This window comes from Apodemus sylvaticus, chromosome 6 (assembly GCF_947179515.1).
Source record: "Apodemus sylvaticus chromosome 6, mApoSyl1.1, whole genome shotgun sequence".
Taxonomy (NCBI): Eukaryota; Metazoa; Chordata; class Mammalia; order Rodentia; family Muridae; genus Apodemus; species Apodemus sylvaticus.
Genome location: NC_067477.1, coordinates 109,938,470 through 110,082,648, shown reverse-complemented (window position 1 = coordinate 110,082,648; position 144,179 = coordinate 109,938,470). Strand labels below are relative to the sequence as shown.

The window sequence follows — 144,179 nt, the reverse complement described above, 5'->3', positions numbered from 1 at the left end:
CTATGGAATTTCAGACTTTGCAGAAGCGAGCTCCTGTGGTGGAAGAAAATGGGATAGAAGCTTGAAAAAAAATAAAAGAGAAAATGGGTCTCAATGCCAGTGTGGCTGAGACCAGGGTCTGCACACCTGAGGTCCTCAGAAGTAAATCATAACAACTTGAAGGAACAGAAAAAAAGAAGAAGAAGAAAGAATGAGGCTCAGGAGGCTGTCAAAGACTAGCAGGCTGAAAGCCAAGGGTCTGTGTTCTCCAAAACAGAAAAGGCTATTTGTTACAAAATGTCCTGGGAGCGATTGCCCACTGAGATAGCAGGAATAGAGGGAAATAAAACTTCAAACGGAGTTTAATGGCTGAGCTCAGCGGATTGGGTGGTAAAGCAGGCTGCTTGGTGTGAGCAAGCAGAGCCCCAGCAAACCGGAGCAGGCAGCTTTGCTGCCTGCAGAGTGGCTCGGAATTCGTTCCTTCTCCTTACAGACACCATCTCTGAACAAAATGGCACGGTTACCTACGGGAGTCCATAGTGCACCACATTACGTCCAGGCCACCTAATAAAACACAATGAGACAGTGATAACCAAGAAGTCTCTAGATGTTAGGACTGCTCCCCCAAAACTTCCAGAGAGATAAGCTGTAATGAGCAAGTATGGACACTTCACCCTAATCTGTGTAAGGGGGTGGGGACGGGGCCTGTTGAGGAATTATATCACCATTCTCAAGCCCAACAGGAGACCAGGGTGAGCCTGATGTACCCACAAAGAGAAGCCAGCTTTTCCTTCAGGTTTATCAGTCCGAAGTCATGACTCTGAAAGGTCTCCAGGGTCCTTTTACAGACCTGGCAAGATGAATCCTGAGCTAGAGAGACTCCAAGGCCCTTGGGGAGTCACTCTGTGCCTCTGTGCATCATGTGTGAAACAGAAACAGGTTGTTCCCTCCTCCCCCCAACCCCCCATCCCAGCAATAGCGGCCTGAAGAAGTCTGAGAGAACACATACCAGGCATGATGGGGAAAACCTTTGAGACTGGAATTTGGAAGAAGTCTGAATTCTGGCCCCACACCCAGCACTGTCTGTGGTCCCTGGCGAATTACTAAAAAGACTAATTCTGCCGCCCCAGAAAAGGCTTTTCTCTCCTGAGCTCCTATTTCCCAACAGATAAGAACATAGCCAGCCTTCCTTAACTCTCACAATTGGGTAGAAAACCTGACAGGATAATGGATGAGAAAGAAGTAGCAGCAGTTCCAGACCACTGCAGAACGTGTAGCAACTGTGGCTACAGTTCCCAGTGTCGAATTCTCATGGAAACAGAGGCAAGGACTTCCTGTGACGGGAGGATGTAGAGACTAATTCCACTTTGATCAAAGGACATCTTGGGTTCCCCTCCAGGCTCTCCCGGCTTTGTCAGCTGCCATCCTTCTATCCCAGCCACATGACCCACACATCCCACAGACGACACTTCCCACTGACCCATGAGCTATCAGCTGATCTCATTGGCAGTGGTGCTGATGGACATCTGTCCGCCTCTCTGCTTTGATGTGGGAGTTCATAATTGTTTCCTGAGTCACTCGACCAGCTCCATGCTGTTTCCCTTCAATGGGATGTGCAGCTATGCCACTAAACAAAACCATCTTTGGAATCGGCTCTCAGAGGGTACTGTCTGGAAAGGACCTTGTTCGTTTTTCTTTTCAATTCAGGGTCATGGCCATAACTACAGTTCCAATGTATCCAAAATTAATCCAGGTGTACATTCTTTTCAAAATAGACACTTCCAGCTTTGAGCTTCTTTCACATGATCAGCTAAAGCCAAGACATCAGAGTTTGTCCTCAATTCTGTCTCATTGGTTCCCAAAGGATTCTTCACGGAGACTTAGAGTTCCCATAGCCCTTTAAATGACTATTTTCATGACAACACAACCAGTTATCTTTTTCTATAGTGACATTTGCACTGATGGTAGAATAGATAATGTGTATTTTTGATTCAAAAATCTAGAAAATGTATGTCTGCCACTGGGAGCTCCTGAGGGTAGGCAGCAGTATTAGCAGATGCTGCTGTGTCTCATACTGTCTAGTGAAAAGCTCTGATCAACATTTGGGAGATATAATGGTTCACATAACTCAGTAGACCATTGCTTTCAAAGAGACCAACGTATTATGTCACAAGCCCATATGTGGGTAAAAACACTATAAACAGCATCAAAGGTCAATGAGTTTTCATGTAATAGCACAAAATAATTTACTAATAAGGTGCCAGATCCTACATTGTAACTTGTATTCTGATTGTAGAAGGATTGCCATGTTCCTGCTATATAAAATTAAAGTCACTACAGCATTGCTTACCATAGTATCTCTCGGTCTTTGCTTAGCTAACAAATGTCAACAATATATCCAAGCCTATACATTTTCTGAACAAAGGAGAAAAAGTCTCTAAGGTGTACAACTCCAAGTGTTAAATAAATGCCATATATACTCTTTATCATAACCATTAGCATCATGGCCAAAGCAGAAACTGTGGCTCATGACATAAGCACGTCAGTCCCACTGCATGGGCGGGTCCATTTTCACATGCCCACCACTGACAACATCACCCAGTCTCATGATTACTTCTCATGAGTACAAGTGCCTCCTTTTCCATGAGGTGCCTCTCTCCTATCCTACCCTAGAGCACTCATCACAGAAGTAAAATCCAACATGTGACCTACTTCATTTTAAAGAGAAGAGGAAAGAAATTAAGAAAAGGAGAGAGGAAAGGGGGAGATTATTTTTATCCATAAAACCATTAGTGTAGAGAAAGCAGAAACAGAGGTATTTCTAGTTTTATTGGCAGGTGGGTTGAAAAATTAGAGGAACTAGAAGCAAATTCTCTCCCTTTGAGCACCCACGTGACTCTTGGAAACAGTCCACACCTGCTGTTCCTTCTCGCATCTCCACTAGTCATTAAAGGCTTATCTTGTGTTGCTACATATAGCTTTCACACTAAACTTTTGATGAAACTGAAGAATGGAGAAATGAGGAAACCTGCTCAAAGGTACGTGCATGCCAGGGTTCATTGGCATTTGACTGGCAACTAGTCAAAATGTAGAAACCGTGTTATCAATAGATAAATAAACCAAATGTGAAATACACACGCAGTGGAAATGTGAATCAGCCATATAAGAAAGTACACCAGCACCAACAGATAAAGATCACATGATTCAGCGCACATGAAATATCTCGAATGAGCAGATTCCTTTTTTTCTTGTTTGTACTATTTATTCATGTGGCTCAGAATTCAGAAGTGTAAAAGTTAAAACCCAACTAGGGAGCTGGCTCAGTGGGTAAGGCATGAGATCCTGAATTTGAATCCTCAGCACTCACCCTACATGGTGTTGTATGATGGTAACTCCAGAATTGGGAGGTGGAGCCAGACAGATTCCAGAAACTCACTAGCCAGCCAACCTGGCCAGGGTGGTGAGACTCAAGTTCAGTCAGAGTCCCTGCCTCAAGAGCATAAGGCAGAGAGTAACAGGAAAATGGCAGTATTGTGTGTATGCACACACATATATAGCAACACACACACACACACACATACACACACATCCCATTTCTAGTCACCGTCCATCTGGTATCTCTGCCCTTTCTCCAGAAAAAGAAAATTATGGTGTCTCCTTTCTTTCTTTCTTTCTTTCTTTCTTTCTTTCTTTCTTTCTTTCTTTCTTTCTTTCTTTCTTTCTTTGATGCTGGGGATCAAATGCAGGACCTTATGAATGGAAGTCAAGTGCTCCACCACTGATACAAACCCAAGCCCTTATCAGCTTCTTTTTAGTCTCCAGAATATTTTATGCATATAGCAAGTATGAATATAATTTTCCTCCACCTGTTCTTTTTTTCATGCAAATAGATCTTGAAACTTACAGGCAAATTCTTAAAGACAAGAAGTAAATTAGAGGTTGCTAGGGACTTGGGAAAGGAAAGAATGAGAAGTTATTACAGAGTTTCTGTTTGGGGTGATGGAAATTTTCTGAAAATAGTGGTAAAGGTTGCACAACATTGTAGATGTAACCCACTAAACTGTACACTCCAGATGACAAAAGAAATTTCATGTATTTTACCACTCTTTTTATTTTTAATTCTGGAACAAGAACAAAAGGAGCTTGGCATTAGTGAAAGACGGTGTAGGCTTCAAGTCCAGGCATTTCATCTCCACAGAGTTTTCTTGACAAGCTCCTGCTTCTGCTGGCCAGAGGACATTGGCATGGTTTCTGATGATCTTCCAAAAGGTCTGCAATATCAGGCCGTAAGGCTATGGTATCCTTGGCCCACCACACCTCTCTAACTTCATAAAGGAGAAGGCCAACATTCAAATGAAACACGTGTTGATGACCCTCAGTCTGCCTTGACCCTTGGAATTAAAAGGAAGGTTGTGAGGCGTGAGGACTGAACCCTTTAGCCTGCCGATGGGCATACAAAGGTATGCATTTCATAGAGACTGTGCTGTGTGTGGATTTGGAGCAACAGAACAAAATATCTCCATGGGTTGGATGTCCTCTCTAAACTAAGTTGGAAGCAGCATGAGCCCAAGGAGAGGAGCTGCCCATACTGCAGAGCACAGATCACATGGATGTGCACAGGGTGAAGGAGACCTGCTTGCCCACCTTCTCCTTCCTCTCCTCCATCCTCGAAGTACCGTTTTTTCAATTCTCGCTTTCATTAGCAACGTGAAGTGGGTTCCTGTTGGGTTCATGTCCTCAGCTTTAGATGGTTCCCACAATTGCTGCTAGTCCAGTGTAGAGTTAAGAGTCCCTTGTCTGCTCCACCGCTGGTCTCACCTGCTGAGGAGGCAGGACGTGACCGTGCTTACCCCACACTGTCACCAGGGTGGGTGTCAGGCTATAGGGAAGCCCCAGGACTCCGTTCCAGTGGGAAGGGGAGCTCAGTCTGAGGCACAGGACCAACAGGAAGGCCCGGGCCATCTGGTTCTCCTGGGCACCCAGGCCCCTCTGGGAACCGCGGAAGGGCTGAAAATGGAGTGGGGGCCCTCAGGCTGGATCTAGATCTGGGCCAGGGTAAAAAGGGGAAACTCCAGCTGGTCCCACGGGGGAGTCTTTGGCTTGACAGTGGTTGGCTTGGCTTCTGCTTGGTGGCGGCTTGGTGGCAGCCATGGCTAGGAGCACAGAGAGGCCCTCTAAGGGAGATAAGACCTGCAGCACTGTAAGTGAAGGCCTTCTCCAAGGCTCCCCAGGGCGAAAGATGAAAGAGACAGCCCATGATTTTAAGGTATTTATGGTCATGGCAGAAATTGGATGATTAAAACCGTAGCCCACTTCTCAGGGCAGGGCTGAGGTTAAATACCTTTTGCAGGGAGGAGTGTCTGGGAAGAAACACTTATTGGCTAGTTAGGTTATGGGACTTTCGGGGAGTGGGGGGCTAGAAAAGGGGAAATCATTTGAAATGTAAATAAAAAATTATATCGAAAAAAAAAGAAAGAAAATAGAAGTCCACATCCCATTAGACCTAAGGGTGGCTCTGACAAGATCTTATTGAGTTTTAAAGGAACCGTTTTGGCAATCAACTTAAGTGGCTAAAAATAGCATGCACACATACACATACTTTACCACATCCCTAAATAAAATAAAATAAAATAAAAAGTTAGGTTCCTCATTAAAATGGAGATCTGTCTTGAGCCATTGTGAATACAGGTCAGGTCCTCTACAAGTGGAGGGGTGTGGGGCGTTGCCCTTACATGACTGACAGCCACAAATTGGGGGGTGGCTATGGACTTGTGCCTGGGGGCAGGTGAAACATCTACCGGCCCTTCACTGGGGTTTTAAGCCTTAGCACCACTGGGAACAAGGCTATCTTTCATGGTCCCACATTCTAGAGGCAGTTGTGTGATCTGGGCTTGATCCAGACAGGAGGAAAGGATTTATATGTAATCCATGGTTTAAGATCAGGTCTCTAAGTAGATAGATAGATAGATAGATAGATAGATAGATAGATAGATAGATAGATAGACAGAGAGACAGACAGACAGGAATACTGTGTCAGTCTGAAGAGGAAGCAATGGCCAAAAACACCATCTCATGAATTCTAAGATTGCAATCACATGCTCCTATACCTCTACACATAGAATGTCACTCCCCAGGTATTTGTCACACACTTGTCCTACATTCCATATTATAATCACTGCCCTGGTTCTTGGTACAGGTGAAAGAGATTTAGAACTCCGAGAACACAGAGAGATCATCATAAAACAAAAACAGCCTAACACACAAAAACACTCTATCTATGTCTGTCACACACAGAGAGGGGGAAGAGAAATAGGGAGGGAGGGAGGGGGAGAGAAAGAGAGGAAGAGAGAGAGATCAAGACCCTGGTATTCTTTTGGTATTCTGTAAGTGGTCCACAGGCTAGGAAATAAGTGGCCTCTTCAGAGGCTTTAGTGTAGATAGGGAAGAAAGGTTGCTGGTGTTAAACACCATCTCTGCAGAACAACACAGAACTTGGGCTTGCCATACAACTCTCCTACAGAGGGGACATACACTCACACTCAGCCAGACACTCATTTGGCACCAGCACACACTGTCACATTCCGGGCTGTGACTATGGGGTCACCACCTTGAAAAAGAGGCAGAAAAAGTCCTAGCCCTGATGACCTGTCACAAAGTCTAAGTCCACCCAGCAAGAGTCACTTTAAATATATCCATTGTCCCAGAGCCCTGGGTCATCATTGTTTTGTAAGACGTAAATGCAGTGAACCTTGAAAAGGAGCCATGTTCTAGCCTGATGCCACCCGTCCCTTGTCTGTAGCCATGGGGGATGGCTCACATCCTCAGGGATGTAACTCCTCGACTTGTCCTTCTTATTTCCCACAGTGGGTAGGGAATAGGCTCAGAGGCCCCTATCGCCACTGAGTCACTACCCTCTGAACCCTGTCTACTTCAAGGTGTTGTGAGGTTCAGATGCGTACTAAGAACACAAGCTGGTAAAATGCAAGCCTGTGATATGTGAGGGCTCAAGGGCAGCTCTCCAAAGCCAGATGCCCTAATGACACCACAGGTGGGAAACTGGCCAGGAGGCTAAAGGCATTCTCCTCCACCTGTTCATTTTCACACTGCTCTATGATACTTCCCAGGTGCCTCTTATCATGAAAACAGAGGCTAACATCTAGCCTAGATCCACTCCTACACCAGCTGACATCATCTAAAGCAACAATTTCTCTACCACGTAGCTGAACAGGGGTAGGCATGGTAGGTAGGAATTGAGGACTAAGGTACTATGCCCCAAATTTATCTTAGTGGCAATTTTTAAGTGAAGTCTATGATTTAAAAAAATAGAATCACATAAAAATGTCTACCCTCTTTTCTATTCTTCAGTAGTGGTGGTGGTGGTAGTGGTGGTGGTGGTAGTGGGGGTGGTGGTTCTAAGAACCTCACTGAGGTAAGCAGCATTTGCCAGCCTCAAGAGACTTACAATGCTATCTCTTTGTGTCTACAGAAAGCTGTTCTGCAGAATGCTGTCCAAGAGTCAGACTAGCAAGGGGAAAACTGTTCATTCCCAGCCTTGCTCACTCAACCTCTTTCTATGGCCTGGGCCTTCTTTGTACCTGACTTATCTTCTCAGCCTTCACATGCAAGAGGAGACGGTGCCCTATGCAGAAGGACTGGGACTGGAGACTGAGCCTTGCCCCTTACTAAAAGGACACAAACCTGTTCAACAAATACAGTTGCACAGGTAAGAGACTATGTGGGTGAAATCCAACTGCATGTTCTTTAGCATATTCTAGAAGTACAACTGTGTGTCACCTAAACCATGTGACTGGGTTGCAGATCAAAGCCATTATTCTTGCTGGAGAGGAACATATCATTATAGAGTAAGTGTTCTGACCAAAAATACATATATACATCTAGTAAGGAAAACAATCAGACACGTTCAAATTGAAAAACATTCTACAAAACACCTGACTCAGACTCTTTAAAAACATCTCTTCATAAGCTTTATAGTTTCATGAGGTCCCTTCAGCCAGTTCTTGATCTTAGAGCCTGAGCCACTGGAGTTCTGTTTAGAACCCCCAAGCCCCACCCTCTGCCCCGTGCCAATAAGTTTGAGGCTCTTTCCCACTTTCTCTTCTATGAAAGTCAATGTATCTGGTTTTATGTTGAGGTCCTTGATGTACTCAAACTTGAGCTTTGTGCAAGGTAACAAATATGGATCTATTTTCATTTTTCTACAGACCAACTGCCAGTTCGACCAGCACCATTTATTGAAGATGCTTTCTTCTTTCCATTGTATATTTTTGACTTCTTTGTCAAAGATCAAGTGTCCATAAGTTTGTGGATTTATTTCTGGATCTTCAATTGTATTCCATTGATCTACCTGTCTATACTAATATCAAGCAGTATTTATCACTATTGCTCTGTAGTACAACTTATGATCAGGGATGGTGATTTCTCCCAGAGATTCTTTTATTGCTAAGAATTGTTTTAGCTATCCTGGGATTTTTGACTTTCCGTTTGAAATTGAGAATTGCTCTTTCCATGTTTTGAAGAATCGGGTTGGAATTTTGATGGGGATTGTGTTGACTCTGTAGATTGCTCTTGGTAGGCTGTCCTCTGAGAGGCCAGACAAGCAGCTGACTGAGACAGATGCACATACTTACACCCAACAAATGGACTGAAGTTGGGGACCCCTGTGGTTAAATTAGGGAAAGCCTGGAAGAAGCTGAGGAGGAGGGCTCCATAGGAAGATCAGCTGTCCCAACTAACCCAGACCCCTGAGATCTCTCAGACACTGAGCCACCAACCAGGCAGCATTCACTAGCTGGTTCTGAGGCCCCTGACACATATACAGCAGATGACTGCCTGGTCTGGGCTCAGTCAGAGAGATGTATCTAACCCTCCAGAGACTTGAGGCCCCAGGAAATGAGACCTGGTGGAGGGCTGAGGGTGGGGGAGATATCCTCTTGGAGACAGGGGGAGGAGGAATGGAATGAGGAACTGTGGGAGGATGGACCAGGAGGAGGTGGGAATGACTGGACTGTAAAAAAAAAATAATAATAGTAATAATAATAATAAAAGAAGAAAAGTCTCTACATGACAAGTCCAACACCAGGGAAGCAGGGGTTGCTTTAGGCTATAGGAGACACAAGAGACACATGGCAACTTAACACTATTTGTGAGATTCAAGAAATTCTAGATTTGACACTATCATCCACAGCATACAAGAAAAAGAAAGGTACATCCTTTCTTCCCTAGGGTGGGGTGGGATTCTACAAATTCCAGACTTTTTTTTTTAACAAATGGTAACCTTGGTCTAGACCTGTGGCTCTTGATAGTACCCTTTATTCAGAGTTGTCTTGTAGACTTCACCTGTTTGATGGAGTCTGGGCAGGGATTAGAAGGGGCCCGAACATCTGAGCAGAGGCACACACCCTGCCTGTCTTCTACCAGTCTACACAGACATGTGAATGACAGTACTCATGAACTTGGATTCAATCAAGTTCAACAAGACAAGAGAACACACAAGGAATTCTGACGGCTCTCCAGACAATGTTGACTTTCCATTCCAGAGCTATTAGTGGATTAGTCAGTCCAAATCCAGCATGAGGTGATGATTGCAGAGGGGTTACCAAGACCCTGCACTTCCCAAAGGTGAACATTCATTCTGCCCCTTCTTGGGAACTATATTCTCCAAAGCCTCTCCTCCATGTCCTCGGTGTGATACTGAATCCCTCCATGTACTGTTACCACACGGCCACTAAGTTTCAATTTCCCACAGTCTAGATGAGCTAGTATTTAGCTCCTACAGAGCTGTTATTGTAGCTTGACGGTCCAATAGAACTGCTTCAGGAGTTAAAGACAGTGGAGGAGAGACAGAGAAAGTAAAACCTACTAAAAGCAGGTAGAAGACGTTAATCTTGAGCTAGCTTGCTCCTGTGCCTTACTATGAACTGAATCTCCTGCCCAGCTTGGATTGAGTGTACAAAAACAATAACAAATTAACTTCTGAAACTTAAGTGCATTAGGTCTAAATGAAGAAGGAGAAAGAGGAGAAGGAAGGGAAGAAGAAGCAGAAGCAGAAGGAGGAGGAGGAAGAGGGCAAGAAAGGAGACAAGGAGGAGAGGGAGGGAGGGGGAGAGAGAGAGAGAGAGAGAGAGAGAGAGAGAGAGAGAGAGAGAGAGAGAGAGAGATCTCACATCTCTATGCAGAAAACTTGCCAGAGCATGTCGCAAACCCTGGCAGTGCTGCCTTTTAGATAGTGTTTGGCCAACCTATGAGATGCTTCCAATTACAATGACCTTTTGCATGAATGTACATGGCTTTTGTAATCAGAACAGAAGTAGCTCTTCATATGAGGGTAGAGGTGTGGAGTGCAGTTTGGAGTGAGGTCAAAATCATTTCTTCATCACTACAAATGTCACTGATGCATATATAAGAAAACCCTGAGGGAGCAAAGGGGTGACAGCAAGAGACAGCCCTAAGAAAACAAAGTCTCTAGATAAGCTGAGAAGATGGTATATATCTGTATTTCATTCAAGGAACTTGGAAGCTGAAGTAGAAGGTTGCTTGGGCCCAGGAATTTGAGGCTAACATGGACAACATATTGAAAATCTGTTTTTTTTAGGAAAGAAGAAAAGAAGATGGCCAGAAGAAAAAAATGAAAAGTCAATCCAATGTCTCAAACCCAGGGGTCAATGTGGAGACAGAGCTTTAAACTGTTTGTTGTCCTGGGGAAACGGTGTTATTGTGAGGAAAAAGCATCGAGACAGCCCATAATTAGGAAAAGGAAAAGTATGTCAGAGACTGTTGTAACTGGAAACATTAAAAGGAAGAAACAAGCGAGGAGTCCCAAAGCTCAGAGAAGTAAGGGAAGTGTCATGGCAAGCCAGTGCTGGAGTCAGGACCTGCTCCAGCTCTCAGTTTGCCTCTGCATGTCTAGTCACATTTAGCTCATCCCACTCTGTGGGCACCAAGTCTATCTTGGACTGACTGCAAACTTCATTAAGAAGCCAAAGGAGTGGTCGGGATGCCAGGAGCAGAGATGATCTTTGGTCCAGATTCCAGAGATGAGCCAAGATGTGGAGGGATGGGGATGCCATCCCACAGTCAAAAACAGTGACCTAGAATTGTTCCTGTCTGAAAGAACTGCAGGAAAAAATGAAAAAGAGCCTGAGCAAAAGGAGGTCCAGGCCCAAATTGAGATCCAGCTCAGGGGGAGGCCCCAAGGCCTGACACTATTACTGATGCTACAGTGTGCTTACAAACAGGGGCCTATCATGACTGCCTTCTGAAAGGCCCAACAAGAGTCAGATGTAGACATTTACACCCAACCAATGGACAGAGGCTGCTGACCCCTGTGGTTGAATTAGGGAAAAGATGGAAGAAGCTGAGGAGGAGGGCGACCCTATAGGAAGACCAGCATTCTCAACTAACCTGGACCCCTGAGATCTCTCAGACACTGAAACACCAACCAGGCAGCCTACACTACTTGATTTGAGGCCCCTGACACATATACAGCAGAGGACTGCAGGGTCTGGAGTCAGAGAAGTCACACCAAGCCCTCAAGTGACTGGAGGCCTCAGAGAGTGGGGAGGTCTGGAAGGGTGGGGTGGGAGGTTAGGAGCATCCTTTTGGAGATGGGGCAGGAAAGGGGGAGGAGTGATATGTGGAAAAGTCGGAGGGTGGACCAGGAGGGGAAGTAAGTCTGGACTGTAAAAAACAAAATTAAAGCATAAAAAAAAGATGTCCACAGAGCACAGAGGCCTGAAATGAGAGGGGAAAAGAAATCCTTGCATTTAAGTAGAGTCCATGTTGCTCTAACAACAGAGGGAAGAGGGATTGAAGGCCTGAGTCAGGCTGGCCCACAGAGGTGCTTGTTTCTCTAATTAGTTACACATTCAATGACTTTGGACTCAAACTCACAGACCCTTACCTACCTCTATTCAATAGTTTGCCAAACATCTACTGGTTTTTCACACCATGTAGACATATGATAGATCCACAGACAGGAGGTCTATCAAAGGAAAAAATGGGGTTGAATAGAAAAGGAGCATTCTTTGGACCTCTCCTTTGGAAGGGGATAGATCCCAACTAAATTCCAGGTCCACCATTGTTTATGCAAATTGTCGAGCCATTCTTTAATTTCATAATTGAGTCTCACTTTTCGTGATGTCAGAGATTAATCCCAAGCACTCTCTATCCATACCTGTGTCTTAAAAAGGATTGTGTCTGTGTTCTGGAATGCTCACTAGAGTACCAAGGGATGTGGGGGCTGGGGTGGGGGAGTTGTTGTGACATCATGTCCATGTGGCCATTGCTAAAGAATGCCCCATTTCATCTGACCCTCAATTCTCTATCCACAAAATCCTTCAGCAGGACATCCATAATTCCAGACTAAGACCTTTGAGATATGACTTTCTCTTTTGGGAGAAGCAGGGAAAAAGAGGGGGTAGCATTGACTCTTGAGGATACAGGATTTATTTTATGTCATATCAGGATTAGGACAGGAGTAGGGGATCTACACATCCAGAATGGCCAGAATCACCCCATCCCACCCTGAGGGTCAGGGCAGGACAGGAACAAGAATCTGCTCTCGTTAAAGATGTCTCTTCTATCTACACATGGTTCCCTCACCATGGTAAGCTGAAAAGTACCAGCTTCTGGAAATGTATTTCAGAATGGCTCTCTTTTCTGCTTCTTGCTTTTCAGTTTGTTTCCTAACTGAAATTGTAGGACAAAATGATAACATGCTACTTAATACATTCTAGTAGGATTCGAATATACTAAATGTTTGGGAACAATATTATTTCTGAAGAAGCTGAGATAAGGTACAGGATGTCAGGCTGACATTTAGAGGAGAAATTCCTTCACCTCTGGTCTTCTAGTATAGTAGGGAAGAAGCCACCACTAGGAGAAATAAAGTAGACCAAAAGAATAATTGCCCAGAAAGCACAATGTGTCTTTCCCATTCCCAGAGAGCCTGTATCTCAGGAAGGCCCTCCCTTCTGCAAGAATTTGTTCACCCTCCTCTCAGTCTCCAAGTCCTGGCCATTCCTGGGGAAGAGGAAAAGTACAATGAAATAAAAAACAGAACCAAGGAGGGACAATTGGCTTTTGTCACGTGCTCTGGGAAAGATGTCATATTGGCATAATCTCAACTTCATCAGTAAAATGTATAGACCCAGATGCCCTCACAGCCCAGGTTTATTCCTTGCACACATTATCATATGGATTTGGTGATTCTTTTTATACTGCATATGTGTGAGTGGGTGTTCACATGTGTGTGCATACGACTGCGCTTGTGCTTGGAGGTCAGAGGACACTCAGAGGTCATCCTAAGTAACTCTGCCCACCTCTTTTACCACAGAATAACTCTATTGCTCATCAATTAGGTCTTGCCAGTGAGTGCTAGAGACTTTTCCATATCTCCCAGGCACTGAAATGCCAAGTTTGCTCTATATACCTGGCTTTCTGAACTCAGGTCCTCATTATGTGAGACAATAATTTTACCCACTAAACTGTCCATCCTTATCTTTTCTAAAAGCAAATGATCACCCCAACTTAAGAACTCTGGAGAGATTCACACCTGCGTCTACATGAGGGCTTCATTCCAAGCATTTTCTCCAGAATGATTACAGGCCTTACGCCATATATATCAACACTGCCTCTAAAAGCTAATGTGGAGCTTCAAAGATTGAGCACCTCATCTCCACGGGATCTAGACTGAAGAACATAGCTATTCTCAGGATCTACAAGGGGTCATTATGAGAGTAGAGGTAGGAGGTGCTTCCCCCAAGGCCTTCATTCCCTACATGCTTGCACAGGTTTTCCATTGAGAGAGCACCTCCCCAACTTGACAGTGTGTGCACACGCAGGCCCCTGATTCATTGTGCTCCCATCAAAGCAGCCAATGTGGAAAGTATTACAACAGCTAGGCAGCCACCTCTGATTAGAAGCAGCTTTGGCTTCAGATAGGATCTATGTTCCCAGAACACTGAGCGTCTTCGGGGGCTTACTTAACTTCTTGATTCTTTCCCCTGCTCTTGTCAATCATGTTTCTAGTTTTGTGGGTTGAGTTGTAAAGTTGTGCTCCCCAGAGTGTCCCATCGCATTTCCATCAAAAAGTACATGGTAAACTACATGTGACATGTTCATGAAATAGATGCGGTACAGCAGAAGAAGAAGGGACTACTTGGTAGGCATGGGACCAGCAAAGTGAGGAGGTGTCATGAGGAAGATTGAAGTAAGAACAAGCTACAATGACGTACTTAAAAATGTCACGGTGAAAGTTATAACTTTGTATGTTAATTACAAATACTATTTTTAACATAAAAGCAGAAGGCCTGACTCTAGGGATAGAACTCTTCCTATGAATAAGGACCAGAGTCCAGATTCTCAGCATCCATGTAAACAGCTGGACAGATGTGGTAGCTCCCAGCACAGGCTGACTAACTAGACTGGCTGAATTATAGAGTTTTAAATCCAGCAAGAGACCTTATGTGTTAGTTTAAATGAGAATGGTCCCTTAAGGTTCATATATATGAATGCATGGTCTCCAGTTGGTGGAACTGTTCAGGAAGGATTAGGAGGTGTGGTCTCGTTGGAGGGGGTGGGTTACTGGGGACGGGCTTTGAGGTTTCAAGTACTCACAATTCCCAGTTATCTCTTTTACTCTACCTCATGCTTGTGGATCAGAGGTAAGCTCTCCTCTACTGCTCCAGCGTTTGCCTGCCTGATGCCATGCTCTCTGTCATGCCACTAATCACATTCTTCTGTAAGTGTCCTTGGCCATTCATTGCATGTGTGATTCATTGCATGTGTGTGTGTGTGTGTTTGTGTGTGTGTGTGTGTGTGTGTGTGTGTGTGTGTGTGTGTGTGTGTGAGATAGCAATAGAAAAGTAAGTATACACCCTGCTGCCTATGTAAGTGAAGCAGAGCATAACAGAGGAAGATGCCCAGTGTCAACTCTGGCACATGAACTGAAGCACATGTTCTCGGCCCACATGTCAATGCACATCAATACACATACATACAATAACAATCACCAGTTCATGAAAACTGTTCAGCATAGAAAGTAAGCTTTTTCAGTATGGAACTTACAATGTTTCATTCTTAAGTTCTGGCCAGTTACCTGAGAGGTGGAAATGTCTTTAACTAAAACAGCAAATCCATCCTAGGTCCTGAGAAGCTGAGCCAGTATCTGATTGCCTTGTTGTCTGGGGTTTGGGGTCTGTAACACGGTGTTACTGGTTATGGAGCTGTGCCCTCCTGGGAGTTTCTCTGTACTCTCGTCTAAACCACAACCTGGTGTTGATCTGAAAAGTGGCCAGGTTCCCACCTGGAGTCCCACAGTTCATGCGTGGCGTGAAGTGCTCAGCCAAGGGAGCTTGTCCTGGAGTCCAGCCTTCTTCTGCCTGCCAGTTGTGTTCTCTGGGTCCAGGTCTGCATCAGTGTAAACAATGAAACATCTTTTTGTGATCTGTCATCTTATAGGACACCTTTTGTTCCCGAGTCCTGGACAGAATGTCCTGCCAGGCCCTTCAGCATCACTGGCTTCACCAGGACCCTCTGGCTCTGTAGCTCTCAGGCTGTTTTACTGTAGCTCAAGGGGAAGAAAAAATGGCAGATCTGATATGGCACCTAATGCCCCTTCCCCCATGTCCTTGATCTCCTCCTCCTCTTACTGTTCTTCATTAAGATGCTTTGTTAAGCTCACATGAAGATAGTAAGTGAATTCAGGTGATGATGAGGACTCCGAGAAGCACTGAGTAGGAGATGTGGAATGACAAGTAGCAGGGAGCTCGGTGCCATCTCACACTAAGCAATTAAAACAGTCCCTTGATAAAAGGCATTTGAACCGATTGTTGAGCAATGAAAGGAAACAAGGGGCTCAATGTCTCTGAAATGGGACAAGATAATCCAGGGAAAGATGAGCATCCAATTGAGTGGGGCACAATTAAAAAGCTGCAAAGGAGTAAAATATGGAGAAAGAGTTAGCAGAAAGACTCCATAAAAGGACCAAAGGGTAAGAAAAACAACTTGGATTTCTCTGAGATATTCTAGGTCTGTTCTCTCCCTCCTGGCTGCCCTGCCACACAGAAGTTTTAACAGAGTTGTTCTGTTTCAACCAAAGCCTTTACATTCACCGCCTACTGAAAAATTCTCCATAGATCCTTGTATCAGAATAAAAACTGGATACTTTGCAAGGTGCTCCTTCCATGCTATGTTCTCCCTGCAGCCATTCTGATCCCAGCCTTTCCATTCTGTCCTAGCCACAGTGCCTCCACAACACTCATGGAAAGAAGAGATCTAGACAAGAGTGGCGGTGTCAAGAACCACAAAATTCTCTGCCTTAAAAGCAGTGCAAACATCAAATGATGTACAAGAAGAACAGAGGAGTGGCCCCTGGTTCTGGAAGGACTCAGTGTAGTAGTATAAGGCAAAACCAGAACAGGGAAGTGGGAAGGGGTGGGTGGGAGAACAGGGGGAGGGAAGGGGGCTTATGTGACTTTTGGGGAGTAGGGGGCCAGAAAAGGGGAAATCATTTGAAATGTAAATAAAAAATATATCGAATTTTAAAAAAGCAGTGCAAAAACTGGCAGAATTGATTAGAGTTGTGCTTTTCAGAATGCTGGAAATGCTTCAAAGTCTTGCAGCACTCGTAGAGTCCTTATTGGTCCCAAAAGAGTGAGGTTTTAGAAAAACAGGCAAACCTATGATTAGCCTCGGTTTCTTCTCACCCATGCATCAACGCCAAGCTCACCTTGAAAACTAACAGCCTACAGTCACACTAAAAAATATTAAAATGTTATCCCCAACATCACAGGAAGTGCCTGCCAATACCATAGTTCCTTCCAAACCTGACTCCCAGGGGACTGATGTTACTTGGCCCTATTTATGATGCTAACTTCGAACCTGATGAAAACTGAAACTTCTGTTTAAATTGCAGACGAGTTGTTGTTGTCGGGGGCTGGCACAAAGTGAGAATGGAAAGTAAGTGGCTAATGATGAATGGAGAGACTTTTTGTTTCAAACAGCTTCACAGGGTCTTAATTTACATATTATACAACTGGCCTTTGGTGTGTATAAATCAAAATGGCTTTTAGTGTATTTGTAGAATTGTGTATCCAATGACTGGAGAAATGGCTATGTTTTTCCAGAAATGGAGAGGAGCCAAGTTTGGTTCTTAGGACCATAGTTGTGAGGTAGCTCACAACTACCTGTATTGAGTTCAATGGTATCCAATGCCTCTGACCTCTGCAGGAACCTGCACACACATGCACATACCCATTACACACTGACACACATAGACACATAACTTTTTTGAAGAAAAGAATTGTGAATCCATCACCACAATTTCAGACATTTTTTAGTTATTCTAAGCAAATGTCCTAAACCTTTCGGTAATAGCTTTTGACCCTCTTCTACCATAGTCCTAAGCAACCACTAAGATTTCTTCTGCTCTGAAAATAAAATAGTCATAGAGGCAGATGGAGGGAGGGAAGTTGGTAGGAGAGGAAATTGGGGAAAGCAACGGGGGCAGATTTCAGGATTTGGTGTGGGGAGGGACAGGATAGGCCAAATGGACATGAGAGTGAATGGAAATCTGCAACTGATGGGGGCGGGGAGATGGGGAGGCATCTCCAAGACAAGACAGAGATCTGGGATAAGGAAGACACCCAAGAACCAAAGGGGAATGACCTCACCTGTGACACACAATATGGAACCTGATGAGACCACCTACTGTAGCTAGGTGGAGTGATAAACACCAACCGACCCACAGAACTTTCAATCCAAACTTCATCTGGTCAATAAGAAATGCAGGTACAGGATGGAGCAGAGACTGAGGGAACCAGTAACCAGCCGAACTTGAGACCCATCCCATAGGCAAACATCAATCTCTGACACCATTAATGATACTTTTATATTTGCAGACAGTAGTCCAGCATGACTGTCCTCTGTGAAGCCCCACCCAACAGCTGACTCAGACAGATGCAGACACCCACAGCCAAACACTGGATGAAGTTTGGGGACTCTTATAGATGGATGGGGTAAGGATTGTGGATCTTGAAGGGGCATAGAAACTCCACAGCAAGACCAACAGAGTCAACTAACCTGGACTTTTGGGGCTCTCAGAGACTAAACCACCAACAAAAGAACAAACACAGGCTGCCCACACATTTGTAGCAGATGTGTAGCTTGGTCTTCATGTGGGTCCTGAACAACTAGAGCAAGACCTATCCCTAAAACTGTTGCCTGTTTGTGGGATATGTTCTTCCTAGCTGGGCTACCTTATCTGGCCTCAATGGGAGAGGATGCACCTACCCCACAGAGACTTGATGTATGCAATCACTGATAAGTGGATATTAACTAGCCCAGAAGCTCTGAATACCCAAGACACAAGTAGCATATCAAATGACTCCCATGAATAAGTAAGGAGAGGGCCCTGATTCTGGAAAGACCTGGACATATGGGGAGGGGAAAACTGGGAAAGGGGAAAGCGTTTTGGAATGTAAACAAAGAATTTAGAAAATAAAAAAAAAAAGAAATATAAGATTAGGTGCCAGATCTCGGTCATTGAAAAACACACGAAAGTATTTTCTATGTGTTTTCAGTGGCTTAAAGCAGGTATAACGATGTCATATTGATAACCTCTCTCTTAGAAGATTATGCGTCTCTCCTCAGCCAAGGGAGGGAGCAAGGAGAGGCATCATTGAACTCCTGATAAATCCTCAGTTGTCTAGGCTGTACAGGTGCTGCCTGTGGGGGTTGGGATAGCACTGGATGGTTCAGTCCTCATTTTTGTTCTGTGAGTCCTGGATCCGACTAGCATTTCTCAACTAATGTTGTTCACCTACACCAGAAAACAAGAAAAATGACTCAAGGGAGTCATCATTTCCCCATTCTTCTAAGGATGACCCATAATTAGTAAGATTCTAAACCTATAGGACAGATATTGGTCCATTATGCCATAGAATATAGGCTTCTAGACTCTCAGTCAATGAGATGGAGAGAATAGATCAAGGCCCATTATGTCGCCAGCAGGGTACTAGGGAGGATAGGAGACCTACAAACACAGGCATTTTAAAAGTTTACAGTCTCAACGTGATGGTTCTGCTTTTGTAGGAGAAAGACTATCTCATACTCTGCACAAATGCCTTCTGGTTGGTGGAGCTGCTTGGTGGCACCAAGAGGGGCCAGTTTATATCTTAAGTAGGAAGTAGCTGGAGGCCTACTCCACGGCCATTCTGACTCTAGTTACCACAAGATTGAAGGGAAGAGAGAAATAAACACTGTGTGCGAGGGCATGTTGACAGAACAGCAATCAAAACCTTCTGAAGATCATGACTAAGAAATTTTGGAAAATGTGAAGGTGGGTTATATGTCAATGGGGGATTAAGATAATTCTTCACAGAAGACATGGGGTCCACTGTGCCTTTGAAGGAAGATGCAATCAGTGCCCAGCTGCGGATGGTTTCCGTGTGTTTATTTGTCAACAGCCTAATGAAATAAGGCAAAAGCAGCCCTGGAACTGCCAACTTGGGGTGCTAAGCTTGAGGAAGCTGGGGTTTATTTCTTTCCATCCTGTCCTTGGTTCTAGGCAATATGTGTGCATATATTGTGCATACATGTGCATATATATGTGCATATATGTGCACACAAGTGCTCTCTCTCTCTCTCTCTCTCTCTCTCTCTCTCACACACACACACACACACACACACACTGCCTTCTCTCCCTTACTGGGCCCTTTTTCTTCTATGTAAAAGGAATCAGAGCCAAACTCCCTGTTAGTACAAGAATTGTTGGAAAGAAGTTTTAAAGTACAAAAACAACTGGTATGGGGCTGGAGAAATGGCTCAGAGGTTAAGAGTGCTTTCTGTTCTTCCAGAGGACCCAGGTTCAATTCCAGGCATCCATGACATCCATCCCAGCCCTGGTGGGTCATGACCCCTTTCACAGCTTTCACAGGAGCTGAATGTCAAATATCTACATTATAATTCATAAGAATAGCAAAATTATAGTTATGAAGTAGCAGCAAAAATAAGGTTATGGTTCGGGGTCACCACAACATGAGGAATATAGTAAAGAGTCACAGCATTAGGAAGTTGAGAGCTTACAGATGACGAGAATATACCTAAGAAAGTGATGTGTGAGGTGGAGAGACTGCTCAGGAAAGTATTTGCTATATAAGCAGAAGGACCTGAGTTCAGATGCTCTGGTGCCCACATGAATAAAAGCTACATATGACAACCTGTATCTGTGACCTCAGCTCTGGGGAGGCAGCAATTAAGGATTGCTGAGGATTGCTGGTCAGCCAGTCTAGTCAAATCAGTGAGACTCCAAATTCAGTGAGAGACCCCATCTCAAAAACGAAGGTGGATGCTCGTAGAGGAAGAAAGAGGGCATCAAGCCCTGGCCTCCATGTGTATCCACAAACGTATGTGTACATACACACACACATACACACACACACACAAACACACACAGAGAGACACACAGACACACACAGACACACACACACACACAATGTGATAGAAAAGAACACAAAGGGTGCACCAGGAAAGAACTGTAAAATTCAGCCTTCTGAGATGGGAAAGGCATTCTAGAGGACCGAACACTTCAGGGAGTGTTTAAAGTTCAACAGAGATTCCAGAGAGAGGGTCATCAGTCAGATATTTCTGAGCATTTTCATTTTCCCATTCCACGTGGAACCTGATCATAAACAGTTATAACTACATAAAACCCTCAAGATCCCCCTAGATAGCAGCAGTTACTTCCAGAATTTAGATAATCATGGCCACAATATTTGCCATAGTTTGCAGAAGGGCTGTTGTTGCTAGCAAGCTCTAGGCTCCGCACCAGCCAATCATAGGGAAATAAAACTACTCTGCATCAAACAGAGCTTGTGTGTTTCCCCTCATGCTTTGCTCTGTGAATGTCAGCTATTGTTCAATTTAGAAAAGAATCAGATGGGTTTCTGGGGGCCTTTCACCAGCCCATACACTTGTCCACACCTATCCTTAAGCCTCTTCTCTTTCCCCTCTCAAGTGCTGAAAGCCTTTGCTCACACCATGCCTCTTTAACAAGGAAATCTCCCTTCTGGTTTCTAAAAGAGAGGATTACAAGGCTGACATCTGGAGAGCTGAGGTTTCTCATACAGGAGTCTGGAAGGTTTGGAAGATGCCACAAAGATGGGAGGACAATGAACTGTCCCACATATGCAGGCCATCTGTTTCTCTGGCATTAGTTGGAGCTTTCTTCACTGCTCCAGAAGAACTTTACAATTCACTTATCTCTGGGTCTGTGCTGTCAGTTACCAAAATTCCCCAGATTCTCCTCTCTTGCTTCAGTTCAGTAACATATGAGACAGAGACGTAGGCTAGGAGCATGATCGTCTCTGACTCCTCTCTATGCTGCAATAGGCCTCAGTCTCCAGACATTTGACCTCTTTCTTTTTCCCCTCCCCCACACTATCTCCACTGATTCCCATAGACAATCCCACTTCTATCATGTTCTATACACATATGCAATTTTATGTATCGCTCTGGAGTCAGAACCCATAAACGAGAGAAAACATACCCCGTACGCTTTTCTGAGTCTGTCTGATTTGTCTTTGGATGATGATGTCCAGTTGTATCCATTTCCCTGTACATGACATACTCTCCTTTGTAGACAATTTTTTAACCAAAAAAGACTTTCTGCAATAACCAATTAGGATGTTCCCAGATCATGTAGCCCAGAATTAAAGCAAGAGAACCTGGAGTTGCATTCCCAAGTGTCTTTACAAAGGTAAGACAACTGGGATCATCTTACTGTGATTTAAAAAGAAATAAAACACAGAAGTGGCTTTCTTCCATTTCATGTGTTGTGAGATGAAATGAAGGGGGGGGGAGACATTTTTCACAATCTATCCAATCCAGATGGATCCAAGTGGCAGAGACGAGCACACTCTCATGGTTAGAGACCAAGACTGTGATGTGAGAATGATGAACTCCTGCGTCTACACAGGGTTCTGATGAGGACTAACCACTTACAGCACTGGATGATGACAAATGCCCAAGTACCACACGGTATTTTTATCTGAGACAGTTGCTACATCTATGCTTTGTGTGGTCGAGTATTATTATTGGAAGCCCTGCAAGAAAAATCTAATCTTCAGAGAATTTCAGCTTGATTTGGAGAACAAAGCAGTATGAGTGTTGTTTACCCTTGGAGCTGTGCACAAAGGGGTCAAGAGTATGTGGGAAGCCAGTGAGTGTTTTTCGTGTTTGCCCATATTTCAACTCAAAGAAACTTTGTATTTATTGGCATAGCCCGAAAAGCAATATTGTACTTTGGGAGAGGAAATAAAACACAAAAAGATTTACATTGTAGAGTAAGGGAAAGGAAAATGGAACCTACCCAAACATTTTCAGATGAGATGAAAACCCCTCCTGGCTATTTGAATAAATTGCTCTTTAAGTAATTAAAACTCTAACCTATGCTCTTTAGTAAATTCTGGTAATTTCTCCATACTTGGTTTCAAGTATTTTCTGGCTGGCGTCTTTCCAAAGAGTACACCTGTGCGTTAGTTGAACAATGTCTTACTGAAAGATGAAATTAACTAATTTTGTTTGATTTGGATCTTGGTTAAAATTCTGAAGTTAGATATTTATGTGCAGAATCCCATAAAGAGTACTAGCTTAAATGATTCCACCAGGGACTGTAACAAGATTTCCACTGAGCTGACAGAACATTAGAATACGCTTAGCTAATGAAAATGATTCATCTCTGCTTTTCTATCAAGCACAGTGTGGGGGAGGGGAGAGGCTCTGTTATTCTAGGTAAAGACTTGTAGTTATTTGAATTTTCCTCTCTTTCATGCTGTGTCTTCTTAAATTTTTTTCACTTTCTGTTTCTGAACTTTAAAAAAGTCCTTGATCTACTTTAATTATGAAAACCCAGTAAAACATTGTTTTGACTTTAAATTATTGGTCTTTAATGCCTTTGATCCCCTTTCCCCTGTAAAACAAAGGACTAACGATTCTTATTAACTGAGAGGAATAAAGCTTTTCACAATGACAATTTTCATTTTATGAGGACAACTTAAGGCTTTGCATTTGCCCATTAATTATATGGGAAGTCTCAAATGTAAAACGACAAAATTTGTTTCCTATTTTATTTCCATTGTGATCATGATTCTGTAAAGAATTCATACATACCACTTTCCCTCTACCCCCCTTCTCCCTTCCCCTCCCCCCCACCCCCCCCACCCCCCGAGAGTGCAGGTCTATTTAGGTAAGAACCTAAAGTCATTCACTGTGATGGTCCAGTGTCTAAACTGCCATGATTTCCATGATGGCTTCCAAGGAGGTCCCCGTCATCCTGCCACATGTGTAAAATGTCTTAGCTATTCAACATGTGGGATTCAACCTGGCTTTAATGGAAAAAAAAAAAAACAGTGCTGGCTTCCTTGGTTGTGGTCTGTGGGGCTGCAAACAATGACCTAGTCTAAGGCTGAGAGAGCAATCTGTTTACGAAAGGAACCTTTGGATTGCATTCAGCGTACCTCCTTAGTTGCTTCTTGAATATTTTACAAACTGCCTCGGGGAAACAAATAGATGTTTGTGATTATTTAAAAGGTTATTAAATCCAATGATTAAAAAAAAACTAGAGAAACACACAAATTAGGATAGGTGACGTGCAAAAAATAGGTATGTTATAATAAACAGACAACGTAGACCTTATGTGTGCCTAGAATAGGTAGGAATGGATTGGAGAACCAAGGAAGCATGAACTCTACTTGGGACATGAGATATATTCCACGTTCATGATCAGTAAAGACCATGTCTTCTTCAATGACATTTAAACTCACCTTGTCTTAACTCATCGATTTGTTTGAAGTGGTTGGGTGTGGCAGGTAGGGAGGCTGGCTCTCAATGCCTACTACCCTGGTGCTATTCACTCTCCCATCTTGTATTTTTCAAAGCTTGAGATTAGAGCATGCACTACCATACCCAGTTTAGAGTGCTTTTACTTTGACAATAATATTCACAGGACATTGAGACACTAAGGACACCCATGCACCAAAGAACTGATGCCCAAAGAACAGAAGTAACTCTAAAGGCCATATATCTCTCTAGTTTACAAAACTTTAAACACATGAGTGCAAGAAAAGCCTAATTGTTAAGATTGAATGTAGAGTTCCTTGACAGTTCTTTAACTCTCACAGGCTGACCAAACATTGTAGGTTTCCAGGCATCCCTAAGAATGTTTTGTGGGTGCTCAGCCATATAATCACATTCTATGATGCTTCTCCTACTGCCTGCTCTCTGCTGGCAGGTCCAGGCTGACCAGCCGAGTGAGTTTCTCTGGGGCTGAGCAAGATGGTGAGTATGCTTGAGTGTCCCGGCTGGGACCACCCCAGCCCTGGAGTCTGTCAAAGCAGGAACTCTTTTAATTGTATCAGTCTTGTGTTTATAAAGGGCAGAGAGAGGAGGTGGGGGATTTTGCTGAAGTGAAATGACAAAGCAGGGGTGGAGGGTTTGGGGTGACTATCAGAGTCAACAATGATATTCCACATCAGTGTTAGGTAGGCAAAGGCAGGCTTAAGCAGGTCATGCAAGTCACTCCAGTAACTGAGACAGGTCTCTAAACTCTAAACTCGAGAAAAGGCTTAGGCTCCTTTACTAGGCCTCAGTATCTGGCCAAATAAGGCCCAACATTCTATTTCTTCCCTGTCCTTGCAGCAGTAAAATCTCTGCTGTAAAAGGTCCACAGCCCCAACACAGTGATGTTTCACTCCACAAATTAGAAAGAATAAGCCTAGTTCTGTGTTGCCCTTTATCACAGATACCAGAGACATCTAGAGTAAATAACTCTTAAAAGAGGGATTCTGCACTAAAACCACCTGGCCATGGGTTTTGTTGTTTGTTTATTTACTTATTTATTTATTTAGGTTGGGAAATTTTTTTTCTATATTCTTTGTTTACATTCCAAATGATTTCCCCTTTCCCAGTTCCCCTATCCCCATAAGTCCCATAAGTTCATTTCCCAAACAAGCCCCTACCACTTCTCTGTCCTGGTAATCCCCTACATTGCCTTTCCAGGACCAGGACCCTCTCCTTCCTTCTTCTTGGGAATCATCATGTTAATTGTGTCTTGGGTATTCAGAGCTTCTGGGCTAATATCCACTTATCAGTGACTTTTCATTCCATGTGTGCTCTTTTGTGAATGGGTTGCCTCACTTAGGATGATATTTTCCAGTTCCAACCATTTGCCTAAGAATTTCATGAATTCATTGTTTTTTATTGAGTAGTATTCCATTGTGTAAATATATCACATTTCTGTATCCATTCCTCCATTTAGGGACATCTGGGTTCTTTCCATCTTCTGGCTATTATAAAAAAAGGCTGCTATGAACATAATAGAGCATGTGTCCTTATTGCATGCCGGGGAATCCTCTGGGTATATGCCCAGGAGTGGTATAGCCAAACTGATGTCCAGAGTGGTTGTACCAGCTTGCAATTCCACCAGCAGTGGAGGAGTGTTCCTCTTTCTCCACATCCTCGCCAACACCTGCTGTCTCCTGAGTTTTTGACCTTAGCCATTCTGACTGGTGTAAGGTGAAATCTCAGGGTTGTTTTGATCTGCATTTCCCCAATGACTAATGATGTTGAGCACTTCTTAAGGTGCCTCTCGGCCATCCGAATTTCTTCAGTTGAAAATTCTTTGTTAAGATCTGTACCCCATTCCTACTTTTTTCCTATTAACAATGTTTTCACAGGCTCTTGGGCTCTGATCATCCTCCTCTCAGGCAGTCTAGAAATGCACCCCAAAGACTGGTCATAGCTGCTTGATGGGCTCCGTCCACCAGCCTCTTCTTGTGCCAGATGTAATCATTCCCAGAGTGCAGAAGTTTATGACTTGTTTCTTGTATTTCCAAATTTGCGGTCAAGATGCCCTGGTGTTGAATTGGCAGGACTAATGGCTTAGATATTTTTTTCCAGCCCTTATTTTTCAGATCACTTCTTCCTCATTGATATATATCATGTAGTAAAATATGGGGAGTATAGCTACTACATCTCCAGGTAAGTTTCACACTGATTAATTGCCTACACCAGCAGTAGATGGAATCAGGCCCCCAAGCCTGCCCACAGGTAGGGTAAGCACTCTGGGAGTATGGTTTTGCTCTGTAGATATGGCCAAATATAGTATCTGATGTTCAGAAAAGGTAGAGATAACTTCTGGTAATGATGTGGGTGGAAATGGAGTGTTTACTCCTTGGCAGTTGGCATAGTGGTGCCACCACTCTAGAAAATGGTTTGGAGGTTTCTCAAAATAGTAAACCAGAATTATATTGTTTAAGAAAGTCTATTTTTATGAAGTCATGGGGGAAAAGTGAGAACAGACTCAGATATTTCAATACCAATGTCTACAGTACGTTTACTAGTGTTATTCACAGCAGGCAGATAGTTTGCATGCTCACCATTAAGTCAGTGGATTTTAATATGGTGCATATATACATGTAATGGGATATTATTCATTGAAAAGAATGAAATTCTAGTGCCTGCAACATGGATGTTCATGGATGGACCTTGTAAATGATCCACTCAGTAAAATTACCCATTTAATGAGTAAAATTACCTCAAAGAACAATATAGTATGACTATACCTCAAGAAATGCCTAGAATAGGAAAATATGTAGATTCAGTGAGTAGATTAAAGGTTGCCAGGAGCTAAAAACATGGGAAATAGTTACTGCTGGTGGATCCAGTTTCTATTTGTAATAATGAAACCATTTAGAGTATATAAGGCCCTGACAGATGCTCCTTTGAGACACTGAAGTATTTTTAATAGATTTGTTAACCTACCTTAAACAAAAGCCAATTGTTGATTGTGTGATTTTATTTACATTTCTGAGCTTCTCTGAGCATGATTATTCTGTGTGATATGGTCCCTACCTTAGAGAGCTACTTTAAAGAATTATGTAAAAAGGCTTATCTGATATACTTTTATAATTAATTATAATTTAAGTACGAATAAATTGTTAATAACTAAAATCATTTACTTAAATAAAATTCAAGTTCTGATGCGTCAGAAAAAAAAAAAAAGCCAAGTCAAAAGTGGTAGTGGCCAAACAGTTTATGTTTGTGTGTGTTGTAATTCAGGGACAGACAATAAGCAAATGCATAAATAAATAAATGATGTGGGGGAGATTGGTAATGTCAGAAAGAACAAGCTGGGACAAGGAACCTATGAGGAACAAAGGAGAAAGGATAGCTGGGGGAAGCATCTGAAGTGAGCTGGGTGTGGTCTGCCCGCACTGCAGCTGAAAACCAACCACTGATGTAATGGCTTGTAGAGGTGGGACAGTTAACTGAGATTAATGGCTCTCTCTAGAGATGAGAGTCATCCTTATGTTAATGGACTAGTTTCCCAAGGACCAGTTTTTATGAAGTGTGTGAGCTCCTGTCTCTCTCCCTTTTATAAATTCTGTTTTCCTTTTGGTTTTTCCATTATTCATAGAAGTAATGTGTGGTCCTCACTAGAACCCAAGCAGATTCTGGATGTCTAAATCCAGGAGCTAAAGAAACCCCATTTTTTATAAAGTACTCAATCTGCAGAATTCCTTATGACAACAAAAAGCAGATTAAGACATTGCCTCCTCTAAAACATTCACCATGTTGCAATTTTATCAAGTGTCATCCATACAGGGTATCACACAGACTTAAGTCTACCCTTTAACAGTGCCTTGCTTAATTTCTTGTACTTAGGTTTATTCCTTCGTATTCCTTCTCTCAAACCTAATCTTCTAATCCTGGAATCAACAAAGGGGTGAAGTTCTCTAAGAATACACATTAAATCTAGCCAGCCTCAAATCAAAACCTCTGAAGGAAATTTGCATATAACCAACTTCCTTGTGTGGCCTATTGACCACACTCTATTCCCACTGACTCTCTTTTCAATATTTCACCATTATAACATTTCTCATGAAGTAGGAGTGTTGATCATCTTGAGTTTTATGTCTCCTGAGTGCTATTTTTGGTTCTAGCTGTTGGCTACAGGTATGTCTTATTTCTGTGTTTCCAATAAACATTTATGCCTGCTCACATGGGAGTCATCAAATTAATCCGTTTTAAGAGCTCTTATATCATAGTCTCTATCTCTTTTCTTCTTCATATCTATTCATTTCTAGGGGTTCATTAACAGAAATTTGTTCAATCTGTTTTGATGTGATTCACAATGTGTTCTGATAAACTGCACAAAGCTTCCTGACAGTAGCTTTTTATGAGGCACTTCTAGGTTCATAGAAATAGGAATATAAAATTACCTGCTTCACAGCTAAGGTCTGTGGAACCATGTTACACTTGTTTAGAGGCACAGAGAGGTAAGGTCAGCATAACCACACATGTAGACAGAGATCTCAGCGCTAGTTTTCTGACTCCAGTATCAGTGTTACAGTCACAAGAAACAGTTTGCCTTTCTTTGGCTTGAATGCTGCCTGATTTGGACACCAAGATTGTCTTCTCTTGTCACTGTTACCACTTTAATGAGGAAGAAGCCTGTCAAATGAATAAACAGGATATTTATGTAAAGGTTTTGGACCTTTGTCCTTGAGTTCAACTCCAGTACCAAGAAAAGCAAAAGAAAATAAAACTAAGTCCAATGATAATAAAATTAATAATAAAAACTAAGATTAGGAAATAGTTGAGCAAACTAACAAAGAAACACCCTCACTAAGAACACTTAAGTAGGTATCTCTCCCTTGGAGTAGATTTTATACTCTCATTGGACACATCCCAATACCTAGAAACAAACTTGCTTGCCATGCTTGGGGAAAGGGTGCTATTAACATGGGATGGAGAGAAGTCAGGGAGACTACCAAATAGTCTACAAGGAGGAACCATCTCAGCTTCAAATGTCAGTTGTCCTGAGGTAGAAAACTCATGCTTTCCAAAGCTGCCTATTTGGGAAGTTAAAACATGGTGGGCTTCGAGGACTGGCACTGACTTTGAATGGACCAGTCTTCACTCAACAGTATCATATGCTCCCTCACAAGGCAGCTCACATTTTGCCATTTATTCCCACATGCCTGTTTCTTTTTTTTTTATTATTCGATATATTTTTTATTTACATTTCAAATGATTTCCCCTTTTCTAACCCCCCACTCCCCGAAAGTCCCACAAGCCCCCTTCTCTCCCCCTGTCCTCCCACCCACCCCTTCCCACTTCCCCATTCTGATTTTGCCCAATACTGCTTCACTGAGTCTTTCCAGAACAGGGGGCCACTCCTCCTTTCTTCTTGTACCTCATTTGATGTGTGGATTATGTTTTGGGTATTCCAGTTTTCTAGGTTAATATCCACTTATTAGTGAGTGCATACCATGATTCACCTTTTGAGTCAGGGTTACCTCACTTAGTATGATGTTCTCTAGCTCCATCCATTTGCCTAAGAATTTCATGAATTCATTGTTTCTAATGGCTGAATAGTACTCCATTGTGTAGATATACCACATTTTTTGCATCCACTCTTCTGTTGAGGGATACCTGGGTTCTTTCCAGCATCTGGCAATTATAAATAGGGCTGCTATCACATGCCTGTTTCAGAAAGGAGTCTAAGTTCCTATGTTCATTTGCTTGGCCTGAAACCTCGGGTGGGGCTCTGTTTGTCTGTCTGTTTTCCCTGGCACACTGACTCTCTTTATGAGGTTGACTACAGCTCTCCATGGAGAGAAAAGCCATTATTGCCTCAGGTTCTGTCTGTGCTCCCAGATCCCTGCCTTATGCCAGGTAGAGCATGCAGGCTTCTGGCTAGCAACCCGCTGAGTCCAGGGAAGATTTCCTGGTCCTTTCCACTTGTCCCTCCATTGCTGGGCCTCTTAGTGTTTCTAGCTCCGTCCCCATCCAAAAAAAACTTGCTCCTTCTTCGGAGGGCCAGTGGCTACCTTACCCCTAGGTGTTTGGTCAATCAGACCCCATGCAGTATCTGAACCACAATTTTATTTCTTCCGATGTTTCCTTAACCTCATTCTCAGAAAGGGTCACTCGGGAAAGACCCATAAAGCTAATGACTGACAGTCTATGCCCCCCTCCCAGAAAGGGCTGATTACAAACAGCAACCTTTTCTTAGCTTGGAAGAGCTGTGCTTATGGTCAGATCTGAGCTGTGGCTATACAAAACACTCTCTTCTTTCCTCTCTGGCTTTCCAAGCTCCCCTAAGAGGGAAAACAAAAGCTTTGCAGTACATATGAAAACACTGGTAAAAGATATTCAGAGTTCCATCCATTTGCTTGGAAGTTTCATGATGTCCTTGTTTTTAATAGCTGAGTAGTACACCATTGTGCAAATGTCTCATAGTTTCTTCATCCATTTTCCAGTTGAGATACCTCTAGGTTGTTTCCAGTTTCTGGCTATTACAAATAAAGCTGCTATGAACACAGTTGAGCAAGTGTTCCTGTCATATAATGGAACAGCTTTTAGGTATGTATCCAGGAGTGGTATAGCTGGGTCTTGAGGTAGAACTATCCCCAGTTTTCTGAGAAACCACCGAATTGATTTCCAGAGGTTGTACAAGTTTGCACTCCTACCAGCAATGGAGGAGTGTTCTCCTTGCTCCACATCCTCACCAGTGTGTGCTATCACTTGAGTTTTAGATCTTAACCATTCTGTCAGAAATAAGATGGAATCTCTCAGAGTCATTTTGATTTGCATTTCCCTGATGACTAAGGATGTTTAACATGTTATTAAGTGTTCTCAGCCATTAAAGAGTCCTCTGTCAAGAACTCTTTTATTGTCCTGAGTGAGGTAACCCAGATCAGAAAGACAAGCATGATATGTATTCACTTATATTGGATGTTAGCCATAACGTACAGAATAGCCATGCTACAATCCATAGACTCAAAGAAGCTAAGTAACAAGGGGGGGACAAGGAAGGATACTTGAATCTCACTAAGAAGGGGAAATAAAATAGGTATCAGTGATAGAGGGGGAGGGAACTGGGTGCAAGAGGGAGTGAGAGGGATTAAATGTGAGGAGGATGGCAGGAGAGAGAACAGAAATTAGTGTGGCACATCTCAGGGACAAACTAGAAATCTGGGACAATGGAAACTCCCAGTAACCTATGAGTGTAAATCTAGCTAAGACTCTTAACAATAGGAGATATGGAACCTGAAACTGTCTCCTTCTGTAACCAGGCAAGACTTCCAATGGAAGGATGGGGACACCAACAGAGCCACAAAACCTTCAACCCACAATATTTCAGGAATAAAGAGGGAGGAAAAAATGAAGGAATGGCCAACAAATGACGGGCCCAACTTGATCCTTATGCCATGAGCGAGACCCCACCCCTGGCATTATAAACCATATTCTTCTGTACTTGCATACAGGAAGCTATCATAATAATCATCTGAATGGTTTCGCCAAGCAACTGATGAAAACAGATGCAGAGACCCGGAGACAAACATTAGGTGGAGTTCAGGGAATCCTGGGGAAAGGGGGTAGGAAGCATTGAAAGAGCCAGAGAGGTCAAGGACAGCACACGAAAAACCAAAGAGTTAACTAACCTTGGCACACAGGAACTCACACAGATTGAACCACCAACCAGACAGTATGCATGGGACAGGCCCAGGCCCCCTACACATATATGACAGATGTACAACTTGGTCTTCATGTGAGACCTCTAACAGCAGGAATAGGGGCTATCTCTGACTCTGTTGCCTGCCCTTGGATCCCTTTTCCTTAACTGTATGGCCTTGACTAGTCTCAGTAGAAGAAGATGCACCCAGTCCTACTACAACTTAACTTGCCAAAAGGAGTTTGATATCCGTGGGGAGTCTCCCTTTCTCTAAGGAGGAAGGGAAGAAACAGAGTGAGAGGGGAGTGGAAAGGAGATACTGGGAGAAAAGTAGGGAGGGGATGATCCAATTGGGACATAAAGTAAATAAATCAATCAATTAATGAAAAAAAAGATAAACAGAGCTGTGGGCTCTAGCTGCTTGTAAAAACATTTGCATAGCCTCTTGGCAAAGAGCTCCTTCTCAGTGGAAATGGGATGTAGGTCCCTGGTGTTATACCCTTGTTTGTGCCCAGACCCCCTAGAAAGCAGCTACACTTGCCATGCTCAAGAGGAGCCAGGTCCCCTTCCCTTGGGGGAAGGCACTATTCTGCTCTCCTTCTGTCTCCTGGCCTGTAGAGGTGCAGGGTTTGGGGTGACGTCCAGAACAGCATCCCCTTGAGAAACGTGTCTTACACTCATCCAGTGATACCTCCTTCTTAGAAGAGTCCTGAGAAGATGGCCACCCATGAGAAAGTCCTGTCAACTGTCTTTCATGCCACTCCTGTTCCTCTCACTCTTTCCTTACACAGAGAAACTTCAGATCAAATCTCTCTGTCTAGATTCTGCTCTTGGGTCACTAAGCAAAGGTGGTTAACAAGCTTCACATTTTATTGTTGGACATTTTGGAAATGCTCTGAATAGCTTTAAAGAATACTCGGTCCATTCCAGAAACAATGTAAATATAATCCAAAACATGTTGTAATTAATAAATGCCCAGAAGACTGTGGGGGTGCAAGGGGAAGGAGGAGCTCCCTACACAGCTTTGGAGAGTGGATAGAGACACTGTACCGAGCAGCCTTCACCTGACTTTACCACTAAATAACATGCTCAGGTGAAAAACACTTGCTTGTACAACGATACCAAGCCACATCTGACCTAGAAATGCTAATACTATCTCCAGAAAGTCCTGTTTCCTCTACAAGGATCACTTTCAAATGCTTGCCATGCACCCCAGCAATGGCAAAGCAGTTACTTAACGCGCTCCCTGCAATGACATGGGAGGCATTTAGGGAGCTGTTCTGATGTTATCAGTGCTACAGTTTCTCCATTCTTTGCACATTCTTAGCCCAGTTAGCTGTCCCTTCCCCCTTCTTTTCCACCCCAACTTCTAAACACCACCATGCTGAGCACAAACTGTGGTTCAGTTTCACCTACATGAGACATTTATATAGTCTGAATAACTTTCGCCTTTTTGTAATGAGAGCCAGAAACAATGCTGTCTTATTGTTACATTGGTTAGGGGTCTAAGCCAAGGTCATAGAGCTTATGATTATCCATTGCCCTATTTGAAATGAGAAGCATAACCAGAAAGACTGGTTGTAGATGCAACCTGCCGCCTCTTCATGAACATTCATCTAGATGATTGTCAACAGCATACTGAAAAGAAAACCCTCTGGAAGTAGAAGAGAGGTAAATATTACTATCGGGCAAAGAGATGAGAGAGAGGAAGAGAAGCTAAGGGATTATTCTGAGCCTTTGGGGATTTCAAAAAACAGAACAGAAGACAGACTCTCCAAAGTAATCAATACCTCAAGCAAAATATCATCATAGAATAAGATCAGAGCCCATTATGAAAAGATCTGCACACGTCATGAGTTGGATCTACACAGGCCAGGGCATGAAAGGGAACAAGGCTAGACAAGGTGTGTGGGATGTCTAATGGCACACTAAGACTATTCTTTAGGAAGAATACTGCCATCCAAATCTTGAAAGTATTCTAAAAGAATGAGGGAGGCAAGATATCAAAAGAGGAAGTGAGAAAAATTTAGTCTGAAGACCACCAGGAGAGAGAGCTGGAAATTTTCTTAACAGTAAACTTATCAGATTAAAGTCAAGTTACATGCTGACAAGTGAAATGGAAGATATGAAGAAGAAAAGACAAGTATCAGACAACATATATCAAAATATTCTCACAGTTCAAAGTCCAGCGTAAGCAATGAGCAAATATCCCTTGGTTTCAGGACTTGGGGTGCAAGCATAGATAACATCTACATGAAGAGGGAAATGAAAGGCTACCATTAGAGGAATGTAATGGAGCCACATTGGTGCTCTTGAGAGGCATCCAGGGGGAGATGGCTAAATGGCATGAGACGTGCATACCTGGAGATCAAGTAAATACTTGGGATAGAAATAAAATCATTAGTGTTTATAGCATAAGTGAAACCACAAATGTGTGTTCTTTTGAGAAGAATACAGCAGAAGCTGGAGACACAACACAGCTCTGGGGAAGCATCTGTGTTTGTCCTTTGGGGTAGGCAACTCTCTGTGGACACAATACTATTTGTATTTTATGAACCAAGCATAGGCCTGGTAAGGAGCACACACTCAGAAATATCCATTTAAGAATAGGATGAATTAACTTAAAAGTGGACAGATATGAGATCTAATCTTTTCTCAGCATCCAGTTTTCTCTGGTATCTAATTGACTAGTTCCTATTTACTAATTCCTTGAAGAGAATAGTGCCATCTAAAGGATTACAAAGCCTAATGTGAACTCAGCTTTGACAGTGGCCCCAGTTCTTATGTCTCTTCAGTACCTCCACCTTACCTTCAACACTTTTGTATTTAATTTCCTCTTAAAGAGTAGGGGCAAAATGAAACTCCTTTGAACTTGGGACACTTGATGTTTTCTTCCATAAAGACAGCTCTCAGGTTGCCAAAAAGCTCTGGGGTTCTTTGGGACCCATTGTATTTGTTCATTTATTGACTAATGCATCCTTTTCTAAAAACCGATATCACACATGTGGGGGGGGGGTAAGACATGATTCAGCCCACAAGATGCTCAAAATATCATACAAGTGCATGTACATGAACATGTGTGTAAATATGAAACTATGCTGCCCGTCACATGTAAATACTGTGGTCTGTGGCTATGCTAAGAACAAGTGGATGAGTGAATGAAAGGCAGAATTCTCTCTCAAGGATAAGAGACATGAGAACAGAGCCTTCAAGGTTGACGAGGCTTGTTGGCTTGCTTGTTTGCCTGTGGTTCTGTTTGTTTGGCTGCATGTTTTCTTTTATAGGAATAACAGTCACATGAACAAAAACAAGGAAATAGAAGAAGGCTTTAGTGTTAACCATTTGAATGGTGGAACAACCCCAGTACAATGTTCTAGAGGAGTCTTGAATTCATGTGTCGTGAACAGATTTGGGTTTGAAGAGGGCTATTCTAGGTATGGTAACACACACCTGCACTCCAAGGACTCAAGAGGCGAAGGAGGATGATCATAGGTTTGAGGCTAGCCTCAGCTGCAAAGTGAGAAGACCCTGTCTCAAAACATAAAAGATTTAAGAATCAACACTATTCAAAAACATATTTTAAAGGATGGATGTGATTTCTGTTGTGTTGAATGGACTTCCACAAATGTACTTTATGAATTTGTTAAAGGGCCAGGTGAGCTAGAGATTGAATTTCTTAGTTCTTAGCAGACAATAAAGACAGGAGATTTCATACTATCCTTCAAGAGGCATGGGGTAAGCATGGCTTGCAATGGAAGAACAGACATGAAAGAGACAGTCATTTAGAGCCCTGGGAAGCTCTGTTTGCTTATCTACTTCAGCCTTGATAAATTAAAGCAGAATGCTAGATCTAGGCTTTGCAACTTGACTTCCTTCCTACAGTGAATGCTGCTGCTGACCAGACTCTGCATTAGGAAATGTAACAATGGCAAACAATGGCGTGCCTTCTGACCTTAACCTATGTCTCCCATCATCCTGGGCTAATCCTCTCCTCTAATGCACTGGTTGCCACCTGGAAGAGAGGTTTATCATAAAACAGAAACTTGATTGGTTATCCAGAATGCTGCCATCAATCTGTGTGGAATCCAAAAGGAAGAAATCTTCCAGAAGAGAAAACTTCCAGAAGAGAAAACTTCCAGAAGAATCTAGAACAACCCCCATGACTTGCTGCACATTTGAGTGGGTCATTGTCATTTACCACTTGCTCCAATAAGAATTTACTGTTAGTTCACAATGCTATTTTTTCCTTATATCCAAACTTGAAAGCTCAACCCATTTTTCCCACCCCCAAGAAAAGTCATCCCAATATTCATCATATTGATTTTTAAAGTAGTCTTAATTGCATCATTTGTAATTGACTAGAAGCTTTTTTCATTTGTCATTTTCTTAAACTTTTGGTGTTTTAATGAGAAGGAGTATCAGAGATGAGCCAGGAGATTTGAATTTCAGTCTGAACTCAGGATATAATTCCAGAAGACATTAGAAGGTCAATTTATTCCTCTTAAGTTCAAAGTCTTTATCATGCCTTTAAAAGATAGTGTTTCTCTGAGACCCCTGCCCCAAATGACAGATGAGTGTGGGGCAGGAATCATGTCCATGAATGAATTCTAAAGCCAACCACCAGGCACAAAAGGAAGTTTCAACATCTCCACAGATATCTCCCATCAGACAGCAGGGAATTCCAATACGCTTGCTTTATTTTGATCTTGATCTATAATATTGGCCTTCAGACATTTCACATTGCTAGAGACAATTTCAAAACAACCTGGCACCATTGTCTATGCCTTCTACAATAATCCTAGCCAGCTATGAAAAGGACAACTTTCCCACTAGAGAACCAAGTCTTAACGGCCATTGCTCCATGTTGAAATCTACTCAGATTATAAATATTACGGTAACTGACCATCATCTAAACTGTTTCAGAACAAAGAGATTTGCCAACGAGTCCTCATGCATTGTTTCCTACTGTCTGAGTATTCTTTCCACCCACAAATATGTATTAAGCAAACACATATTTGCAGAGTGCTAGTTACAAAGACCCACACAGCTTCCAGGAGCCAGGAAGTGAGCTATAACAAAAATTGAAAAGCATACTTACACATTGAAGTTTAGGATAATTTTACAGGAACATTGTTCCTATTTTTATTTTTTGTTTGCATTTATACATGTGCATGTGTGTGTAAGTATCTTTGGAGGTGCCTATGTGTGTAGGTCATGTGTGTGTTTAAGCCAGAAGATGACCTCAGGAATAGTTCCTCAGGAATTGGCCATTTTGGTGTCTTATTTTCCCCATGTGAAATTTGCATATTATGTGAATGTGTTATGCATGCAAATATAATATGTATGCACATATTTTTGTGTATTTGTAAGTATGTGGGCACAGGATTGTGCCCCTATGTGACTGTATACAAAAGTCAGAGGCTGAAGTCAGATATCTTCCTTAATAACTCTCCATCTTATATATTCTGGCAAGAGTCTCTCTCTGATCTCAGAATTTGCTAATTCAGTTAGCCTGAATAGACAACTTGCCCAGGATCCCTGTTTCTGCCTCCCAAGCCCTAGGAATTATGGGTGGGATGTCATGCCCACTGGCATTTATGTGGGCACTATGAATTCAAACTGTGGTCCTAATGCTTGTACCATGTGTTTGGTCAAACAAGTTATCTTGCCAGCTCCCACATTGTTTTAGGAGACCCTATATCTCACTAAGGCTTGTGGTTCACTCACTAATTAAACTATTCTGGCTGCTCAGAGAACCCCAGCCCAGGACTGGGATTACAAGTGTATGCCACCATGCCCAGCTTCTCATGTCAGTGAGGAAGCCCAAATTCAGGTCTCTGTGCTCTGTAGCAAGCACTTTAGGGAGTCAGCCATCTCTTTAGCACCCATTTTTTTCTACTTTTAAAACAAAGTGATATTCTCAACTTTCTATACCTACTCATTTAAAATTATAACAGTTTATGAGATGCACCTTTAGCAATAGAGTTTATTTATTCTGGTAAATTCCATGAACATTCCTATTTTGTTTTGTTTTGTTGTGTTTCTGAGCAGGGTCTCAGAAATGTAACCCCGGGTGTCCTGGAACTCATTGTATAGACCACCCAACTTAGAGAAATCCATCTAGCACTGCCTACCAAGTACTAAGATTAAAGACATGTGCCAACATTCTCTTTATTTCTTTTATTTTTGAGATAATATATAATTATGTTTATCCCTTCCATTTCCTCCCTCTAAACCTTCCCATATACCTCTTTTTGCTCTCTTTCAAATTTAAGTCCTCTTTTTCATTAATTGTTGTTACATAATACATACATACATACATACATACATACATACATACATACATATATACATACATATTTCTAAGTCTAACTTGCTCAGTCTGTGTGTTACTCATATGCTGTGTTTTCAGGGGTGACCACTTGGTATTTGATAACCAAACTGTGTACTCTTCCCTGGAGAAGATTATCTCTCTTCCACTCATATTATCCCTTAGTTGCCTGTAGTTATTTTGTGTAGGGTTGAAGACTTGTAGGCCTTCCTGTGTCCACTTTGACATCTCTATTGTTATGGTCCTTACTTAGTTCATGTTTAGGCAGACATGTTGGTGTAACTTCAGACATTACTAGAAGACAGAGTCTCACAGCAAACTCCATGATCCTCTGGCTCTTAAAATCTTTCCACCCACTCTTCCACAATGAGCCTTAGGTACATTAGTGTTTAATAGATGTATCCATTGGGACTAAGCACCACAACTCTACATTTTGATTGGTTGTGGTTTTCTCTAATGGTTGTCATCTGTTGCAAAGATGGTTTCCTTGATGAAGGGTGAGGACTACACTTATCTTCAGGTAATAGGACAAATGTTTAGAATCTAGTTTGGGATTAGGCTGGTTTAGTGAAGGGGTGGCTGTAGGTCCTCCTCAAAGACCCATGATCTCACAAACCCTAAGTAGTTGACTAGATTTCCAGCACCCGCATTGTTTTCTTCTTGTTGGTAGGATATTAAGTCCAATTTGAATACTGTTGATTACTGTCAAGGTATGTGTGCTCCTACTGCATGCATAGGGTTACTGTGTCATGCTGATCATTATTGTGGTTCACAGGTGCCATAGCTGGCTAGAACTGTTGGCTGCTTCACTTATTTGGAAGCTTGCATGTCCCCCTTTGGTTCCATGACAGCTAGTCCTCAAGGAGGAGGCATTCCTGTCAGTTCCAAATCAAGGCACTCTGTGTCCTGTGTCTGATGTACATGGTATCTTCAACAATAAAGAAGGCAACCAGGGGCAATCACAGTAGACTATGTTTTATTAGCAGTCTCTTGGTGACTACTAACTACTAATTTACTAATACTAACTCTACTACTTAGGTACAGCCTAAGCCACCTACAGCCACCACTTCATTAAATCACATAATCCCAGCTGACCAACAGATCAACAAGTCAAAAGGGGACTCCATCTCACGCCTGATGTTGGGCATTTTGTTAGGTAGAATTTGTCCCTTAGGAGTATTGTTAGCCCAGATGAAATTATTCATTTAAACTATATGTGCATACTTATGCACATAATTATATGTATTATAGGCATTCCGATAGTTATTAGTATAATTCCTTATGACTTGTCTCCAGCCATCCTTACTGCTATTTTACCCTTTATTTACACCCCCATCCCCTCTTAGGAGTCTCCCTTATCCCATTTCCCCAGTCAGATCTCTTTTAAACAACAACCCATCTAAAACTTTTTAAAACCAAATCCAGAGTATGACAAAACTTTGAGTAATGTTTGGAGAATTTAAGATTGCAAATCAGCTCCTAGAACATTGTTTGCCTTAAATAGAGCCATGTAAAAGGTTTGCACTGATGTCTAGACCTGCTCAGATGTCTGTGGAATTAGCCTTCAAATCTTCAAATGCCAAAACAACAACACTAGAACAGATCCAGCCAAAACATATATCCTGTCACTGAAATTAGGGCTTGCTTATTTTTTGTCTGAGTTTTGTTTCCAGCTATTAGTAAATTCTGCTATGTGCAAAACTGAGAAGTTTCTCACCTGAGAACCAACAACATCCAAATTTTTTGTAGCACACCTGCTTTTGGCAGTGGTCTAAATGAAACAACTTTGGAGTTATCTAAACATATGATAAAGTTAAGCAAATGAGTTAATATCCTCCTGTTGAAGTAAAACAGGCTTCTTATTATAAATGAAGAAAACATCAAATATTTATATGTATAATAGGGATTTCCTATAATTTTCAATTTTTAAATTAGAAAGGGCAGAAAAAACTTGTTGCCATTATAATTAGAAGTCTGAGTTAAAACATGATAAATCTCTACAATGTCATATAGATTAAAATACCTAAAACATCTATACATAAGTTTATAAGCATGGTTTTGTGCATTTTATATGTGTACATAAGAGCATGTATTTCCTAACTCTATTCACTGCAAGGACCAAGAAACAAAAACATCCTTCCATCATAAACAGACTACAGTACACACACCATGGTCTACTGTAATAGTCTCCATTACAAAAAAGCCAAGGCTGATTCTAGAGCAGGTAAAAGATAATCCTGAGGAGCTGGAGCTAGATCTCCTTTGGTAGAGAGCTTGTCACACATACATGAGCATTGAGTTAGAACCCCAGCATCAAAACAAATGATAGGCATGAAATGACTGATGCATCAGAAAGTTACAATTTATTAGAAAACACTGTGAAAGAATGCCACGAGTCTACAGAAGCCAGTTTTAACAGCTTGAAGAGACTCCTTTAATCAAATGGAGTCACTATGCACATAATCACGAGAATTCTAAGACATTAAAAATACTATTCTAATTGCTATGCTTTGGGTGTTAAGTAGCTTCAGAAACCAAACAAATAAAAACACATCACAAGCTGAAGACTTGGTCCACAACTAGTAGATCTAACCACTTACTGATCATGACTGGATCACCTGAGCATTAACTCTATCAATGAATTACTCCACTAATAAATTCATATAGAATGGACTATTAGGAGGTAGGGTCTGACTGGTGGGAGTATATAGCTCAAGATATACCTTTGGAAGATATCCCTGCACTGTTCTTTCTCCTGTTCCCTTTTTCCCTCCTCTCGCCTTCTCTTCCTTTTGGTTTCCTTCCCCATCATGAAGCAAGCAACTTAGACTATCCCCTCCTACAATGATTCTCTGCCTCTCCAGAGAACCCAGAAACAAGGGGGTCAGCCCACTATGGGCTGCTACCTCTGAATGTATATGCCTAAATAAATTTTCTCTCTAAAGTTTGCTGTGTCAGATATTTTGTTACAGCAACAAAATGTCTGGCTCACATGCCATGCATCCATTATAATACATGAGCAAAGAGGCAAAGGAGAAGGAGGTCTCCTGTTTATAACAGTATGTCAGGGACCTATTGGTAATTGTCGGGAGAATTGAGGGTTATTTTACAATCATCACAGTAATCATCAATGTCTTAAATTCTTCCAGGAGGAATTTTTATAAGAAATAGTATATTTGAATCATTTTACAAATAAACTGCATATCAATTGAAAAGCAATAACAATCAAACATAACAATCAAATCACTGTAAAGTTGAGCAATGCCTTATCCAAATGATCCAAGTTAATGCCATCAGTAAGGAATGGATCCATACTGTATACCTCTAGCAATGATACCTGAAGAAACACATATCATATATCTGGTCTTCTAGCTGAAATTATTAACCTCAAATTAATTAGAAGCATAAAAATATTTTTTATTTTTTGAAACATAAAAATTTAAAGTAAGGAATGTATTCATTTAAGAAGTTAGAGAATCCATTTATAAGCTCCAAAATGTCAGTGCAATCAAAGATACAGAAAATCTGTAGAAGTGCTGAGTGTTAAGACCACAGAGACTGGGTGACAAATGTGATAACTTTGCCTAAAATTATAAAAATGTTCTAAAGGACATTGTTAACTTTATTACCAAGAACTGGAGTGTAGATGATAGGATAATAAAACAAGTGTATGAAGGTTCACTTGTGGAGTTGACAATTACACTATTATTATATAAGGGAACAGTCACATGATGAAAGAAACTGCAGTGATGTGCCTATAAATTACAGATGATGTGATATAGGAACTAAGGAAAGATACTATAGGGTCTCCTCTTGAGCCTTTAAAGGATGCATCTGGTGAGATGGCTCAGTGGCTAGCAGGGCTTGCTACACGACCATGAGGACCTGCTCAGTCGTCCCTTTATGGAAGTTAGAAATAGCCTTTTGACCACCTGTAATTCCAGTGTTGTAGGGAGCAGGCACAGAAGGTTCACGGGGCTTTCTACTTGTCAGTTTATCCAAACATTACAAGCTTCGGGTTCTGGGAGAGACAGCACCTCAAAGGAATAATGTGAAGTGATAAAGGAAGACACCCAATGTCTTCCTCCAGCCTTCAGGGACTTGCACAGAGGTGGAAAGACCTGCACATGTATATGCGCATCTATCAAATACACACACACACACACACACACACACACACATTTATATGAAAATAAAGTTAAAATAGTTAAGAGTCCATTATACAAAATGGGATAAGTTTTGTGAATGTCTTGAGTTTCAAAAATTCATCTCCAGAATTGTTACATAACCTGTTGTTTTAAGCCTCCAGGTTGCATGTAGTGATTTGGAACAGTGGCCCAGGAAACATACATAAAAGGAAAATATGGGGAAAGGTGATAGTGGTGGTTTTGTACAACATTTTGTAAGCTTGAAGACAAAGTCAAGAAACAATCGTGAAACAACAGAGCTCCTAAGAGTCTTAAGGTTGACTTTTCTTAGGACTCAAGGTGAAGACAATCTTACCAAGGGATATGTGAATGGCTCCTTTGTATTAACAAAGAGAATTACAATTTGACACACAAATATCATAGCATTTTTAAAGGAATGATGTAAACGTAGATGGAAAACAAGAAGTGGAACAAAAAGAAAAGAGATCTTTGAACTGTCAAATTACTACAAACAGGAAGCAAGTGTAGAAAATGAATCAGATCCAATACTGGCCATTTTTATAAAAGAAAGGTACCTTAGTGGGACGTTCAAAGAGCCAAGAACCAAGAGCCCCAGGGATCCATTGTTAGACAAAAGGATTGAGCTACCAGTCAAGAACCTACAGCATTTACCTGGTAGAATTTCACAACTTTTCTAGATAAATCACTGTTATTCTTTCTATTAGGAATGGAAATGTCTATAGCTATGGTCTTCTACCCACCTCATTGCCATATGCCAACTGAAAGGGGGCAGAAAATTTGTCCATACTTGCTATAGGTCTTCAAATAAAAGGGAGTTGCACTGAAGAGACAGTCCATCAAGACCTACACCAACCTTTGGACCTAATTCAGAGGATAAGATTCTAAACTTCAAATCAATTCCTAGAGGAATAAGACTTGTTGTTCTTGACCGTGAACATATTTGACACATGGGATGAATCAAAAGCCATGGCAGAGAGTCGTCTCCAGTATCAGCACAGCACTCTCACTCCAGACTCTCACTGCATTATGATTTTTCGCCTTTCTCCCATTGGTAGAGGAGAATCTAGCAAATAAAACTCAAGAACCCCAGCCCCATGGAGGGAGTAACAGTGTCAGTAGGCCAGACCCCCCTGGAGCTCCTAGGGACTGGACTACCATCCAAAGAGTACACATGGAGGGACCTATGGCTCCGGCTGCATATATGACAGAGGGTGGCCTTGAGAGGAGAGGCCCTTGGGCCTGAGGGTGTTGATTCCCCAATGTAGGAATGGTAGAATGGGAAGATGGGAGTGGGGGGGTGCCCTCATAGAAGCAGGGGGAGGAGGGATGGGATAGAAGGTTTCTGAAGGGAAGACCTGTAAAGGGCAAAACATTTGAAATGTAAATAAAGAAAAGATCCAATAAAAAAAAAACCTCAAGAACCCTGCCTACCAAACTTGTTAGTATAAGCATGACCAAAATATTGGACATGATGTCTTAATTGTTAGACATGATCTGAATGTTGCATATGATGTCCTAATCCTTATGAGTCAATTTGTCACTTGTTTGAAATCCATATTTACTTGTACACCATGCATTTCATCTGGAAGCAGAAGCTTTCCTCCTTCCTGAAACACAAGTAGACTTGTGTATGAGGTGAAAATTATGCTGTATGCTTTGCTAAGGCAAAGTCAGACAGGATGATATAACTGCCTGGTTCTTACCCTTGAGCCATTTGCTCTTTGAATATAGTCCCCATGGTGTGGGCACTCCAAGCAATCTGCAAAAGGGAATGCATATTAGGAAATGGAGGCTCAGCTCCTTGCCAACAGCTCTGGCTACATCCACTGGCCAATTATGTAAAATAGCTTTCAACTGCCAGAGCAAAATACCAGACAGAACTGAAGAAGAGGAAAGACTTACTTTGATTCAAAGTTTCAGAAGTCTGTGGTCTGTGCAGCCTGTCGCTTTGTGGATGGCAGTGAGGCAGCACATGAGAGTGGGAGTATGTGGCAGAGGAAGCTGACCACCATAGGGTAACCAGAACAAAGGGCAGTGAAGAGAGGAGGATAGGATTTCACTGTCCCTTTAAGGCTATGTAGCACGCAAGGACTTGGCTTTCTTCTGCTATACCATATTTTCTAATGATCATACCACTTCCCAGTAGTGCCGCAAGCTGAGGACCAAGACTTCAACATATGGATCTGCACGGAGGAGAAAGGCATTCAACATACAAAGACAGCCATGGCCATGTGAGATAAAGCCAGCTTAAATGGAGGTCTTTGCCCCACCTATACAGTTGAACATTTGCGCTGTACCACATCAAGCAGGAGCAAGCCACTCCCATGGAATTTTTAAACAGCTTGTAAATTGGTAAGCAAACAATGGCTGGAAGCACTAAATCTTAGAGTAGTTTGCTATATAACAATGAGATAATGAAGCAAAAATGTATTCTATTATCCGGGTTGCCAAGACACTGAAAAAATAGCAGCAACAGTATTCTCTATCTATCTATCTATCTATCTATCTATCTATCTATCTATCATCGATCTATCATCTATCTATCATCGATCTATCATCTATCTATCATCGATCTATCATCTATCTATCATTGGTCTATCATCTATCTATCATCTATCATCTATCCATCATCGATCTATCTATCATCTATCATCTATCTATCATCTATCTATCATCTATCTATCATCTATCATCTATCTATTTATCATCTATCTTTCTATCTATCTATCATCTATCTTTCTATCGATATATCATCTCTCTGTGTGTTTGTGTGTGTGTGTTTGTGTGTTTGTGTGTGTGTGTGTGTATGTGTGTGTGTTCAGATGCCAAATAAAGCTCAATCAAATTTGAATTACTCCACTCCTGTCTTTCTGGAAGAGGCCCACTGCAATCACTTTAACACAAAATGAAGCATCACATGCATTAGACTCTTGAAGATCTTGAACTTGTAAAACTTTATATCTAGCCTCTGTGAAAGTTTTGGCCCATGCTATGGAAATGATAGCAGTATACATTCTTTGCTACTGATAATGTGTCTCCAGTTCGCCTCTGTGCAGTTTCCAAGTTATAACTCTGGGACCATGACATTCACTTAGATGTCAAAACAGGGTACTGAAACACATTTTAATTCTATTTAGAAACTAATCTCAGTATAGGAATCCTTACCCAAACCGTAAGGCAAAGAGACTATAATATCCTTAATTAAAGAAAGGTACATAATCTTTAACACGTTAACACTAATTACTGGCGATGAGAAAGGAGAAGGGGTTGATTTGCATTTCTACTGCTCCACATACCATGGACATATTCAGTGCTGCCCCAGCAGTATTTCTGGAGAGCACCACATGGAATGGCCAACTCAAAAAGCATCTCCTCCCGTCTTGTGAGGACTGAGTTTGTTTTGCACACAACTTTCTCACATTCACCTCAACCTTTTTACTTAAGCTGGCCCCCATCCATCAGCCTGCTTGTACAAATTAACTTCCCCACATTAAAGGGAAAAGGTAATGACTCTTAACATTGTATATAACAAACTACCTCCTGAAATAATCTGATTATAGAATGACAAAAATATTACATCTAATGGTACATCCAACTTTACTAGGGAAGGCTCTAACATCAAAGTCAAGTCCAGATATCTGAACTTTTGATATCTAATTGCCAATCTCCATGGTATTCATCTCTTGTGGGTGGGTGAGGACTCATGGTAGCCATGAGGCCCCACCTCTTCTTATAGACAGCCTACATGTAGTCCTCTCGTGTCTCTAGCTGAGTACTTGCTCATAGCCTTGTGTCCCTGTGATACCTATACAGTATTTACTCACTTCTTTGATTTAAACACTATGAGCCTCAATGGGGTCACTGAATAACTAAAGTATCTAAAGTCTCTAAATACACTCTTGATTAAGAGTAATAGTTATTTAATTTCCATGCCTGCCTCCTGAATTGTTTTGACTACCAAGTAAGACAAATCAGGTCAGAGTTGAAAAAGAAATTGATATAATACAAAATGTTATACCGACAAATATCCTAAAGAAAGAGTTCTCAAAGCAGAAATGCAGTGTCTCCTCACTTTTAAAGGCATCGCCTTTCCACTGTTCCAAATCCCTACGCTCTCCTTCACAACTCACTAGACCTTCAGAAACTCTCCCCAAGCCCTTCTTCTGTTCTCCATAGAGACATTCTCAACTCTGCTTTCTGTCTCCCCTTCCGACAGCCAGTCATCGCTGCTGTCCTCTTGACTCTCCTAAGCCGTTCTTTGACTCCAGAATGACCAATATCGCCTCACTTTCATATCAAGTAAACTCCAAACCCACCCAGGCCTGTCTCCCACGGCTCTTCCTTAGATTTCTGCCCAAGCCGTGAAATCATGCCCCACTTTTGATCATGGCCCCCACTCCTGTTCTATCCATACAGCTTTTCTATCCAGGATGGCCCCTGTGTTTTAGCCCTTCCTAATAAAGACTCCAATGTGGTTTATAGTGTTCAGTACGGGATAATCATTAAGAGGAAGTGAAGAGTTGTTTTGTTTTTGTTTTTTTTCACTTGCCATAATAATGCTATTTCCATCAGCATGTTCAGGTTCGGCCTCTCTGAACACATGGACCTGAGGAAATGCTTACTTAGATTTATAAGTACACCTTATCCTGAATGCTAAGCCAAAAGGAACAGAAGTTCTTATTGGACAGAAATGTGCCTATAACCAGGACTTGCAGCAGTCAGTCACCTCCACTCACATTTACCTTATGACAACTTAGAAAATGAAGAAATCCTTAAAAATTTCTTTCTGGGAATCTGGTTTTTTTTTATTTAGTGTACAAATAATGGGATTTGTTACGTTACTTTCATATGTATATGTAGTTTTATCATGCCCTATTGCCCTCTTTTGCTCCCTTCCCCCAGTTGTTCATCCCCACCCCTCTACTTTCATTTCTGATTCTATATATGAAGGAAGCAATATTTATCTCTCTGAGTTTATTTCAGCTAATATGATGATCCCAGTCCCATCACCTTCCTGAAAGCTCACATCATTTTGTTCTTCCTGTGTGTGAATAGTACTCCACTGTGTGTGTATACTCCACTGTGTGTGTATACTCCACTGTGTGTATACTCCATTGTGTGTATACTCTCCACTGTGTGTATACTTCACTGTGTGTATACTCCACTGTGTGTGTATACTCCACTGTATGTATACTCCACTGTGTGTATACTCCACTGCGTATATATAACACTGTGTATATACACCACTGTGTATATACATCACATTTCCTGGTTTCATCCATGTGTTGATGAACACCTAGGCAGGTTCCATAGCCTACTAGAATATACCTCAGCTGCTCATTCAAGTAGGTCACTTAAGGACCACCCATGCTCTCTCTCTCCTTTTCCCATGGTCTATTCTAATCCCACCAAGTCTCCTCCTTTGGCCTTCAGCAAATGGTATCTTCTGTTTTCTGCTGATCCTCTCAACCTATGGAAGACTCAGAATTTTCTCTCTTACTTTACAGTCTTCCAGGCTTAGAGCTTAGTCACTTAATTTCTACTACTTTCACTGGCTTCATTTTCAAAGACAAAAACAAGGATTGCTCATCCGCTGTTTCTGCTATGTCCTTCATATCCTGCAGCAGGAAATGCGGTCAGAGATTGACAGGATAATAGACCAGGCTGACTTGTTATTTTCATTTGTTTGTTTAGACAGGGTCTCAGCAAACTTACTACACAGACCAGGATCCCTTCACTCCGGATCCTCCTGACTCAGCCTCCCGCGTGGTGAGACTGCAGGTTCCCATCAGTAGGCCTGGCTTACTGGGTGATTTTAAGCATGAAACCAATGCTGATATTCATAGCTGAAATATCTTTTAGCCCATGCTTTAGAATGGCTATCTCTCAGAGAGTGATATAAAGATAACTGTATCTTACCCCAAATGGTTCAACCCAGTAGAAAGTCACCAATGGAATCTGTGCTGGCCAGTTTTATGTCAATTTGACACAAGCTACAATTATCTAAAGGAGGGAACCTCAATTGAGAAAATGCTTCCCTTTTATTGATGAGAATTGTTTTCACTATCCTGGGTGTTTTGTTATTCTATATGAAGTTGAGAATGTTTCCCATAAAATCCAGCTTATTACTCTTTTTCTTAATTAGTGATTGGTAGGTGAGAGTAGTCCATTGTGGGGGTGCCATCCCTGGACTGGTGTGATACTAGGCTTTATAAGAAAGCAGGCTGAGCAAGCCATGAGGAACAAGCCAGTAAGCAACTCCCCGTCTATGGCCTCTGCATCAGCTCCTGCCCCCAGGTTCCTGCCTAGCTTGAGTTCCTGTCCTGACTTCTTTCAATGAGGAACAGCAATATGGGAGTGTAAGCCAAATAAACCCATTCCTCCCCAAATTGCTTTTTGATCACGGTGTTTGGCTGTAGCCATAGAAACCGTAACTAAGACAAGTTTAGGAATATCTTTGGTGCTGGTAGAAGAGAAAAGAGGATCAAAGCAAACAACTGACACTGCCTTGCAAAGATAGTACAGAAAGAGACAGACAAACAGACACACAGACACACAGACACACAGAGAGACAGAGACACAGACACACAGAGAGAGACACAGACAAACAGACACACAGACACACAGAGACAGAGACACAGACACACAGAGAGACACAGAGACACAGAGACACAGAGACACACAGAGACAGAGACACAGACACACAGACACACAGACACACAGAGACAGAGACAGAGGCAGAGAAAGTGATTGTTGGGATGTAGGTAAACAGGAAGGGTGGAGGATGTGAAATGGAAAGGTGAATAAAAATAAGTAATGGATTTCAGCGTGCTATTTCCAAAATGTGCATATAGTATGAGTTGATCAGCTATAGTGCTATGTACAATTAATACTTTTGCCAAAAGTAAAATGCAATTCTGTTAAGTAACAGAATTATCTCAAACCTAGTCTTTTGTTCTGTCTTTTATAGATCTGTCTCCTTCCCCCACAGACAGCAAAATCCTATCTCACCCTTAACATAATAGAGAGCCAATTTTTTAATCAAAAATCATTTTTAGGATCAAAGAGAAACATGTTTTGAGTCAGATAGAGTGTTCATTTTATCATCTGTGGGAAGTATGCAGCTAAAATTAGAGATGGTGTTCCCCAAAATTCTCAAACAACAAAAAAAATCAAATGCTTTTAAATTCAGGGAGGGACTATTGGAGTCTTTTTCTTTTTCTTTCTTTCTTTCTTTCTTTCTTTCTTTCTTTCTTTCTTTCTTTCTTCCCCTCTTACAGGATATTTTTCTCAAGTACTAGCGGAAGTGCTAATGAGAGACAGGCCTCCTTGCCATCCAGTGACACATGTAACAGGTCACATGAAACCACAGAAAATGAGTCTATTTTAAAACGTCAGAAGCAACACTAAAGGAAAACCCGGACTTGGACTTTTTCCTCTTGATCACAGTGTAATAGAGACAATTCAGAAATGATCTCTTCTGAACTTGCTGATATCCGTGATTGAAATAGTGTTGCTAATGATAACAATGTGCACAGTTATTACATGGAAAGTACTAATAATGCGAATCATATGGTCCTCGGCTTCAGTTCCTCTTAGATTATTTTCCCTGGGCATATCTGATTCCTCAGAGATTAGCCTACTAAAACTCATATTTGTACTACCAAGGAGAACATTTGGATTTCTAAAAACAAAGTCAAAAAATTAACCACGTTTGCACTTGCGCCAGATTTTCCACGTAAAACAACCTTGGTGCAGAAGGTAAAAAACAAACAAAAAACATTCTATTTTCAAGTATTTTTTTAACACCGTTGTATTTTCTTAGGTCAGTCTAGGAGACATAATATTAAAACAATCGTGAGATTTGAGGGCCACAGAGATGGTTCTGTGGATAAGAGTGCTTACTCTGAAAGCCTGAGATCTGGGTTCAATCCCAGGAATTTATATAAAGGTGGAAGGAGAAAATCAAATTGATAAAGTTGTTTGTTGACCTACACACACACACACACACACCCCACAGCACACATGCCCCCTTATACACACATAAAATAATAATAAATAAAGAAAATTTAAAATGTATGTGGTATGAAAGTATGAGGTTCACATTGAAATCTTTAAATATTGCCTAACTTCTAGATCAGTGGTTCTCAACTTGTGGGTTACGACCCCTTGGAGGATCCAAATGATCCTTCCACAGCAGTTGTCTAAGACCATCAGGAAACACAGACATTTATATTATGATTCACAACAGTAGCAACATTACAGTTACTAAGTACAACAGAGATAATTTTATGGTTGGAAGTCACCACAACGTGGGGAACCCTGTTAAAGAGTTACAGCATTAGGAAAGTTGAGAACCACTGTTTTAGATTATATCTTCAATAAGATGCTAGAGTGCTTTCTTTTCCATATTTAGGAAAAACCTAATTAATTCAGATTCCATCCTGTTTATATTTCTGAGAGTCATAGGAAACTCCATTTGTAAAAGTACATATCAGTTTTTTGATGTTATTTTCCAATTGCTCTTGAGATATAAATAAAACTGCAAACAAGAAACAGTGTCCTTTTAGTCCCCGGGTTGATATAACAGGATTTAAATAGAAAAACTTTTCTCATCAAATACTCAGAAAATATCAAGGAGATCATAACTATATCCACAAGTGTACCATAAAGGCAAAGACTGGGTCGCTGGAGGGGTGGCTCAGTGGTTAATAACACTTGCTGCTCTTGCAGAGGACCCAGGTTTGGTTGCCAGAACAGATATGGTAAGTCACAAGCACCTGTTACTTCAGTTCTAAAGGATCTGACATCTCTTCTGGCCTCTTTGGACATCAGGCATACATATAGTATACAGACATACATAAAGACAAAATGTTCACACATATAAAATTAAAATAAATTGACCCTTTTTAAAAAAAGGCAATGACTTGGGCTGGAGAGATTGCTCAGTAGGTAAGAACACTCACTGGTTGTTCTTCCAGAAGATCTGGGTTTGATGCCTAGCACCCACATAGTATCTCACCACCATCTGTGACTCCAGCCCCAGGGTAACTGACACCTACTTCTGACTACTGCAGGCACCTGGCGTGCATGTGCTACACAGACATTCATGTAGGCCAAAAACAGCCATACATGTAATAACAAACTCCCACAGTGGTGACATGTGTTTCCCACAGTAAGCCATGTATCAATATTCCATTGTCAAAGTAAGCTGTATGACCAAATTTGATATCAGTGGTGAACAAAATACAACTCTTTACTGGGAAGGGAAGAAAACTGGGAATAAGTTTACTGTTAAAAGAACTTCCCAAAGACTGAGCGAAACATACCTTTAATCCCAGAACTCTGGAAGAAGAAACAAGCAGATCTTTGTTAAGTCAAGATCAGCCTGATCTACATAGTAAGTTCCAGGCCAACAAAGGCTACATCATGAGATAGTGTGTGTGTGTGTGTGTGTGTGTGTGTGTGTGTGTGTGTGTGTGTGTGTGTCTGTCTGTCTGTCTGTCTGTCTGTCTATAAGAGAGAAACAGGGAGGAAGGGACGAAGGGAGGGGGGAGGGAGGGAGGGAGGAAGGGAAGAAGACAGAGAGACACAGAGAGTGAAACTTACTGAAAAGATACCTAAACAAAGAACAGATTCCTCAGTTGTCTCACTCACAGGACAATGAGCACTTAACTGGAAAACTCTGCTTGCTTACCAAACAACTGTTTATTCATGGTTACATCAGAAATCCGAGATTAAGCAAAGAAGAATCAGAGGAAATTTCATAGTTGGAATGCATTTGTAAGTAAGAGTCATTAGAAAGAGTCCCAACAAAGGCATGAAAAAGTGATAAATATTTAATAATTTTAAACAAGATGTTTACAGAAGTAACATCTAAATTTAAGCACTTCTTCTGCTGAATTACACATAAAATGCATAAGCCTAAGCCACTGGGCCATCTGATAAACCTGAGATGTAAAAGCAGGTAAAATTAGGAAATAAGAGTGAAATAACCCAGATATTCTCAACCTGTGGCTCGAGACCCTTTAGCAAACCATTATCTCCAAAAATTCTTACATTGTGATTCATAACAGTAGCAAAATTAAAGTTATGAAGTATCAACAAAAATAATTGTATGGTTGGGGGTCACCACAACATAAGGGGCTGTATTAAAGGGTCACAGCATCAGGAAGGTTGAGAACCACTTAAATAGACACAAGTTAGAGAGGAGATTGAAGTATTCCTCGGTGTCTGTTTTCCTCAGTTGTAAGTGAACAATAAACGAAGGTGAAGTAAAAGGGTAATCGTGAAGCAAACAGAAGCTGATAGCTCCAATGTTATTCAAATTTCTCTAGAACATAGAATAAAAGGAAAACTTCTGAATTCTTTTTTTTACATTTCTTTTTATTTTTATTTTTTAATTTTTTTTTATTTTCTATATTCTTTGTTTACATTCCGAATGCTTTCTCCTTTCCCAGTTCCCTCCTCCCCATCGATTTCATAAGCCCTCTTCCCTCCGCCCATTTCCCAATCACCCCCCTCCAATTTCCCTGTCCTGGTACTCCCTTACAATGCTGGATCAACTCTTTTCAGAACCAGGGCCCTCTCTTTCCCTCTTCTTGGGTATCATTTGATATGCTAATTGTGAAACTAGTATCATCCTGGTGGAAATTTGAATAAAACCTGAGAGCCCTAAAAGATACAAATTATTCTTTCTTCAAAAAATGAGCTCAAAAATTCTAGGCAAAACATTAGCAGATATAATGGCATATTGAAATGGCACTACACTTCTTTGACAGGACCATGCCCAGAACAGTATCCTTTATCATTATTTGTTTGAGAAATGCAAATAGGAATGAAGCACACACACTGAAGTGTTAAGCCTTTTCTGAGAAAGGCCTTATTAGGATCAGTGGTTACCATGAAAGTCAAAAGGAACAGCAAGGTGACCTTCAGAGTTAGAAAGACTTTTCCATGCTGTCAAAGGCAGTGTTGGCTGCAGTAGACAGCTGTCCTGACTGTTTTTGTATTATAGAAAAGACAAGACCGGCCCCCTCCCTTTGGGAACCCAACTTCAAAGAGAAGAAAGCAATTAATCTATTGTGGTTAAGTCTTCTAAAATTTACCTACTGGCCAAGTTGCCAAGCTTTCCCTGGGGCACAGTAAGTAGAGGATTAAGAGACATCAAGAATATTATACTAATTAAGGACCTTCCTCACAGAAACATTGAAAGTGGAAAATGTATTCCAGCTTTGATAAAGCTGTTTCATTTTAAATTCATTAGGTTTAATTCTTAGCCTGTGGTGTGTGTGCCTCAAAACATACAACCATTAGGGAAATCTTGCTCCTACCTCTTAAGAGGATATTATATCACCAGTGATATTTTGTTATCTTTTAGGAACCACTGATGTGAGAGATGAATATTTCCTCCAGAAGGCTGGGGTGCAGGATAATACAACATTTAATAAATGCAGGGCTACACTGTATTCAAAGGCTGAAATCTTACTACTCACAGGTATAGTTTAGAAATGGTTTATGCTCAAAGCTTGATCTTCAGTTTGGTGAGGGTGAGGCAGAGCCTTTAAAAGGTGAGACCTAGTTCAAGGTAATTAGGTCATGGAAGCATGGCCCTAGGAAGGGATTAAAGTAGTTCTTACAGGATCTTAGTTCTCAGCAGAGTGCAATGGAAGGGGGCAGGGCTGCCAGAGGCCAAATAGATGGGACTTCTATCCAGTTCCCAAACCAGAAGAAGGCCCTTGGCCTCTTGTATGTGTTATCAGAAGAGAAAAGTAGCCTTGTGTGTCCTAGTCTTCAGTTTTAAAATTTGTCTTTGTTGTACTATGTAAAACAGCTCATCAGGGAGTCTGCCACCCCTGTAACTATAGCAACCACAAGACCAGAGGACACCAATAGTAAATGCTCCGGGCAGGAACTCAAGTCCATGTCTAAGAAATTGAATATGCTGTGGGTAACACAAGATGTTAAGTACCAATTTATGGTATGTGATAAAGACACCGTTTTTAAATCTTTTTCTGTTAGACGTCCATGCTGAGATACTTAAGGCTAAAATATTGTAATGTGTGAAACTGTTTGGAGCTGTTACAGAAAACAAAAACTACTGTATGAATAGAATACATGGGTGCTACACAGTAGGTCAGTCTTAAGGACTCAAAGGACCAGAAGCCTCCAAAGACCTAGAAAACCTAGGTCAGTGGTATTTGAGCAATGTTAAATGTGTAGGGATTTTCTGGGTTATCAAGGAAGGAAATACTAGTTTTAAATGTTTTGTTGGTTCTTTGTGAAGTTCACATCATGCACCCCAACTCCACTCATCTTCCCATCCCTTCATATCCACCCTCTGCCCTTGCAATTTCTGCCCCACCCCCAAGAAAATAAAGCAATTAAAAATAAAATAAAAATCTTGCTGTGGAAGCTGCCATGTGTCATTGTGAGTCCCACAGTATACCCTTTGTCCACACCTCTTTACTTGGAAATGTTCCTCGCAATGAGCCATTTGGGGTGGCTCAAGACCTCTGACTTCTGCTATACTACCAATACTGGACCCTCACTGGGGCTCTTCTCAGATAAGCTGTTGTTGCCCTGTGTCATGGAGATATTGTAGCTTTGGATCTGTAGGGCCACCCAGTTCACATGCTCCAGTAGTTCATAGGTGGGGTGGGTCAACTCAGAATTCAAACCCTGGAGCTGGGCCTGGGTAGTCGCTGAGTTGCTCAGCCTGCCAGTTCTCCTGCACCCATACCAACAAGGCCAGCTCTACAGCACTGCCTGGCCCACTCTTCCAAGTGCTACAGCCAGCAAAGGGAAGGGCTGGCTCACTCATGCCTCTGCCACCAGAGTCATCTTGAGACAATGCTGCAGAGGAAGCTGCATAAACCCAGAGAAAACATTTAAGGTTAAAATATTACATTCAGCTTTTCCATCATCACCACTACCGCCACCAGCGTACTTGGTCTTGTTTGTTTGTTTGTAGCAAGAGTCTTGCTTTTTAGTCTAAGCCAGTCTTGAGCTCATCAGTGTCCTGCTTCAGTCTTCCTAGTACTGGGATTATGAGTATTTGCTACCATCCCCAGCAAAAGGGACTCTAGTCTTCATTGTAGAGTTGTCAACATAGAGTTGCTGGATCATGCCATTGAAAACATATCTTTTTTTTAATAACCACCTTGCCCATAAAGTAACTTTCAGTCAACCTCCCAAACATAATCTTTTAAGGCAAGACTCCAGAACTGTCTTCAGTCAGAACCCTCCTTATCTAGCACAGTTTTCTTATGAGCACACTGCTCAGCTGGTCCTTGGGGTCATCAGCATAGTTTCACAGAATTATTTTCATCTCTTTGACTAGAAGGAGGTATCCCATAAAAAGTCTAGCACAGAGCTTAGAATATAATAGGACTCACCACATAAGACATTCTCCAAACTCGGGATATCAGGTGTGGACTGCCAAAAAGTTAATACATTGTCCCACACACTTTGCGATTGATATCTCAGTTTTGACATTTAAAGGGGAAAATGAAAAAAAAAAGAAGTAAAGGAAGAAAGAAAGGAAAGGGAAAGAAGGAGAGGGGAAGGAGTGTAAAAGGGAGGGGAAGGGAGTGCACAGCATGTTTTCCTAGTCTTCCTGAAACATAATTAAAAATAAATGGCTCCAAAACCAAAAGTTGGGAGGCTTTAAAGATATCAGAATTCACCATTTCTTTTCAAACTCCATTTCATTTTGTCAATTTCAGTTAAGAATTCCATAGACAACCATAGATAAAATGGATCTTTGAGTGGACTTGAACTTTGTACTAACAGTGTGACTACAGTACAGTTCTTTCATTGGGAGCCAGTCTGAGAAAAGATAGGCAAAGATGAGACGTTTAAAGGTTTCCAAATCTAAGGCAACACTGCAGTAGAAAAACCACAGGAGTACGCAGACAGAACCAAGCAACTCAGACGCGTGACATCTATCCAGCTAATATCATCCACATATTTTTATAGCAGAAGTGGTCTGGCCATCTGTTGGGTTTATCCATTAGTCTGTTGTGACCGCCGAAACACATGCAGTCCCTTAAAACAACATCTGTTCGAGAGTTAAGAACTTCAAAGTTTCCTTCAATGGGCTGAAATTAAGGTGTTGGCTGGTCTAGGCTTCCTCTGAAGATTCATATTTTTTCTTGCTTTTCCCTAGAAATTCCTGCATTCCTCACTTTGTGGCTTCCGTCTTCCATCTTCAAGGCAGCGATGCAGTTTCCCACGGGTCGCTGATTCCACCATCACTTCCGGTCTCCCCTTCATTGCTTTCAATGTCAGTGTCTTCTGAGACTCTGGCCCTCTTCCTCTCCAATCCTTGTGAGTTCTTTGATCCTGTTTGAACAACCCTGGATCACAATTTTCTCCATATCACAATCTTCAGCACATTGGCAATGTCCCTTTAACCATGAAACAAAGCATGATGCAGTTCCCAAGGTTAAGACATGAGCAACTCTCAAGAGGCACCATGTGTTTCCCACATTTGGATAGATGAGCTGCATGGGAAGCTATCTGGATCTATGAAAAACCTGATCTTTATTTTACTGAGGAATATGAAGTCTCCATTTAAAAAAATTAAATGATTTGTAAAAGTCCTGAAGTACTGTTAGTAGCCCACAAAAAAACCTCACTGAATGGAGCAATAAGCTTCTGAAGACCTCAATAAAACGGGAACATACTGTGCTGTAAAGTGGTGTCCATCTGTAGCTAATCCTGACCTACTACAACGTCCAGTTTTCTTTTGTTCACTCTAGCCTGCCCTGCCACTAAAAGCTTCTTTATGGTGTGAACTCATTGGAAAGGGCTAATGGGTGCATCATGGGTGAAGACAAAACACCCGGAGTCATGGTGCGATTATATGTGGTGAATTGTGTTCGACACCTTAAAATACTATTTTATTGACTCTTTAAAATATACTTACACATGCACATACATGTTAATATGTGTATATACTGTGCAATTTTATGGCAGAGGCATCTAAATGTTGCTATTTGCCAGATTTTTTTTGTTCAATTATTTTTAATGCCTCTGTAAAGATGAGACAATAAGAACAACTTTTTGGCGAGAATTTCCAAGTTTTACAGGTGAGGGTTTTGCCTCCTGGAATGGCTTTTATATTATTAACTATCACATAGAACACTTTAGTTATATTAATATATTTGGTAGTTTGTATAACACCTTCCAGTACTGAGAGCTAGGCGTCAAGGACAGATACTGTTCAGGTCAGCTCCAACTTGGTTCTTTTAAGCCCTGTGTCCAAAGATTGTGTTGTCTTCAGCAATAGGGTCTACCTTCAAGCTCAAGAGGGCAGTCAAGGAAAATGGCAACAACCTATATTGTTTGAGGAGTCTCATAGACAACACGTTCCCTAACCAACAACGTCAAAGGAGGTTTTCCATGTCTAGCACTTAGATTTTTTCGTCAGATGGTCTCCTTGAGTTACCCCATGTCATGTAGTGTAATCTCTCTCTCTCTCTCTCTCTCTCTCTCTCTCTCTCTCTCTCATTCTGTATGAGTGTGTGTTTGTGCATATGTATATACTTATATATAATGTATGCATATTTTAAGTAAGCTTATAAGTATGCTTCCCTATGGTTTTTTTAAATTTTCCTTAGTGTGCTCTTTCCTTCCTCTCTTTCTGAATTACCCTCTTTCCCCTCTACACAAACTCCACCTACACCCTTGTTTTCTCCTTTCATAACAATGGCTGGCCAGCAATATATCCCTGTCTTGGTTAGGGTTTTATTACTGTAAACACCATGACTATATCAGCTCTTTAACTGGGGCTATGTGATGGTTTGAATAGGTTTGGCCCCCATAGACCCATGTGTTTGAATGCTTGGCCGACAGTAAATAGCATTATTAGGAGGTGTGGCCTTGTTCAAGGAGTATGACTGTGAGGAGTGAGCTTTAAAGACCCCTATGCTTAAGCTCCACCCAGTGTGGACTCTACTATCCTCCTGGGTCCCTGTGGAAGACAGTCTCCTCCTTGCTGCCTTCAGATCCAGATGTAGAACTCTGGGCTCCTCCAGTACCATGTCTGCCTGCACACTGCCATACTCTCATGATTACAATGAACTAAACCTCTGAAACTGTAAGCCAGCTCCAATTAAATGTTTTCCTTATAAAAGTTACCTTGGTCATGGTGTCTCTTCAAAGCAATAGAAACCCAAACCAAGGTAGAAGTTGGTACCAGAGTCTTGAGTATTGTTCTAATAGGCCTGACCATGCCTTCATTTGGAGGAATGTGAACTTTGAGACTTTGGAAAGCAGTAGAATGCTTTACATGTGACTTAATTGGTCATTCTAGTAGAAGCACGGAACACTGTAGAGCTGAGGGTGATTTGAACTGCAGAAGCCTGGCCCAAGAGGTTACAGAGAAGAATTTTAGGATGTGCCCTTCAACAATTCTTGTGATATTTTGGTGATAAATGTGGCTTTCCAGAGTAGTTGTTCCAGCTTACAATCCCACCAGCAGTGGAGGAGTGTTCCTCTTTCTCCACATCCTCGCCAGCACCTGCTGTCTCCTGAGTTTTTGATCTTAGTCATTCTGACTGGTGTGAGGTGAAATCTCAGGGTTGTTTTGATTCACATTTCCCTGATGACTAAGGATGTTGAACATTTCTTTGGGTGCTTCTCAGCCATATGATATTCCTCAGGTGAAAATTTTTTGTTTAGCTCTGTACCCCATTTTTAATAGGGTTATTTGGTTCTCTGGAGTCTAATTTCTTGAGTTCTTTGTATATACTGATATTAGCCCTCTGTCAAATGTAGGATTGGTAAAGATCTTTTTCCAATTTGTTGGTTGCCATTTTGTCCTATTTACAGTGTCCTTTGCCTTACAGAAACTTTGTAATTTTATGAGAACCCATTTGTCAATTCTTGATCTTAAAGCATAAGCTATTGGTGTTCTGTTCAGGAAAATTTTCCCCCGTGCTCATGTGCTCAAGGTTCTTACCCAGTTTCTTTTTTATTAGGTTCAGTGTGTCTGTTTTGATGTGGAGATCCTTGATCCACTTGGACTTGAGCTTTGTACGAGGAGATAAGAATGGATCGATTTGCATTCTTCTGCATGGGTGAAACTAGAAAACATCATCCTGAGTGAGGTAACCCAATCACAAAAGAATACACATGGTATGCACTCATTGATAAGTGGATATTAGCCCAGAAGCTTGGAATACCCAACACACAATTAACAGATCAAATGAAGGTCACAAAGAAGGAAGAACAAAGTTTGGATACTCTGGTCCTTCTTAGAATGGGAAACAAAATACACACAGAAGGAGATACAGAGACAAAGTGTGGAGCAGAGCCTGAAGGAAAGGCCATCTAGAGACTGCCCCACCTATGGATCCATCCCATATACAGTTACAAAACTCAGACACTATTGTGGATGCCCACAAGTGCTAGCTAACAGGAACCTGATATGGAGGTCACCTGGGAGGCTTTGCTAGTGCATGACAAATACAGAGGGGGACACTCTCAGCCAGCCATTGAAATGAACACAGGGTCCCCAATGGAGGAGTTAGAGAAAGGACCCAAGGAGCTGAAGGGGTTTGCAGTGCCATAGGAGGAACAACTATATGAGCCACCCAGTACTCCCAGAGCTCCCAGGGACAAAACCATCAACCAAAGAGTTCACATGGAGTTACCCATGGCTCCAGACGCATAGGCAGCAGAGGATGGCCTTGTTGGACATCAAAGGGAGAAGAAGCCCCTGGTCCTGGGAAGGCTCGATTCCACCGTGTAGGGAAATACCAGGACAGGGAAGTGAGAGAGGGTTGATTGGGGAAAAGGGGAAGGGGAGTCCGGTTACGGGAACAAAGAAAGGGGACAACATTTGAAATGTAAATAAAGTATATATCTAATTTTTAAAAAAAAAAGATTTATTTTATATATATATGAGTACACTGTTGCTGTCTACAGAGTCCCCTAAAGATGGCCTTGGATCCCCTCCCCTTATAGATGGTTGTGAGCCACCATGTGGTTGCTGGGAATTGAACTCAGTACCTCTCAAAGAGCAGTCAGTGCTCTCAGCCTCTGAGCCAGCTCTTCAGCACAGAAACAGGCTTCTTGAGGCACAGTGGCCATGAAGAGCATAATACCTGGTGTGGTGGTATATGCCTTTAATCCCAACATTCGGGAGTCAGAATCATGTAAGTCTTTGAGTTCAAGGACAGTCTACAAAGCAAGTTCCAGGACAGTCAAGCTTAGGCAATGGAAGAGTTAGAAAACAGAAAGCTTGTGATGATGTAATAGAACAAGGAGGTCATGTTCCAGCCCCAGCAAGCAGTTTTGGCCACATGAGTCTAGCTTTAGAGTCAAGAATAGAAGAGGTTGTTGGGACAACTGATATTGGTTAGCTGGAGCTAAGAAATTATCTGTCATTAAGAACAGACCAGCATCACTGAAGTAAAATTTTCTGGGAAGTGTTTTCTGGAGCACAAAGAAGCTGTGTTTCAGAGATAGCTAAGGTTGTACCTTATGTTACATCTGGACTTGGAAATATGTAAGAATAACCCAGGTGGTACTGGTTTTGAAGGCATGAAGAGGTCATGGAGAGCAGCTGAGGTCTGGCACTGTGAGAAGCTGGCAAAGGCCATTATTGCAGTTGAAAGCCTAGGACTGAAAGGACCATGTAAAGATGGCACCATGAAGCCAACCTACAAGAGTCTATTGGTAAAACCTAGTTGCAGTAGAAGACCCCAGGGTACTGGAGATACCAATACCATGGGATGACAACTAAGAACAGCAGCCACAGTGGAATGTTTGGAGTCAACCAAAGCCTAGAGTGCTACAACAGTAGGCAGAGGTGGAGAAGTGACCCAAGCCCTTTAGAAGGGTCCAGATGATCATGTGTGAATCCCAGACTGGAACAAGAAGCTGTAAAGTTGGAGTTGTCTTATATACACTACGATGTTAATAGACTCCAAAGTCATGGGATACTTGCCAAGGAAAGCTGTTAATAGGGAATAGAACCAGCCCAAGAGAAAGAAGTGTCATCAAAGCTGAAAGGAGTTGGACATCAAACATGGAAATGCAGAGTTTGGCTTTCTCCCAGATGGTTTTCTGTCTTGCTTTGGTCCAGTATTTCCTCACTATGACATTTTGGAATGGTAATATATATTCTGTAATGTTGGAAGTATGCATCTGTTTTTTGGATTTTGATTTTATAAGGGCTTACAGTTAAAAGATTGCATGAATCTCAGAAGAGACTTTAAACTTTGGAGTTTTAAACATTGTTGATTCTGTGATAGCCTATGGGGACTTTTGAAGTTGGACTAAATGCATTTTGCATTTTGTTACTGATAGCAGCCTATGGAGGACAGGGAGTGAAATACGATGGTTTGAACGGGTTTGGCCCCCATGGACTCATGGGCTCTGAACCTGTAAACCAGCCCCAATTAAATGTTTTTCTTTATAAGAGTTGCCTTGGTCATAGTGTCTCTTCACAGCAATAAAACCCTTACCAAGACAGGCCGGCCTACAGATCAGAGATTCAGTCCATTATCATCCTGGTGGAAAGCACGGTGACATGCAGGCAGACATGGTGCTGGAGAGGTAGCTAAGTTCTATATCAAGATCAGCAGGCAGCAGGAAATGAACTGCCAGCCAACAGGCCTTTTTAAGCTTGAGACCTCAAAGCCCTCCCCCTAGAAATAAACTTCCTCCAGCAAAACCCTACCTACTCCGAAAAGGCCACACCTCCTGATGATAGCATTCCCTATGAACCTATGGGAGCCATTTTCTTTACAACTATATTCTGCTTCCTAGCCCCTTTGTTCAAAACCATCTTCACCCAGATTTCTGTTTTTAATGGTTTCCTTCACTGCCTAAGCATGGCTATCTTAGAACACACTCTGTAGACCTGGCAGGCCTGGAATGAAGAAATCTTCCAGCCTCTGCCTCCAGAGAGCATCCTACTCAAATATTTATATAAGCTACAACAGTCAAAGTTATAGTCTGCCATGAGGCAAAGCGAACATTGTGTGCAAAAATATGACAACTTAGTTAGAGCATGTATATTCCAAAAGTAGATGGCCCAGAGAAGACATGAAGAACAATACAGAAACTACTGCAAGTAACCAACTACCAACCGACAAGTCAATTTTCTCCACACCTCATTTTACACTGCAGCTAACAGAAATAATCTCAGGCCAACCATAAAGTCTGGATTGTTGTTGCTTTAAAGACTAAACTTTCAGTTATTTCTAGTACAGGTTCAGTGAAATCAGAAACATAAATCACCTGAGATTCTGCATCATAGATGTATATCCAAGAATTAAAAGAAATCCTGCATCAATGCATTCTGTCACGTAGTCTGTGGATGAAGAAGGATGGAAAAGATATCCAGAAAGATGCCCATGGTAGGTCAATAGTCCTTTAACAGCATTACTGGTAGGAAATTTACACACATAAAACTGACACCACCTTGTACATATCATATGGTCAGGGTAACATAATCATTTACTTTTATGTATTTACGTCTCCAAACTCTAGTGATCACTTAATACTGACTACCCTTAATTGCTGAGGGTTTAAAAATAAGTTCATGAAAAACTTAACACAGTGACTACCCTTTTCTATAGTCATTAAATATTACCTATTGGACATGGAAAGTAGAACAGAGGTGAGGCGGGGCAGATAGAAATACACTCATTGCCTACAATGTACCAAGTGTTGAGGATATGATCTTGATGTTTGTAGTAAGTTAGAAATACCTCCGGAACGGTCGCATTATCCTAAATAGCAGAGTATCTGAAGCTGAATACTAACGCTAAGGTCAACTGAGAGTCAACTTTCCTGTGCTCATGAATCAGTTAAGAAAAGCAACTGGCGATGGAAGAAAAAAAAAGTGGGCAGATGTAGAGGGGGAAAAAAAGGGACCTCGGAGGAGAGGAAAAACTCGTTTATTAAGACGACAAAGAAGAGAAAGCGGGTAAAAAATCAGGTGGAATACTGGAAACGCTCTATGTGCTCCCAGCAATGTCGCTGGCTATACACCACCTACCCACCAAGCTGCCACCAAAACTCTCAAACCCCTAGATCCACGCAAAGCGTTCTAAACGTCCCAACTTCCGGGACCGTCGCGGCGCGGTGTTGTGACGTCACCACAGGCGGGACTTCCGGGTCTGGTGAAGCTTTGCCAAGACCTCCACGGACAACTCAGATACCTGTGGATGGGCAGGTGAGGTAATGCTGCCAGTATTGTGTGTTGTTTGTCCGAGGAAGGGCACGCGGGCTGCACGTGGGGCGGTCCCAAGATGAAGGAGCTGCCATCGCCCCAGGTGCACTGCCGCCGCAGAGCTGGGCCGTGCAGGACCGGATGGTTCTACCTCACCCTACCTGTGGCAAGGTCGCCAGAGGCTCCCTGGGAAAGGATAAGTCTGTGCGCTGGCAGCCAGGCTGCTAGAAATGAATCAAAGCCTGCGCTGGGGCTCCCCAGACATCTGAGATCGACACTGTCCCTTGTGGTTTCTTCTAAGAAATCTGCTAACATTAAAATTACCTTTACCCTTGCAGATGATGTTGTTTGTCTCCGCTTTTAACATTTTTTTTTACTTTACTTTTAGTTTTCCAAAATGCATGGCTTGTAATAGTAAAATATACATTTCTCCAGCCTGAGAGTTGTTCAGATTCTTGAATCTGTAGATTTTTGTCTTTCTCAAATGTGAGAAGTTTCAGGATACACTTTCTTTAAACGTGTGATTTAGCCCCATGCTGTCTTCTCTGAAACTCTGTATGGATTTTAGGTCTTTTGTCACTGTAGTACAAGTACCCGGGGCTACGGCTGAGTTTTTAGACTGTTTCCCACTAATTCCGGTTTGTAAATATTGTGGATCTAACCAAGTTCTCTCATCTCTTCCTTTGTTGATTCTACTCTGTCGTTGATCCACCCTATAAGTTTTGTTCTTTGAATTATTATTTTTAAATTCCTTGCTCTTGTTTGTTTTTTTATTAGGTATTTGCTTTATTTACATTTCAAATAGTATCCCCTTTCCGAATTACCCCTCCGAAAACCCCCTATCCCATGCCCCCCTCTACTCACACCCCTCCCCTCAATTTTACTGACTTGCATTCCCCTATTCTGGGGAATTAAGCCTTCACAGGACCAATGACCTCTCCTCTCATTGATGTCATCTTCTGCTACATATGTAGCTGGAGCCATCGGTCCCTCCATGTGTACTCTTTGGTTGGTGGTTTTGTCCCTGGGAGCTCTGGGGTTACTGGTTAGTACATATTATTGTTCCTCCTTTGGGACTGCAAACCTCTTCAGCTCTTTGGGTCCTTTCTCTAGCTGCTCCATTGAGGACCCTATGCTCATGCTATTGGTTGACTGTGAGCCATGGGTATTTTGATCCACTTTCCAATAAGGATCAAAGTATTCACACTTTGGTCTTCTTTCTTCTTGAGCTTCATGTGGTCTGTGAATTGTATCTTGGGTATTCTGAGCTTTGGGGCTAATAGCCACTTATCAGCAAGTGCATCCCATATGTGTTCTTTTGTGATTGGATTATCTCACTCAGGAAGATGCCTGTGTTGTAAAGGCTCAATATGCTTGTCAGCGTGTTGTGAGCTTATGCTCAGGAGGCACTTGGGTTTGGGAAGCAGCCTACATGCACTGCAAGAACCTATTAAAATCAGTCTTGTGAAAAGATTAAATAGGGATTATGTGTTCAACCTATTGTTTTAGAGCATTCATGGTCAACTTTATCAATAAAGGTACTTCCAGATGACCCCTGTCCCAGTGAACAAGGCAAAGCCAGCTCTTGAGTTTTTCTTTGCTAACTCTACTTAGGGTTGTTCCAAGACTGACTTTGCTCTACTCTATAAATTTCTAACAATCTGGGAAGATGTAACATATCTTCAGGCACTAAGTTGTATAATGATGTGCCATGTAGCAAGAATAAATGAAATACTTAGTATTTTCTTGGAGCCTTTTATTTTTTAAACTGTAATCGCTGTCAGTGAATGTCTCTTCGAAGATAATTCTAGAATTACTGAGTTCCCAACTCCTTAACTTGATATTCAGGGCTGTTATAGTCTGGAGTTGAAGAATCCCAGCACTAGTCTAAATTTGTGTGTGTGTGTGTGTGTGTGTTTGTTTGTTTTTCTGCAAATCTGTCCCTTGTGATCAGCATTACACTTTATAGAATTTTTTGTTTTGTATTTTTTGAGACAAATCTTCTATAAGCCAGACTGACCTTGAACTCCTGATCTTTCTTCTACCTCCCTAGAGGTAGTTTGGTTTGGGGGAGGGGGTGTTTGTTTTTGAGACAGTTTTATATACCAAGTAGCCCTGGCTGGTCTCAAACTCACAACATTCCTGCCTCAGCCTCCTGAATTCCAGGATTATGGGCATGCACCAACATACCAAGATGATAGTTTCCATGTTGGTATTCTTTGACTGTTTTAGAAAACCCTTATGGTTATTAGCAGTCTGGTTATGGTTCTTCTCTTTTTATGAAGCCCTTCTGGTATTTTACCTGTATTTTAATTGGATTGTCTCTCTTACTCATAGAAGTTCTTTACATGTTCTGGATATGTGCATGCTGGTGAAATCTATTTTGTATGTAAGATGCTACATACAAAAAGTATGGGCTAAAGACATAGCTCAGTGATAGAGCAGTTACCTAACATGCACAAAGTCCTGGATTCAACCTTTAGCCTCACAGAAAAGTAATTATATATTCAGATAGATAGTATACACAGAGATTAAAAGAATGAGAAGAAAAACCACAGAGTCACAGAACACTGTAAACCTACATTCACATACACAAATATGCATAATGACACATGAGTACCATTCAGGATTTAAACGTTGCTGATTCTAACAACAGTCTTATATCCAGAACACTACATATGAGTGTGACTCTTCTCCTATCTTCTGATTATACTCTATCAGTGTCTATTGATGAGTACAAGTTCGTAATCTGAAGAATGCATTTTGAAACTTGTTTCCTTGTGGTTAAGGTACACTATATCTTGTTTAAATAGCCTTTGACTGTCCAAAGATTAAAAGATATGATGTAAACAGCCATTGCTTGGAAGCTTTAGTGTTCTCTTTTCATTTTTGAATTATATGTGGCACTCTGTGTTTCCGTATTGAAATCTAGTTAGCCTGTGTTGCTTGTTTGAAAGACTATCTCTTCCTTACTTTCATCCCTATTAGCTGGATTTTTTTTTTCACAATTCATTGTTCTCTACATGCAGACATCCAGTTTAGCCAGCACCATTTGTTGAAGATGCTTTCTTTTTTTTTTTTTTTCCATTATATAATTTTGGCTTCTTTGTCAAAAATTAGGTGTCTATACGTGTGTGGGTTTATGTCTGAGTCTTCAATCCCATTCCATTGATAAATGTGTCTGTTTTTATGCCAGTACCATGTGGATTTTATTACTGTAGCTCTGTAGTACAGCTTGAAGACAGGGATGGTGATACTTCCAGCAGTTCTTTTATTATTCAGGATTGTTTTAGCTATCCTAGTTTTTGTTTGTTTGTTTGTTTGTTTTTGTTTTTCCATATGAAGTTGAAAATGCCTTTTCAAGGTCTGTAAAGAATTGTGTTGGAATTTGATAGGAATTGTGTTGAATCTGTAGATTACTTTTGGTAGGGTGACCATTTTATCAATCCATGAGCATGGGAGGTCTTTCAATTTTCTAATACCTTCTTCAGTTTCTTTCAGCAAAGACTTGAAGTTTTTATCATATAAGTATTTTCACTTCGAGGCTATTGTAAAGATGTTTCCCTGATTTCTTTCTCAGTCCATTTGTTATTTATATATAAGAATATAGGAGGTCTACAGTTTTGGGGTGAGAAAGGGTTGTTTGAGTTTGGTTGGGTTTATTTTTTATTTTTTATTTTTTTATTTTTTGCTAGTTTGTTTGCTTTGCCTTATTTTCAATTAATCTTGTATCCAGCCACTTTGCTGAAAGTGTTAACCACCTGTAGGAGTTCTCTAGTGGAATTTTTTGAGTCATTTATGTATATACTATCATATCATCTACAAATAATGATACTTTGACTTCTTCCTTTCAATTTATATTCCCCTGGTCTCCTTTAGTTGTCTTATTATTCTGTCTAAAACTTCAAGTACTATATTGAATAGATATGGAGAGAGTGAACAGTGTTGCCTTATTTCTCAATTTAGTGAAATTACTTTGGCTTTCTGTGCATTTAATTTGATGTGACTAAGGCTTGCTGTAAATCTGTAAACTGCCTTTATTATGTTTGGTTTTGACCTTTGTATCCCTAATCTCGCCAGGGCTTTTGTCATGAAGGGGTGTTGGATTTTGTCAAAGGCCTTTTCTTCATCTAATGAAATGATCATGTGGGGGTTTTTTTCTTTCATTTTGTTTAAATGGTGGGTTACACTGACAGATTTTCATGTATTGAACCATCCCTGCATCTTTGAGATGAAGCCTACTTGATCATAGTAGATGATCTTTTTGGTGTGATCTTGGATTCAGTTTGCAAGTGTCTTATTGAGTATTTTTTCATCTATGTTCATAAGAGAAATTGGTTTGTAATTCTCTTTCTTAGATGAGTCTTTATGTGGTTTGGGTATCAGGATAACTGTGGCCTCATAAATTGAATTGAGCAATATTCCTTCTGTTTCTATTTATTGGAATAATTTGAGGAGTATTGGCATTATCTCTTCTTTGAAAGTCTGGTAGAATTCTTTGCTAAAACCATCTGAGATCTCTTCAGTCTTTTTATGTAGGCACTTTGTGCTGTGTACTTCCTTTTAGCACCACTTTCGTTTTGTACCATAAGTTTGGCTCTGCTGTACATTCATTTTCATTGACTTCTAGAAGGTCTTTAATTTTTTCTTATTTCTATCTTGATACAGTTTTCATTCAATAGAGAGTTGTTTGGTTTCCATGAGTTTGTAAGATTTACTGTTGTTTCTGTTGATGATATCCAGCTTTAATATATGTTAGTCTGATAGGATGTAGAACGTTATTTCGGTTTTCATATATCTTTTGAGACTTGCTTTGTGTTGTAGTATATGGTCAATTTCAGAATGTTCATGACGTGCTGAGAAGAAGTTGTATTCTTTTGTGTTTGAGCGAAATGATCTGTAAATACCTGTTAGGTCTATTTGGTTTATAATATCTATTAGCTCCAGTATTTCTCTCTTTAGTTTTTGTCTGGATGTTGTGTTCATTGGTGAGAGTGGGATACGTAAGAGATAAAGTCTCTGCTATCAGTGTGAGGGTCAGTGTGTGATTTAAGCTGTAGTAGTGTTTGATTTACAAGGCCACCACCGCCTTGTGTTTAAGGCATAGATGTTAAGAATTGAAATATAGTGGTTTTCCTTTGTTAATTGTGTATTGTCCTTCACTGTCCTTTTGATTAGATTTTGTTTGAAGTCTATTTTGTTAGATAATAAAATGGCTACACCAGCTTTGCTTAGAATATATTTTTCCTAACTTTTACCCTAAGGTAATATCTATCCTGGATGAAGTATGTTTCTTGGATGGAGAAGAAAGGTAGATTCTGTTGTCTACTGTTAACCTGTAACTTTTTATTAGAAAATTGAGACTGTTGATATTAAGAGATATCAATAACCAGTGATTGTTGGTTTCTGTTATTTTGGTGGTGGCGGTGGTGGTGGTGGTGGTGGTGGTGGTATAATGTGTGTGTATGTGTTTATGTTTTCCTGGCTTTCTTTAAGGGATTCATTAATTTCCTCTTGAAGGACCTCTATCATCTTCACATAGTTTTAAAGTCTTTTTCTGTGATTCCACCATGTTGGAATATTTGGAATCTGCTGTGATAGGGCAGTTGGACTCTAGTAGAGATATACTGTCCTGGGTGTTATTTATTGTGTTTTTACAGTGGCACCTAAGTATCCGGGTCTAGGTGCTGATTTCTGGATTTGTCTTAGTTGGGTGGGTGTTTTGTTCCTTGGTTTCTGGTTTTGTTTCTCTGTATTTTCAAAGAGTATAATTTAGTCTCTGTGTTGCCTGTTTTCTTTGCCGGCTCAGCTGGTGTTTTCACAGGGAATGCCTGATGTCATTGGAGGCTGTGATGCAGCAACTGATGGGGGTGGGGGGTGGTGTAGAGGGAGGTCAGTCAGGAAGGGATCCTCTCTGTGGGTCCATGGGATCCACAAGAGACATGGGTGGTGGGGCAGGGAGCCTGCAGCTGGTGATCTGTTGCAGTGCTAGGGAAAAGACTGAGGGACTGGGTCTGGGGAATAAGTCTGTGGACAGGCTAGATATTTCATATATTTGATATTATTCTTATATCAATTCTCTGCTTCTTACATATATTACATTTTTTCCTCTTATACAAATTTGTTACATAGTCTTGTGCAATTCTTTTAGTAGTTGATGGGATTTTTGTTGATGTTTTGTTTTAGCAGACCATAAAAGCTTTTCCCTGGCTTTTCTAATTGTCAACAGTGGAAGATTTTTGGAAGCAAGCTTGTCTGCTATTACAAAATCAGATTTTAAACTTAAAAACAAACCTTGAATGGCTGGTAACATTATTCACTAGTAGAACACTTGCCTGGCATGTACAAGGCGCTGAGTTCAGTCCCCAGCAGTGCTCAAAAAAGATCTCTAATAGAACCAACGGCCAGGCTCACCTCTGTTGTTTAAGACACCTCGATTGCCAGCATATTGGTGTTTGAAATAAAGCTTCTGCTATTTTTCATATTTCCTTCACACACTGTCCTTCCATATGAAACAAATGTTGTGTGTCTTCCATGAACCTTGAAAACGTCAATCTGTACATGTCTAGCCACCAGATATTTCATAGTGGTACCCAGGAACCACATAAGTCAATCCCATTCAAGAATCAGACACATACAAAGTATATATATTCTGCCATGTTTCAGAGTGGGACAATAAGTGGTGTATGTATTTGACAATATGCATGAAAATTACGTTTTTAGGAAGTTTTAGAAGCTTCTTAGCCACCAGACCTGTGTAGTAAGTGACACAAGTTATTATTAGATATAGTTAATATTGAACTCTTGAAGAGTGGGCAGCTCAGTGCCAGTCGAAGGACCTGAGTTTGGGTCCCAAGTCCTCACCTAGAAGCTCTGTTGAAACCTCAGCATAGGGAGAGTGGTTCCCACAGCTTGCTGGCCAGAGTCAGTTCAGCGTGAGACTCTGTATGGAAACACTGAGGTTCCGGGAAACAGTAGACAAAGATACCTGAAGTTGACCTCTGTCTGCCGTACATGTGCACATCAGGTGAAGAACACGCACATTCCAAAAGAAAGGAAGGAAATCCAAAAAGCTCCCCTGCGTCTTTTTGATGTTTAATGTGGTTGAAGGCTCTCAGGACACCATGAAAATCAAGCTTCTTAAAAAGTTATGCCTGTTCCTACGTGACTGTAGGAATTCTGAGGAGCTAAATAAATGGCAGACATTTGGATATTTGTGCCCAATAAGGTGCACACACAATTCTACTTTATTGTTCTCATTGGCTTCATACAATGTAGTTTAAATATTTGCATTATAAATATTATAATAAATATAATGAAAATATTGGTTTGATCTTCTAAGCTTCATACTGATCAAATGCTGGTTTTTCTGTTTCACCTATTTTTTTTTTGTATAAGATTATATTGGAGAAATTATGTTGCCACATAAAATTCAAAATTCAAAAATCATTAATACACATAAGCACCTGTCCGTGGGAAAACAGGTTTGCCTAAGTTGCACAGATTGCAGTCACACTTGGTTTGGTTTTGGTTCTCATCCAGCCTGACTCTCGATGCTTATCAAATTGATTTAATTCAAGCCTGCCTATAGGCTGCAGCTGAAGCCGAAGGTGGAACTGTCACTCCTCAGCAACATATAATTGTCATACGGTGCCTTTTGTCACTTGCAGAACTGAATTACCTCTTAGGTAAGATTTTCTTTCCTTCTTCACTGCTTGGTGAGAATAAGACAAATGAGGGAAGGGGAGGGGAGGGGAAGGGAGAGGAGGGGAGGGGAGGAAAGGGGAAGGGAGGCTGCCTTGGGAACACTCGTGGGAACTGCACAGGTCTCAGCCCTGCTTTGCTCGAACTGTTTTTAGCATTGCACTTGTGGTTTTGTTTTGCAGTTTTTATAGACTGTGCTTGAATTTCTTATCTACTTGAACTCTCATAAATCTCAAGGGTAATCAAACTCCCAAGGTGTCATTTACTTGTAACTAAGTAGTTAGCAGGCAGATGTGTTTAATGGCTGCTTCAGGAATCAGGCTGGATGGGAACCAAGCGTGTTACAGTTTGTGTAACTTATGTAAACCTGTTCATTTCCCGCTGGTGAACTGTTAAGTGTGGCCAGTGGCTTTGCAGCTAGGGTCCAAATTTAACATTTTATATAACGCTCCATCTAGTTTTGCTTCTGATGCATTGTAAATGCCAGAAAACCTTCATAAACACACTCACTGTGCTATGGTAGTTCCTGAGACGAGGCTAGAGTGGCATTTGCTGGTGAACTAAAATAAGTTTGTATAAAGGTGGCTGCCAGTTAGTCAACACATTTGGTCTTGTGAAGGATTTTCACTTTCGTAGGCTTTTCATTTTTGCCTAAGAAAAACCAATAAAGATTTTTGCTTAAACATGAAATTTTGAATAGTTGTGTTTATTTCTTCTTCCTGCCTAAATTCACAGAAATGCTAGCAAAAGTAATATAGACATAAACAAAGGGAATAAGGGGGCAGCAGCTCCTAAGACTAGAGCAGTGAACTAGACATGTTAGGGGAAGGGAAACAAGGGAAATTAGCAAAGTTGTCTCGATGGAGCATGTTTGATCAGGATGCTGAACTATAGCTTACCGTTCTCTAACGCTAGACATTTTATAACTGACTGCCTACACAACGCTTTATCGTAACTTACTTAACCCCAGGAGTGACCGCTTGGGTTCCTCCACACTTTGGCTATTGTAAACCACATTTTTATATCAGTCTTACAGAAATATTTTTGTAATTCTTGTTTGTTTTAGAGTCAGTTCTTCAAGCTAAGGCAAAGTGATTGTTTTTTATAGGTATTGGCCTATTTTATTAGATGGCTTTAGATGTGTGGAATTTTCCATTACACTGCATCCTAACTGGCATTGCATTTGCCTTAATTACAATGGTCAGGCCGGGGAGAGACATTGAGTGCTTGCACTAAGTTTTAAGCTTAGCTGGCTACCTAACCAGTGCCCACTTGAGAAATGACTGTTGGCTGGGGAAATGAGAATCCTTATGTGCAAGGATGAAGATCTGGGTTCAGATCCCCAGCACCCACATAAAAGTCAGATGTGACCAGAGTGCTTGTATTCCTAGTGCAGCGGGATAGAGACAGGAGGCTCTCTGGAGCTTCTCGTCTGGCCAAAGACTGAGCTTCATGCTCAGTGACAGACTATCTCAAGGGAATAAGGCAAAAAGGCAATATGGGAAAGCACAAGGTGCCCCCCCCCGCTCCCCCCCGCCGGCTTCTGCATGCATGTGCATAGGCACATACACCTACATACATGTATACAAACACCAAACACATACCACCAAACATTTAAAAGATGACAACAGGTAACATGAAGCAAGAGATCTCCTTTTTCTTGGATACTGACAGAGGCTTCACGTGGGAAGCACAACTGAACAGAGTCTAAGGTGGGAAATATTCACAGAGGAAACTACGCCATCTCACGAGTCCTAATTACATCAGCAGACAGAAGCCACACATTGTGTTACATTCACAAATGTTGAGTGTAACACAAAGGGCCATTGAGCTCTGATAGAAAAGCTGCAATGTTACTATATAAAGAGAACTCTAAAAACTTACCCTAGCGCTGGAGAGAACCATGTAAGGAAGGATAGAATTGAGGTCCGGAGCTCACTGGTGGTGTGCTTGCAGCTCTAGTATACGACAGAGAGGTGTGCTGGTTTGCCCAGGTCAAAGCTAGTGTCCAGTCACTGCGATCCAAGACTGGGAGGAGGGTGCGCAGAGAGAAGCAGGACGCTAGAGAGTGCCCTGTGTGTCAGGGATCTCCTCGTACAGGTGAGTTGAGTCCCAAAGGTAAGTTTAGAGGAAATTAGAGCACACATTAAGTGTCAGTGGAATGGGAAGTTGAAGAGACCTCCCTCTGCAGCAGCCTAGAGCATTCCTGTGTATCGCTTAGGACAAGCATTGCATTTCCAGACCACCGTGGAGAACCAAGACCAAGCAACTAGCTGTCTAGAGGAGGGCCGATGGAGCAGCCACTGGGGTATTGCTCCTGTGAAGAGAACTAGAGAAAACCCAGTGGCCAGCCCATGCTGGGGTGAGTGGCGCTCTGTAGTCACTCGGCACTAGAGCGGTATCTTCCACTCTGGGCATCCTTGTGGGTCCTGATGCAGCATTCTTGTCCGCCAGTCACTCCATTCCAGGAGTTCTTAGTTCTACCGGTGGGAAAAGGGCTCAAGGGACTGCTCTGTATCTTTGGCTGACAAAGTCTTCTCCAGTTGGAAAGCAGCTGCAGTTTGGGGATCTCACAGCTAACAGTGCAGGAGGAAAAAGTCCAAGCTGGCAGGGGCCTGCAAGGAAGCCTCCCCTGGGACTCTCCAGTCTCTTCCACCAAGAGTTCAACATGGCCTCCCCTCGCAAAGGAAAAGTCTTTTAGAAGCCTGGGTCAGAGCTGTGAATGCCTGGGTGGGGGGGGTGGGGCTAGATTGGGAGGTGGGAGGCAGAAGGTTGGTCATTGAAAACGGAGGGGAGAGCATTCCAGAAGTAACTGGGGGATAAACTGTGAGCAGAGAGACAGGAGCAGAAGAGCAGCGGGCACCAAGGAAAGGGCAGGTTGGTGTGCAGGGCCTAGAACAGTGATTGTCCGTCTCCCACAGGGGCTGCATATCAGATATGTACATTGCGATTCACAACAGGAGCAAAATTACAGCTGTAAAGTAGCATTGAAATAGTGCTATGATGGGGGGGGGGGTCACCAGAACGTGAGGTCACAGCATTAGGAAGGTTGAGAACCACTGGGTTAGAGGATGGAGTTTTGAAGTGTTACAACTTAGTGCCCTGCTGTTTGCAAGCATAACAGTACCATTAATAGTGTCAGGGAAGCCTTGTCTGGCCTCGGTGGGAGAGGATGAGCCTAGCCTCATCATCATCATCATCATCATAATAATAATAATAATTTTTAAAGCCCATGACAGAACAAAGAAGGCATTGGAGGGATTATGTAAATAATTCAGGGTCACCAGTTTGTATGTGTGAAGCTATTCAGAGAATTATTCATGCTTGCTGCCTCATGTCCTAGGTATTGTGTGCCTACCTCTTTCATAATTCAGTGACGTAGTGTTTCCATTGCACAAAAGAATGTGCTTGCAGAAGTCTTAAAGAAGAGGGTGACTGGGCTGAGCATAGGAGCTCAGGGGCCTTCCATCCTGGGAGAGCTGAGCCTTTCACCGACCATTGCCAGGTGAAGGTCGAGGGTCCGTGTCAGGTGAGGCACTGGGCATCAGTGACCTCCACACTAGGGAGGTGGATGACCTCCAAGGGAGCCAGCACTCCGACTGGAGACAGGGAGTGCGAGAATGCTAATCTGACTGATTTCTGCTCCTTTCTGGTCTTTTTGTTCTTGAGTGTGACTGCCTGTGTCGTGGGTTTTTGTCTTTCATCCTTTAATGCAGACAGCTGAATAGGCACGGATCTTTGACATGCCCTGTGGCATTTTCTTCTACATGGGTTTTTTTTTTTTTTAAAACTTCCCCCTTTTTATTCTCCAATACTGTTTTTGGCTCATGGTTTTCTATTTTATTGCCTTTTGTGGGGGTTGGGGTCTGGGGGTGGCAGGGTGTTGGGAAAGACTCTCCTGTAATCCATACTAGCCTCAAACCCTATGTAGCTGAAGAAGCTAACCTTGAACTCATATCTCCACTTCCCGAGTGCTGAGACTACAGCTGGGTAGGACCATTCCTGCATAGGCTGGCTCTGTGCTGTTTCTTACCCCTTTCTACCCTTTTATTTAGAAATGGCCTCAGAAGGTGAGGAACAAATCCCTGTGCATGAGGAATTTTTTCTCTGTGGTGGAGTTGAAACCCAGATCATAAAATGTGGGCCCTGGACTAACCTCTTTGATAAAGGAGGTGTCAGCAAGCCAAAACACCTTATCTTCGTCATTCCCGGTAAGTCCAAGTCACAGATTCTCGAAACCTCTGGTTTCAGAGTTACTATGGGTAAACTGTGGAGAATCAGACAAATAAAATTACCACCAGTAATACTCACAGTTACTACTTTAGGTGTGTGTTTTTAGTTTTCTTTACAGTTATATTTTTTACATTAGTTATTATGTAGAGAGACCTTGTCTTACAGAGTTGATACTGCATGCACAGTTTTGTAATTTGCCTTGTAAATGTTTTTCTTTTATATTTACAGCTTTATTGAAGTTAAAGCTTTAACTTCTTTCCACCTTTCTAAAGATGTGGAGTTTTTCTTCTCTGATTTTCCTCTGGGTTGTCTGTGACTGCTCTGTCACGGTCAGAGATGTCTGGTTGGTCGCAAGCACTAAGTTTTGGACTTGTGTTCTGCCTGTCACCGTGGCAAGACCCTCTCGAGCTGTAGTTTACTGTATTTTCCATATTTATGTGGTTGTACAGATATTTTCATCCTTGTGAAACTGATCAAGCTGTCTTTTGCCTTAAGATTATACAGACAGCTCTGCCCTTCTGCATGCTTTGTTTTGTTGATAATCTTTTGAGTTGGAAGCCCCGTCCGTGTTCTCTCCCCTCACCCTGGATGCTTCCTTAAGTGGTTCTCGCCATTCATTGCAGCTGGGTCTGTCTATGTACTAGCTCTGTGTAGTCCATGGTCACAGAGTGCCTTCGCACCTAGGACTCGTCCTTGCTCACTGTTTTCTTATCCAGGGTACATTTTTCTCTCTCTTCATTTGCCTTCATAGTATTTTATTTTGTTATCTTATTGAGAGAGGAAAGAAACCTCACTGAACTGATCTTTAAAATTAGCTTCGTTCTAACAGATCCTCAGAAACACTTGACATCGGTATGCTCCTGGCTTTAGTTCACATTTCCTTTTATTCTTGTCCGGGGAGGGGGGTGCTGGGGGGCTGGGGGTGGTCCTTGCTGCAGATGTGGAGATCTCGGAAGACAACTTGGAAGAGTCCTTCTCTCCTTCCACCACGGGACTCAAACTCAGGTTGTCAGCCTTGGTGGCCAGCAGGTCTGCCCACTGAGCCATCTCAGGGACCCCACACTGGTCTTTTTCAATGCAGTAGTTTTATTGGTTCTTTGAGAATTTTATACAATGCGTTTCGATCATACTCTCCTCCCCCGACTCCTCCCAGATCTCTCTCACCTTCCCATCCCCTCCTGACCTCATTCCCCCCCTTAATATCTAAGTCCAGTATGTGCTGACCAACGTGTGCTAGTTCACTGGTCTACATTTCTAAATCAACACTTACACTTCTGTTCTTTGTTCTGATTCTTAGCTGTTATCTAGTCTCTTCCAGGTGGAGAGTACACTTTATAGTCACATACCTCTCCTTCCTGCTTTTCTGTTTTTAATCTGATCAGTGTTTAGTGCTTTTACAGTTCTGTGATTAAAATAGTACTGCATGATAATCTTATTGTCTCTGGTACTGTATTTAGGCTGTATTTTCTTTCCTCCTTGCTTGCCTTCACTGAGCTAATGTCTGTCTCTCCTCCTTAGTTTTCTATGCTCCAGTCATCCCTTTATCCTAACCTTTTTCTAGAAGTGAGAAGTTCTAAGGCCTTGTTTCCCAGATGGTTCCTTTTGCTCTTGGGGCTGTGGCCTTAGTGTGTTGTCCTTGTCACCTGGTCTGTGATGACCGTGCTCCAGGCTCCTGCCCGGATGTCCTCCTTCAGATTCTTGTTACTCTGAGACAGTTTAGATCCCTTTCCTAGTTCTCACACTGCACTCTTGAAATTCTCTTACTGCTGGTGAAGTGCTTCTGGTTATTTCCTGAGAAGCACAGAAGAGTGATCTTGTAAATAATGAAGCCTGTCCAAGAGCTGTGTGAGGCTGGGGGTGTGGCATGGTGGGCTAAGTGTACGCAAGGCCCTCGGTTTGGTCCCACCATTGAAAACGTAAGGATAAAAAGACACTGTCTTGGACTTCCAGGTGAGAATAATTTATCCTTGAAATTCAGAGACAGTAATCCTTTCTCCCCCACCCCCACCGCCAGGGTTTGGAGTTGCTTGTGAGAAATTCTGGTGTCACTTTGCTCTCTTAATATTTTGTATGTGAAGTTTCCCCTACCATTCATGTTTTTGAGACTCTGTTTTTTGTTCTAAGAATTTAGAATTTTACAATGGAGCACTTTGGTGTGGCTGGCATTTTCTACACTGGTGTGGGGTTTTAGTGGGCCTTTCAAGCCAGAGACTCTTATGCCTAAGATCTTGTACCTGACTGTCAAGCAGTTGGCAGGCTGAGGCGAGAGGAGTACTTTGAGTTTTGAGGACAGTACTCAATTTGTGGTAAGTACCAGGCCAGGATGTGCTAGAGTGTGAGAAACCCTGTTTTAAAGGGGAAGGAGAGGATAAATACATAGACAGGGAGACATTAATGGAAAGAGATTAGTGTCACTAGGTGTAAAGACTGTTTATAGAGTGTAGGGATTCCGACTCAGTGTTTCCTGTTTAGTGTGTTTAAAACTGTACCTATATTACTAAATACACTCCTGACAAACTGTAAGTTTCATTTTTGCTCTAAGATGAATATGTGACTCATCTAGCTTATAAACATGATAAGTAAAACCAGTTTTTAAGTGTTAAATGAATCCTGTCACCCTGCAAACATCTCTACCTAGTCATAATGTACTTTTTTAAACATCTTAACGGATCCAACTTGCTAGCCTTTAGATTCAAATTTTTCATGTGTGTTCATTGGAATACTGACTTGTAGTTCTGTTTTTCTAGAAGTTGCATCTGGTTTTGGTATGAGGGTAATATATACCTCACAGAACGAGTTGATAACTATTTCTTCCTTGCATGTTATCTTGAAGAATACCTATAAACCTGATAGTATTTTTGCCTTTCAAATATTTGGCAGCATTTAACAGTGAAGCCATGTAGGTCTGGATTTGTTCATGAGATCTTTAATCTTTAAGCTTGACCTTCTTTAGTTTATAGTGGGACCATTGAGATTCTTGAATAAGCTTTGGCGCCTTGTATTTTTATAGGAAGTTGCCTATTTCGCGTATATTACTAAAATCATAATGTTTTCTAATTATTCTTTTAATATAAAAAATAATTGAAACCTAATCATGCCTTAACTGTTAACCCACCACCTGTGTTTCTTAGACTAAAGGGCAAGTTTCTCACTGTAGTCCTGAAGGTGCTGACGAGGTTATTTCTCCCCTCAACCCTGTGGTGGTCGGGTTTCCGTATCCATGTGTTCCTTGGCAAAGATGATATTGCATGTAACAGGAAGAGCCCAGGGCTGGGGGACTTGTATCGCTTTAATAACTAAGCTCTTTATTTCTTCACTGCCTCTGCCTTACCTTCTGGGCCTCAGAAAAGTCACTTCCAAAGAGCTTGGGTTTGTTGTTTGTTTTTTAACTAATGCCTGTCACAACATCCAGTTTGTTTTGTTTGTTCCCAGTGTGGGAACTCTGGTGAATCAGCTCACCCACTTGGTTATATGTGTGTGTTCCCTCATACTGTATACACCCAGGGAACTCCTCGTATGCCTATGTATGGCACAGTAACTTCCAAACAGCAAGTTCCCAGCCCAAGTGTAATGGTTAAAATAATATACAATGGAAGCTCTACAGCTGGAATAGAGAAACTGAGCATACTGTAGTTTGCATTTTACTCGAATGATAATAAAATAGTATACTAAAGTAAGAAGAATTGATTAGGATCCTATAATCATTAAGAGGATGAGTTTGAACTTACACTGAGACAGACAGAAAAGGCCTTTCTAGAGTGTTCCATTATCTTGTACTCAAAGTGTTTTTGTATAGCCTGTCATTGGAACTCTGTACCTAAATCATTGTTTGTCATGATTGTAACAGCTACCATTTTCTAATGGTTACTTAGTATTGCTGTGATAAAACACCATGGCCAAAACCAAATTGGGGAGGAAAGGGTTTTTTTCATCTTATAGATTTATCCTCCATCATTCAGGGAAATTAGGGTAGGAACTCAAGACAGGAACTGATAAAGGGGCTGTGGAGGAGAGCTGCTCACTCTCTTGCCTCCCTTTCCTTGATCAGCATGCTCTCTTATAGCACCCAGAGTCAGCAGCCCAGGGTGCCACCACCCACCACGTCACTCCCACGTCACTCCCATGTCAATCATCAATCAAGAACATGCAGCACAGGCCTGCCCACGGGCCAGCAGTCTGGTGGGAGCATTTTCTCAGTTGCAGTTCCCTCTTCCCAAATGACTAGACCTTGTCTCAAAAGTTTCGCAGCCTGTGTGTTCTCACTGCTACATCAAATGAAGACCGAGTGAGCCAAAGCGTATGAAGCACTGACTTCAGGTCCGATCTTACTGTGCTCAGAGGGTTAGCAAGTGATACTTCTAGCACATGTTGATTACGTGGCATAAAAATGTGATTTGGGCATAGAACAGGCTCCTGGGAGGCTACACTTAGTAACGTCTCTGTAAAGTAATATGTAAGCTAGGCAGTGGTGGTGCACACCTTCAGTCCCAGCACTGGGGAAGCAGAGGCCAACAGAGCTCTGTGAGTTCGAGGTCAGCCTGATCTACAGAGTGAGTTCCGGGACAGCTAGGGTTACACAGAAACCCAGTCTTGAAAAACTAAAAATAACAGCAGCAATGATAATGAAGATAATAATAATAATAATGTAATGTGTAAATTAGATATAATTTTAATCAGAATCCCAAAGAGATTTTTTTAAGTAGAACTAAAGTTTGAGACCAGCCTAGAAAGTTTTAAATAAAGAGAAAAGATTTGCTCTACCAATTGCTAAAATATGAGCATGCAGATCTGTGTGTGTGTGTGTGTGTGTGTGTGTGTGTAAATAAAGATGTATAAGATGGAATGTTTTAGCAAAGGACAGAATGACTAAATAAATTGAGTTATGTGATTCCAAAACCACAAGTTCCTGCAGAAGTTTAGTGTTGGATCAGAAGAGGTCCCAGGTGAGCGGGGATCTGCGACAGTTAGCGGCTTCTGAGCCCGGCTCTCAGGTGGGGAGATGTTAAGTGTGTTTGCTACTTTATACTCAGCAGCGACCCCTTTCTGAAGGTCTACATTTATACAGATGGGGCAGACCCTGGCAGACAGCATGGGCGCCCACCTTCTGTTGATTGTCCCCTTCTCGCTTCCCTCATCTGCAGCTGCACAGTGGCCAGCAAGCTGACCAAGCACGTCGCTGACCTGGAGAGCGTTTTCACGTTACTTGGCAAAGTTGCCAGTTAGCACCACCGTAAGATATTCAGAACACTTTCAGTCAGAATACTCCAGGAGCATGATATCAGTAGGGATGATGAAACCATTACAGAGTGCCGTGATTCAGGAGGCTGTGCAAGTGAATAGTTAACACCGGCATAGCTATTACCGTGTTTCAAGTAATGTTAAAATGTGCCGTAATCTATAAATTCACTGAGGATCATGTTCATTTGTACATTATCCCGTTTCTTGGATGAGAAGTCAAAGCATAGACAGAATAAGAAACTTCCAGCGCTTACAGTTCTGAGGGAAAGCCAGGCTGTGGCCCAGGCCGCCTGCATTCTTAGCCACTCTTCTGTGCTGCCTATCCAAGAAACTACAAAATATGAGTATTGAATGTAGATGCCAATTATGACTCAAATACCATTGTCACAGATGTGTTCAGCCAAAGTAGAGAAAACCTGACAGACTGAGGAAGTCAGGAATCATCGATGGCAAGGACTACAGACACTGAGCATGTGTACAGATGATGACTGCAGGCTACACCACACACACACACACACACTTCACTGTCTTTCACCTTGCCGGTGTAGCATATTCATTATTGTTTCTCTGTACCTAACCCATGTCAAAAATACATTCTATATACATACAGTAAATCACATGTAGTATTTACTTCAGTCAGTGATCATACACACACATACGCACTACAAATACTTGAGGTAAATGACAAGATAACACTGAGTAACCCCCATTAATTTTCCTAAAATTGTAATGTTGATTTGACTGGCGTGGGTTGGTTAATTGGTTTTGTTATTGTTTCCTTTTAGTTTAACTTTGGTACAGCTTAACAACTGAGATGATCTTGAAATGCCATAAAGACAGTACTAGAGGTTTGGGCTTTATCCAGGTGACAGGTGGGAAGCCACATAGGGTGACTTAAAAAGGATATTTCTGTGCTTTGATTTGTGGCTTGGAGATCTTTCTTGCAATACCTAAGTGTAAATGTGAATGCTACTAGATTTGTAGAGAATGGTGTGAGAAAACTCTGAGCCCCCTTTTGCGGCCTGTACCTCACCTCGCACAGGTCTGTTGCTCTTTCAAATCCAGAGTCTTTTCTTTTCCTAGGTAACCCAGGCCACTCCCCCTTCTACTTGCCGTTCGCAAAGGCCTTGTACTCCCAGATGAAGAGCCGCTTCCCAGTGTGGATAATCTCTCATGCTGGGTTTTCTGTGACTCCCAAAAGCAAGAAGATTCTTACAGCACCCCAGGGTATGTCCTTGTTAACACGTTAAGATTGATAGTCAACAGGTACTCGTGGTTCTAGAAAACCTGTTAGCATTCACAGTTCACAAGTGAAAGCCTCTGCTGTGTCTTGATCCCCCAGGGCCACACTTGTATAAGTTTGAGAAGGGAGAGCTGGGCTTCTGTGTGGTGATGTGCTAGATGGTGGTTTGTTAGGGAAAGGATGTTACTATAGAGTTACAAGTATTTGCATTTTACCAGGAAGAATTCTCAGATGTCAGCTTTCCTAAAGTGTTTAAGTGAGAGAATACATAATTTACTGTGGGGCTTTTCCCCTTGGTTGTTTGAGGGAGGTAAGGACTGTATTGCTCGCTTCACCCCTGGTTCTTACAGGCCACCTTTTATGATTTAAAGATACAGTAGCATTTTACCTTTGTATTCTTTATGATTTTATATTCCTGATTCCCTTAGACATCAATATACAGATTTCAACACACAGACCTGTACTTTACCAAATGATCTTGGATGATATTCAAGGCTAGTTTTGATTAATCTATTTTTAACTGTACTCTGGCCACTCAGCATCATATCAGATGAAATTATTTTCTATTTTAAAATGATTGTGGTTATGATTATGTATGTGAACTCTTCTGAATACTCACTGAACATTAGTGCATTCAGGTAGATAAATAACACCAATTTATCTTGTTCATAACTTTACAGTCTATAAATGATCTCTTAGTTCCATTGAATAATGTATGATTTTATTCATTTTTTAAAGTAAATACTGTATTTTTCAAATTAAAATGATATGTACCTATTAGGTAAAATTTATACAATACAAAAGCTAAATAAAATGTTTAAAACTGCTGCTTTATAATTTAAAATTGGAAAGGAATATTATAAATTATAATGCTGTGATTTAATTATGATCAAAAATTGTTTACTTCGAAACAAGTCAACACCTGCACGTTAGCACCAAGAGGAGAGATCCTCTGGTTCTTCAGTGCTGAGTGCAGAAGCCCAGGTGCCTCCACAAGCTGAATTAAGCCTGTGAGAACTGGCCCATGGTAGGCTTCTCTTCCGTGGATGTTTTGTTTGCCCTTTGTAAAAATGTAATGATGAAATGTGTATCTTAGACCTGACTAACATACCTACTTTTTTCATAAAGGTACTGCTGACCATTTATTTACTGCTGGTTACTGTTCAGAATCGTTAGCTGGCAGACATTATGCACAAGGAAAGAATCTAATGCAAAATTCTTCCAAAATAAGTAGTAGACTTCCAGTTTCATCTCTGACCTGTAGGGCTTGGAATCTACCACTTCTGGTCTCACAACCACATGTCAGGCACCCAAGAAAGCAGGGCCAGGGCGTGCACAACCTGGAGCGGTGGCACTGCTGTGAAAGAACAGCTCTCTTGGAAGAACTGAGGCAAGTCTTAGCACAGAGATGCAGTGTAGATGGTTTGAGAGTTCCGTGGAAATTCTCAGGGGCTTCCAGGGCTCCGTGAGTATTCCCTCCAGGAACTCCCACTTCAGTTCTTTGTCAGTGCTAGGACTTTGGTTTTGGTTTTGTTGCTTGTTTTTGAGTTTGGGGTTTTTTTTGTTATTATTATTGTGTGTGGTGTTTTGCCTGCATGTATGTATGTACACCATGAACATGCATGGCGCCTAAGGAGTCAGATTAGAGCTAGAGAGTGGTTGTGAGCCACTGTACCAGTACTGGAAACTGAACCCAGGTCCTCTACAAGAACAACAAGTGCTCTTAACTTCTGAGCCATCTCTCCAGCTTTGCTTGTTTATGTTTTAAGACAGGACCTCACTAAGTAGCTCAAGATGTCTTACAACTTGCAACCCTTTTGCCTCTCCCTCTCTAGTGGTAGGATTTTAGGAATATGCCAATGTTCAATTACAGTTTAGATTTTAAATGTCCCCAAAATGTTCTTCCACTGAGGAAGTGATCTCCAGTGAGCCGTTTTCAAACATACATTAGGACCTTTGATAGGTGTATGCCAGGAGGGCTCTGACCTCACGAACAAAATACTCCACTTCGGGATCGATAATGTGGTGGAAACTTGAGAAGTGGTAAACCTCTTTTGGAGTAAGTAGTTTAGTTCATTGGGGTCATGACCTTGGAGGATATTTTTTTCCCTTGTCCTCTTCCTTTCCCTTTTTTCTTCTTAGTCCCCAGAAAACCAGCAAGCAGCTTTGCTCTACCACTGGTTGCTGAAATGGTCTGTGTCCCAGTACAATAGGGCCAGACAGCTGTGGGTTGAGACCCCTAAAACCATGAGCCAGTCTCTGTGAGTACTTTGTCGAGGCAGTAAAGCTGACATGGTGATTATCTTAGAATATCTTGCAGTGCCTTCTTGGGGTGGGAACAGGAGGGGGGATCATTTTGCATCACTCCCAACGTTCTCAGTAGCGAAAGCCTGCTCTCCAAGGGTTGAACCCCCACCAGACCGTGTCTAACCTGAGGGCAGGGCCTCCTAGCCTTCTTGCCTCACATAGAGAAGGAAAATGATCTGAAAAGCATTTGTTATGATCACAGCACAGAATCTCAGACCTCCTGAGACTATATCAACTATACAATTGTAGACTACTTCCTCCCCCGTCCCCATACTTTATTCCGTGTTAATAGGCTTTGACTGTAACAAAGGTGTGTACGCTGCAAGTTATTAGCATCTGTTAAGGAGGTCTTCCGGGAAATCAGCAGCAGGAAGAGTGAACAAACAATGGCATGGATGGAATCAAAGCCTCTAATAAGTATTAAATGTAGCTCAGTTCCTGGCCACCTTAACATCAAGCCGCATGCCAAGAATCTACTTCCTTCAGATCCTAGTACTTGTATATCATGCCCAGCTTTAGTCAGAAAAGTTACAAGGCTTTGTAAAAGGCAAGAGACAAACAGTAAGACTGAACAACAAATTGTGAGCCATAACCAAACTCAGATGTGCCTGTTGCCAACTTTAAGCTTATCAGATAGAACATTTCAAATAACTACGACAATTAATATGCTGAGAGACGCTAATGAAAACTGTAACATGCCACGAAAGAAGGTAATCCAAGTTGACAGTGGGATACTTTTTTAAAGAAAGAATAAAAAGAAAGTAGAAGAAGATACTGCAACAAAGATGAGAAGTGACTTTCATGGGCTTGCCACAGGCCCAGTGCAGCTAAGGAAAGGGCCTGTGAAGTTGAAAATAGGTCAGTAGAAACCTCCCAAACAGAAATGCAACTAGGGAAAAAAGTGTTCTTAAAGAACAAGATATCCAAGAACTATGGGCAGTTTCAAAGATGTGACATCTGCAAAATTACAATACCAGAAGAGAGAGGGGATAGAGAGGGTGGAGGGGATAGAGAGGGTGGAGGGGAGTGGACAGAATGGAGGGAGTGGAGAGGATGGAGGGAAAGGACACAATGGACAGAATGGAGAGGATGGACAGAGTGGAGCCAAAGTATTGGAAGCACTTAACTCACATAATAAAACTCAGTAAGCCTGAAGAACAGAGAGCAGGATAAATACTCCGAATCCTTGCCTGTGTGTCACATATTAAAATTACAGGAAACCAATAGAACCCTTGAAAGACAGTAAAGAAATTTCCAAGAACCCTCTTGTCACGTGCAAAGAGGAGAATAAAGTAAAATACTTAGTTTTGAAAGAAAAATATCGTCAACTCAGAATTTTGAGACTAATAAAATTATCCTTGGAAAGGAAAAGAAAGTATTGACTTTCTAGATAAAAGCGGGGGAGACCATTTGCTTTAGTTCCTCCTTACAAGAAAAGGGAAGTGGAGATAGAAACTCAAATCTGCACATGGTATGCACTCACTGATAAGTGGATGGATATTAGCCCAGAAGCTCGGAATACCTAAGATACAATTCACAGACCACATGAAGCTCAAGAAGAAGGAAGACCAAAGTATGGATCCTGGTCCTTCTAAGAAGGGGGAACAAAATACCCACAGGAGGAGATATAGAGACAAAGTGTGGAGAAGAGACAGAAGGAAAGACTGCCCCACCTGCAGATCCATCCCATATACAGTTACAAAACCCAGACGCTAGTATGGGTGCCAATAAGTGCTTGCTGACAGGATCCTGATATAGCTGTCTCCTGAGAGGCTCTGCCAGTGTCTGACAAATATAGAGGGAGATGCTCTCAGCCAACCATTGAACAGAGCACAGGGTCCCAGATGGAGGAGCTAGAGAAAGGACCCAAGGAGCTGAAGGGGTTTGCAGTACCATAGGAGGAGCAACAGTATCAACCAAACAGTACCCCCAGGGCTCCCAGGGACTAAACCAAAGAGTACACATGGAGGGACCCATGGCTCCAGCCGCATACGTAGCAGAGGATGGCTTTGTTGGGCATCGAAGGGAGGAGAGGCCCTTGGTCCTGAGAAGACTCAATGCCCCAGTATAGGGGAATGCCAGGACAGGGAAGCTGGAGTGGATGGGTTGGTGAGCAGGGGGAGGGGGATGGGCTAGGGGGTTTTCAGAGGAGAAACGAGGAAAGGGGATTACATTTGAATATAAAGATAATAATTATAATAATAAAATAAACTCAATTCTGTAACAAGAAAGGAAAAGCATAAGTTAGAAAGATGGCTGATTAGTTAAAACCTGCTGCTCTTTAGAGACCAGAGCTCAGTTCCCAGTACCCATATCCATTGGGCCATAACCACCTGGCTGTCCGCATCTAGAGGATCCGACACCTTTTCTGACCTCTGTGGGTGGAGACACACACACACACTAATAAAAATATAAGAAAAGAAAAGTTAAGTTTTTAAAGTTCCTTACTCTAACTAACTAGCTGCTTGATTAGTAAGTGATGATGATGTATGGGTAAGTGGGATGAGTGTTGCCAGCAGCATAAAGGATGAAGGAGAACAATTAAGATCATATTTTTTAACAAAACTAAAGGTAAAGTGATACATTGTTACTTACATTGGGCTTAGATTAAGTACTGCAAATTCTAGAGCAACCGATAATAGTAATAACAATAAATTTTTTAAATTAAAGAAATATTATGACCGTGACATGACAAAAAGAGAGAAAATGGGATGATTAAATACGCTCAATTAAGACCAAAAATAAGTAGAAGAGAGAAAGGGGGGAGGGAAGGCATCAAAGTAAAACACACTTAGTGGAGATGAAAGGGAGGCTCCGCAGTTAAGAGGACTTTTCTTGCAGAGGGCCCATGTTGGGCAGCTCACAATCACCTGTACCTTCAGCTCCAAGGAATCCAGGACATTTTTATGGTCTCCCCAGGCACTGGCCCTCACATGGGCATACCTACACATAGACAGTCATAGATACACATAATTAAAAATTAAATAAAAAATTAAAGATTTAAAAGTGTGTATGATCATTTACCTAATTGTATTAGTAATCAGATGAATATGAATACTTTAAAAGATAGTCTCTCAGAGTAGATAAAAATAAGATCCAACTATCTGCTGTCTACAAGAAACTCTTTAAATATAAGAAACTAGTGGCTCCTTAGTGAAAACTAATTATTATCCATTCCCTTTGCTCAAAGTTCTGAGTCATGAGCAGCCATCATGTCTTATTCCTTCGTCCTTATCATGGAGAAAAAGACATATATAGTATAGAGAGAATTCTTAGTTATAGCAACAACAGCAGTCACAGTAACCATCCAAAGCTGTACTAAAATCAGAAGCAAATAAACACTCTGAGTAGCAACTCTGAAACTGGAAACAGATGGGAAGGATTAGCCAAGATCAGGGTTCTCAAACTCTGACATGCACTAAAGTTCTTTATTAACATAAATGGCCACCCCCTGAGTCAATGATTCAGTAGATGTGGGACACAACCTCAGAGTCTGTATTTCTAACAACTTCCCAGAAGCCTTCGTGCTGCTGATCCTAGGACCACATCTTCCATACCTTGGCCGTTGATTTTCCCCTACTAAGTAAGCACTGGTGCACAAAACCAGTGAAACGTGTCTGCTGTGAGTCCAAATTTCTAGGAAATGTATTTAATTCGTGTTTTAAACTGATGCCTGCTTATGTATAACTTTACTTGAGTGCTTATTGTTTCAACTGCTTTTGTACTTACTAATGAGTTAATGATTTAGCAATCACACCGAACTCTTTGCTACCTAATGAGAACAGTGCCATCTAGAGGCATTAGCCCAGAGGGCCAGCAGATACTGAGTAGGCTGGTAAAAGGGCAGTTTATCACCACTGAGGACTAATTGATCCCAACTAGGCCATGGTATGCAGGGCTGTAGGAGAATTAAATAGAACTAGAGAGGCCTGACTCCACCTTCTGAGATGACTCTTTTTCCATCTCTACCCTGAGGATCCCAAAAGTTCTACGAGGCCAAGTGTAGCCATGGCCTTACCAACCTACATGACCGAGTAGAGGTACCGTAGAGGTCACACTTATGACGTGTGCCCTAGCAGATGGGTTAGCACAGCAGGACAGTTGCTTCATTTCCCATCTGAGGTGATGGCCCTGCGTGCAGGTGCCCCGACATGCAAGGCATAGCCTGAAAACTGCCTAATGACTGAAAGAAAGCTGTGGCAGCACATCAAAGGTTGGCGGATGCTTTGCTTCATATTAGCACGTGTTAAGATTATGAACAGTTGGAAATAATATTCTGGTTGTAGCATATTGACAGAACTATAAAGTGGATATAACGACCGAGCAGATGTTCTCTGAGACCACAAAGGGATGATTCAAGAAAAACTGAGACGAAATGTTAACAAATTGGGAGTTTAAAATGTTTTTTGGCTTTGACTTACCAGAACAGCTTACTCAGTGGCAAATTTATTATCAACTACTTCAAGTCTTTTGTTCAAAACATATAAAACACAAGCTCAGAATTGCACTGGTTTAGCTTCAGCAGATGAAAACATTACCTTAAAATTTTATATAGTCTTTCATAAATGATGAATTTGGCTCTTGCAGTTGTAAAGAAACAAAACCACACCCAATAGTCCTACAGAGAGTGGGGGAGCTGTTTTGTAAAGTTCTCTTCTCCCAGGAAAGTGCATAGCAGAAGCTTGAGGAAAGATTTACCTTGAGGAAAGGTGGGAACAGTCAGGATGGTGCTCATGGCCACTAGAAATTCAAGCACATTTCAAAGTTAAAGTGCAGAGCTGGAGAAGACTCTAGAAATCAAACACACCGTTACAGTCCTGAGACTGATAAGAGGACTGAAGAGCCTCTTTCCGGTTTCAGATTTTTGAGTGAGACACTCAGCGAGTACACTCAATGGAAATATCCTCAAATCAGAGACAGAGACCTGAAGTCTAGACAGTTCTGGTGACAGAATTTCCAGTAAGTCCTCAGGATGAGGACCCGCATGCTCATCAGTACCTGGATACTGTGTCTGAAGACCCCAGCATCTTTCTAAGTGCGTTTCGTAGTCCCTGATGCACTGGGGCTGTTGGCGTGGCAGCAGCCATCCTAGATCCCAAAGCCACGCACACTGCTCCTTTCTGTGTAGTCTACACACGTGCCCTAGTGTATTGTCCCATGTCCTGCTTGACTTGTGACAACTTTCTCTTCTAACCACTCTGTTCCATTTCTCTCTGTAGCCAGTAACAGCCTTCAAACCCCTCACCATTTCCAAATCTCACACTTTGTGCCTCTTGCTTTTGTTTACTGTTTCTGGTTTTGTTCTCTCTGCATTCCCTGCCTGTTCCCTATATTTGTCCTGTTGTAGTCCTCGGTGGATCATTCATGCCCGTCAGGTGGAAAGCATAACTTGATGACTTTTGATTAAACCATCTGTTTGGAGAATAATAATTAAAATTATTTTTAAGACATGAAGTTCATGTCTTTTTTTTGTTGTTGTTTTTAAGTTAAGTAGCATTTGCAAATAATTGTAAATGCCTGTCTCTCACCCCTTCAGTGTGTGGAACACTTTGAGAGCTGGCAGAGTCTCACCAACATTTATATCCCAGGAGCCTGCAGAGCACTGAGCTGGGAACAAAGTTTGCTCCCAGACTGAGAGCAAGTGTGTCCTTTCCTCTCAGCAAACCTGGAGATGATAGTGAAAGGAAAGTCATTCGGGTCTCTGAATGAAGCTTAAAGACTCACCCGGCTGCTTCTCTGATCTTTAGCAGGAACCCACAAAGTCCTTTGGGCTTTCCATGTCCCATTTGAATAACAACGAAGTGACTTTTTTTCCTGTAATAGAAGCAAGATACCTGGGGACCGCATGCCAGAGTTCTCCTTTTTTCAAATATTAAGTTCAGTATTCATACTTAAATAAGTTCAAGTTCTGTTGCTAAATGATGACTAGCATTGCTAGACACTTTAATAGGTTGAGAGTGATCAAGACACCCACCATCAATGTCAAACCTCCACAAACATGTACACGCATGTATACCCACACACATACACACACACACACACACACACACACACACACACACACACGTAAACACGAACACCCATATATGCATCTATATATGCAAAATAAATAAAATTCTATATCTCTTCCTAGACCATAATCTCCTTGAAGGCAAGTGTAGTTTTGTTGTTGTTTTTATTTTTGATTCTCCATTCATAACAAAACATCCCTACTTCAGCTTCCCCTCCTTTTTACTCCTCTTTGTCCTCCCCAGCTCCCATCCCCATCCCCTAAAAAGAGTAGGTCTCTCAGGAACATCAGCTGAACACACAAGATACTATATAAGACTAGGGACAAGGTAACCCAGTAGGAGGAAAAGGGTCTTAAGAGTGGGCAGAAGAGTCAAAGACACTCCCATTTCCACTCTTAGGAGTCCCCCCAGAACCCCAAGCCAACAACCATAACATATATGCAAAGGATCTAACGCAGACCCATGCAGACTCTGTGTCTGCTACTTAAGTTACTGTGAGCTCCCTTGAGCCTCCTTAGTTGGTTCTGCCCGCCATGCTCTCTTGATGTCTTTAACTACTCTGGCTCCCACTCCTCCTTCCCTTTCTCCTCAGGGGTTTCCTGAGCTCTGAGTGGATTGACCAGGTGATACCTCCAACCTGGACTCTCTCTTCCCCTAATCTTTGGCTGTGGGTCTCAGCACCAGCTCCCAGCAGCTGCCAGAGGTGGTCTCTCTTGTGGTGACTGGATTAGTCACTGACATATGAATAAATCAGAACATATATTTTTTCTTTCTTTTCTCTCTGAACATCCTTTCTTTGCTCTTTTTTTCTTTTTCCCCTTCCTTCCTTCCTTCCTTCCTTCCTTCCTTCCTTCCTTTTTCTTCTTCCAGTTGTGTTTGGCTCTACCCTAGGTCTCTGGTCATCTGGGTAGTGTCAAGCATGGGTTCCTCCTGATGGCATGGGCCTCAAATTAGACCAGCCACTGGCTGGCTACTCCCACAAGTTCTCTGCCACCATCATCCCCGCACATCTTGCATACAGGACAGATTGTAGGTTGGAGGTAGCTGGGTTGGTGTTCCTGTCCCACCATTGGAAGCCTTGCCTGCTTGCAAAGATGGACTGATGAGCCTCTGTGTCCCCCATTACTAGGAGTCCTTCCTCGGCACCCTTACAAATGCCAGGAGTGTCCCCTGCACCAAGTTTTCACATTGCTGCCCATACGTTCACTCTATCCCTCCCCAGGCCATTTGACCCCTCATGTTCCCATCCATACCTACCCCGAGTCCACCTGCAGATCTATTCTATTTCTCCTTCCCAGGGAGATTCATGTGCCCCCCCCAAAAAAAACCCTTGTTACTTACCCTCTCTGGGTCTGTAGGCTGTAACATGTTTATCACTTAACAGCTAATATCCACTTGTAAGTAACTACATACCATGTTTGTCTTTCTAGGTCAGTGGGGTTAGGCAAATATAGTTTTTAATTAGGTCTTGAAGACTCTAGAGAAAGAGTTAGGACAGAAAGGATGTCTATTACAGGTCACAGGTCATGACTGTCTGAGTTAACATTTAAGTTTCTATTTAAGTCTTTAAGTTCTTTAAATAAAAACAGATTATTTAACATAAGCAGCATCATGTGTTTTCTTAGTTCAGTGAATATAAGCCTAATCCAGTGGTTCCCAGGGCGTGATCCTAAAATCAGCATATCTGTATCTCCTGGAAACTCAGAAAATTCTTGTTCCTCTACCCAGACCTACTATGTCAGAAACTGTGTCAGGGCCCAGATATCTGTTCCAACAGACCTTCCCAAGTATTGTGTTACATAATCAAGTTAGAGAACTCCTGGCCTATGCTAACAATAGTTCATGGTCTAGTTGAAAATCCATGGGCTTTGAGAACAGGCCTTCATTTGAATCTCACCTCCTCTGTGTCAGGTCTATGGCTGTCAGTCTCGTACAAACTGTCATCTATGAGTTGAGATGTTTCAGATAATGCTTCTTTTCCAGTTCTGTGCAGGGTGGATTACTGTGTGTCTGTTACTATATCTAGTATGCTATAGGCCTGTGGCAAATGGTAAGTACTCAAGTCTGAGTTACGGCTTTAAGCGTCAGCATTTTTTGTAGATACTTTTTCAGCTTTAATAAGCTTGCTTACTTATTAATTAAATCATGTTCATACTTCTGCTTCTAGAGTCAAACGCTCAAAGAATTGAGGACATCTATGGTCTGCATGGTCAAATAGAGCACAAAATAGCTTTCCTGAGAACTCATGTGCCAGAGGGTGTGAAGCTTATACTCATCGGCCACTCCGTAGGAAGCTACATTGCCCTTCACGTGCTGAACCGTGCACCTGACCTGCCCGTGAGTATGCGCTCGGCGGTGATGGCAGGAGCCTGATTATGTATTTGAAAAGAAATCCTCAGCTGGGCGATGGTGGTGCACGCCTGTAATCCCAGCACTTGGAAGGCAGAGGCAGGCAGATTTCTGAGTTCGAGGCCAGCCTGGTCTACAGAGTGAGTTCAAGGACAACCAGGGCTACACAGAGAAACCCTGTCTTGAGAAACAAAAACAAAAACAAAAAAGAAAAGAAATCCTCATCATTCCTTTGATTCTTTTTGGAAAGCTGAGGGAGGGGTATGTAGTATCTGCCTTTGTCCTTACCTCTTTATTACCAAAGATGTGTTTAAGAAATTCCCATAATGTTCCAGTGACTAGTGGTGGGAAAGAGGTTTTCTAAATGAATGTCTTTGAATCTAGGGTTATCTGGAGTTCTGATATCATGTTTAACTTACCGTCTTTTACAAAGCAATGTTTAAGAACAGTTACTGAGAGTGGCATGGAAAGGACTCTGTCTTTATTGAAAGAGTCTTCTGAAAATATTCATAGGCTGGAGAGAGATTGCCCAGAGACTAAGAGCACTGACTGCTCTCCTAGAGGATCCAACAGGTGTGATGAGAAGTTCTCAACAGTCTCTAACTACAATTCAGGGATTCTGTGCCATCTCTGGCCTCCATAGGCACTGTATACAGAAGGTGCACAGATATACGTACAGACAGACCACCCATACTATACAATAAAAGCAATAAATCTCCAAAAAACTTAAATAAGAAAATATCCCTGTCTCTTTTAAGAAACAAAATGGTGTACCATCATCATCGACAGGTAAATGCCTGTCTTTGTGGAATTTGTTAAGTAGATAATGAGTTCAGATTCTTTTCTGTTTTGTAGTTTGCAGGTACATATGTCTCCTTTCATTCACAGCTACTTGCTTTCTTTGTCTTTTTGTTGGTTGTTATGATCCTGGGGATAAAACTAAGGCTTAAAGCATGATGATGATGGCAGGCGCTCTACCACTGGGCTGCACCCACGGCCTCAGGCCACCGGCTCATAAGTGCAGCTGCATACACTCTGGGACACTCAAGTCAGAGTCCAGCATAAAGAGTGAACTGTTTAAGAGCCTTTACATAAAGGTGCACTTTAATCCACGTGAAATGACCCGGTGAGGGACTACAATTTCCAAGATAAGTTTTTTCATCATTTGGCGCGCGCGCGCGCGCGCGCGCGCGCGCGTGCGTGTGTGTGTGTGTGTGTGTGTGCACCACGCGCGCGCGCGCGTATAAAACCACTTTTGTGTTATGTTGAAGAACCCCCGAGGATACGGGATGTTATTGAGCAAGGGGCCTGGAGTCCGTGGAGGGACAGCTAAGCTAGAGGAAGGGCTCCCTTCCCAGCGGCCCTGCCCATGAATGTTTTCACACCGTGTGATAAAATCGCTCCGCCGGGGTCTTGGATCCCACTAGGAATTTGCCTCCTTTCCCGCCAGCTTGCTTCATTCAGTGCTCAAATAGCACTTGGAAAAAGTACAACCGTAGCCTCCCTGACTGTGTTTAATACCAAATGGATTTTAATTTTCTCCCTTTGGATATAAGAAAATATATTTTTATGTCTAAGTGTGAATTCAATAAATCGAAGATTACACTCGATGTATTGAATTCTTACTTCCACCCCTAGATAATGCCTTTTATCCAGGAAGCAGCTTTGCTCTTGATGTTAGTTAGCCTTGCCGTCATGTCACTTGCAGTCTCTTTTCTGTCCTTGCAGTTCCTCTCTCATGTGGCTGTCATGTTTCACAGCTCCCAGGCTGCGTGTGTGCACCACTATTCACACAGTAACTCTGAGCTCTGTCTCTAGCTACTCGCTTAGGCTCAAATCATTTTTTTGACATTTTTTGTTTGTGTAAACTTGGACAAGTCATTGAGTCTCAATCTCAGTGTCTCCATCAGCAGATTGGAAATAATTCATTTGTTCCTCAAGGATTCTGTCAAGATTTATATAAAATATTAAGAGTGTTGCCTGAGATGCCAATGTTCTAAGCGAGTATCTATTATTGTTGTTATGGAAATAATACTAGACTCATTTCAGTCATTAGGTTAACTCTTGTGTTAGTTACCGACTGCTATATACTGAATTGCCCCAGACTAGTATTGTAAAACTATGTGTATTTACTATCAGTTTCTGGTCAGAAATCTGACCATAGCTTAACCGGGTCCCAGACTGAACAATCATTGACAAGACTGTAACCGTGTGTCTTCCCAGGATCGCAGTCTCCTGTGAACACTTGGATTGAGATGGCAAAGGATGGAAAGAAGGAAGGGAAGGAAAATGGGAGGGAGAGGGAGACACAAGCTTAACCGAATCCGTTTGTAAAGACTTTATGATTCAGAGTTTCAGAGACCAGTGAAGCTGTATCCTCCTCTTTAACGGTCTGGAGAGATGGTTCCTCCTGTCCCACAGCCATGAGGACATGAGTTTGGATCTCCAGCACCTGTGTAAAAGCCAGGTGGAAACCCTGCTTCTGTGGGAGCAGAGGGTAGATCCCTGGAGTGTGCGAGCCTGCCATCCTCAAAAACCCATGAGCTCCAGATTCAGTGAGAGTGCCTCAAAAACTAAGCACAGTTGAGAAAGACACCAGCATCAGCCTTGGCCTTACATACACACATATACATACATGCATACATACATATATACATGCATGCATACATACATACATACATACATACACACATATATGACCATATACACACATGCATACATCACATATGCTAGAAAATAATATATGTGATTGTACATGAAAGGCACCTTTAGGGAGGTAAAGGTGTTGTAAGTACAAGTTTGTGTTTTCATTACTCAAAGGTTTTATCCAGACCTGGAGATGGTTCCATAGCTAGGAATAATTGTTGCTCTACAGAAGACCTGGGTTCAGTTCCCAGGACCTGCATGGTAGCTCCCAGATATGTATAACTCTAGTTCCAGGGAATCTGACACCTTCTTCTGAAGTTTGCAGGTACCAGGCATGTACATGGTATAACATACATACATAACATAACATACATGCAGACATAACACTCATGCAAATAAATAAATCTTTTTTAAGAATAAGGTATATCTGCTTTCAATTATCTACATTGTTGAAATTCTCCACCACGACATCCTGCCTGCCTCTCAACCACTAAACACCTGGGCCAGTTAATAACTGCTGGTGTGAGCCATGCTGAGGCGTTGAAATCTCAGTGTCTCTAAGACAGCACACTGCCTGCATGCCTGAAGTTAACATGAAACGCTCCATTTAAGATGCATTTGACAATCAAGTAAGTTGTGGAAGCCAGAGTGTTGCAATCCCTAATCATTTTGCCAAAAATAAGTTAGCTGTTGTGTTTTATTACATATGAAGTGTGATAATAAGAAACGTGTGTTCCCATCTCTTCTGTTATTTTTACTGGAATTTTTGACTCCCATAAGATTTGAGGGCACATTTGCAGATTGGTAGCTGGTTTGTTTGGTTTTCCTTTGGTTCAGCACTTTGCAATATTTTTGTGTAATTTTTGACGACTTTGTTCTTACATTTAAGAGACTTGTTGTATAATGTCAGATATATTATCTGACCTCCAGCTCAATATAGTGTGAAATAATTGCCTCTTTTAAAGTGTAGAATTAATTTTTTTTTCAGAAAGTGGTGTCCAGAGTAAGAATGTTTTTCTTTAAAAAAGTGAATTCTAAGACTGATGAGTAGTAGCTTCCCTGACTTGTAATGGCAAACACAGCTGTTCTTAGACTCATAGGGTCATCTTTTGTTTTATATATAAGAGAAAGGGTGTGGTCAGGATTCAGCCTGGTCTGGAGCCAAATCTTAAAGCGGAATGCACTTCTGTTAGCCGTGTTTATAAAGAGGGTCTAAGAATGCCCTTCAGCCTTTGGGTGTTAGATTATGGTGTGTGCCTGCAGTGCATGACTACAGTTAAGTGTCACAGCCACAGGGGTTGGAAACTCTGCACATGACTCTCAACCTCCCTAATGCTGGAACCCTTTAATACAGTTCCTCATGTAATGATTTGTTACATTGCTTACAATTGTTACAAAATTGTTTTCATGGCTCATTCATAACTGTAATTTTGCTACTGTCATGAGTCAAAATGTAAAATACCTGTGTCTCCCAATGACACAGGCGCCCCTGTGAAAGGTCCTTTAACACCTGAAGGGGTGGCGAGCCACAGTTTGAGAACCACTGCGGTAGCAGTTAAGAGTAAGATGCAATGGTTGGCATGTAAACAAAAAGGTGGCAATGTTCCCTCTTATCTAGAACCTGCTTTCTCCGCATAAACCCTCTGCATGATAAGAAGGAACCATCTGATAAAGTCCTGTCTCCATAAAGTCAACATTAGGACTTCCCTGGGCTGTGGACTGAATCGTGAGGCAGTTTCTAGTATTTTACTTTTTATTTTCCTTTAGGGATTTACTTGGCGCTTGGGGATAATGTCTCTCTGAGATAGCTGATCCTAAATTCGAGTTAGTTTGCGTTCCCTGGGGAGAAGGCACAATAACAGAGCTTGCTGTTTCAGAACAAAAGCGGCTTCCTTCCCTGGCCTTCCAGATGACAGCTTAAACCCACAGCTCGCTTGTCCTGGTGCTGCCCAGGGCACAGTGTTTACTCAGCTCTCTGCTGCAAGGTCTGTGGACCGGAGAGGACTCTTTATTCTTTCAGAGCTGTGGTAGTAACTTTTTCTGGTAGTGCTATGTTGGGATACAATGTGGCCAAGGGATTTTGCCTGTATTCTGAAAATTCTTAAGGAACTGAGTTCTTCTCATTGTTTTTATGAATGTGTTCTGTCTGTCCATTTTATGGGGTTTTGTCTCCTCCCTTAGTGTTAGGGGCCATTTCTCAAAACTCACTGCTGCTGCTTGCTGTGGGCAGAAGAAACTGATGGCCGTGTATACTGTGTGTCAGTCACGATGAACGGTGTCTGCACAAAGCCACCAGAGGAAAAGCTGATGGAAAGAAGGGCGGTCACTGCTATAGCCCGGAGCCCCCGTTTCTTTTTGTTTTTCTTTTCTGGGTGTTTTGATTTTTGTCTTGACAGGGTCTGGCTTGCTAGCCTTGAGCTTCCGTAGCCCAGGCCGTCCTCCTGCCTACGCCTCTGGAGGGTCGACCATGGGCTGAGCCAGTGCACTGGGCTCCTGTTTCATTAAGTATTTCAGATATTCAGAATCTTAGACTTAAAAATGTATGGCTGCAGCTGGGTAGCTTGAAAAACGTTGCCAAGAGTAAGAATGGCAAGCTGGGTTATTTAACGTGTCGATGCCGGAGTCCATCTATCTCCTCCATATTAGGACAAAATAAATTCAGACATCCCTTCAACTGGGAAGTTACCGACACTGTCTGTGATGAACAGCCCTGTTCCGTGGTGCCTTCCTGGCCCCGTCCAAGCCAGGCGTGCAGGACGAAGTACCTGTACCAGTGCTGCGCTCTGTGCGGTAGTCAGGCTGGCCTTCGGGGAGGGGAACGGAGGTGATTGATGTGTTGCAATCGCTGTGGCCAGAGCCCTGTTCCCTAGATCGAATGATAAGAAGTGAAAGCAGAGTGGGAAAAGCTGAGAGGGTCTGGCCGTGCGGAGGGAAGGACCGTCGTCCAGCTCCTAAGATGAGAAACAGCCCTGTTGGCAGGAAGTTTTGAGCAGAGCACCTCTTCACAGCTGGAACATTTGAACAGGCCTCTAGAAGTACATGTTCCATGAGACAGAACGTGGGAGTCACTTTGCATTCTAAGCAATGAACCACTGTGCAGCAAAGAAGAGAGTTTTCTGTTCCTGGGCCCCTGAGAAACCACTAGCAGGTAAAATGTTCAGTTGGCTTTGCAGGGAGCTACATCTAAAGAGAACCGTGAGGAGTCAGAGCCTGGGCTCATCATGGCGAACAGACAACAGGTAGGTCAGGGAGAAGCCACTGAAGGATCATGGGTGATGATGTCAGACATCCAAAGAACTCAGTTCTCAGTGACGAAAAGGAAATAGAAAGAGAAGGTACAGTACAAAGACAACCAACCAGGTGATAGGCACACTCGCTAGCCCGGGTGAGCGGCGAGGAATGCAGCATTTGAGCGGTAATTCTCAGGGAGATTAAAACAAAGAGGGCATGGTGGGCAGATCCTGTTTCATTTGCTGAAAAGGAATATTGAAAGAGGCAGAAAATACTAATGTCCCCCCAGACTACCACCCACAGCCCCTTGGTGCATCCTCAGTCATGACAGTGGGTTGCCAGAGTGGATGGGGAAGACGAGATTGTGCCACGGTTGCACAGGCACGGGGTGCAAGCCTGAGGAAAAAGTCTTGTTTGTCGCTTGTAATTCAAGTCCTCTTGAACATAGGCTGTCCCTATTAGTTCTCTTTGAACAGTCTTTCTCGAGAATCCAAACTGGTGCCGTAAGCCTGTCTGATGCATTCTGGCTTGGTGGAGAGGGTAGAGAGACTGCAGTTTCGTCTCCTTCTGAAGGGCACACTTACTACTCCTCTCAGGCCACCGCAGGTCATGTGGCCAATGTCGGACCACGAGGCTGGCGAGCCTGCTCCTCTCCCAAGAGGAGAGATGCAGTTGTGAAAAGCAAAACAGCATTTTATAAAAAACAGAACCGCGCATATTTATATTGTAATATAGGTATTTATCCTGAGACATTTGTTTCTCATTTTATAACTGTGTGCTTCTATCTCAGATTACGTTCTGGAATGTATATCTAATTGTGAGTTAAAGTTCTGAAAACCATTCACCCAGACCCGTATAGCACAGAAGCTGAGAGAAGAGAGAGGAGGAGGTCAAGAAAGGTGCAGTGCGATGCAGGACTGAGGAGCCTGGGTCCCTGTCACTCATCCCTCGAGAAAAAAAGTTAGTTAACTTCCTTTCCCCTTTGCCACTGAGGCCGTGCACCCGACCTCCTCAGCAAGTCATTGCAGTGACCTGGGGATGAGGTTCTGGCACCAGGTCACAGCACCTCCAGGTCCAGGCCTCAGAAGTCTGGGAACTTCTATTCCTCGGTGTAGTAGGCAACTCCAGATAAGTGGTCCAGCTGCTCTGGCATTGCCTGGCTGGCCAGGACAAGGTCCTGAGGCACTTAGCAAAACAGTCCTTTAGACCACTGAACACTCTCAGTGACCCCAGCTGATACAAGGAGCCACACAACCATCCAAGTAACCCATTTGAATTCCTCACCTGCAGAGTCCTGAGACAGGGGTCTACTTAGAGCTGAGCCAAGCTAACCGCTACTTAGTAAAGAGGTGGGAAGCGTCACTTTACAATTGGGGGTTACCATGGAGAGTACGTTGTTAGTGAAATAAGAGACAGAAGCTGAAGAATGTTGAGTGATAGATATTAATCTAGAAGCTGACCTGTGGAGAGAAAAATTCAATATAGGCAGTGAAGAACTGATTGAGGGAACACATATTTTCCTTTTTCTCCATTTTTATTTTTATGGGTATAGGTGTTTTGCCTGCATGTGTATTTGTGTATCACATGCATGCAGCACCAGAGGACACCAGAAGAGGGTGTTGGAGTCCCTGAGACTGGATCCCAGTCCACTGAGTTGCCACATGTGCTGGGAATCAAATCCCAGTCCCAAGAGCAGCCAGCAGCGCTCTTAACCACTGAGCCATCTTTCCAGGTCTTTTAACTTAAATGTACTATTGTTTCTTCAATACTTGAGTTCTCCATGTACACAGGGAAGTTTTAAGGAGAAGTAAGTGAATGTTTGCTTTGCAGTGAGTTTAGAGAGAATTGGAGTTGTCGAGGCAGAGACTAAAAAAAGTTAGCAAAGAGGCGTAGCTAAGGGCAAAAACTGCACTAAATTTGTCGAGTAGAATTGAGGTGGGGCATATGCAACAGTACAGGGTAGGGCACTGAATTCTACAGAAACAGTGCACAGTCATCTGTCATGTGGCCCACTAGTGAATTCTGGTGTGTGAATTCACAGGGATCAGATGGTCAACTGTGAACATTTTTTACATCTTAATTTATTTTGCGTGCCTGGATATGCAGAAGTGTGTGGTCACACATGCCATCCCTGACACATGTGGAGGCCAGAGGACAGCTTGCAGGAGTCTCCTTGCTACGTGGGTCTCAGGGATAGAACTCGGGTTCATGGGCCAGGCGGCAGGCACCTTACCTCACTGAGCAACCTCGCCAGATCAGTATATATTTATTTATGCGTGTGTACGCATATTCTCCAAACCTCCCAAACTACTTTGTTAAAAACTGGACTCATGGAAAACTTCAACTTTTCAACTCAGCCATTGTTAGCTATTTGAATATTTTTGCAAATCCTGAAACTGCTTTCAAAGTGGAAAATTTATGTGGTCTTTTTTTTTTCTCATCTTTTCATAACTCAAAAACTATTTAATATATTTTTCTCAAACTTTGCAAAAAAAAAAAATCACCTTTGGGCTGAAACTAAGCATGGAAAATTTCACCACAAAAGGCTAATTTTTTGGAAGGCTGCAAGAAAGTGAAGCCGGGTTTATGCTAGAGCATTCCTCGTGCGTGTCAGCACTGCGTTTTATCTGACAGGTTTCGTCTGAGGGCTTCTGAGCACTGCGCAGATCTAGGGACACACTGCCAGACGCAGAAGGCCCCCTCCCCGATCCCGACGGCTCTGGGCGAGATGCGTTTAAAAGACATAGAACGGGTGAAGTGGATGCTGGCAGAAGCACCTCTTGTTTCCTAAGTTTTTGTGATACCACTTTCTGGTCCAGAAGGAATTATTTTTATTTCTGGAAATATCAAATACCTTAAATTCTATCTTTAGAATTTTTGAAAATGTTTCATAATATAAAAGTAAAATTAGCAATTAACAAAAGAAGTTTACTTCCCTTCCCCCCTCTTCCTTTGTTTACTATATGTTTCACTGACATGGTATATTGCTGAAGATGCATCCATTGTGTTTTGATTTGTTTTGTTTTGTTTTGTGACAGAGTCCTAATCTAAAGTCTAGGCTGCCTGGAGCTCACTTTGTAGCCCAGCTTGGCCTCAAACTAACATGAGTTCTCCTGCCTCAGCACCTTGAATACTGAAATTGCAGGTATAGTCTACTCCAAGCCAAGAGGATTATTGTGAGTTTGAGACTCACGTGGTGAGGTCCAGGCAGCCTGAGCTATAGACTGAGACCCTGTTTCAAAACAAAATAAAAAAATAAATTAAAAAAAAAAGTAGGCATGTTAGGAGCAAACCACCTCAGCCAAAAAGCAGCATATGCTATTATAGAGGGCAAGGAATGATTTTTTTTAAAAAAAATCATTTATAATTTTACATATTATTCAAAATTTTTAAAAATCCTAATTATAAAAATTAAGATACTTGACATTTTCAAAACTAAAATAATTATGTAATGCATCTACAAGAACCCATCATCCGTAGTTGGGTAGCTCCTAACGTTGGCTGTTTTCACCTCACTGTTTCCATGAGGATCGGAGTAAAGAGAGCCACAGGTGCTCACCCTTACGTCTGCTTCGTTGTAGCTTAGGAAGCCAGAGACTCTTAACACTCCCACGTCATTGGGTAATACCAGAATTAATAGTAATCTTTGATCCATCGGTTACAATCCTTATGTTTTGATTTTCTTTGTATTCAGAATTTCTTTTTACAGTATTCCTTTTTAAAGTTTATTTTCTAATTATAAAAGGTATTTGAAACTGAAAAGGTATTTTCAAATTTCAGAAAGATAGGAGAAACAATTTAAAAAGCAGAGTACCCATCCATAAAGAAGCATCCATCCAGGGGGACTTCACACCCTGAGCCACTGACGGCTTCGCTAGTGCAGCAAGTGGCCTCCTAAGACGAAGTGACCACGGCTGAGGGGCGAGCATTCTGCAGATGTCTGCGGTGAGGGTTACTAGTACTTTAAAGTACTGGTACTTTAAAGATAGTTAACTTGGGCCAGCGAGATGGCTCAGTGAGGAGAGGCCTGCTGCCAGGACAGACGGCGTAGGCCTCATTCCTGGAAACCATGTGAGAGGAGAGGACTCCAAAAGCTGTGCTCTGACCTTCACATGTGCTCTGTGACGTGCACGAGCACACAGACATGGGTACACATGTAGGTAGGTAGGTACATACATACATACATATATACATACATGCATACATAGTTAAAGCTAACAGCCCTTCTCCCTGTTCTTAGAACCAAGAAAATACTGTAGTACCCTCCTGTTTATTTCTATTTAATAGAGAAATAAAAGAAAATTGGAACTCTTTTAACATTCTTTTAGAATATAAATTTTGTTCCAAATATGCAATTCCCTTGTGGCTATTTACAAGTAATGTTTTTAAGTCTCATTACAGTGGTCATTATATCATAATGAGGAATGTTCTTTAATCCTTTCAGCGACTTAAGGAGGCTTTTATTATCCTGTTGATGGGGGAGGAAACAGAGACTTGGAAGGACCCTGATAATTAACTCAGGTCCAGGCAGCCAGTGAGGAGCAGTGCTAGGATTTGAAACCACCACGTTATTATGTAACACACTTAGTAACTGACACCTTATTATAAAGGGTTTCTAGAAATCCATAAAAAGAATACCAAGCTCTCAAATAAAGATGCAAAGGATGGCAACAGATAAGGCTGAGAAATGTAACAGCTGTGAAGATGCGCAATCCATGATGTAGTACTTAACCAGTTAGTGTCTGTGGAGTTACTAGTCCCGCAGTGTCTGGTGACTGAAGCTCTACAGTTATCAGATGGACAGCCACTATTACAGAGCCCAGGGAGTATATCTTCTGCATGCAGTTTACAGTCTGAACATAGAGGCCCCAGGTGGCAATGGTGGTTCTCATTGGAGTGATGAGTCCTGTTTTCACTGTTTTCTATAATGATCTTGTATTATTAGGGGGAAAATAGTTTCTGTAAAGGGTGATCAAACCTCTAACTTTATTAATCTGTTCTTTTGGAATTGGGGTATTAAAATATTCTCAGAGATACAGGAAATGCTCATGTGCAAATAAATCATTTATTATAACAAAGCCAGAAACATACATGTTTCCTGTTAGCTCTTCTGTTTGGCTTCTAGCTTGTTGACTTATAGCTTGGGTCTAATTTTGTTATAAACATAAGAAAAGATGCTGACCCTTATTCATCTTTGTACCCCAGCAAGTTTGAGAGTGGAGCCTTACATTTCCTATATATCCCCAAAGGAAGACACCTTTCTTCTCTTCCTAACTGAATTAAGTTAAAGTGCACATGTGACAGTCACCGTGTCAGCAGCTCTGCTGGGTAACTTTGTCAATGGTTCCTAAGTTCCACCGATTTCTTTTCTTCTTGTAAGGACTCTGACACCTGCCTTAATCCAGAAAATATCTGTCCTTTTGTCGGGCAGAGAGATCAGAAGGGCATATGTAAAGGAACAATCGTAATTTAACTCCTACAAGATTGAGCTGAACAATATTGTAGCCTCAGAGTAGCTAAAGATGTCGTTTTCACAGCACCAACTTTTGTTTAAAAAAAAAATACTGTGAAAGGAAGAAGTGGCCAGGAATATGGTGAGCAGACTCAGTGTCCCCCATAGTAGCCACTTCTCATTTCTGCATTTGTATGTAGTCTCCATGTTTACAGTTCTAACCAACAAAATGCGGTAAAAGCGGGAGGAGTTGTGTGCTTTACATACCTAAGGCGACAGCCTGTCTTGCTGAAGTTCGTCCCTCCTGCCAGGCAAACACACTGCCATGCTTTTAGCTGGCCCGCTGACATGGCAAGAGATCATCGCAGCAGCTTCTAGAAGCTAAAAGTAGCCTTGAGCCAACAGCCAACAAAAACCAGAGCCATTGGTCCTTCCCAGCAAGGGGCTCCTGTTAACAGCTTCAGTGATCTTGTCCCAGTCACGCCTCATATGAGGTCCCAGTCCCAGCTGACACTTCGATTGCAGTCTGAGAGGCCATAGGCAGAGGACCCAGCTAAGCCACACCTGAACTCCTGACTGTCACACAGAAATGGCATGCATATTATTTTAATCTGCAAAGGTTTTAGTAGTTTGTCAGGTAGCAACAGATTAAGAATCAAGAGCAAAGTAAAACAATGAGACTACTGCATGGTTTCTATTATGATCATCTTTATATGTAAGTACACTGTAGCTGTCTTCAGACACACCAAAAGAGGGCATCATATCTTGTTACGGATGGTTGTGAGCCACCATGTAGTTGCTGGGATTTGAACTCAGGACCTTTGGAAGAGTAGTCAGTGCTCCTAACCGCTGAGCCATCTCTCCAGCCCTACTGCATGGTTTCTCTGCAGAAAGCCCCATCTCTCAGCCCAGTCAGGGCACAAAGCATCAACATCTTCGGTAACAGCATCCTCCCCAGCTTCTCACCCTGCCACACTTCCCCTCTGCCCTGTCTAACCTACTCTTAGCATTCTTCTCTGCTGTTCCATATTGTTGTACTAGCAATGCCTCCCTTGCCTCCAGATAACCAGAATGGTTGGGAAGTATGTCTTCCACCTGTCTGCCTCATAAACTGGCTTTGAAGTCCTGAAAAACCATAAGTAGAGATTAGCATCATTCATTCTGCTGAGCTAATACAGCCTTGGAAAATAAAGTGTCCATTTTCAAATCTCACTCCGACATGAGGGTCATAGTACTAGTTAAAGACCCTGGGAGAGAGTCAGTGGCCTGTGGTGAGGCAGAATACATTATTTGTGAATTCCTTTGCAGAGAGATGGCTGTAAATGTGAAAAGGTACAACTTGCACCTTGCCACATGTGACACTCCATAGATGTTCAACATGTGGATTCTCAGTGGGTGAACATAACTGTCAGGACAGAGGTGAAGAGGAAGGAAGCCAACACAGATGAGCAGAACCCCGTGGAACTGCCTTCTGTTGTTTATTCCATCCAGAAGCTTCTTTCATAGCTGTTCATGGGGATGAGAAATGCAAACATGGTCTCGGGGAAGGAGGAGGCCTCTGCCACGGTTGCAGTACTATAATATTGCCTATACTCGCTTCTTGCTTGTATGGAAAAATCTGTGAACAGCACACACTGGAGACCACACAACAGTTCCCTGAAGTGGAAAAAGCCTAGGAGGCACCAGGTGAAGGGTGCCTCGCAAGAATGGTGCATGGCCTCCCTGAGATCCAACACTCCAGGCCAGCGTCCTTGTACAGGGAAGAGCAAGGTTGTCAGATCCCAGGAAAGAGCACTGATGGCTGAGTGACAGACCAGAGCCTGGTGGCAGGAGCCTAGGGCACCTCCTCCCTTCACCTCCTCCCTCCTCCCTTTGTTCTGCGAGCCCCATAAGATTTCCAGAAACTTCTTCAGCTCCTTGGCACTCTTCTCTATGTTTCTCTTCTTCCTGGGATTTTGCCCTTTGACTGTCCTCTGTGCTGTGTGTATAGTGTGTGTGTGTGTGTGTGTGTGTGTGTGTGTGTGTGTGTGTGTGTGTGTGTGTGTTTGGGGGAGGACTTCTAAACAGTTTTTTCCCTGATTTTCACAGAGGTCTTGGCAGGGAGATTGTGTAGGGAGAGTCCCCTGCCCTGCCCCCACCTATGCCATTGGCAGCGTTGTCTGGCCTCAGGTTCCCACAGCCTGTCTATTGAGATGTATGCTACAGTGTGGGTCTTTGGTTCTGTTGGACAGTTAGAGTTTTCTGTAGGAAGTTTAGCATCTTCACTGCATCCCGGTATTGCATCTTGCAAAGGTACTCATGGACACTGACACACTCACATACTGGAATTCTGTCTCCTTGATTTCTCGTTGTTCATGTTACACTTTCAGAAAGGATTCCCTTTGTTTATCTTATGCCCGTCCATCTCCTGCTTATTAGTTCTATATGAAGAGAAATAATTTCCCTCAGTGTTATCTTCTGGTTCATCTAATGAAACTTTTGATTTCAGCATTCATGCTAATAGATTCTGAGGAATTTCTTGTTCTTTGTTCTTTTTGTAGTATCTTTCATTTCATGGAATCCCAAGAAAACAGACATAAAGAGTTTTGTCTCAAGTTGTCTCCACTCCAAATTCACTTTTCCATGTTTTATATATCTTTATCTGTTACAATCAGAGCTTCACTCAACTGTCTTTTGCTCCTTTGCCATTTCTTCACAGTGATAAACGGGGCACTGAAAATGCATTTGGTCAACTCCGATGCAAAGTGAAGCAGGTATCCTGACATCTTAGAGTCTGCTGCGCCCTCATGTACCAAGCATGTGGTTTTGTTTTCATTTCTAGAGCCAATATGTTTCAGGGGGCGGGGGGAGGTTGGAGGTCCCCTTGCCCTGTGGGTCATGACCCCTTGATAAAGGAATCAAATGATTCTTTCACAGGGTCACCTGAGATCATCTGCATATCAGATGTTTACATTATGATTCATAACAGCAAAATTATGAAGTAGCAACAAAAATAATGGCGTCATTACGAGTAGCTATGTTAAAGAATCACAGCATTAGGAAGGTTAAGAAGTACTGCTTTTGCCTGAATGCAGTGTCCTAGAAGCAAGCAGTCCGAAGGGCTAGTGGTGACTGAGATTCTTGGAATCCAGGGTGGACCTTCACCATCCTCGCTCTTGTGCCTGGATTCAGAAGCTCTTCTCTTTTTTTATTTTAAAACAAGACCTTACTTAGGCCTTAGCTTTAGCTTGCCTAGAACTTGCTGTGTAGCTGAGACTGACCTTGAACTTGTGGTGATCCTCCTGCCTCTACTTACTACGTGGTAGGATTGCACAGCTGTGCCATCACACCAGTGCCCTTCTGTCTCTAGACAGAGTAGATGACCAGGCAGTGCTTGGCAAGGCTGTGTGTGGGGCACTGGGTGAGAGAGAGATTGTGGAGGGTCAGCTACCTGTTAACCAGTCTTTCATTCATTTAGTCCATGAGCACCAGACAGAGACGTGGAGAGACCTATGTGCTTCATTTCTGTTAGGTTCTTCCCGAGTGTGTGGTGTGTGTGTGTGTGCCCGTGTGTGTGTTCTCTTTTGGGAACTCATTTAAGAGAACTATAGTTTTCTTGGGTGTATATTGGAAATATATATTAGTGCTTTGAGAATTGACTATGTTGACTTTCTCATCTCCTAAATTTTGGTAGATCCACACACCCTTTCTCTACTCATCCAGCTTTTTATCCTTTAAAAGCACAGAATCAAGACCAATATGTGTTACCCAGATATTCTTGGATACGTGGTCTTCCACTAGAGCATACTTGATTTAAAAGGGGCTACACTCTTAGAGAAAACTGACTCACCCTATCCTAAAAATTAGTAGTTGCCAATCGCTCCTTGGCTTGGGGTGGGGGGAGGGGGAGGGAGTTCAAACCCACACCCCTCTCCATGCTGTGACTAGGTCCAGTTGAGCGTGCCCAAGTCTTATGGATGCAGTCACCACTCCTGTGAGTGCACACTGCAGCTGCCCTCTTCTTCCACCCCACCCCTCCCCCGTCCCCAGTAATCCCGCCTGCTAATGCCTCTGTCTTCATGGACTAATACTGTTTTAGATTTTAAGCAAGTTATTATTTCTTCTGCTTTGTTGTCTTTCTCTATTTTTTGCTTTTATTTTGCTCTCTGACTTTAGCTAATGCCTGCCAACCTGTTGTTTCTTTTTACACTTAAGAGTGTAAATTAATTGTTTGGAGACAATCTTTGTGTGGGCTGAACTTGTGAACACATGGACTTCTGGCCTTCACTGAGACATGATTAGGTACAAGTTACTTTTTTGTCAAGGACCCCAGATGTTAGTATGGTAACCACAATCAGGCTTCTTTAAAATGACTGTGGAGGTATTTTAATAACAAAAGAGCCAAAAATTCCATTTATAACAACAGAGTGAGTTTGTGCATGTTATTGTTCCTGACTACACACAGACACCCATACACACACATATGCTCACATATATGCACACACATATCTAAAGGACACCCAGAAAGGATATAACCCAACCATGAGGATTGTTAATTTCTGAGTAATTGTGTCTACTTCAGTGGGATTTGGAATTTAAGGAACAGTTTCCACTGTGCACACCTATTGAAATGAAGTAAAGAATGGTAATTTTTAAAGACATTAGAATATACTATATGAAAGAGCATTTCAGAAGCATTTATCCTCATGAGACTGAGCAAATGTGTCACGGCTCATTGTTACAGATGTCTCTTTGATTCACTGAACTGTAAATTTTTTGATTCGTGGTCTCTTGATTGTTACATAGGGATTTTTTTTAAAGAAGGAAGGGAAATATTTTTACCTCAAAATAAAATCTGGAAATCACTATTTCCTAGTGGCATTTGGTCTCAGGGTACTTTTCCTAACAAAAGCACTTTTTTTCATGTAGTAACTGTTTTCTACCCATGGAAATTGAAGTCCAGAGAAGATTCGTACAATTTGTGTGATGCTGGAAATAAAGGAAGTGCTTTTTATCTTTAGAAGGACAGATGGGGTTAACCGAGAGTATTGTGGAGTTGTTTCAATTAGACCAAAAGAAGCTTTCTGTAAAATGTGTTTAATAAGAAAAACTTCGTATTCACTTAAAAATGTGAATATAGAAATATTAGCCGTGTTTACTGAACAGCTGTTAGGGCCTCTGAATTGACTTACAGTTCCTTACTGAAAGTTGGATTGGTAATTGTCTACAGTTCCCCTATACAACTTATTTATTTTATGTATATGAACATATTGCAACTGTCTTCAGACACCCCAGAAGAGGGCATCAGATCCCATTACAGATGGTTGAGAGCCACCATATGGTTGCTGGGAATTGAACTCAGGACCTCAGGAAGAGCAGTCAGTGCTCTTAACCACTGAGGCATCTTTCCAGCCCCACTGTAGGCATTTTTGACTGGTAAACTGGTGACCTATCTCTGTACACCAAGTGTTCTTGAACTAAGAAGTAAACACCTCAAGGCTACCAGGAATGCTGTCCAGTCTCTTCAAGGGAGGTGAGGGGTCCCTCACCTAGAGTCAGAGCTGCCTCTTGAAGCTGGTGGGTGGGAGGATCATCTCCCTCAGAGACTGTGTGCTAAGGGCATACCTCAGTGTGTGCCTCTTCTGTGTCTCTGTCTTAGCCTGAGGCACTGTGAGGGATTCCCTTACCACAGCTTAGTACAGGTTTTAAAACATCATTTTTGTGTACAGAAATGTTTTGTGATGTCCCTCAGCAGTTAAATGAGAGAGTAATCTAGAGTGACATGCCAGAGGCCCTGGTTGTCAAAGAGAGAGTTTTGTAGCTGTATACGAGTGTGACTTACTGTTGTCACCGCTCACTGAATTCTGAGGCCACTTGGAGAGTACCCTATTGGGGTTTTGTTGTTGTTGCTGTCATTGTTGTTGTTTTGTTTGTTTTATTTTTGTTTTGTTGGTGTTGTTTTTCTGAGATTGGGGTTTTCTGAGTAGTCCTGGAACTCCCTCTGTAGTCCAGGCTGGCCTCCCACTCACCTGCCTTTGCTTCCTGCGTGCTAGTATTAAAGACGCATGCACTTACCACCAGCCAGCGGAGAGTACTCTTCAACTCAGGGTGGCAGGTGCTTCCTACGACTCCTGTGCTAAGAGCAGCCTATGCGGTGTGCAGGAAACATAATGTGCCCATCATCTCTAGGGATTCTTAGTGGCAGCGTCTGAAGATTCCTTTCAAGAGATCTCAAGCTAAGAGGAGCATGTTGCTCTCCAAGTAAAATAATTGTGAGCTATAAAGATAAAAGCTTAAAGACTAAGAGGGTAAGGTGATTTTGGGTCAAAGTTTCAAGTATCTGCATACTAAGCCGTGAAGAATCTCTGCAAATATTCATGTATTCCCTGTGAGTTAGCAACTCCGACTTATAGAGTTAATGCATGAAATGGCTTTTTTTTCCCGTTTATATTTGGATAATTAAAGTGTAGAAAAATAATGAGGTGAAGAATCTCAGCCTTCTTAAGACATGGAGCTATTTTATTCTCATGCTGAGTGACTTCAGAGCCTTGTGCAGATTGCGGGACAGTTATGCTTGGATTTATGCTGCATCTTTGTTACTTTGTAGCTCAACCTCAGGTTTTCTCGTCGATGAAGAGGAAGATGTCTACTTCATAAGGCTGTTCTGTGTATTAAATGCTTAGCATGCATTCATGTAATGCCTAGAAAATAGTATTTGCCTAATGTGGAGCATATTTCTTGTCATTCTGATATATGAAATTTTAAAGACAATAGTATCTCAAAAGCAAGCTCATTGATTAAAATAAAGTGGCACTTGCCATTTATAAACTGAATAATGACCAAGTAAGCCACTGTCTTAGTTAGGGTTTTACTGCTGTGAACAGACACCATGACCAATGCAAGTCTTATAAAGGACAACATTAACTGGGGCCAGCTTACAGGTTCAGAGGCTCAATCCAGTATCATCAAAGTGGGAGCATGGCAGCATCCAGGCAGGCTTGGTGCAGCCAGAGCTGAGAGTTCTTCATCTTCATCTGAAGGCTGCTAGTGGAAGACTGACTTCTAGGCAGCTAGGGTGAGGGTCTTATTAAGCCCAGCCCACAGTGACACACCTACTCCAACAAGGCCACACCTCCTAATAGGGCCACTCCCTGGGCCAAGCATATACAAACCATCGCAGCCACTATGCTTGTGTTTCCAAAGGGACACAGAAGAGAGGGAAGCATGACTTTACACTGAAAGAGATAAAGCAGAGCTAGGGTTACCTGGAGGCCTACACTTTAGCTTGGTTTTTGAAGGAAGGTTTATATTGCATACTTGCAAAGAACTGCTGGCAGACATGGAAGGAAGGCTCTGTGCTGTGTTTCCTGTTTGCATGTCATAGAGGAGGAAAGCACACGACCATTACTGCACCAAGTGGGACCTGCAATGAGCACACAGTAAGGCTGTGATGATGCTCTCCTGACAGTGTCTAAGTATTACCGTCAGGGCGTCCCTTCGTCACAGCACACAGCCTCACTGTGGCTCTCCTAGAACAACGGTGCCCCTGTAATAAGCTAACCAAATGGTGGTGTATGAAAAGCTTTTCAGATTTACTATTTTTAACATTAAGTGCTACTACATGTTTGATTTTCAGATACTGTGAAAAATAAAGGCTTCTTGGTGAAATGCACGTCATACCTAAGTATCACGCCCTTTCCCACAGCCACCACTCAGAATGTTTCTTAACTTCTTTTCTGCAGAGTGATTAATGGTTGTAAATTAAAGCAAACTAAACACCTGAATACTGGCACTGACCCCACAATGTGGCCAGTATTCAAAGTTCTAATAGGCTTGTTTACTCTGTGCTAATGTCCAAAAACCTGATGGTGCCTTATTATCAAAACTTGACTCTGAGCTAGGAGTGGTCGAACACTCCTTTAATCCCAACACTGGGCAGGCAGAGGCCGGGCCATCTCTATAAGTGGGAGGGCAGCCTACTCCATAGTGTGTCGAAGGCTATCCAGAGTTATACAGTAAAACCCGCCTGGAAAGGAAAACCAACCAAATAAATAAATAAATACATACATACATACATACATACATACATACATACATACATAAGAAACACCTCTGGGATCCGTGGGTAAAGGTTCTTGCTACCAAGCCTGATAGGGTGACCCAAATTTAATCCCCAGAACCTACATGGGAGAAGGAGAGACCCAACTCCAGACATGTTCTCTGACCCATACGTAAGTGTCTACCCACACAAACACACCAAAAAATAATGTAAAAACAATTTTTTTGAAGTTGACTCTGGTAGGTTTCTGAAGAAAATGTTTCCATAGAGCAGACTGAGCCGCTCAGCGTGGACATTCTTTGTGTATCGGGGCTGTAACATAAGAAAATGGCTTGTCATCTGCAGAGATTTGGAAAGCTGCTCTGTACAGCTGGGTTAGGAAATTAGGTCCACTTCCTTGGCCTGAGTGGATTTTTTTTTTCTTTTGGAAGTAGGTTTCTATCTGAAGAATAAAAGAAATCTCAACAGTGACTTTTTCTACCAAACTTAAACTGTAAATTTCACTGAAATTATCTTATGATGTCTGGAGGGAGTGTGTTTCAACTGAGCAGTAGTTAATTGTTCTCCACGGGCAGAAGAGGAGAGCCTGTCCTGTCTACTGAGTATTGGTTGTGGCAAAAAGTCTCTGGTCTTCTTGTGTTTTTGCGAGGCAATGAGGCATTCAAAGCAAATATTAGAACTTCCTTATTGTTTTGGTCCATTCCCATGATTTCAGAGTGCACTTTAATTCTCAATTTGTTTCGATAGAGATCAACCAAATATAACCCTGTGGTTGCTCGTGTGTGTTTAGTTTCCCTTGCATGCAGTTTTGTTTTAACATGGGTCACAGTAAAGGATCATTTGTAAAAATAATGGATTGCTTCCTGTTTCTGCCAGCTGATTTGATCAGCCCAAAGTTCCTTAAGTGCGGTGGGTTACACAACTAGTGTGGAATCTATATGATACTTTCGGTTTGGTAGTAACTGAATTAACCATTTATAGTCTCCAAATCTCTGAAGACAATTTGGTAAACATAGGCATCTGATTTTGAAGTGAATAAACTTGAAACTAAAATGAACAGTGAATTTCCAAACAAGACTAAGTTATCAGATTTCTTGGAAAACATATTGTTTTCATTAATTGATTGCACACTGGTTAGCTATAGATGTACCAGGAAAGCTAAAAAAAAAAAAAATTATTTCTAACGTCACCATGTGAAATGTTTGAGACATATGTTAGCATATTTTCCCACGTTTATAATGCAGGAGGGTTTGGTTCTGCTGTCCTAAAGGAAGAGCTGTGGTGTGAATGCAGGTGGCTCCCTGCAAACTTGCAGACATAACTGCAGTGGTGGCCCAAGATGGCTTTAACTTGCATCTCACTGACGATTAATGATGTTAAATATTCTTATATACCTGTCTGCCATTTGTATATCTCTCTTTGGCTAATGTCTATTCAGATCCTATTCTTATTTCTTTTTCAAGATTTATTTTTTTTAAGTATGTGTGTGTGTGTGTGTGTGTGTGTGCACTCGTATGTTTCTGTGCATAAAATACAGGTGCCAGTTAAGGTCAGAAGACATCAGATCCCCCAGAGCCGGAGTTTCAGGGTGGAGTCTCGAGCCACCTGATGCGGGTGGTGGAAATTAAATTCCAGCCCTTGGGAAAGCAACAAGTATTTTTTCACTGCCAAGCCATCTCTCTTACCCCTTTCTCTCATTTTTCAATCAGATTTCTTGGTTGGTTATTGATTTGTTGAATTTCTTATCTGCATTTGGTATTTATCCTTTGTTAAAAACATGACTTGTTTTTAATGTCTCCTCCTGTTCTCACCCACCTCTCAGTTGTTCCCTTTACTGTGCAGAGCTCTTTAATTTAATATAATCATATTACTTTGGGTTTGGAGGTTTTTTAAGGGGGTAGGTAAGTTTTTGATTGTTTTATTTTGTTTCTGTTGCTTCTGCTTTTCAACTCATATCTAAGAAGTCCTTATCCAGACCGACTTCATGGGAATTCCCTCACCTTTCCCTCTGGTAGTTTTGTGGTTTTAGGTCTAACAATTAACTCTTTAATCCTTCTTTTTTTCATTTCCAACAATATGACTCTCTGATTTCATTGTTTTGTATGTGGGTATCCAGTTGTCCCAATTCTGTTTACTGAAGAGTCTGTCCCTTTTCAGTACGTGTTCTTGACAACTTTCTTTTAAAAATCAAGTGTGTGGTAGGTTCCTTGTTTTGTTTTGTTTTTTATTATAGCTGTCTATTTTATGTGATGTGGTGTTGCGGAAATATTAAAAAAGAACACCGGCACATTCCCGCACTAGTGCCAGCAAGACACTGGCGATCAGCAGACCTGCCTTGCCTGCCAAGGATCCACCAACTCTCCATGGCTAGGCCCACGCTCCCAGGATCTGATAGCCTGCCCACTTTCCAGCCCCTACTCGGCCAACCCTCTGGCGAGGATCGCACAAGCACATCTCACTTCCACACAAAGTCCATCCATCCCAATTACCCGGTAGAAGCATGAGCCTTAATGCTTGATTAGTTAGCCAATAGATTTATGTATATTATAATCACAATTACAAGATACCAATACAGTCATTTCAGAGCCAAATCAAAATGATAAAGCTTTATCCCAATATTTCTAACCTTTTGATAACATCACATCTGAGCCATCTTGGTTTCCTTTTTCTCTCCTCCTGTGACCTCTGTGTCTCCCCAACTCCTAGCTCTGCCTCCCTTTTCCTGTCCAGTCAAAGGCCCTCCACTGCCCTAATATGATCGGACATGGGAAATCCTACAACAGTGTGATACTGCATTTTCATACAGGTTATTTTATGTGTGTGTGATGGGATTGGGGTACCCATGATTGCAGTAGCAGCAGTGGTTGGAAGAGGTTGTCCCTTTTGAGGTGTGAGCCACCTTGGGTGCTGGCAAAAGAACTCAGGACCTCTAGAAGACCAGTACATGCTTTTAACTGCTGAACTATGTCTCTAACCCCATTGATTAAACTCATCCTTAAATAAAAGTGGAATTGTTTTCCTGATACCTTTTAGGGAGTAGCTGGTTGGTGGTGTATAGAAACATTACCAATTTTCTTTTGAATGTTGATTTTCTTATCCTGCAACTTTACTAAACCCCGTTTTTAGTTCCAGTAGATTTTTAGTGTCTTCCTTTCCACAGTTTCATTCCATTCTTCCTGATTTGTATACCTTCTGTTTGCTTCTCATGCCTAATTCCCTGTCATGGAACATGGTGTTAGCACCAGGGCCTGGTATGAGACACATTATATCTATACCGAATTTGTTATGAAATTTTATAATGGAAGGATGTTATATTTTTGTCAGATGATTTTTCTGTATTGTTGACATGATTGTGTAGGTTTTACTTTCCATTCTTTGGGTGTGACCTGTTGTATTTGTAGATTTATATTGTCTTTCTTATTACCTATTAAAATGTGATAAGAGATAAAGAAATGTGGAAAAAGCTGAAAGGTGTTGGGAGAAGAGATTTTTTTTTTGGTTCATACCTAAAATATTAACTAACGTTAGATGAAAATGTATTTTAGGGCCGGGTGGTGGTGCTGCACGCCTGTAATCCCAGCAGTCTAGGAGGCAGTGACAGGCAGATTTCTGAGTTCAAGGCCAGCATGGTCTACAGAGTGAGTTCCAGGACAGCCAGGGCTATACAGAGAAACCCTGTCTCGAAAAAAAACAAATCCAAAAAACCAAAAAAAGAAAAGAAAAGAAAATGTATTTTAACTAAATTATGAGATTGAATGGGGATGCAAATTCCAACCATAGAAATGTAGAAAGTAGAAGAATGGGAAAGGCCTTATCTTGTAGTTCTTGCCAAAAGAACGCTGTTTTACAGCCCCAAGAGAAAAAATTAACCAAAAATGAAGTTGACTTCCTTTATAGTTATAAAAGTTTACTCTTTCAGGCTCTTCAAGCAATATAAGAAATGCAAGTAGTGATGTCATTACTGGTAGTGCAGAGATTGAAATATAATAACCAGATATTATAAATAACATCATGCAAGTGAATTTGGGGATTTAAATTAAATGGACTCAAGCCCGGGGAAGGAGGTAAATATATAAAAGTAAATTCAAAAAGAAATAGCCTGGATAAGCTTGAGCTATTAAATAAACTGAATCAATCAATAGTCCATACTCTTTTGGAAAATAAAAACCATTACCAGATAGCTTCATTAAACGTACAGAGCATAAATAATTGTGGTATTTTACTGAACTTTCTAAATAATGGGAAAGGGCCCATGCTTTGCAACTCGGTGAAGTCTTGATATACAATCCTAGTCACAAATGAGAAAAGAAAGAGAGAGACCATTCCTAGTTACCAGCATTCACAAGTCCAGCCAGCATGTTACTGGACAATACTGACTGTGCCGGGCTGGCTTCCTTACCGCATTGGCACCCCCGGACCTAGAAGTCTAATCTTTGTGCTACTCCCTCAGCCGCTCCCAAGCTGTCTCCTCCTTAGCTTGTGGGGGATCTCTTCCAGCAGGGTGGGGAGAAAGGTCTCCCCCAGGGAAGCTCAGCAGGCCAGAGAAGAAGCCCTTGCTGTCTCAGTATCAGCGAATACTTTGCACAAACCCATGCATTTGAAATCTGCCAAGTCTCATTAAATCCACAGCATCTCTTCAGCTATCACAATGAAAGGACTCGTGATATTAGAATTACTAGAAAGCTAGAACCCTGTCTTGGGAGATGGAAAGTCATTGGTTAATAAAACACCACTCCCATTCCTGAAAGATTTTTCACCATTTTTACCCCCACAGACTCCTAAAGCATGCTGCTTGGTCTTGAAGTAAAATGCCAAATCCCTACTTTATACTCTTAGCTTTAGAAAATGCACAGCATTTAAAGTTGTCTGGAAAAAGCTGTTTCCCCCTTCCTCCCAAAACATTTTTACTCAGGCCACACAGGTGCTCCAGGAGTGAGCCCTCAGTTCTGAAGAGTGGAGGAAAGCCAGAGAAGCTCAAATTATTGTGACCAAAACGGAAACAAAATATCTCAATTATTGTGGAAGAGAGTCTACAGGAAATAGCTGAATACTTAGCTGAGAGATGGGACCAAGAAAAAATAAGATATGATTAGAAAGAAGAAAACCCTCCTCGGTTTTCACTCTCAGATCCCTGTTCCATATTAGCAAGAGACACAAGGGGAGAATTCCAGGGACAACTAGCCAAATTTAGCATTTGGGCATCGTCATCCAATAGGTTACCACGAGAGAGGAACTGCCCACAGCAGAAGATGAAAAAGAGCCCGAGCCAAGCCTCTCAAGGCCCACATGGAGAGAGCACGGATACATAGAGATACATGAAGAAAATGGTCAAACAGTCGTTGATATCTGAAATCAGAGAACAGACCCACAACTGATGCAGTCCAGCCATTGGAGAGGAGATAAGAACCAGCATATCTAATGTATTATAAAGAAACATTGTGAATGAAAAAACAGACTCTTAATTCAGAGTCAGAGAAGAATGTCTTTTAAAAAACACAAAGAAAAATAACGTGAAAAGCCCAGGTGGGCTGCCTGGCTTACTGAATAGAGGCATATGCCTACAAGCCTGACAGCCTGAGCTGGAGCCCTGGAGCCCACGCGCAGGAAGGAGAGAACCAGTTCCTTGCCTCCTGTTACAATCCACGCATGTGCACATGCGTGCCCTCCACACACAGAGATAATGAAATATAAATGTTAAAATATAAAAATGTTTTTAAAAGATCATTTGGAAATGATCAAGAAATTTGAATAGATATATCTCCACAAAAAGAAATACCATTGGCCAGTACATATCCGAAACTCTGCTCAGCGTCACTAATCACCAGGGACATTCAAGTCAAAGCCACAAAGTTGTATCACTGGGGATGTGTTAGGATAACTGTTGTTGTGACACACCGTCCTCCAGATATGGCGTGGCCACTGCCCTGTTGAACAGTGTGCAGCTGTAATTACTGTCAGGGAATCTGTACATATTGAGGTCATGGGGGAGGGGAGGGGCTCACAGAGCCCCACACCAGCACTGAGAATTTATAGACAATGCTAGGACAGAGTTTTTCTTAGTGTAGCCACCCATAAGTTGCTGACAGCCCCGAAAGTAACTCCAAGTAAGCTCATTGGGTGAAATCATTTTTTGTCTCTGTCATTGATGCCCTATGTGGGGGTGAGTATCTTTTTTTTTTTTAATTACACAACAGCTATTTAAAAAGCAAGAGAGGGCCGAGGAGATGACTTAGCAGGCAGAGTACTGATGATGCATATGTGAAGATCAACTTCCAATTTCCAGAACCCATGTAGTAGCCAAGCAGGCTGGATAGCCAGCAGAGATCAGAGTGAGAGAAGGGTATGCAAGGTGCAACCGATTACCAGAACGTAGAATCACAAGTTGAAACTCTGGTGGGCACCAGTGCCAAGGCAGGGAAAACTGCATGGTAGTCGAATTCCTAATGGCTACAAGTAGAGAACTCTGAAGTTTAAAAATTCCAGGAGGTCCTAGACATGTGGGAACTGTATTTTGAGATTTGGTTTCCCCCAAAGCTCAGTCAGGTTCTAACAGAAGATATTGTAGAATTATTATCCCTTTGGACCTCTGGCAGAAAGCAGAGACCAGAAAAAAAAAAAACCTACTCCGAAATACACAAGAATAACTAACACACACAAGAGTAACTAAAATCCACAGTGTGCTGCTTACACCATGCTTACAGAAGTTTCTTTTCCCTGTTGCATCATGTCTAGCTAGCAAGGAGAAAATTACAAGACATGCTGAATAGCAAAATGCACAGTGAGACGGGAGTAAGCAACAGACTCATGTGTGCAGGGATATGAAGATTAGCAGGCTGAGAATTCTGAGCAGCTAGGATGAACATGCTAACAATTCTAGTAGAATGGATGGCCAACATGAACTCCTGCAAGGTGTGGGAATAGTATCCATCCAAATTACTGTAACAGAAGTGAACATGGCCTCTGTTAAGGACATGACTAACTTAAAGATGGCTAAGTAAAGAATTTCTGAACTCGAAGATATCTCAATGAAAACCTGTACTGTCAGAAAGCAAAAAGAACAAGGAATAAACAGTGTCTGAAGACGTTAGGGCTCTACAAACTTGTGACTTGTGTAACAGGAATACCGTAGAGACGGGAAGAAACAGAAAGCACTCTAAAAGATAATGTCTAAACTCATGTGAGACCCCTCAGAAGACACCACCCAGGATGGACACCTTCCTAAAATAGTTAGACGACGACGTGCATGCCCAAAGTACAAAGATAAGGAGAAAAAAACACACCCTACTTACAGAGAATCGAAGGCAAAAATTACTTCCAACTCCTCAGAATTTACAAAAACAGGAAGAGAGACGATGTGATATATTTCATGTGGAGGAGGGAAAAAGAAAGAAAAACACCAACCTGGAATTCTCTGCCCTGTGAGATTATCCTCCCAAGGGTAAGGAAAATGAAGGCACTCCACACAGAAGCAGCTGAGGAAGAGTCCTTGTCAGTACCTGCCTTTGCAAGAACTGTGTTCCATTCTTCTGACAGAAAACCCTGGATCAGTAACTAAGATCTGACTAAAGCTTGAAAACAAATCTCTATCTGTATCTCAAATATCTATCGGTAAAAGAAATACTGTCCAAATATGCATACACTGGAAAATTAGCAAAGATAAGGCCAATGTATATGAAGTTTATAAACACGAGGTTGAACAAATGATTTAAAACTAGGAGCTTTGCTGTGTTACATAAAATTAGTTCAGCAGCGGCCCCTCAGTTGGGAAGAGATGGCGAGCACTGGGCGGAGGCAGAGAAGGAACTGCCATTGCCCGGCCGGCTGAGCACTGTCCATCTTCCCCTGCCTCGCTGTTTGCCGTAAAGAGACTTCCTATGTGCATGTTTATATTTGACATGCCTCCCTATGTGTGTGTTTGCTCAACTTTAAGTGTTTAAAGATAAAGCCAGAACTGGTGCTGAGATCGATCTGACAGCCTCAGTACATAGCGGAAGGAGGGAGTTAATTCTCGTGAGTGGCCGCTCTAGATGAGCACCTTGGCGTACACATGTACACTCAACACATACTTTAAACAAATTTCTAAATCTACTAAAAATTAGGGGGTGGCTGGAGAGATTGCTCAGTGGTTAAGAGCACTGGTTGGTCTTTGAGAGGACCTTTGATTCCCAGCACCCACATAATGACTCAAAACTGTCTGTAATCCCAGTCCCGGGGGAGCCAACACCCTCTCCTTACGTCTGCACAATATAGTGCATGAACATACATGCAGGCACAACACCCATACACAGAAAATAAAAATGAAAAAAATCTATTGCCTCTTTTCACTTTTCTATTCTATGATTTTTAATATTATTAAGGTTCCCTGTTTATATTACTGTTAACAGAATATATATAACTATTTTGACTTTTCTAATCTCCTGTAGAGATCATCTTCACATGTTTTAATAATGACCACGTGGTAAAAAGTATCTGACTTGAAATGGTTTTAGGGATGCTCATGTACATCTGCTGAAGTATTTGGATATAGTTCCTGTTTTTCTGATACAGCTGGTTTGATGGTTTTGGGGTTTTTTTTTTTTGTTGTTGTTGTTGTTGTTGTTTTGTTTTGTTTTGTTTTGTTTTGTTTTGTTTTGTTTTTGTCCTTTGACGCTTTACAGTGAAGTTAAGAGATGCTGCTTTCCAATAACTGATCTAATCCATTGGGAATATATTTGATTCTGTTGAAAATTAATCTGACTGTTAGCATTAGGCATAGCAGAGCCTTTCCAAAGGGAACTGTCTAATCAAGGGAAGCTAATCCTTAGACGAAATGGCACCTCCCGTGTGCCCTTCGAAATGGCACCTCCCGTGTGCCCTTCAACGTCCTCAGTGCAGTACTGGTTCCTGCTGCAGGAATCCGTCAAGGGATGGTTAATTACTATCACCGTCTAGGAAGAGTCAAAGAGAACCATTCCCCTTTCCAGCAGTTAGCCCCAATACCTCCAAGGAATGAGCATAGGTTCTACCCAGAATATTCACAGGGTAAGAATACAGTCAGCTTTCGCTCAGTCTGCCCAGGTCTCTGGTGGTGTTGCGAACTAGGAAGAAGAGCAGACACGGCCACTCCTGAGGAAACCCTCTCATCCAAGTATGTTCCATTCTCGCAGGTCATCCACGCCTTTCTGCTGTTCCCAACTATCGAGCGAATGTCTGAATCCCCCAACGGCAAGATTGCTACTCCACTTTTGTGCTGGTTTCGATACATGCTCTACGCTACCAGCTACTTATTTCTTAAGCCATGTCCTGAAATAATAAAATCCTTCGTAATCCACAAAGTCCTGGAAAAAATGAGCTTTAAATCTGAGCTTCCTTTGACGGATGTCCTGCAACCATTCTGCCTTGGTAAGCATGTTTTTTTTTTAAGGTGTGTATTTGTAGTGTAAGGAAATGTCTACAGAACAGTCTCAGACAGTGCATGAAGATCAGTAAGTTCGCTATTCAGCTCTTTCTACCCCAAAGCTTAATCTAAGAACAGAACTTGTGACTCAGTGAGGGGAGCTTATATGAGAACTGGAGAGAAAACCTTCACAGAGCGCTGGTGTTCTCTCCTGCTTCTGGTTCTGCACTGCAGCTACGGCACATGTGCCCTGGCTAGTATGGAGCGTGTGCGGAGTCTGCACAGAAATCCACGGTGCCCTGTAGGTCAGCATCTGTGAAAACAGCCTCACAGAGTCAACAGGCTACGACCTGGATGCTAATCTTTTAAGTCAGTTTAGAAGAGTTTAAATTACAAAGAGTAAGTAATCACCATGCTGATATATTTTGGTACTGGATACTTTGATGCTGGATGCGTTATTTTCTAAGTATACCAGGGAATAATGTTGCTAATCTGTATTTTCGGATAATAATTACTTATTATATAAGTAATTATATACTTAGTTTATAAATGACTTCAATTCTTTTTCTTTTGTGTACGGGCGTTTTGCCTGCGTGTATGTCTAAACTACATTGCCTGGTGCCCGTGAAGGCCAGAAGAGGTCATCAGCTCTAGATGAGAAACATAAGAAAACATTTTTGTTTCTCTGTGTAGATGAAGTCTAAGTACAGTGTGTTTAGTGAGTGTGTACTGCATATATGAGCACTTCATTTTTTGACTAAGCAAGTGCTTTTGTAAAGGCATTTTCTAGTCACTTCTACACAAGAGTTATTACTACCTTCTTAGAGAACTAGCCCCCGGAAGTCACCGGTGAGAACAGTTCTTCCCTGCCCTTGCACCGATTGGCCTCTAGCATGTCTTCCAGTAGCTTCTGGTGGATTCCAAGGAAGCAAGACAGTTTAACCACAGCACCTATTCCCCTTCCCAACAAGGGTGACCAGAGCCTCCCAGCCACATTGCTGCGGGCTTTCTCCACAGCCATGGTAGACCCACCACCTTCAAGTAGACCCTCAAACCTAGAATGCACTTGGCCCTCTCGAGCCTGTTTCATCTGGTTTTCCGAGTCCCTGGCTCTGGCTCTCTATTTCCAATATCTGAGTGGTCAGTACTTCAGTGACCTAAGTTTCTTCCCAGTCTGTGTAACCTTGGCTGCCGGGAAAGGAAGCAAAAACTATTTCCCATTCTCTTGGAATCCTGCACTTATGACAGCTTGGATATCTAGTTCAACCTAGTAACCCTGAGGTGATCATTAGCCACGCGTCTCAGACATCCTAAGCAGCGCATCTCCTTCCTCCTCTGGCTCGCCAGTGTGCACTCTCTCCTCTTGCAACAATCATCACAAACATAAGCTGCCTCTGTCCCGCCACCTGGTCATCCCTTTGGTGACTTCCTGAAGGCTGGTTAGTGAGGGTGGTCAGGGAGCCCTGCCACACCTTATGCCTTGCATATAAAGGTAACCAGGATTCATAGCAGCCGTCTCCGTGCTGCGGTGGTCAGGATACCTGGAAAGAAAGCCAGGCCAGAGTTCGTTCCTGTCCTGCTTTTGGTCCTGCTCCACACTCCCCGCAGGCCGCCTCGAGCTCTGCTTGCCCTGCAGAGGATGACCTTTCACTTGCTGTTTGACTTGCAGGCTGCCTTGCAGTGTTTGCAAATTATGTAATGTCTGTGCTCCTGGAGAAATCTTACGGAAACAAATGGAGGAAGTCCAAGCCGTAGATTATAAATCCTGCCCTGTCTGGAGAGGGCAGTGTCCTTTAGTTTGTGCACACACATTTTTGTTGTTTTCAGCTCTGAAAACTTCAAAAACTGAAATGTTCAAGTGTTTCAAGTGATGCTGCCCTTTGGCAAAGATCGCATCCCAAGCCCTCTACTCCCTCTTCCCTCTAGCATAGTGAGTTCTGTGGCCTTAGAGTTCTTCTCCAGTGGAAGGAGAGAAATGTCACCTTCCCATCTAGAGAGTGGCTCTAACTCAATTAGCATATAGTAAAAACATTGCCTCTGCATTCATCAGGGTAATTAGATTGTAACTAGATTGTCTAAAATGTTATTTTTAAAGACTATACATGGATTTCCCCCCTTAATTCAGCTCCGGAATGTTTGCTACTACATATTTTCCCTGGAGTAGATGTGCTTCTGTCTCATGAGAAATAGGCTCCCACTCAGTCAGCTAAATTAGATTTTCTGATCAAAGCTAAAAGAAAATATATTTTAACTCAACAGTATCACAGGTCAAACAGTTAACTGTTTAAAATGTTTGAAGGTCTTTTTGTTAGGCTGAACTGATGGTTTAATTCCTTTCCATTACCTAACAAGAGAAACATAGCCCAAGACATGAGGAGCTCCTACCAGGTTATGGTACTTTGTCAAATAATCCTGTGAAAGAAACTTTTATACTCTCCCCTCTTCCTTCATCAATATGGAAATGACTCTAAACTGTTTAGTGAGCTAATGATGCAAGTTTCACTATAGGTCACAAATTTCTTAGAAAATATTCTTAGAATATTTTCATATAGTCCTAGAATAATTTTTTTTTTTTTTACTTTGGGGAAAAAATCTGCTCTGTCAACTCAGATGCACAGGTTTCATCTGTTCATAAAATCAACCCGAGGACTTAGTGACCAGAAGGCATCCACCTAAAATCCAGAAAGAAAAGACCAGAGTTTGTGCTAGATTTCAGGCCAAAGGTGATTGATCCTTGGTCCTAGGAATATATTCGTGTTTTTCTGAAATTTTTTTAACTTAACGTTTTTAAATTGTCTTCTAGTCTACAATGTGGTCGTTGTGATAATCATCTACCTGCCGACCTCTGGTTACATTTTTTACTGTAGTAAACACACTGTTACTTAGATAAGATTGAACATCTGCACACTACATGGATGTTCATAATGACGGACAGGCAGCCATTGCGGTGTGGCGGATCTGTCTCACGGGTGTTCATAATGACGGGCGGGCAGCCATCGCGGTGTGGCGGGTCAGTCTCATGGGCAGTTTACTGGAGTCCTGGCTCATAAAGAAACGTAATGAAGTGCAGAAGCAAGAAACATTTTCTAAATTACGGAGGAATTTTAGAATGGGTGAATTTCTTTTCTAGATCTGGTTTGTATGTTGCAACATTGACAACGATGAAAAACAGTGCAAGCAAGGAAGACTAGATAAGGTCCCTACTAAATGTCTGTGTCTGGGTTTCCATGTGTGTCTAATTCTGTAGTCTTTTCTCGGAGCCTCCTGGTTTGTGCTGTCCTGTACCACAGCCCTCTCTGCGGTGGACCTCCATTCTAACTGAAGCACTTGTCTCCCGGACCCTCCAGTCCCCCAGTCTACCTTCCACTCTGCTTTGCTGTGGTGCAGCCTTGCCACACCCTGCAAATCCTGCCATGCCTAGGAATAATCATAACGTGTGCAGGAAGAGGTAGTCATGTTGGTAAAGGATGGGAATGACTGTCCAGCCACCTGGCCATCCCTCTGGTGACTTCCTTTGGTGACTGATGGTGGCTCTTGTTTGTTGGGTGAGTAGGGTGTAGCAAAAGGTACTGATAGGTCGTCGAGGCTGGCCCCTAACTCTGTCTACCCACAGCAGCCAGCTCAGTGCTGGCCTTACAGCTGTGTGCCCCCACACTGGCCTGCAATGCTCACATTCTGCGCTGCAGTGTATACGCCCACATACAGTACATTTTCTACCCCCCACAGTTCGCCTTCGCTGATTAAACCATGTCTATCTTCAGTAATTCCTTTTGCTTCAGTACCAACAATCTTCGTCCTCCAGACTGATTGCAAAACCAAACAATTCCAGAACATTTTACTGTAAAGTCCCAGTAGCAGCAGCAGACCATACACCTCCAAAGAGCTGCACAGCCTCCGCCCAGCCCCACATTCGGTTTCATTGGGTATCTCTTTAGAACCTTCCTGTTTTTCCCCCATTGATTGTGCTTTTTCTTCCCTTGCATCGTCACCCCTGGGTGTTACTAGCTAATGACTGCTATCAAGAGACGCTTGGACTTCTCTGGGATTACTCATCGCACTTCTCTCCCCCTCATCCCCCCCATCTTCGGACTCCATTGTGATGTCGTATCTCGACCGCTTTAAATCAAACAGGCTTCTCCTCCTGCCCCTCCACACCTAGCCAGCACCCGTCCCCCTCAGCCCTTCTCATTTATGTCACTGAACCCTTCCTTCTTTTCACATACTTGCTGTAAGACACTGGGTAAGACAGTGGGTGAGACACGGCCCTGCCTCTGACTTAACCAGGGAGTGGGAGAAACGGCCGTGGACAGTTCAGTGCCTCCCAGTGCCTGCTGTCAGGACAGAGACAGCACAAAAGTGGTGTTTGGAGGAAATCAGACCTAGACCAGTTCCAGAAGAGATTACTTGAGATTGGTTCTGAGAGTGACAGGGTGGTCTGAGGATAGCCCCATGGATGTGTGGGGACAGGCCATGGGTTTTACAGAAGGCAGCTTTTGTTGCAGACTAGGAACACTTGGAAAACCTGCTGCATGGTGAATGCCCTGTTGGTCCTTGGCCATCAGCCCTCTGTCGGCTGCCCTGTACCCTTTAGCCTCTCTCCTGTACATCCCATGGTGACCCTTGAAGGTTAAGCAGTGCAGAAGGCGATGGTAGTAAGGAAATAGAGCACTGGCTTCCCTGCGAGCCTTTTACAGGTGCATTGAGGCTTTTGATGAAACCCGAGTAAATAAACCTTTCCCCAGGTCGCCTTCCCTCCGGGCTCTGTTCCCGTTCTCCTGTTCTGAGCATTTCCTTCTCCACAGCGCTCAGAACTCAGCCGTGCTCTGGGCAGCCCCTGCCAAGAGCAGTGTTTTCCACTAAGGAAATTACACTTCTGTTTGGTATTGTTATTATTAATATTTCTGACCATTGTACTGCATGGGGGCATTGCTGAGGAATGACAAAGATGGTGTTCTGAGTGACTGCTGGGAAAGAAACGGGGAGTCTTGTCTAAAATAAAAGAAAAAATAGATGGAAAATGATAAGGAAAGGAGGTAAGAACAGAAATAGGCGGGAGGATATTCCCAAATGAAATTGTATTTTCATAAATATGAGCTTATAAAAATATTCAGATTTTTTCCCTACTCAAGTCTGTACTCATTTTGACGTTTGGTCATCTACCTCTTTTTTTGTTGGTTTCTGGAAGTTTTAAAATATGTCCAGACACCAATACTTTTGGCCTCTGGTGCCTATCTTTCTTTATTCTATAGATGCCCTCCTAATGCCCAGAATAGGCAGCTTCTCTCTGAAGACCCTGATGGGCAGCCATGGGCTCCACACCCTCCTGTGTAATGTGGTTGCTGCTAGCCTGGCCACGGTTCAGACTTCCTGACCTGGGGTTCCAAAGACCACTCGGCGTCCCGTGCAGACTGTACTTCCTGTTAAGAGGCTTTCCCCTGGGCTGGAGGAAACAGTCTCAGTACCAGTTCAGGTACTGTTCCTGCAGTCCTTCAGAGGGTTCCTTCCCTGTCACATGACCATGCTGGCCAAGACTCAGGTAAAGCTCAGGGGTAGCCCTTCGGAAGTCTCTGGAGCTTTAGGCTCCCACTCCACTCCACTACCAAAGCCAGCACAGTCACCTACCCAGATGCACTTGTCTATGATGCAGAATGCAGCTAGAGTTTGCTTCAGTCAGACATGGTCAGCTGCCACTGAAAACAGAGGTTATTTCTTATAGCTCCCAGTAGTGGGGTACATGTCACAGCACACAGGACCACACAGGGAGGCACCTTATTAGGTTAGGAATCAGAAGGGACAGATGACCCACAGCCTGTGTAGATTCCATGGAAGGACGAAATGAAACAAGTGGGGAGACCTAGGATTGGCCATTAGAGATTCTAAAGTCCCCAGGTGGTCTCTAGTTGCCTGGTCCCTGGCCCTGGGGTGATTTCAAATGGAAGAAGTGGAGGATGCTGGGTTGCTCTGTCAAAGCTGTCCAAATAGGCCAGGCAGTGGTGGCACACGCCTGTAATCCCAGCACTCTGGTAGGCAGAGGCAGGTGGATTTCTGAGTTCAAGGCCAGCATGGTCTACAGAGTGAATTCCAGGACAGCCAGGGAGAAACCACGTCTCAAAAAAACCAAATTCAGAAAACCAAAAAAAAAAAAAAAAAGTTGTCTAAAGAGTACATATCTAGGGCTTGAGGCTGATTGGTTAACTTGCATAGGAAAGACGTGTTCACAGAAGAGTCTCTGTCCCTGACCTACAAAGCATTGATAACCAGGAGTAGGGGCTTTGATTAGATATCCTCCACCTTGATAACCCTCCAGTCTGCCAGTGCAATAGCAAGGCCAGCAGGAAATGTGTGTTGACTGATAAGCTCTCGTGTGAGCTATGAGAGGGCCTAACCAGTGTGCAGCAGCCATGGAGGGCCTTCCAAAGCCCACATGTGTGACTTGAATTCTGCTCTTTTGTAGCACTAAATGTGTGATTTGCTGCCTTATATTTGGTATTTGTTAATAAAATCTTGTAGCCAAAAAAATATCTAAACTTTAGCCAGTGTTACTAAAACCTATTTCTGAATTATATTTGTAAAACAGAGCCAAAAAAAGTCTTCCTCATTAAATCTGAAGTGTGTCATGTTTCTAGATGTTTCCAGATGCAGAAAGTATAATCTGTTGATGAAGACTTCTGAGTTATAAAAGTAGCAGCCAGTGTGTTTAAATTGCTTGTTTCCAAAAAAAAAAAAATTGTATTGGGAAGATCACAAGCAGATTGTTATTTCACATGGCAGTAACTTCACATAGCTCCTCCACCTCTGAGAGACAAATAATAAGAGCCTCATTTGCCCTCTTGCCTAAAACAACTGAAAAAAATGTGAAAACAAAGTTTTTAAGACACCAGGTGTTGGACAGTGAAGAGCAGAGATTCTGAGAAAAGAGAAAGCAGTGAAGTGAGTTTTACAGTTGTCCCCTGCTTGATGGCTCCCAGGCTGCTGTGCAGGGAGGGGGACCACAAGTGGAGCGCTTCTCCATGGGACAGGGGTGTGGGTCTCCGTCTTACTCTCTGTGATGCATTGGCCTAAGAGGGTCTTGCTGGCCAGGGTAGGCTGCCCCTCCTGGGGTTAGCCAAGCCGTAGACATGGCCCTCTGTAAACACAGCTTCCTTTTGCAAACCTGCCAGCCAGCTCATGTGCCTCCAGGAGCCTACCAGTATCTAATGTCAGATAGCACTTGGCATCTACAAAAACGGAGCTTGTGAATTTGCTAAAATTAATTGGACCTTGATGTTCCCTTCTGTCTATTCTAAGTGTTTAACTGTTGGTTGTTTGGTTGGTTGTATTTTTATAAAGCTAATGCTGCCTACCTCGGGAGCCAAGAAATGATCCGTGTGGTGAAGAGAGATGATGACATCATAAAGGAACATTTACCTAAGGTAATCATGTGGGGGATGTCCCTTGAGGTCCGCAGGTGACAGCTGGAAATACTTCCCGAAGACACAGGGCTAGAATTGACTAAGAACTGAATTTAAGATGCTGAAGTCACAAATTTAGCCCAAGTTCTTCTCTTGCCCTTGAGTTACATGCTATAAGGACAGCTGGTTACAGACACGTAAGTATATTTTGCCACTCATTTAGTTAAATTTATTTTTAAAAACCAATACTTTCTTGTTTTAACAATGTATTATGCTAAGAAGTCGCAATAGAGTATGTAAAATAAATGAGCTATTTTAAAATGTAATAATTAAAACAGTGGTAAAGAACTAACATTGCACGCAACCTGGTGACCACTTAGCTTGTCTTTCTCATTCTCCAACATGTAAGGCTATCTTGTCAACACATAAAAAGCAGCTTTCTGGGCTGGAGAGATGGCCTAGTGGTTAAGAGCACTGGCTGTTCTTCCAGAAGACCCAGGTTCAATTCCCAGCAGCTACATGCCATCTGTAACTCCAGTTACAGGAGACCCGATGTCCTCTTCAGGCCCCCTGGAGCACCAGACACTGTGCACAGACATACACACAGACAAAGCACCCCTACACCGCATCCATAAAGTAAAATCATGCATTTTTAAAAAGCGGCTTTCTGAGACATCAGGTATGTGGCACCTGCAAACACTAGACTCAACACATAAATTCATTTGGAAACACACGTCTCTGAAGTGGTAAAGCCACCATGGTTTGGGATATACCCAAACATCCTAGTATGTGGGAAGCCATGGCACCTCTGGGACATCATCTGTCTGTGCCGTCCTGGAGAGAAATAGATCTGCACTGGTTGGTTGGTTGGTTGGTTGGTTGGTTGGTTGGTTGGTTTTAAAGATTTTTTTTTTTGGTGCATTTTGCTGTTTTACTTGGCTGTATGCCTGTGTGAAGGTGTCTGTAACTCCCTGGAACTGGAGTTACAGACAGTTGTAAGCTGTCCCATAGGTGCTGAGATTTAGACGCCCAGGTTCTCTGAAAGAGCAGCCAGTGCTCTTAACCACTGAGCCATCTCTCCATCTCAAGTCTGTGCTATTCTGTTCTTTGGCTTTGAGTCCATCAATCCCAGTGCCTTGCACATGCTGAGGGCACATTGAGGGCCTGCTGCAGGACTTCGCCCACAGCCCAGAGCTGTAGGGTTCCAATCCCACACCTACACAAGGGTTACATGCAGTTAGTCTGAATTGAGGTGTTTCACAAGTATAAATGCAAGTTAATTATCAGAGCGTTAGTGCCTGGTGCTCAGGATATAGATCAGTGGTAGAGAGCTTGCCTGGTATTGTACAAGGCCTGAGTTCAGCCCTGGCACAGGCAGGAAAACAGTATCTTAAAAGGAGAATATTTCATTAATATATTGATTACATGTTGACATGTTTTAGACATATTATAGTAAAAATGTTTAAAATACATCTAAAGTAATTTTATATACTCCTTCATACTCTTTTTAACACCATTACTAAAATTTTCTTAAAGTAAATATGAACCTTGCCTTATGCTTTTTAAGACAGCACTAACCTAGAACCTTACAGTTGGTGTAGAACACTGACATCTATCTGCTGGGTACAGAATGATCCTGATGGATGATTTACTCTGATAGAGCCTGCAGGTCAAATCCCAGATGGCCGCGACATTGCGGGTCTCTTCGTAAGCTGTAAGACAGTAGACTGAAGCCTGGCCACAGGGCTAATTTGTAATTCTGTAACCTCCCAAAACAGATTTCTGAAAGCAGGCATTGTTTATGTTACTTAAAAAAGATTTTACAATATTAAAAGCAGTTCCTCCGAACAGGACCTTGGAAGACGCGGTGTCTGTCTGGTCTGTGCCCATAACCGTCTTTATGTCTCATAAGCAGCAGCTGTATAGAGAGAAATTTTGAGTGAAGAGGAAGCTGATGCTAGCTAGACAGAGAACGTTGGGCAAGGAGACCTGCTCTCCAGGGCTCTCAGATACTTCCAGCGTTGAGGCTATGAAATTACCAGAAAACAGCAATTGTATTTTGTAGTTAAATTATAACCGAGTCTGTTTCCAAAATGCATCTTAGTTCTCCAGGTTGGAAGTTTGTAAAAGCAACTCAACTGCTTTATAGTAAGATTGGCAGATGCTCAGCTTCCAAAATTCACACTTGGGGAATGACGGGGCCTGTCATTTTTGAGCTGGTCCTACCACCTGGGGAAGCCAGCTGCTGGAAAACACCACTCATTCTGGATCCTGTTTGTGTGTTTGTGCTCAGAAAGAGGTCAAAGAAAGGTGCTAGCTTATCCCCGTGCCGCGTTAAACCCATATGCACGGGTAATCATTCCCAGCTAGAGGTCTGCTCGTGGCAACTGTGGCAGGGCTGGAAATTCCCTGAGACGTTGTGCGAAACCTGGGAATATTCTGGTAGATAGTCAACATTTCAAGGTTAGTATTAACACAGGCTCAGGAATAAGTTGTCCACCTCCAGGGAATAATTGTGCCTCTATGACGATAACATTAAATGTACTGGAAGAATTGAAAGCAAATACCATGTCGTTCAGCCTGGTGGGATGCCTAGCTCCTTAGAGCCAGTCACTTCTGCCAGCTAACTAGCAGCTCTCTACTCAGATAGGTTTGTCCCACTTCCTCTGCATTCCTAAGCAAAGTGACATACAGACACAAGACCACTTCATGTTACGTAATGGAAAAGGAGGAGGCATACTGTAATTTAAATCTGATAAAAGTGGCTCAGCATAGTGTATCCCCATAGCTTAGGAAAGTAAGGGAACTTTACAGGGTACATCGTTCTAGGAAGGTGGGCATTGCCTCCCTGCTTCCAAGGATCATTTAGTCAGTTGAAAGCCGGGTCCTGGGACTGCAGATGCCTCTAGGTTAGATGCTGTGTTCAAGGGTGCGCTTATCCGTATTCCCACCTACGCAGAGGACCTCAGAACCTTCTCAGCCAGTCACACTGCCCAGTGTGAAGTTTTTGAACCAGCATTGATGCTAAAAACCTTTTACATTTTTTACTTTGTTCAACTCAGAAATTACAAATAGTATTTTATTGTACCATCTAGGCAAGAAGCCACTCGAAAACTACTCTAAAAATAGTCTTGCTACCACATCATGCTGAAAGCTTCCCGGATGTCTCCCACTCTGATTGTCAGGCATTGGCTTGAAAGTCACATTCAGATTTTCTGCCACTGATTTTCATTGTTGACACACAGAGAGGTTTTAATATTCTTTAGGGAAACTGACCAATCTTAACTCTGCAAAGTCTAGGCCAACTACCTTCCTTGCAAGGTCTGGAGATTTTATGCCCAGTATTGGACAGAGCTGTATTGTTTTACAGTCTCCAATAGTAGATAACTGCTTCCCTTTCCAGAAGGAAATACAACATCCTAGTTGTGTCCGGAAGAATGTAGCAGCCAGGTGACATCAGAGGTGACACCGTCTCTTCACCTGGCTAAATCCCACTTTTCCTTTAACTTGGCTCGAACTATCCCCTCCAGGAAGTTTCCCCAGCTGCAGTCCTGCAGGCCTCCCCCTTGGCTCCCTGTTTAAAGTTATATCATATTTGTCACACACAGTACGTGAATGAACAGCCTTCCTCTCACCCGACCCCAAAGGAAGGAACTGCTGTTATCATCCGAGGACTCAGCACAGCTCACAGCCTCGGGGGATAGTCAGGTCGGCATGCTCTAGGTAGCTGAGAGAAGAGACAGATCCATCGGGAAATTTCCATAGAGGATAGTGTATTCAAACACAGCACAATGTTTTAAAAATTAACCTGTGATATAGTACTGTGTGCATCTTTAGTAACGCATTGAACAGTAGTAGCAGGCGCTAATGGGTGCTGGAGAGGTTGCTCAGTACTTAGCGCTGCTCTGGCAGGGGACACAAGTTCAGTTCGTGCACCCACATCAAGAACCTGCAACCACTGCAGTTCCAGCGTCGGGGGATCTGATGCCTCGGGCCTCTCTGGGCACCTGCACTCACACGTATGGGCAGTGAGTGTCATTAATTCATCTTTTAGTCATCTATAGTAAGTTTACTATGATTTGAAAATATATGTATTAATAACATAGTGGCTGGCTGGCTGCCTGTGTTTATACTCAGAAGAAATGTTAGGGTAAATAACAAGTTTATACTCCCAAACACTGGGTCTGTTTGGGCCTGTAGACTCTACGATAGCTCTACGTTAGGGAAGGTCTTGGACACTAAGTCATAAGCAAGGTGACAGCATCTAGAACAGTGATTCTCAACTTGTGAATCATGACCCCTTTGGAAGCTGAAATACCTTTTCACAGGGATTGCCTGAGACTATCGGAAAACATACATATTTACATTTTGATTCATAGCAGTAGCAAAATTGCAGTTATGAAGTAGCAACAAAAATTTATAGTTGGGTCAACATAGCATATGTATTAAAGGGTCACAGCATTAGGAAGGTGGAGAGCATTGACCTAGAGTGATATTGCAAATATTTGGCAACCACGTGATCTAGCCACTGACCAATCAGAACACAAAGCAGCTACCAACAGCCCACTCAGGAATCTCAGTATGTATCAGTTATCTCTAAAAATGTGATGAGATTACCCCCAGGAGAGGGATCATTTGGGGGAATGCGTTAGAAGGATATTGGAAAACAGTTACATTGTAGGTGGCATGTCAGCTCGCCGGCCTCTAGAAGGATGGCAGCGGTGGGCTCCGGGGTGAAAAGACTGTAGAGGAAGACTCAGGGTCACTTAGTGGACGTTGGCTATCAGCAGATGAGCTGAGGATCTGAGACTGCTGCCTTTGCGTGGTAAGGGGGGGGGGGAGTAGCCCCAGGCTGTGGGAAGTGCTTGGCACCGGTGTAGGAGGGACCTGTGGGATGTCCAAGTGAATACATGCCAGATGTACGCTGTCCATAAAGCCCAGAAAGAGGGGGCTGGGCTCCGTTTGAGTTGTGGCGTGATAGGCCTGAGGCTGAAGCTGTGCGCGCATCGTGGCTACTCACGGAAGCAAGCCATTTGAAGATTGATGCCATTTCAAGTTAAAGGTTAGGGGGAAGGAGCCTGTGAATATGAGAAGAGAGGCGGGGAGAGAGGCAGAAGGTGAGCTCTAGAACAGAGTAAGCCAAGGGAGGAAAATTCACCTGTGTTGACTTGAAGCTATGACCCAGATCTGTGTGGGAGCCTCTGGGGTCTGCTGTGCTTTTCCGGGCATCTGGTGTATCTGAAGTAACAAGCAGGCCAGCGCTCCCTTATTGTCATTGTTCTAAACTAGAAGGGGATCAATGTCTCTCTCCTTCATAGGAAAGTGAACTCATGTTTGCTTATAAACTTGACGTTTTCATTTAAAACTCACTTAGGAGGGAAATTCTAAACTGCCGTGACCATCCTTGGCCCAAGCTTATGGAAACAGCTGTTGTTGCTACTTCCTGGCTGAGTCCGAGTATCACTCTGGGCCCACAGGAGTCTTTAGTTGTTCTCAAAGACAGCACAGTGGTCGCAGCATTTGGCAGAAGGCAGGCAGCTGTGGCTGGACAAGGTGGTACTGCCTCTTCCCTAGGCCAGGCCACCACATGGCTTAAAGGAGGCAAAGTACTCTCGGGGGCGGGGTCTGTCCCCACCCTCTGCTTAGCCTGCCCGTAGCCAGAGGTGCATGCTGCTTGTGGGAACAGCCCTAGTACAGTGCGGACATTTGCACAATGGCCATGCAAATCCTTCTGACATGCACACGTCCCGCTTGGTGGAGCATAGGAAAGTGCTCCCTGGACCAGCTCACCAGGACTGCCTTCCCGCCAAGCCCCGCTCTGAGACGGATTGTGTTAGTTCTGCCTGTTTAGCTTGAAACCTGTCCAGAATGTCTCGATCATCCTGGAAACAGATAGGCTTGTTTTTATCTCCGCCATGTTGACCTCGGGCGCTTCATCCAAAGGGGTTGTATTAGCACGCTCCTAGTTCTTTAGGGGAGCCCGGCTGAGCAGAAGTAAATGTTGGAGAGAAGAGTCCTCAGTGCCACAACCTAGGTTCAAACTCAAGCTCCGCCACGCACTTCATAGTATGATGCCGTTCCCCATCAATAAAATCATTTAATATTAACATATATTCTCAGATAGTTGTGCTAAAATGGTGTAGTTATGCCTCCTGTCTTATCATTTAGACCTCACGCAGAATGTCCAGTGTATACCAGGCATTAGATAAACATTCGTTATTACTCTTATAAAATTAGCCAGAGCCTAGATAGACCTCTGAGTACACTTTTAAAAGACTGGTCGCTTTTGCATGCTTCTGTAATGAGAGTTACGGAAAGGCAGGTGTTACTGAGTGTGTGGCTGGACCCCGGAATGCCCAGTCCACTGGTCCACACAAGATGCCTGAGGGAGCTGTATTTTGGGATCGGTGATTCAAGGAAACCTTTGCTGATTTTTCACCAGGTCTAGGCTCAGTCCTCCAGTGTAGGGGGTTCTGACGAGCTGGCCTCTGTCGGTTCTCAGTTTAGTGTGACTACTCAAGCACATCTGTCTGAGGCACATGACCCCGGAGCAACAGACATGGAGGAGGATAAACTGCCTTCCAGTGCCTCAGACTCAGCTGCCTCTGCAAAAGAAAGTGCGCCTTGGGTCAGCTCCTCGCTGCAGCCCCTGGCAATTCAGATGAAGCCACTTGCCCTCTAGATACTTTGTACACGCTTCAGTAGGGAGAAAAGAAACTGTGGCCTGTGAGTGTTAACCATGTCGCATCATGCAGAACCACAATAGGCCACTCCATTGTCACTGCCCCTCCAGTGCCAGTAAAGGGAAGCAGTGTTTTATAAGTAAGAAGCGTTGTATTTTCTCCTCTGACCCTAAAATATAGTCTTTATTTTTTTAACAAAAAGTATTACTGTGGTATTTTACTATGACGGTCTAATGACCTGTTTGATCCTGAAGAATGAGGTGACATGCTCTCCCTAAATGTCGCACACTCTCCTGTCACACTGAGCCTCCTTACACAGCCTCCTTGCACAGACTTTTAGAATGCTGATCACATTTCATCAGCTACATTGAGAAGCCAGAGGTGATCTTACTTCTTTGTATTCATTCATCAAACCTGTCTGTGAGCCTACCAAAGGGCTGTATGAAAGCAGTAAGTTGGGCTGGAGAGATGGCTCAGCGCTAAGAACACTGACTGTTCTCCCAAAGGTCCTGAGTTTAAATCCCAGCATAGTGGCTCACACCCATCTGTAATGAGATCTGACACCTCTTCTGGTGTGTCTGAAGACAGCTACAGTGTACTTACATATAATAATAAACAAATCTTTAAAAATAAAAAGAAAGGAAGGAAGAGAGAGAGAGAGAGAAAGAAAGAAAGAAAGAAAGAAAGAAAGAAAGAAAGAAAGAAAGAAAGAAAGAAAAGAAAAGAAAGAAAAGAAAGAAAAGAAAGAAAGAAAAGAAAGAAAAGAAAGAAAAGAAAGAAAAGAAAAGAAAGAAATAAGTTCATGGTCACTAGTCTCTCAGTGACTGTGTCTGCCTGTCTCCCTCCTTCCTCCCCTTCCTCCCTCCCCCTCCTCCCTCCCCTTCCTTGCTCCCCCTCCTCCCTGGTTCCACTCCAACCTCAGAACTCATGACCTTTCCAGGTGTTCCTTTAGCGAGTTAGAGAAATCTGCCACACAGAGTCTCCAGGTGGGTTTCTTCCCATCACATTCCCTTAATGAATCCCGTGGTCTCTGAGGGCTTGGGGTGTTGGGGGTTCAGGGGGAACCGTAGGACCAGTGGGCAGAGTCCAGCAGGAGCTGCCCTCAAGGCCCTGCAGACCACTGGCATCAGTTGCTGTTGGGAAGGGAAGATAAAATGTTCTTTCTTTTCTTTCAGCTTACGTTTTACTATGGTAAAACAGATGCCTGGTGTCCAATAAAGTACTATGAAGACATGAAGAAAGATTTCCCAGAAGGCAATATTTACCTCTGTGAGAAAGGAATACCACATGCTTTTGTTCTTGGTTTCTACCAGGAGATGGCTAGCATAGTTGCTGACTGGATAAATAATAGACTGCCCAGAAAATAAGTACTTGCCCAAGGGGAAAAAAAAATCACCTACAGCCAATACACGGAAGCTGTAGGTATGCTCTGCTTAGGGGTAAATATTAATCTTAATGCTTGAAAGAAAAATCGAGACCCTCTCGGCTTACAGATTACTGGCTCCCACACCCTGTGCTAAGGCTGACGAGAACCCAGCTGACGGCTCATTCCGTCGGGGAGCAGTGAACAGAGGAAGCTGGCGGTGCTCTTCCCCAGCTCGGGAAATCAGTTCTGGCTTCATGCAGGTCCTGGCCGAGATCTCCAGCACGGTCTTCTTGATCCACCTGCAGTACCAACAATCAAGTCTGCCTGACATTCCTCAGCTAACTAGACGGAGTGGTTGGAGGATCCTGACTCCATCCTGCTGCAGGAGAGCCAACAGGCTCCTCCTGAGCCCTGAAATGCCAGGGCCCTGCAGGTTCCTTTAGATCATGGGATTTCCCGCCGCTGCTGCCAGTGTGACTCCTCCAGTGATGCTCCCCAGACAGGAAGCAGTAAACCACTCACTAATCCCACTCATGACGCCATTAGCTACCTTGTGACTCTTCCCTTCTGAAAATTTCTGAGAACGTAATTTTTGGAAAGATGTTTTAAATTGTTGAAAGAAAGATCGAGGCCCTCTTGGCTTACAGATTCCCATGCCCTGTGTAAAGACTAAAGTGGACCCAGCTGATTGGCTCATTCCATAGGGGAACAGCAAGCAGAGGGCGCCGGCGGTGACTGGGGTTTCCCCTCAAGTGAAAATCAATTCAGACTTCATACAGGCCCTGTATTACATTGAACATTAGCATAAGTTCATTCCCCATCTGCCTAAACTTTATTGATTGGAAAGAAATGATTTTGTGAATGAACAGTTGTTCTGTAAGCCATTAAATTTGTATAACTTCACCTCTGAAAGCATCAGAGTCTAGTAGAAAAGCTCTGGCTGAGAGGTAGAAGGATGCTTCCTCCCTAACATACTGCACAGCTATGCAACCTTACCGTAATCGACTCAATCCTAAGATCTTGGAGGCCAATACAGCCAACTGTCTGTAGTGACAGTTGAATAATTGCAAGCATTCCACTTTCTTATAGAAGAAAAAGCTCTCGTAGCAGTATCATTCCTCGGGGGCAGTGAGATGGTCCTTCCTCTCAGAAACCTAAGGCACTGATGAAAGATTGGGTTCTGGTGCACTGCCAGCTCAGTGCTGAGACGAGTGAGTTCTCATCGTTCGGCATGGCTTCTGCAGAGGAGCTCAGCTTCCCAGAGGGGAAGAGCCAAGCCCCAGACAAGGAGTCTCATAGTCCAGGAGGAGTCCTCCTTACTGGTGCCTGCACAAGGAGGCCTCCAGGAGAGCTGGCCCGGGAAGCCAGGATTCATGCTCTGAGTGCCTTGCTCCTCAAACAGACTTGATCAGTAGTGGGAATCAACGCATAAAACAAGTCCTGGTAAATAAGACCTGCTGGAACGAAAGAACAGCATTGGTAGATCGCTCTTAGAAAGTATTTTACATCACTCTTTGTTTTCCAAATCCTGCTTAACCGGCCCTGGTTCCTCATTCCGAGTCCTCACCTCAGCACCAAGTGATCTTTTATAATAAATGTCTCACCGCAATCACTGCTGTGTCTGATGTCATCTCTGTCACAGAGATGATGTCATCTCTGTGCTGTGGGCAAGGACACAGTAGAAGCAGTTTGCCGAGGCTGAATTCAAGCTATTAAAGGTGCTTCTGTAACTGCACTTTTGGAAGAGGGGAGAATCAGGTTTTAGGACAGTGAGTCCTTGAGAATTACACAGAGGGTCTGGAAAGGTGTCTCAGTGGTTGAGAGTATTAGCCACTCTTCCAGAGGACAGAACCCACACCCCAATTTCTAGAACCCACTTGTCAGCTCACAACAGTCTGTTACTCCTGTTTCAGAAGCTCTGACACCCTCTTCTGGCCTCCCCAGGCACCAAAACCATGCTGAGACCACCTCGAACTATGTGTAAAGACCCTGCCACAAACAGAAGAAGAGAGGGCAAGAGACACAAATAGATGTGGAGCAGCTGAGGTCTGTTTTCCAGGAGCCTTCCCTTCTGTTCCAGTTAAGCACATGACGGTCCCTATGACTTTCATAGTGCTTATTATAAAGCAGTCTGATGCTGGGTGAAAAGCATTAGAACGTTGGCCCAGGCCCGTGGTGATTCCTAGTCTGTCCTGTATAGCGGCAGCTCGTGCAGGCTCGTGTCTGGGATCCTTTCACTGTTTACTTCCGTCACATTCAGTCAACCACTCAACCCTTGGACAGCCCCATACCTTGGTGCTCTGATTTTCCCTCATATTTATGAAAGCTGTCACAGTTCAGATTAAATAAGAATAAAGGAGGCATGTCAAGCTAATTCAACCCCTGGCTCTCGATTGAGTGTTTTTATTATAAAATAAACTGGGGAACGATTTGGATGGTGCCTGAAGATGGCAGTGTTAATTCTCTGATTTCAGTGAGTGTACTGTGGAAACCTAAGAGAACTCCTGTTTTAAACTGAGAAGACCAAGGCACACCTAGGGACTGTGGTGCCTCCTGCCAGCTTTCTGGCAAATGTCCCATTTGCCATTTGTCTGACATTTCACAAACGTCCCAGAGAATACTTTCCTCTGGGTCCACCAGTATTTTAAAGCTTTGCAATACTTCAAGAATATATAAAATATTTTTCAAACCAGAAAGTTTTCCCCCCACACTTATCTGTTGTTGTTTTCTAGACAGTAGATTTCTTCTAGGCAGTGAAGGGCAAACTGAGTTTAAATCCCAGATCTTTTGTTTATATCTTCACAACGCTACATAAGATTTCATCCCAGCCAGGCAGTGGTGACATACATCTTTGATCCCAACACTAGGGAGAAAGAGGCCAGAGCCTAGATATCTGTGAGTTCAAGGACAGCCTGGTCTTCAGAGAAACGCTGTCTCCAAAACAATTCCATCTCTCCCAGAGCCTCCTAACTGCTCACTTTTGAAGCTGGGATTATACCAACACTTGCCTGGTTGGAGTTTTTTGTTTGTTGGTTTGCTTAAGGAGATCAAAGATGTTCTGTTTGTTATAAAACAATGAGATCATGTACGTGGCAGTCAGCAAAGTGTCTAGCCAGCCTGCTATAACAGCTCCTAAAGTGAGAAACTGGCAACTTCCTTCAGTCTCACCAGTAAAGTAGAGGTACCTATGCCATCCCCCGGGGGTAAGGATGCTTGTGGTCTCCAAGCTTGGACCTTGCTCCTATTCAGGTGTGACATGCTAACCTAGCTCAGCCTTCTGGCCTCGGGTCATGCAGCCTCCACACACACAGCCTAGGCTGCTCTCAGACTGGGCTTAGAAAAAGTGCTGGAAACAGCATTTCTCAGAAAACGTGAGATGTCTCTGTTCCTGGTCCCCTCCTGGGCACAGAAGAGAGGATATACTTGGGCTCCTCCACTTGGGGAGTGGGATATAAGGCGAGGTCAAAGGTGAGAGCTAAGCATGCTCTGTGAACAAGTATTTCTTCAAGGGTGTGAGCAAAGCTCTTCTAACGAGGACAGAGAAGCTCTTATGGGTGTCCCTGGTGCCTTCGCACGGGTTGTGACTCCTGTCTGTGCCCCGTAGATGGAGGTAAGTGATACACTGGTCCGGCTGGGGAGCAGCTGTGAAGCATTAGTAGGGTCCCCGCCAGCCCCAGGTGACACCCTGGCAAGCGCAAGGCACCCTAGCCATAGAGAGCACGGTGTTGCTATAGTTCTGTGAATTGAGGCGCCCTGGGGGAGGGGAGGCCTTTACTCATAAGGAACAGGCAGGACTTGGATCAGTTTGGCATAAAGAGAGCAGGCCCAGGTAAGTTATCCCCGTTCTGTCTTCACACACACACTTCCCAGTCCTTTGAGGCTCTGTTTGCCCAGTGTTCAAATAAACTGAGGTACGAAGTGCCCTGTGTCACTGTCATAGCTGGAAAGATAGTGGATAAGCACTCAACCACTCTCGCAGGGGACTCGAGTTCGGTTCCCAGCACTCTTGTGGAGCCGCTCGCAATGATCTACAGCTTCAGCTGCAGGGAGATCTTATGCCTCTGGTCTCCATGAGAAGCTGCAGTCACATGCACATATGCACAAACAAATACACATAATTAAAATAAACTTTAAAAAAATAGTTTCTAGCTAACAGGGACTGGAGCTGAGATCCTAGGCGTAGCTTTGTCCCCATCTGTCTACTAGGCCATGCCGCCTCCTGGAGGCCACAGTGGGCAAGCTTGCAAGAGCAGAAGGGTGGGAAAGGGAGTCACGTAAAGGGCAAGTGAGCTTCCCCCCCTCCCACCGCCCCTGAGGCAGAAGTGAAAGGAGGTGGTAGGTCATACGTGAGGCGTGTAAAAGACTGAAAGCTGTAACACTCCAAGCAGGCAACAGCTCCATCAGGCATTTGGGGAGGAGAGAAAACCCACAGGCTGGTGTCTGTCAAAGCTACACTCTGCCAAGCCTTCTAGACACCCGGTGCTCTCTGCCCAACACAGAAACTCCTGCGCACGCACGCTCGCTCTTAAGCCTTGAGAATCCCTGCTTCCAGTCTCATTCATGCCCAACCTGAGACTTGGCTCAAAAATACTAACTGCTTCTTCCTCCCGAGCACCCATTCAACTCCCTTTTGCCAGCCCGCCCAGGAAGACTGGTCACGACTCTTGGATCTCTTAGTATCACTTCTACAGGAGCAGGAGCCTGCTTCTCCTGACCACCACTATCCTCTCTCCTCTTTGTCCATCAAAGGAGAGTTCTAGAAGGTAGACTGGAGCTGCTTACCAGAGAATAGGGCCTGCCACTGAAATTCAGTATAAATTTGGTTATCTATAGTTAGCGAAAGTCTTTTCCATACCTAGCAAGAAAGCTCTCACAGAATACAGGTTCTCAGCCCGACAGACTGTCAGGAAGTCACATTTGAGGAGGTCTGCGTCGTCAAATGAGAGATGACAACCAATGCGTTTCCCCGAGCAAAGTGGACTCAAAGACAACCTTTCACTTCTGAGCACGAACTACAAAACAAGGCCACTACCCCTGTGGCCTATCTCATCTGATACAATGGTTGTTTCTCTTCTTTTATAATTAGAAAACCTCTGAGGCTTAGGTATTGGCAACTACCAAGTCTGTGGCTTATTAGTTAAGAGCGTGAACCCCGCAGAGTGCCCCAAATGGGAATTACAGCCACAATACTCAGGACAATGGCCGAGCCAAGCAGAACACTCTCATTTTGTATTACATTCCTCAAACATTCTGGTGAAGGGTTTGTTCTGACCTCCCCACAGCAGGCTGGATTTCTTTTCCTGGGTATGTCTATGGGAAAATCCCTCTTCTCTGAGATGGGAATGTGACCCCTGACTGGGCGTCCATTAGAGCCACAGGGTGTGGGTGCACCTGCAAGGTCTCCTTCCCTCACAGAGGGACTAGATTCCCACCTCTGCAAATCCACCCAGCTCAAGCTCCGCAGAACATCTGGGCTTCCTCCTACCGGCCATCACTGTACACCTGCATGTGATTAGGACTCGGCAGACACCCACAGCCCCACCAAAGTCAACAATGGTGACATATCCCAACGGACAAGTCTCTCCCCAGATTGCTGATCCTTCTGACCAGATGAGTGTAGGTTCCAGGGATGCATGAGCCCTGTGCATCTGTGAGCACAGAGTCCCCATCCCTGGTGGAACAGCAGTGAGGACACCTTCACCCCTGCTCGGAAATGAGTGCCACCAGGGGCAGATTGCACAGCAGAGCCAGGGAGGGAGCAGAAGTCGAACTTGGCTTTCTCAGTATCAGCCACTGAAGAGCGTTTTAGACCTATTCACAACGGTGTTTGGGAAGTTGGATACAATTTCAAATCCCCTGACTTTTTCCCCACAAGTGCCCCTTCTCCTGTGAATGTGTGAGCCCCTGCACAGCATGCTGGAGCAGGCCATGAAGACAATGAAAAAACTGAAATTTTAGCCTAGGAGTATAATGAACAGCGCATGACAAGACTTTACTTTTCCACTGGAAGGGTCGTAGGGCACACTCATTTTACCTGCCAGGGTATTTAGTTAAGAAAATAGATATTCTCTCAATAAAAGAAAATTCTGTTTGATAATGAAATTAAGAGCACAAAGAGAGTCTTGAGCTCTCTCTTTGACAAGAGGGAAACATGACCACAGAGACCATCAACGTACTACAGGAACATTGGGTCCAAACTGCTGCTGCTGTTAACAAAAAGGTGGGTCACAGTAATGGGACCCCATATCCCCAAAGGTCATGGTGGTCACGAGTCCTTCATGAGCACCAGGTCTGTCAGCTCTCACACCTGCACCTCTCAGTGATCAAGACCACAGGACAAATGAAGTAACCTGCTTCAGGTATAGGAAGAAGTTGGGCAGAAGAACCAAGAGAGTACACTACAGGCTGTCAGGAAGAGGAGCTGAAGCAGCCAAGGGGGGGGGGGGGGTAAATGGAGGACAAAAACCAGGCTGGCTTGTCAGGTTTTTCTCTACGACTTAATCCTCTGAAATATGTCCTTGGTCTCAAAGAGGAAGCCACTCAACTGGCCTTTATGCTTTGAGACTTCCTTCAGAGGCTAGGCCATGCAGCCTCCAGAGCAGGAGGACCCATGCTTTGTGCAGTGAGATAGATCCTCGGCAGCCTGGGGTATCTAAAAGCTGAAGGTTTATCCCTTCCAACTGTGTCTTTGAATGACTATTCACTCCTTATAAGTGGTAGTGCTCATTTCCTAGAGAGAAAAACCTTTTCTATAACATTTTGCCCTCTTCTCCCCCTGAACCCAGGACTGCTCAGTGAACCTCGTGGAGTACAGGGCTATGCAAAGGGACCTGAGCAGTTACACAGTGACCACCCTGTGCTGAGGGCTCCTGACCATCGATAGATACCACATCGACACCCTCCCGCTTGAGGGCACTATGGTCAACACAGACTAGCAAGGCCAAGCCTACTGTGCCATTCTGATGCATAAATCTGGCTCCTGCTCTCCAAAGACTACGTAGGCTAAATGGCAGTGATCCAGACCTCCCTCTCCAAACACCAGTCAGAAGCAGCTTTATGAATAAAATATTTAATCGACTTAGCTGTACAAAATATTTAAGTGGCGAATGATGAGCGTACAAGCCGTTTAACAAATATATACTGCTATGTAATGGTTAGGAAAAAAGAGTTGGCTGTTTTACAGGTCATTTACATCTCAATATGTACAACCTACTTAGACTTGAGAATACATATACACATGGATTCGTCCCTGCCCTCCAAAGGTCGGTTCTTTGCTAGCTAGTCCTGGTCACAAGAGCATGGCACAGTGTCATCGGGAGCGGGGCAAGTGGCCAGGCTAAGCAGCAGGCAGATGCTCAACTGTAGCCTGCAAGCTCCGGAGCTCTGCTCTGGCCAAATCCGACTGGAAGATTGCCAACAAGGAGATTTCAGTTTTAAAACCCCTCTCCCTCCCAGAGCCTGCCCCACCTTCTGAGGAACAGTAGGTGTCATTGCAAAATGAAAGCTACTTCCCCTGAAACTAATTAAGTCTGTCTTTAGCCGCTGAGGGAACAGTGTGGAACTGAGCCTTGGTGGCATGGCTTGTCGCTTGTCGCCCGAGTTTTGCCATTTCCTTAAAATAACAGTATCGGAATCAGATTAGATTTACTTTGTAAGCTGCGGGCCGCTCACCGTGTGCCGCATTCCACTGCCC

At 42.7% G+C, this 144,179-nt stretch overlaps 1 protein-coding gene across 5 annotated transcripts; it reads left to right on the top strand.

The window, feature by feature from the left end:
• The first annotated feature begins 63,149 nt into the window (after positions 1 to 63,149).
• Ldah (lipid droplet associated hydrolase) lies at positions 63,150 to 138,865 on the top strand. 5 transcript variants are annotated; one of them, XM_052186146.1, is made up of 8 exons: positions 63,156 to 63,221; positions 70,810 to 70,906; positions 74,978 to 75,133; positions 81,477 to 81,620; positions 92,122 to 92,291; positions 120,817 to 121,051; positions 128,376 to 128,458; positions 136,296 to 138,865. In XM_052186146.1, the coding sequence occupies exons 3-8, from the start codon at positions 74,980 to 74,982 to the stop codon at positions 136,485 to 136,487; spliced, it is 978 nt and encodes a 325-aa protein (XP_052042106.1). In that variant the 5' UTR covers positions 63,156 to 63,221; positions 70,810 to 70,906; positions 74,978 to 74,979; the 3' UTR covers positions 136,488 to 138,865. The 5 variants fall into 5 exon arrangements, with proteins under 5 accessions (XP_052042103.1, XP_052042106.1, XP_052042104.1 ...); XM_052186144.1 differs by having other exon boundaries at positions 70,799 to 70,906; XM_052186143.1 differs by lacking the exon at positions 70,810 to 70,906 and having other exon boundaries at positions 63,150 to 63,221.
• The last annotated feature ends 5,314 nt before the right edge of the window (positions 138,866 to 144,179 follow it).

What these genes read in the sequence shown, in the direction of transcription:
- Ldah (XM_052186143.1), top strand. Translation starts at nt 74,980, where the DNA reads ATGGCCTCAGAAGGTGAGGAACAAATCCCTGTGCATGAGGAATTTTTT. An exon ending in ACCGTGCACCTGACCTGCCC is followed by an intron (nt 92,292 to 120,816) that starts GTGAGTATGCGC and finishes CCATTCTCGCAG; the next exon opens with GTCATCCACGCCTTTCTGCT. An exon ending in TAAAGGAACATTTACCTAAG is followed by an intron (nt 128,459 to 136,295) that starts GTAATCATGTGG and finishes CTTTTCTTTCAG; the next exon opens with CTTACGTTTTACTATGGTAA.